General features: G+C 41.1%; 9 protein-coding genes and 1 long non-coding RNA gene across 11 annotated transcripts in view; 6 read left to right on the forward strand and 4 right to left on the reverse strand.

Annotated features, from left to right (window-relative positions):
* Window positions 1-11,577: 11,577 nt before the first annotated feature.
* On the reverse strand, window positions 11,578-27,336 carry scara3 (scavenger receptor class A, member 3). The gene is made up of 12 exons (XM_070926084.1): window positions 27,215-27,336; window positions 19,189-19,224; window positions 18,611-18,652; window positions 18,068-18,187; window positions 15,843-15,923; window positions 15,055-15,173; window positions 14,673-14,917; window positions 13,378-13,597; window positions 13,016-13,104; window positions 12,699-12,891; window positions 12,156-12,333; window positions 11,578-12,068 (listed from the first exon to the last, which is right to left on the reverse strand). The coding sequence occupies exons 1-12, from the start codon at window positions 27,219-27,221 to the stop codon at window positions 11,578-11,580; spliced, it is 1,821 nt and encodes a 606-aa protein (XP_070782185.1). The 5' UTR covers window positions 27,222-27,336.
* Window positions 27,337-35,811: 8,475 nt separating this feature from the next.
* On the forward strand, window positions 35,812-46,275 carry clu (clusterin). Its single transcript, XM_070925584.1, has 10 exons — window positions 35,812-35,896; window positions 40,272-40,433; window positions 40,897-41,045; window positions 41,228-41,398; window positions 41,747-41,917; window positions 42,179-42,392; window positions 43,433-43,573; window positions 44,182-44,408; window positions 45,017-45,207; window positions 45,575-46,275. The coding sequence occupies exons 2-10, from the start codon at window positions 40,319-40,321 to the stop codon at window positions 45,585-45,587; spliced, it is 1,392 nt and encodes a 463-aa protein (XP_070781685.1). The 5' UTR covers window positions 35,812-35,896; window positions 40,272-40,318; the 3' UTR covers window positions 45,588-46,275.
* Window positions 46,276-49,982: 3,707 nt separating this feature from the next.
* reps1 (RALBP1 associated Eps domain containing 1) lies at window positions 49,983-63,904 on the reverse strand. Its single transcript, XM_070926020.1, has 19 exons — window positions 63,730-63,904; window positions 61,945-62,068; window positions 60,309-60,538; window positions 59,340-59,502; window positions 58,255-58,385; window positions 57,353-57,515; window positions 57,174-57,237; window positions 56,390-56,544; window positions 55,445-55,566; window positions 54,916-54,996; window positions 53,239-53,326; window positions 52,568-52,669; window positions 52,311-52,371; window positions 51,780-51,978; window positions 51,449-51,643; window positions 51,154-51,243; window positions 50,337-50,491; window positions 50,139-50,244; window positions 49,983-50,051 (listed from the first exon to the last, which is right to left on the reverse strand). The coding sequence occupies exons 1-19, from the start codon at window positions 63,880-63,882 to the stop codon at window positions 49,983-49,985; spliced, it is 2,451 nt and encodes an 816-aa protein (XP_070782121.1). The 5' UTR covers window positions 63,883-63,904.
* Window positions 63,905-66,898: 2,994 nt separating this feature from the next.
* On the forward strand, window positions 66,899-71,663 carry abracl (ABRA C-terminal like). The gene is made up of 3 exons (XM_070925674.1): window positions 66,899-66,968; window positions 67,854-67,919; window positions 68,601-71,663. Exons 2-3 carry the CDS (start codon window positions 67,859-67,861, stop codon window positions 68,783-68,785), a joined length of 246 nt encoding a protein of 81 aa, XP_070781775.1. The 5' UTR covers window positions 66,899-66,968; window positions 67,854-67,858; the 3' UTR covers window positions 68,786-71,663.
* A 1,984-nt stretch (window positions 71,664-73,647) lies between these two features.
* Window positions 73,648-83,631, forward strand: heca (hdc homolog, cell cycle regulator). 2 transcript variants are annotated; one of them, XM_070925693.1, is made up of 6 exons: window positions 73,648-73,884; window positions 76,198-76,971; window positions 77,005-77,236; window positions 78,634-78,800; window positions 80,221-80,375; window positions 83,083-83,631. In XM_070925693.1, the coding sequence occupies exons 1-6, from the start codon at window positions 73,746-73,748 to the stop codon at window positions 83,245-83,247; spliced, it is 1,632 nt and encodes a 543-aa protein (XP_070781794.1). In that variant the 5' UTR covers window positions 73,648-73,745; the 3' UTR covers window positions 83,248-83,631. The 2 variants fall into 2 exon arrangements, with proteins under 2 accessions (XP_070781794.1, XP_070781793.1); XM_070925692.1 differs by having other exon boundaries at window positions 76,198-77,236.
* Window positions 83,632-84,500: 869 nt separating this feature from the next.
* mtif3 (mitochondrial translational initiation factor 3) lies at window positions 84,501-87,889 on the reverse strand. Its single transcript, XM_070925694.1, has 4 exons — window positions 87,830-87,889; window positions 86,478-86,937; window positions 85,585-85,736; window positions 84,501-84,790 (listed from the first exon to the last, which is right to left on the reverse strand). The coding sequence occupies exons 2-4, from the start codon at window positions 86,932-86,934 to the stop codon at window positions 84,542-84,544; spliced, it is 858 nt and encodes a 285-aa protein (XP_070781795.1). The 5' UTR covers window positions 86,935-86,937; window positions 87,830-87,889; the 3' UTR covers window positions 84,501-84,541.
* Window positions 87,890-100,001: 12,112 nt separating this feature from the next.
* knstrn (kinetochore localized astrin (SPAG5) binding protein) lies at window positions 100,002-102,214 on the reverse strand. Its single transcript, XM_070926246.1, has 8 exons — window positions 102,152-102,214; window positions 101,909-102,044; window positions 101,409-101,432; window positions 101,214-101,313; window positions 100,924-101,038; window positions 100,766-100,827; window positions 100,319-100,393; window positions 100,002-100,200 (listed from the first exon to the last, which is right to left on the reverse strand). Exons 1-8 carry the CDS (start codon window positions 102,171-102,173, stop codon window positions 100,072-100,074), a joined length of 663 nt encoding a protein of 220 aa, XP_070782347.1. The 5' UTR covers window positions 102,174-102,214; the 3' UTR covers window positions 100,002-100,071.
* A 3,500-nt stretch (window positions 102,215-105,714) lies between these two features.
* knl1 (kinetochore scaffold 1) lies at window positions 105,715-116,068 on the forward strand. Its single transcript, XM_070926355.1, has 13 exons — window positions 105,715-105,910; window positions 111,809-111,867; window positions 111,958-112,056; window positions 112,146-112,261; window positions 112,627-112,717; window positions 113,022-113,138; window positions 113,227-113,314; window positions 114,083-114,181; window positions 114,514-114,579; window positions 114,799-114,908; window positions 115,174-115,295; window positions 115,616-115,741; window positions 115,955-116,068. Exons 1-13 carry the CDS (start codon window positions 105,715-105,717, stop codon window positions 116,049-116,051), a joined length of 1,386 nt encoding a protein of 461 aa, XP_070782456.1. The 3' UTR covers window positions 116,052-116,068.
* On the forward strand, window positions 113,428-113,823 carry LOC139302723 (uncharacterized). The gene is made up of 3 exons (XR_011598914.1): window positions 113,428-113,492; window positions 113,581-113,620; window positions 113,722-113,823. It is a non-coding gene; the product is annotated as an uncharacterized lncRNA (long non-coding RNA).
* Window positions 116,069-128,253: 12,185 nt separating the features above from the next.
* Window positions 128,254-143,059, forward strand: part of nudt14 (nudix (nucleoside diphosphate linked moiety X)-type motif 14) — a 17,709-nt gene continuing 2,903 nt past the window's right edge. Inside the window, exons 1-3 of the mRNA XM_070926376.1 lie at window positions 128,254-128,334; window positions 137,834-137,877; window positions 142,779-142,843. Of these exons, the coding sequence (XP_070782477.1) occupies window positions 128,254-128,334; window positions 137,834-137,877; window positions 142,779-142,843 (190 nt within the window). The remainder of the gene's footprint in view (window positions 128,335-137,833; window positions 137,878-142,778; window positions 142,844-143,059) is intronic.

Below are 143,059 nucleotides of genomic sequence, written 5' to 3' on the forward strand. Positions count from 1 at the left end.
CTCAGTTGTATTGAGACATGGCATTGAATTTAATGCCGATGGAATCACTTCCTTAAATTTAGCTACAGCACTATCAGATAGATATCTGGTGTAGACTTTTTTGCCTAATGGCGTGTAGTCCAGTAATAGGAATTCAAAAGTTATTAAATAATGGTCCGATAACAAAGGATTCTGTGGAAAGACAGTTAGATGTTCAATTTCAAGTCCATATGTCAGAACCAGGTCGAGGGTGTGATTAAAACAGTGAGTGGGTTTCTGTACCCTCTGACAGAAGCCAATCGAATCCAATAAAGAGGTAAATGCAGTACCAAGGCTATCCTTATCAACATCCACATGAATATTAAAATCCCCTACGATAATGACTTTGTCTGTTTTAAGGACTAAACCTGATAAAAACTCTGAGAATTCAGATAAGAATTCAGAGTATGGACCTGGAGCGCGATAGACTATAACGAATAAGACTGGCTTCAGTGTTTTGTCCACACCAAGACAGATTTGAGGTCTGCAAGCCTGCAACAATAACAATTACCCAGCAGAGGACACACGTTATGGAGCACCATGTGACATGATAGTTATCTAAAGCAGCCACCATGTGCTTTGAAATGTGTCTTTGAATTCTTTAACTGCTCCAAGAGGGAAGCTGGGAACGAACCTTAAAGGGGACTTCCATCAAAGTGTGTTTGCAGGTCTTGGGCTGCTCGACTACATATGTGAAAAAATGTCAGGCAACACTTTCTGCAAAAACACAATTTCTTGCATGTTCCTGCACTATTGAATTGTGGCTGTGCACTGAATCGTATCATAAAATCATTCTCTCTCACTGAACACTGCACTATTTCACCTTTCGCTCGTTGTTCTTGGACAGTTCCTTAAACATATTAGCTCTCCGGCTGATGTTGATGGTCCAGACTCCAGTCAAAAATCAAACATTTTTAAAACAGTCATAATAGGAGTGGTGGGAACTGACTGGGTCTGAAGGCATTGTAGAATCATTACACATCACAGATTTTATCTCCCCACTCTAAACACAAAGTCACCCAGACTGTTCTAACTGCAACTTGGTCCAATCAGTTATGATTCCCAAATCATACCTACAATTGGTTAAACAAAGAGGTATTAAGAGGTTATAATAATAATAATTCTTTGTTGCATGCCATATCTGTTTGAAAGGCTAAAATACCCAAATAAATAAATAATATTTATAAAAATAGGTCTATCGCTCTGAGCCATGAGATTCCTAAGACCAGAGAAATATTCAGGTGATTCTCTGCCGTATCGTCCTCTCAGCATGTGCGCTCCTGCTGTTCAACCTGGCAGCTGTTTGCGTTTGCGTGTGTTCGTCAGCATGCATGAGTTCTGCATAACATGTTTATGATTTTGTGGTTATTTCCAGTAAGAGCGCTGGGGATAAAACAGCTGAACAAAATTACATGAAAACCACATTTACCGTTAATCTGTTGTGTCCTCTAGCAAACTGGATGTTGCTGCAGTACTTGAATGCCCAGCAGTGATAGGAAAAGGAAATCCAATGAACGGATAGCACACAGATCCACCACAAACTGCCCGCGTGCCTGTGTTTCCACCTCAAAAATACTCCTCCCATACATCTGTGGATACATGATCCCGTTGGTGTATCAGCCAGTTGGTATATTGTGCACCTCGGTCATGATAGGTATGAAGCTCGATCACTCATTTACTACATCTTCTTGACAGCGTAATAAAGCCTCTCTGGGTCAGGCAGGGGCCAAAAAAAACGTTGGCCAACATTTGCTTTAATCCTCTCGGAGCATCAGTTTGAGTAGAGGAAGTGTCAGCAGTTCTACTCGTGACTTCTCAGCAGGCTCCCAACAGGCCCTCTCGATCAATCACAGATACGAATATCTGAACGCTTTCCAAGTGCTAATGGGACACAGGTCTGGCGAGGACCCTGCGAGTCTGTAAGAGGAATGTTTGGACGGCGAGAATATAAAGTAGGAAAATGTGATTTGTGATGCAACTCGGAGAGAATTACCTGCGCAAACAAAACTAAGTTTGAGTTGCCATTAGCCTTTCAGTATAGTAGATTTTAGAAGAACAAAAGGGCCATCTGGATATGAATACTTTGAGCTCTTAAGAATCTAGAGGAGTTAGGCCTAAATACCCTAAAAAACATTTCCGAATAACAGAGAGCTGGCTCCCTTCAGAGGACAATCTTGTGCCTTTTTTTCCCCGTGTTTACATGAGTGGGCATATGTGTCGCGTAGGTGAGTGATTGCATGTGCGTACATGTTTGTGTGTTTCAGGCAATGACATTATAAACATCCCACAATTATCTCTGATTGCCTCGGGGACCCCCTGACTCCCACAAACCCACAGTTGCGCAGCTCTTACAGTTTTTCCATAATCTGCTCCTCATGGAAATAATTATCCGCGTTGAAATGGATTTGTTGACATAGAATAACTCTAGTTTGTCACATTTTACACCCAGAATTTTCTGTCTGATGGGATTTGAACAAGTGCTGTGTTTGTAATACTACCATGCTACACCTTCTCTCTGTGTAGTTCATACTGATACAACACCAACAAAACATCACATCCGGTTCCCCTATAGGTTATATATGTCACAGTGTAAATCGTGTTCTTTTATCATAATCTCAATTCATGTAGCATTATGAAGCTGTGACTTTTCTACGGGGAAAAGGCTTTTTCGGACAAATAAATTCACTTTTCCTGTCCTTATTCCCTGCATGTGCAAATGAAACCCAGGAAACCTTTATGCACATGTGCGTATCACCGCTAATGTTTATGTTCAGTGTGTGTAGGAAGAGAAGTATCACATGGAGGAACACAGATGTACGGCAGGGTACGGAGGCCGGTTGCATAACACAGGGGCGAGGGGGTTATTTGAATTTATAATGGCCAGCATCCCTCCTCTGGCAGAGCTGCTGTGCTGGATCAACGAGGCACCGCTCCACTTGAAATAAAACAGAGAGCGAGGGCAGAGTCAAGTGTCTGAAAGTAGCAGTTTCCATTTGGAGCAGCTGAACTTCTGTTATTCTAAACACGGGGAGGGAAATGAAGAGAGGATTTTATACTGCGGCTCCTCCCGAAAAGACGCTGGATGAGGGTTAACCGAGGGTCTGACTGTGCGTCTGTACAGGGTCATGTGTTGGGTTTAAAGAAACATACGACAGCGTGTTTCAGGTTCAGCCCGTGTTTAAGGTTTTAGGTAGGTCGTCAGCTTACCCACTGAGTGATATCATATGCCGGTTAGCATGTACTATGTGAAATGGACAACCATTATCCAAAACAAGAAGAATGTTCTTTTAGTGCTAAAATAAAAAGCTTTTTTTTTTGGCCTTTATGTTGATATATTTTAAAATGAAACATCATTAATTCAACGCTGATAGTAGACGTTTGGGTCTAGCCTCTGTTTTGAAGCTATAGCCTCATTGAACTGATTATCGTCTGTCGTGACAGTGAACGCACTGACAGGACGTGGAAACACAAGCTTGAAGACAACCGTGATGGACCAGCAGGAACATTTTTATTGCTAAAACTCTTGCCTAATCGGGGCCTCCCTCATGTGTGGTAAATCTTTGCGAAATTGCTTTTGGCCGTTCGTTGATCAGCGCCAAACTGTCAGAAGTATTTTGTGTCTGAGATGAGGGAAGTTTGGAGATGATGGCAAAGTAGAGAAACATGTTTTTATTTGAATGACCAAATTACTGTTTTTTAATGCTGAGAAACTGTCACTGCTTATCCTCTCGGTTAGCACAGCTGCCTGCCATGTGGGCCCTGAATGACTCGTATGCAATTTGGCCTTTTTTTTCTTTTTTTTTTACCAAGAAAAGCAATGACAGAATACCCACCAACCCACAACAAGACCGCTATCATGTTGCTGCTGAATTGCAATGACGATATCCAGGACCCAGAACTTACATTTCACAGACCTTGCATTTTTCAAATAGTTTTTTTGGCAAAACAGGACAGGACGGCAAAGAAGGATGTCGTTCATAAACAAAACATCACAGATTGCAAAAGAGGGGATCAGAAGGCCTTAATGAAAAAATCCCAAGAGCTCTTCCACTCACAAACAAAACACAATTTGGGAATTTGACAAAACTTAATTGTGGAAATGTTGATGCAGAACCGGACGCTTTTCAAAGTGAAGGTTTGGACTGTTTTAATATTTGTGTGAAAACTACAAAACAAAATTAACAAAGCAAACTGAGTTCATTACTATGCTCTGCACTAGATTTGCAGTTGTTTTTAAGCTGTTCATAAAACAGACATTTTAATTTGGATTTATAAGTCGGCCCGCTCGTGTGCCGTGTGATGTTTTGATTTATGCTTCTGAGGAATTCTCATTAAGATTTCTCGCCAGGCTTCAATAACTGGGAAGAAGCATTTTATTGGAATTAGCTTCAATGAAATAGGCATTTAAAAAAACGGAACCAGTTCATACGACACGTTTCTGGTGCCAACATGGGACACGCCGGATCAATGTGCCAAAAATAAAACGAAGGAAAACAAATCAGCCAATGTTCTCCGGCCGGTGACTGCCGACTAATCTTCCTCATTTGGCTGCAGCTTCGCTCCAAACTCCAAACACATGGTTATAATAATACAAGACCTCATTTTTTCCCCTGCTGCCATGCAAAGCAAACAAACATATAATACTTTAATTTAGCCTCTGTATTAAATGTTGGGTTATTTATTGAAATAACTTGACTGTTTTGCAGGCGAGTCATTTTTCCTCAAGTGAAGGAAAGAAATCTTAGAGAGTGGATCAGGAGCTGGACTGGTGCTCAAGGTAAACAGGTGTGTGGCGTGAAAATTGTCCGTCTTTTGATGTGTATTATGTGTGAGTTGTTTTTTTTTGTGCATTCATGTTGGTTTTTCTTTGACCGGCTCTCCATCGTATTGACACTATCTTTCCACCCAGATGCATACATGTACGGTGTATTTCATATGTATGGAGGACTCAATGAAACGGATCTGTGAAATCTGGCAAAAGCAAACAGACCTGACCGAAGCAGCGGATCTCAAGCAGGGAGGCATCCCACAACAGAGGTCTGAATGTTGTGTGGAGGCTGGCAGCAGGCCAGGGAACACTGGTGCTTCTTGCTGCTGCTGCTGCTGCGCTTCAGTGAGACAGTGACAGCGAAAATGTCTGGTTTTCACACATCTTAGACCACATTTACAACCCCTGCATCTTGGACGGATCGCGGACGCATGCATAATCCTCCCATTGTTTAACTACTAAGTGCCCGTTCCAAACATGCCTGTTTGGAATGGGCCAATTGCGTGAGATCATGTTATTGTTGTAGCTTAACTGTTAAAGTGCAGAAGTGACTCTGTTTTTGGCCGTTACCAAACAGCTTCAGGTGTGCATTACGACCTCCCCCTGGACTGGAGGAGGGCTGACCCTGATTAGCATATAGCCCAGGAAAACCAAGACAGGTTGCAGTCAGATTTGTGACCTGGTCTTGAATCTCATCTGGTGACTAGTGGAGGTTCTTGTGGACTTATGGAACAAAACAAATGACATACAACATGTCAGCCACCTTCAGAGGTGTTGGTAGGTGCATCTTTAAACTTTAGGACAGAACCAGGCTGTCTAAGAGAATTGCAAATCCAGCTCCATAGCCTACTTAACCTACTTAATCATCTAAATCCCAGAAGATTTGAGTGAATAAGCGGTATTTCCTAAAATGCTGAAGTGTTCCTTTAAAACAAACAAATTCATCTGTCTTCCTGCGGCAACACGTAGACTTAATACTTAATAAAACAACGACCAGACCCACTCCTTGCTCCCGACTTCAAGGGGGATTTGTGAGGCACCCCAGTGGGGACACAGGCAGGGTTCAGACAGTTCCTCCATTCCCTGTCGTGACTCTGCAGACGCTCTCATGTGCAGGTCGAGCCTTCAGCCCTCACACCCTCCTCGCTGCAGTCACTGCCAACAGAAATAGTGTCTCAAGCTGGGTGACTCAAGGGGATCAAAAGGTCTGTCCCGGCCCTTCTCTTTTTTTCAAGTCAACGTCTTGAAGCTACAACGAGGGAAAAGTAACGCCAGTGTGCAGTCAAACCTGCACTCTCAACAGCAAAGAGGCTTTTCCTTTCCTTGAAGTAATATTTTTTTAGTTGCCTAAATTTTTGGGTTACTGATAAATTCCTACTAGGTGCATGTGAAGGAGTGCAGGTTGAACTGTCCTGCCTTGTGTTTCCATCAGTCTTGTTTGTGCACAGCCTGCACCATTGCCATCCCAATTTCTTTCTTTTGTGTATCTAAATCATAGGCCCAAATATTTATTTTCAGAGTTACTTGCTGACTCACTGCACACACATTGCAGCAGGTGTGATCCTCATCTCACACACACACACACACACACACACACACACACACACACAGAATAATGGTTACCTGAGCCAGAGTGAAAGGGCAAGTGTGTTTTTACAGCTGTCTACGTAATGAGCTCTTTGGGGGCCTGTCAAGTCAACAGTTAGCTAACGTCTCAAATTGTGTGTGTATATGTGCATAATGTATAAGTGCGTGTGTGTGTGTGTGTGTGTGTGTGTGTGTGTGTGTGTGTGTGTGCTGGTCCAGGTTAGGTAATGTCTCTCTGTACCACGTTATTATGACTGAAATTACACAACCTGACCTGGGAAAGTGACAGAAGGCTGAGAGAAAGCATGACATTTAAAAGTGGGATAGAAAGCCAAATCATTTATTCAGAACCTGTTTACGTTTCTGTGTGGAGATCAGTACGTTTCTCATCTAAGAGAAGCAGGAAAAGCAACTGATCTGACAAAGCTGTTATATTAATGAGTGGTGCGAGCACTGCCGAGGTGAAGGGTTCAGTTGCCAGTGCTGTCGATCTTAATAAAAATGTAAGCAGTCATTGACTATTAAGAATAAACATGTCATTCAAAAGGCATTAGTAAGGTCATGTACTTACATCATTGGAGAGGCTGTGAAAATGGAAAAAAAAAAAGCCTTTGAAGTGACACAGACATTGTTTGCTTTCTGTCGGACAGGTTACTCAGCAAAATAGTCATTTCTTACATCATTACAGCAGCAGGTGTCGCAGTGAAACGAGTGTTAGTACAAGTTTTAAGAGGTGCAGCATATTCTTGATTTAGGAAAATCTTAAACCAGTGTGTTGGTGTTGGATGTGAGAATTTATAGAAAAAAAGTCATGTAATTTTTGACATTCTCTCTGAAAAAGCAAGTGTCATGAACAAAATACTGGTCACAGGCAACAAGAATGTGTTAACAGTGAACCTCATGGTGGCGCTAGAGGGAAAAGTCAGTAGGATTCATCATCTGGGGAACATGAATGTCGGCACCGACTTTCATGACAGCCCATCAAATAGTTATTATAAATAGATATTTCAGCCTGGACCAAAGTGGAGGACTTGGCAAAGATGTGCATCTCATCTCAGCCATGTGCAGGCGTGACATCACATCACTGAGTCAGCAGAAAAACGCTGGCCATGTGTGGGGTGCGTTAGCCAACAACCCATCACAGCTACTCAATCCACTTCACAGCCAATTAGCCCTGAAGTGTTCATGTGGAAAGAGGGAGAGAGAAGTGTTACATCCCGTTCATTAACGAAAAAAAAGGTAAAAGCCTGATGTTGAGCCTGTAGGGTGAGAACATTACACATATATGAAGCAAAGTGAAATATATTCCACCTGGCAAAGTCAGAGCTGGCAGAGGGTCCAGAAAGCCACATCTGGCCCCAGGGTTTCTGCTGGCTCGGCCTGGTGTTTTTCACCACAGTTACAGCACACCATGCCCTCCTCTCACACTTCTTACTTCACTTCCTTTGACACAGCAAAGAGCCGCTCTCTTTCCCCTCTGTCCATGTCGGAGATTTCCACGTTTCATGTCAACTTCATCCGCTGCTGCCAGGTTAATGATAGCTCCTCAAAAGCCACTGAATAAACTCACAGCAGAATGATAAAAAAAACAATGCTGTCACCAAAGAGATGACACTGTATCGGTTTTCATTTTGATGACCATATGTGGTGTTTTCTTCTCTCCAGGATTAGAGATGCTGAGCCACTATAATAAGTAGAAAAACAATAATTAAGCCCCCCCCCCCCCCCCAAAAAAAAAAAATCCCCCTCCAGTGACCTCTGGCAATTTTAAAGTTCTCAAATGTACCTCGCAAGTAAGCGCGCGGTGTGCGGGGCAAACCGAAATTAGCAAGTGATCCCTGCCAATTTAAACAGGCCTTGGTTACCCAGCCCCTTTTCCCATATTACTCAAGCGAACCTCAGTTTGATCGGGCCTGATGATCTGAAACATGACTCAGTGCACGCTGCTGTTACTGATATGAGAGTAAGGATGGTGCTGAGACCGGAAAAGGCACTTGAAGCACTTTGGCCGACTCTACAACAAGCAGACAAACCCTACAGCCCTACGTAAGCCTTCTCAAGTTGTTCTGGCTTCAGTGTCAGCATGCGTTTGCTTAGTTCACCCAGCCTTTGGAGCCTTGTTTCTGCCCACCTGACAAATGTAAGACCACATTTAAGGTCTGTTTGGTTCTTAAACTAAATTTCTGACCTTTGAGCTACAACAAAGATGGCATCCAAAGTTATTATGTTGTGTTCTGGTGTGTAAACAACACTCTACTTAGCTGAATGACAATGCCCTTGAACGACCAAGTGTTGAAATTACTTAGAGGGTAGAAGAATCACACTGACCAAATAATGTTGTTAATCATCATATTTTTTAGTGAACTTAAAGTCCAAGACTCCTTCTTCCTCTTCTTTTTCTGTTTCACTCTCTTTTTCCCCTCTCTCTCCCGTCCACTGGCTCTTTGCTTTCTCAGTGCGTCTCTTTTGTGGCTGGATGTGGTGACATCTGTTATACTGTGCCCTGCAAATTTGTCCTCCAACAATTTAGCAACAGTCCTGGTGATTTAAGGCTCCACATGTGGGAATAGTTGAGATTTGTCTGCAGGAGGTCTCCCTCACCACATGTCTGACAAAAAAAAGCAGGGAAATGGAGCTGGTCGGATCTTAAGAGAGGATAACGAATACGCATTCAAATCAGACGTATATGAAATTAATCACTCATATTTTCCCGCTTTATAAATCAGAAAAAGCAGCAATTTTGCGCTTTGGCTTCAGGTTTCTGAGGTGAAAACAGCGAGTGATTTAGAGCAAATGTTCCGGGCTCATAACTAACGGTCATGGGGACTGCAGGAATAAGGGATTTGGGTGGATTCTTGAAGGAAGTTTTTGTTGGAGATCGGGTTCCTAACATCCCACAAGGCCTGTCATGTTCCAGCACTGAGAGAGAAAGATGGAAATACTGTGAAAATACCATTCAGCAGGAGATCTGCGCTGTTGCCACAGCCTGCTGCAGGGAGGTTATCAGCTGTTTTCTACAGCAACACATCTACATAAGCCTGTTTCAGATATTAATGTTGGCTGATTGTTGATGACAAATCATATTCAAATATTCTGAAAAGTATTTTGAAGAGGATGAACGCTTTGCTTTAAAACAGGTGATTTGGGGCACATCAAATGTATTATTGTTGTCCTCAATCTCTGAACTCTTTTGGACATCTCTACCCTTCACTTTACTACATTCTACTATGAACTGCTAAATGTTAATTGTAGGGCACATTTTTGGTAGAGCACGTATGTTAAAACAACAGGGTAAAGCTAGACAATCGAATATCTTTGAGTCCGTGGCAGCAAAAACCTCAAAAATCGAATGGGAGGGGTTGACATGTGTTTTGAATTAATGACCGCTCCCTTTCCTTAACAGGGCAACAATAGCACTCTGCTTTGGAAGTACAGTACGATACTGACAATAGCCAGACTGTTAAAAAAAAAAGCTTTATTGAAGTTCGATGCAAGCCAGTCGCATTTCATTACAACACATGTGTTTACAAAAATACTACATTTCCCTTTTTTGTAAAACTTTTTTTCTGAGATATAAAAGATTATTTATTTGTGTATCATAAGACCCAAACCCTCTGAGAAGTCATTACTCTGCTATCACAATTGTTGTTTCATTTTATTACTTGACATGTTTACAAAACGTATTATCCGTTTATGTGTTGAATGAGTTTCATGGACCTTCTAGCCTTCATACCTCTTAAAGGAATAGTTCACCACTCTCATGTCTGTGCATTAGGTACAGAGGTGGAGCTGGAGGCAATTAGCTTTGCATTTGAGGGAAACAGCTAGCCTTGCTCTCTCCAAAGTTCAAAAATACACCTGCCAGCACCTCTAAATCCTACAATTCTGCTAGAAATGTGACAGAAATGTAGTTACAGAGAGTTATGCGTTGTTACTATTTCTTACCAAACAACAGCTTCCTGGAGACGCTCTGCACAGACGTGCAGAAGGTATTAACTGTTTGCAGCAAATCACATATTGTCGTTTTTACATTTCTGTTTGTGTACAGATTAAACAAACGACAAACAACATACAACGTGTTAATTAGTGAGCTAGCTGTTTCTCCCTGCTTCCAATCTTTATGCTAAGCTAGGCTAATCATCTCCTGGCTCCAGCTCCTGTACACGATGGCATCGATCTTCTCAACTAACATGTCGACAGGACTCAACAAGAGAGTTGTGTATTACTTTCTTCATTCTCACAACAATAGAAGCAAATGTTGCACACAATGTAAAATCATCACCCAATTTCAAATTCAGAGGGCATAAATTCTGCAACTTCATTTCATCAAACACAGATCATAAAATGACAGTTTTGCCCAGTAGATGAAAGCAAAGTCTTCAGAGTACCTGCTCTGAAATGCCAAAAGAGAAGCAAACTGACTTTAATTTCTACACTTTAAGAACCAATAAAGTGCCATCCATCAGAAAAGGGTGTGTCAATGTGTACTGAAAGGAAAAAGATCTTTTTTCTGTGCCTTTATAGTAGTGCCTGGGAATGTAAACCTCTGAGTAGTCAGGACGGGTAAACACCACTACTTTAGTCCAAATCTGTGGTTAACAGCCCTCCTATTTATTATGCCCCATGAGGTTTTAGTTGCTTGAAAACAACCTCAAACATATTCTTTGCTCACAGTACATTCATCTGTGATGTGTTTTTTATCCCTATTGATGTCATCATCCAAGACAAGTTTTCAATTCTGGTCAAATCTAATACAATGTCAGGGCTTATTGTATTTGGGTATTATTTTGCTTTGATGTACAAGGAAACCCTCATCAAAAGTAGCTATGAGACCCATGTGTTGTATGAAGTCAGTTTTCTCCAACATAAAAATACAGTCTGTCCAAAACCTATCCATTTTTGGCCTTGGGTACTCATCTTTTTCACTGCTCAACAACAGTTCAGTCCATGGCAGCTGTTTTGTTTTTTATTTTTTAGACCTACCTCTTGATTCATTTCTAGTAGCCATGTCATAACATCAGGGGAATTCCTCCTTTAAAGGCCCATCTTGAATTTGATTTGCTGCATTTGTTCATAAAGTTCTCATAAAGTCTTGCGTAATCCCATAGAAATGGATTATTGCGTCTTCAGTCACAATGGATGATATTCTTTCAGTTTATATCTGTCAATAATTCTCAAGTTTCTTTGTACCGGGTCTGCGTCTTCTACTGTCTCTTGGGTCCAACAGCAGGCGTCGCGGTCCGCTGCTGGGTGTTGGTTTGGTCATGGGGATACTGCAAGCATAGAGGTCCAGGGGTTCCTGGAGGTCCAGGGGGTCCTGTTGGCCCTGGTTTTCCCCTTGGTCCTGATGGCCCAATGATGCCTGGCAGTCCTGCCTGACCCTGGATCCCCGGAGGCCCTGTGGGTCCTTGTACGCCATCTATACCGGAGAGGCCCATGTCACCTTTCTGGCCCTTCTCACCACGTGGTCCTGGAGGGCCAAGAGACCCTTTAGTTCCTTTGATTCCTACTGCCCCTCTATTGCCACCAGGGCCTGTTTCACCTGGTGCTCCTTTGGGCCCAAGAGAACCCTTCTCTCCAACGGATCCACGGCTACCTATAGGGCCTCTGTCACCTTTGCTCCCATTGAGTCCCATTGGTCCTTTTGAGCCAGTCTCACCTCGGTTCCCTTTGGGCCCTGGTGGTCCAGGAGCACCTGTTGAGAGAGGATAGTGAGGTGAAGTGAAATAATGAAGAGTACATGTACTGTTCTGCTCTTTATATATGACAACAGCCACTGTACCTTTCACTATAGTGAAGTTCTTTATGAGCTGGGTATGGTGAACATCCACAAGCTTCATCTCCTCCATCACCATAGACAGGTTCCTGATATCCACATCCAGTTGCAAATTCAACAACATGTTTTGCTGTCTCAGTGTGTCGGCCAAGTGGAGGAGTAACAAGACTGTGTTGTTCAGGTTCTTCACAAAAGAGAGGAGGATATGAGGACACAGATAAGAGGCAAAAGAAGAAAATCCGTACGAACACAAAGAACAAGGAGGGGAGAGTAGAGAGGAAGGAGAAATCGGGCAAGATTAAGACTGGGCTATGTGTCAAGCTTAGCTAACCTTTAAGCTAACCAACTATCGTGATGAAACTGCCAGTGTAGTTGGGAGAAGAGCATAAACTTTTTTATAAAAACAAATCTAAGATGCTTGCTAGCCTGAAGTATGACGAGATTTTTACTCTCTCTTACTCTGCAGGACTTCAGCTCTAACCTGCATTGTTTGTGTGTATTCGTCGATGGATACGTAAGCAATAAGAAATAACTCAAACTGGTTACTACCTGCAGATCTTCTGTGTGTCTGCTCAGGCGACTCTGGCAGGACGAGCTCTCGATGTTGATGTACTTGTACATGCTCTGGACGTGGCTGACGGTGGCGTTGATGCTGGAGGAGATTGTGTCAATCTCCATCGCGATGGAGTTCAGACGACCATCCAATGCAGAGAAACGCTCACCTGTCCGGTTCTCATAGTACCTAAAGAGGACGGTTACAGTGTGACTTTATACATTTCCAGAATACTTTTTTGTGTCGAGTGTGTATGTGTGTGTTATCCATCTATCGGTCTATCCTCTCATGTGTAGTAGTACAAGTGTGTTACCTGGAATGATAGTGAAGGTCATGCATGTTCTCCTCATGTTCGTCCATGAAAGACGTCACGTTGTCAAGCTGCATCTGCAGGTTCATCACCTGGAGAAAATACAGACATATGTTGTACTTCTTGACTTGTGAGGACATACCGTACATTCTCATGAAAAGGCCGGTCATTAATAAAGGCCGGGTAAAAGCATCATTGAGGAGGTGAATTCTAAAACCAAGTGTAAAAACTCAAACAGACTTTTTAAGAGGTAAGAAGCTGCCAAAATGTCCTCACTTTCCAAAAATACAAAGAAACGTTTTGTTTTTAATTAAACTTGTGAAAATGTACATGGGGGTTGGCTTTCAGTGCTGCATAACACACACCTGCTGGGTGAGGTCGTAGTACACCTCAGTGGACATGGCGATTCTCTGGTGATCTGCTACGATGTTGTTTTGGAGGAAGCGCATGTTTTGCGTGGTGCTGCTCGTGTTGGATTTGATGGCGCTCAGAACTCGGCTGTAGTTCTGCCAGTCGGTGGTCAACTTCTGGAGGACCAGAGTCTCCTCGTCTGCCTTTCTCTGCAGGGCATCTATCCACATTGTACTGGAGAGCAGAGGAAAAAAACACAGACATGCGAGATGCAGTAGATAAAATACATCATGGCTGTATCACATTATCTTGCTTTAAAAACTATTAGGAAGCAGCCAAAAAGTGTATGATGAGTAGATCTTTTGTTAAACCGCTACTTTAACTATCTATCTAAATAATTGACCTACATGCCTTTACTGTTGTAAGCAGGAAATAATGAAGGACCCCATTTAAATTCATGGTAGAATTAAAAAAAAAACTCAAATAAAGATGGATGATAAACTCCATCGGTCACATTCTACATCAGGTTTAAATCAGCATTATGTGAGTCGCAGCTGCGCCCTTTTCAAATGGGAAATCCCAGTTGTTATTCTTACTGTACTTTGCCTTCATAAATAATTAATTGCTTATCCAGATTGTAAAAAAAATTGCAGTTGGCTGTGACTCTGGCTTCTTGCCTGCTGTCAGCCACTCATTAAGTTCCCACACGGCCAGTTCACTAAAAGGTCATCAACACACGTACATGTAGCAAGCAAGACTTGATTACAATCTAGCATGGGGTTGTGATGAAACATATTTTTCCACGATGAAGACGAGACGTTAACAAGACCAAACTGACTTCATTAAATAATAGCCACACACACAATATCTGTGACGAAACAAGAGCTGACTGAGACGGAATTTAAAGATAAAAAATATTACACTTTACTACTCTTTATTTGTCTATTATTATTATCTTTATTATTAATCTGCTTCTTCGAATCATCTTCCCCAAGACCTTTCACACCACCAGTGCGCCGTCAACAGTGCTAAACCCTGGAGCTAGCTGCTAGCTGCTAGTGACAGAAACTGAGGTCGCGTTCACAATAAAATGCTTAATAACATTTTAACTTGAACGTGATAAATGTTTTGCAAATTTGACACATCCTGCTTCTCCAAAACAGTAAATGTTACTGTATCTTTTCCCGCAAAGCTTCCAGTCACAGTAAAGCAGGAGAATTCATGTGTCACATAGCTGATATCTGCGTTTAAGTATAAAACACAGTTCAGAGACTTTGTGGTGGTCTCTTCCCTCCATCTTTTCATTCACCTGAGAGACACCGTCGTGTTAACTTGCTGCGCTGTAGCTTTGACGCCATACTGATCCTCCGTCAGCGCCTTCATTTTCTCCTCAGTTTCCTCGATCACGTCCTTCCAGCCCTCCACCCGATCCAGGTATCTTTCCAGCGACTGGTTGAGTAGTTTGATCGACATGAGGTTGTTTTGCACGTCGCGTGTCAGCCGGTTGCTGGTGGCCTTTAGGGTGGTCTGGGTCTGGGAGGCCTGGTCCAGGACCTGGAGGGGGACAGGGATCAAAGAGGCAGAGTTAGTGATTCAATATTTGTTAATATAATAAAATATCTCTTTGACTATTTGAACAAAACAAGCAGCTTTGTCTCGTAGAACTTGATTTATGATTCACTATGCTGTACCTGCTCTTGTCCCAGTATCATCTTCTGGATGTCTTCAAACTCTCTCTTCAGCCTGCTGATCTCCTCGCTGTACAGAGTCACATCCAGACAGCCTGAACAGTTCGAGGTGGAGCTCAGATCTGAGAGACGAAGTCATGGAAAGACAAGGAGGCGAGGTGAGAGACAGAGAAAGAGAGGCAGTGAGGCAGGACGGAGAAAAGTCCGAGATGTATGTATATATGTCAAAGCCTCTGGCACCACATGTCTGTTTTATGAGGGAAAACGATCATCCGCACTGCTTCACACTACGTGAATGACCTCGAAACACCTGGTACACATGCACGGTCACACCGCAAGGTCCATTTAGTAGCTGTGAGGCTGGTTTTGTAAAAACCCAGAATTAACCTTCAGTCTTACTTTTTAAGCCAACATGAACGTTCTTTTTTGTCAAGAATGAACTTCTGAACAATCTCAAGGATCTATGTATTTTAGAGACACAAAAAGTCTTAATATGTTCTTTATAGTACTGTGCTTTTAATTCACTGCTCAACAACAGTTCAGTCATAGTTTTACATTTACATACACTTCTTTAAGAATCTATGAAATCCTCCAAAGCAAAGTAAATTTAGCATTTGTATATTTAAAAAAAAAAAACTTTTCTTTTTAGTTATTTCTTGAAGAAATCTTGAAGAGCTCTGTTTTCTGTGTGCATTCCATTGCTTTTGTTTTCCCATAATGTTTAAGTCAACGAGGCCACCCTGACTCAATATAAGAAATGACCATATTTAGAAGTAATTCAGCTACGTTACCCTCTATCCCTTGCTGAACCCTGGAGATCTTCTTGCTGTATACGGACTCCTCCTCAGACAGGTTGTCAACCTTCCTGAACACTGGAGACACAGCAAAGTTGAGTAAGTTCAGGAAAAAAAAATATTATTGTCTTATTAGAGTTCAGGATTTACATTTCAGTGAAGGAGCACTGTGTGTTGCTGATGGCCATGTCATGTTTGTTTCTGTGAAAGTCAGCGTAAGTTAATGGAGAATTAGCTTTAAACAAATGCTAACAGGAAAACACGACAGTAGTAGAGGGAGAGAAAATAACCACGGAGGATGGTTCTGAATGCTGAGGAGTAGATACAGATCGACATCAGTAGTACTTTGGTGTTAACAGGACATAGGAAGTATTTAAAGGAGTAAAAACAGGAAGTTGTAATTTAAGCCCCGACAAGAAAACACGGAAAGCTTTCATTAGCAAGCAAAATGTAACCAAAAACACTGATGAATGATGGTTTAGCCAGCTGGCCAGGTCCTCTCCCAACATATTTCCCAAGAGAGCAGCAATCATTCATTGAGTGTGAGCTTTACTGTGCACATTTGAGTGTAGGTTTGATTAATGTGTGTTTGCAGACTTTTTCAGCACCCTAAGCCCTGACTCAGGGGATTACTGCAGGTCTCTTCCACAGTGTGTTTGCATATGTAAATGCTTCCACATTCCACCTGCTCTACTGCATTAGCTGCTGCGACAGTGATGCTGAACGTGGCTTATGGCTTTGGCTAAACTCTGGGCAACGATGCTTTAGCAATAACACTTTCAATCAATGAATTTCATGAAACATTCTTATAGACTTGTGGCTTGTAAATCAGCCACTATTTCTATTTGTAGATTTCTACACATGCTTTGGATGTGACAGCTTGGAAAAGTGTATGTCACTCCAAACAAATCCTTTTTTTCCCCCTTGAAGCAAAGAGCTAAAAATGTATTACTTAATTCCACATTTGTTACTTAACTGATTTTTGCAGAATAATTTATTTTTTATACAACAGATGTTCAGCAGGGAACGGAAAAATCAAAGGTTGTTTGTTTCTGTTTTACTTTGTGCACATGCACAGTTGGGAGTTGAAGCCAAGTGCAACATCCTTTCTGTTTATACTTCAGTTTTCAGTGCTTTGGTGGCGTACAGCTGTGCTGGAAGTTGAAACAAACATAAACTAAGTTCTGCAGCGATTCTGTGTTTGTGGTGTACATGTTTATATGTGTGTTGGCACACATTTTGGGTTCAATGAATGTTTGTAAATGTTGATTTGCCTTTTGATGCTCAATTGTCTTTGTTGATGCTCAATATGCTACATACAAACGTTGACATTTACAAAATTATAATTATGTTTCCCCCAAATATTATTTTTGCTGAAATTCAGGATTGTATGCAATCATTGTGCAGGCATTTAACTTTTAAGCAAAACATATTATTAGAATGGTAAATATGTACTTGCTAGCATCTAACAGCTGATATCGTCTTCACCCAACAACCTCTAACTATAAAGTAGGGCAGCCAGTATGTAGCCTGAGAGGCGAGACCCAGGGCACAAAAAGTCCTCCGAGAATCGCTGCAGAACAAAACAGAACTTTATTATATTTCTGTACACGTGTGTCTGAATACAAGCTCGTGTGTGTGTCGTGGGATTTGACATCACTCTACCGAGCCTCACTCTCTCTCTCTGCTCTGCTCCGATCCCCCGACGGTTGTAAAAGATGAAGATTTACGGCTTTTCAAACCCAATAAAATGTGATGTTAATGCGGAAAGCATCTGTCGGCGCTGAGCAGCTGTCAGGTAAAACATGGCACACAGGACCCAGCACCGCATTCATTTGATCTATGGGAGTTAAATGGACTGTGTTTTATTAAGACACACGCAAAGACAGAACACTGAGCGTGATCTTTTCCCATGACAGGCCTACGTCTCACTCTTAATGCACAGTGTCAGCATTAATCAGTGGAATTACCAAACAAATCACGAGGCTGTTGAGAACAGCTGTTTTGACCGCTGACTGCATCCACCCTTAGAGATTAGCGTCTCAGTGGGGGAGTCAGGGAGATAATATCTGTGGTATTTTTTTGCTTTAGAGACTTTTTCTTTGCAGGATTACTTGATTGCATCTTGATTTTTTAAAAAGAAAAAAAGAGAGCTGAACTGTAGCTTCAGCGTCACAATGACCCGCTGAGGTTGAAGAAGTTAAAAGTTAAACTGAGCTCACCAAGCGATGCCAGCACTGCCACAGTGATGATGAGGAATGCAACGAATCCATAGAGGACTTTGACTGCCAGCTGGAGAGAGTGGCTCTGCTGGCACCTCATACAGCCGCCCCTGCTACGACCTGGAGGAGCGTCGAAAGAATATACAGTATTTAAACCCTTTACTTAAGTAAAAGCAGCAGTACAATAAAAATATAAACTATATATACTACAATAAATGTACTTAAGCATCACCTTCAGTAAAAGTAATCATTACAAAGACAGACCCCCTTTTCTGTTACACTCTACATTTTAGAGTGTTTTATCCACATTATCTGTAGGGCTGCAAGTAATGATTATTTTCATTATTGATTAATTCATAGAATGTCAAAATATAGTACAAAATACCCAAAATACAATTTCCCAAAGGTGACAAGTTGACATATATAAATGGCCTGTTTTGTCCAACTAACAGTTAAAAACCAAAATCTATTTGGTTTACTATCATATCATATCATATCATATCATCGTGTGTGTGTGTGTGTGTGTGTGTGTGTGGCCTTCACCTCTGAAAGAAGGCATTTCCTCCTCTCCAGTGAAATCCTCCTCTGAAAAACAAGACAAGGAAAAATGCAAACATGACAATTTGTTCCACTACTGACAAAATAACAAATACATCATAGAATATACAGGCTTTAATATTTGTAGTGTTTATTATCATGTCATTTTTTTTTTTTTATTATCAGTTTCAGTGGTGAAAACACAAGTTAAGTATGTAAAAGGAACTCAGGAGAGAGTCACATTATTCTCTCTGCAGATCACTGAAACTACTGGCAGCACTTTTATTCCTATTTTCTTAACAGAGACAAAATGGACCAAACCAACAATGCTTGAATTACAACCCTGAAAATGGGTCAACGCTTTCTTGCCGAGAATTCTGGATTAGAGGATTTCAGACCTCTTTCATATCTGTCCCGATTAGCTTAGTTTAGCATAATTTGTCTCATCTAACTTGGCAAGAAGGCAAATACATGTCCCAAAAATGTCAAAACAATTTTACTTTTAAGATATACTGGAAAACCAAATCATGCTTAACGCTTATTTACTTCTCTCTGTTGACATTTATGAAAACCTTGATCGTTACCTTTGAAAAGCTGGTTCTCGTATCCGCCATAGTTATCTGCCAAAAAAAGAAAGAGACACAAAACAGGCATTTAAGAAAACTGACACCAAGCAGTTTTATTACTCCTGTCGAATCATACAAACCAGCTGCCTCACAATCCCCAACAGCCTCCACCCCCCCCCCGAGGAGTGTGTTCAGTATGAGGCTGCTATCTCAGCTCAATAAAAAGGAAGGTTTTTGCTCTGCTCAGATGTTTTCTCTGGGCTGCAGCTCACTCAGGAGAAAGCAGCCCCATGGTGGTGCAAAGCATGAGAACAGTTGCTGGTTTTGTGTGCTGGTTCTGGTGGGAGTATTGTGTGTGCACGTGTGTCCGAGGAGGTTGTCATCACACACTCCGGCCGGAGAGGACTGAATGTAAGAAGCATGACTTCCACAGAATAGGCCAGTTTACTTTACCAGAATACATTCAATGTCGTGTTTTCATAACTGTATGTAACAGCTACGGACTTGTCATTAACTGTACACCACCCAAAACTGGCACCCAACCCCACACTTTAGGCACTGCAGGTGTGGCCCTCGATGTTTAGGAAGGCAGAACGCTCTGCTGAGCTGCAGGTGTGGCTGTTTCTGAAGGGAAACTCAGGCGTATACACTCATACACAGGCAAACAGGGGTTTGGCAGGTTGCTGACTGGCTGAAGACAGACAGTCATGACTGCCATGGTGCCGTGTTGATGCTGCCAAAGGAGCAAACAGTGTCAGACTGAGTGGTCAGACTGCAGGGACGTTGCTGCATAAATGTAATGAATGCAGTCACGTGTTACTGCAGACTTGCTTCGGCGCTGCATCTCAAAAAATGTGCACAGCGAAATGACTTCGCGATGATGTTTCTGATGTGTTGACTGAGTCCAGACAGAAGTGATTTCTCCTTGTTGTACCCAAATGGGGCATAGCGTTGGCTCAGGCCGAGAACTGAAGTCATGCTCGCAATAGCTGATTGGCTACCATCTGATTAGTAACGTCCAATCGTATTCATAAACAGCAGCAGTGTTTATAATCTCCAGGGAGGCCCGCTGCTCCTTTGCCATTTCCAACCGTGAGTCAATGTTTATGTTTACTCATGTGTCGTTCTAGAGGGCAGGGACAAACAACATATTGTGTTGATACATTCGGAGGACTTGCTGGCTAATCTTTTGTTATTGTTGTCATTACAGAGATTTAACATTCACGGACGTGTTTATTAAGGAGGGGTTGGTGCAGAGCCTTTCCCACCAACACATCTGACTGCACAACGATTTCGGGCCAATTCCCTGATGCATCTCTAACTGAACAGCTAACCGGGCTAACAACAAATTTGTGTATTTAAAAATCAGAACATATTAAGCATGCGATGATTTTGAAACTGGGTCGCTGGGTTGGAATCGGTTGTAGTTGTTCTGAATCCAAGCCGAAGATATCTGCCTACTTCTGAATAAGGATTGAGCCACGAACCTTTTAGAGCCACCTTCAGTCAGAGGGTGCAACACTCAATGTAAGGTATGCAAAATGCTAATGATCAGATGCATTAAGTGTGGCTTTTTGTTGTCTGTCACTCCCACTGTGCAACAGTGTGTTTTATGTAATAAATCTACTGGTTAACAGTTCATTTTGAGTTGTAAAAAGATCTTTTATTTTTCTGTTTTCTTCCATTTCTCAAGCCAATACAAAATGTTTTCAAATTTTCTGAAACCAAAGTGTCTGCTGCGGCTCAATCTCTGGGGTTAACCACAAAATCATCTTAGCATGAAGAGAAGTCTGGTCTCTCATGGGGAGAGAACAAGAGAAAAATGGCTGGGAAGAGAACAAAACCAGCAGCAGTTGCACACAATGTTTGTCAAAGTGTTTTTTTTAACAGATAGAAACCTTATCATTCCTCATGTGATGAGTACTTCTACACCAGACGGTTTTAGTGCAAACAATTGAACCTAAAACTGCACAATCCTTACGAATTCAAAGGTCTATGAGAAGCGAGTAGCAGTCTGCACGTAGCATTATGGGATACGTGGTGATGCAAACAGGGTCAACACTGGGATGTTAATGTTAGGTTTTCCACAAATGAACTTATTGTTTAAGTTTGGCTTAAACCAAATTGCACTTTGCAAACGCCACGATGAGGTGAATGTTTATGTCAGTCAGCGGTGGAACAGCTGAGGTCAGGTCTGGGTGGATGAGTCTGACATAATGACGGAGGGGGTGAGAGAGGGAGAGGAAAACAGGAGGAGAGGTGAAGGCTGCCACCTCCAAAGAACTAAAAGGCAAAGAAGAATGAAGAAAAGGACGTTAAAGACAGAAAGTGAGAAAGACAAAGAATTGCATGTCCGCACTCAGTCGTCGCTCTGCAGTTACCAAAACTTCTCATGGCAGTTCACGAGGACAAAGGGAAGGCTGACCTGCACAGACTCTTCCAGGGTTAGACTGACTGATGACTGACAGTTACTTCAGTTTTAAAGCTGAGTTAACAATGGATCAAATCAATGTGAGCATTGAACTCTGCAGCTCTCCATCGCTCTACGGAGTGTTTTCCAACTTCACTGTTTGGGTTCACCGTCACCACTCCCATGACCCTCGTTTCCAGCGGCTGTTTCAGCTAAAACTTTCCGATGAACCCGCTGTACACCACCTGCCCAACAACCAGCAGCAGACAGACAAAGTTAGCGACTCGCTGGTGAACGCAGTGGAGCAATTAGCAGCTATAGTAAGTAAGTAAGTAAAGAGTAAGTTTAACTGCTTACACTAAACCATTCACCATTTTTTCAAAGACATTCATGAAATTCTAAACTCACGACTTAAATTTGAAGGCAGTAGGAGTAGAAAGAGTAGTACAAGTAGTGAAAGTATGGCAAGGGTAGAAGTAAAGTCACATCCCATCATTATTCTGGGTTTCGGAGAGTTTTCATGCCCCATACTGAGCCAAATGCCTGTTTCAGAGACTTTCCCACCCTGATTAAAATACATTTCTGAGGGGAAAACTGAATTCTTGTCATTTCTTTTGGACTTCTGTGGCATGAAAATGGTCAGATTCAAATTAAAAAAAGATTTGAATGTCAGCACATTATTTGCTATTGGAAGCTGAAATTCCAAAATATCACAGATCAGTATCCACCCTCAAATATCTGCCGGCTCCTCGGTTATGCTTCTCCTCCTTCACCTCCCTCCCTCTCTTTTTCTCTCCCCTCATGTTTTTCCTGCCCTCTGTGGAAAAAAAACTCTTGTGTCTGTCTCGTTAGTGAGGAAGTCGACCTGTCCAACACACACAGAGCAGGACTGAGCTGATCTGACAACACAACGCGGCCAAACCAGGTCACACCTATAGACTGGCAAAACACTGAAACTACTAAAAGTGGGTCGTACAGTTTCTTTGTCAAACTTGCACTTTGATTTGATTATGCTTCAAGGTTTCAAGTGAGTCGTCCTTCATCAACAACTTCACTGTGAAAACAAACATGGAGCATCTGCATGATGTGTCCTGCGCTTTCCTGTAACTGAGTGGGATCAAATCATTCAAAACCACCATCGCAACGAGATCTCCCAGTAAGTGTGCACTTGTGCTGTGACAAGATGTAAATATACTGTAAGGACGTGTGTTTGCAGGAGAGGCTTGAAAAGTGTGCTCAACAAAATCCAACAAAAGTAAACATTTCCAAAAGCTTTTTCCAAAGGATGTAGTACTGAACAGTGAATAATTCAATAAAAGTATGACAGTCCTGAAAATGACCATATTTCCATATTCTGCCAGGAATATTCTTTGTGACGAATTATATCACGTGGATATTAAGTGCTATTTGGACACCTGGTCTCATGGTACTACTATTAAATCTTGTTTTGATTACATACCCACATACGGAGCCATACAGGTAGCCTTTTGTGTCAATTATGCTAATGATCAAATCCCACTAACGCACACATCCGCATGAATTAGGCTCAAAGACTCGCAATTAGTTTGTGCAGTTAAAGAGTTTGGAGGGTTGGAACCCTTGTATGAGCAAACCTCATAGAAAAAAGGTAAAGAATACGAAAATGTTCTTGCTTGAAGCCCAATGTCTCTACAAAAGATAATCAGTTCACCATAAAATCATCTAAAAAAGGCCTGCCAAGCCAACATTATCTTCTTAACCATTCATGTTATTGTGGTTCCAGTGAATCGGCCCAGTCAGTATACTGTACTCGTAAATTGCTGATTCAGACAGTGTACAGTGGCCAGAAAGCAGGGCTAGAAGAGAAACTTTATAAAGTACAACAAAAATAAAGATGCAGAGTATCAGGATGTTGCTATTCACCCACATGGAGTCACTCAACCCTCCTCCCTCCATCCTCTTTCACCATCGGACCTTTGGTGTTTGTGAACGCAGCGCCAGGCCTGTGCGTGAGTCAGCTAAACATCGGCACCGCTTCATGTTTGTGGTTCCTTTCAGGGGGGTTTTTGGACTTTCCAAAGCCCTTCCCCATCCTCTCCCTCCCTTCATTCCCCCTCTGGACTCTGCTTTCGCCAGGGGACTGTGCAAAATGTTATCCTTGGTGAGTAACATGCACTGAATGTCCTGTAACCTCACCACATTGCTCCATGCAAATAGAGATGCCCTTCCCACATGAAGATGCACAGATTCAGCATGTCATGCTTCGATGTCCCCCTCCTTCATTAGTTTGTTTGAGTTATTTTGACCAGAAAATCCCCCTCAAGAACCTCAGCAAGTCCCAGCTTTAAGTGAAACCAGGAGTCACGAGATGGGCCCTGCTCCAGATCAGAGTGGAGGTCTTGACCGCGACTCATAAAGCCAAACGAGTCCCTCTCCAAACCTCTGTTAACATCCAAGTCATTTAGGTGCCCTCTGACTGGAATGTGTGGTCTCCTTGCAAAACTATAAACGCCAGGAATGTGTTACTGCAGACTGCGAAGCTGACGTTATAGACGAGCCATTACAAGAGAATGTTCTTTTATTGTGGTTTGGCAGTGAAACAGGAGATTTTCAGTGTCACGATCCCATAAACGCATCATGTCTTCTCAGGACTAAACTGCTTTGGACAGCCAGGCTGGGACACAGAGGCAAGCCTGGCTGGGTTTACAGGGGCTTTGAGGCCAAAGGGCGTGTGCAATATTCTCCAATGCTTTTATTTGCAGGCCTCTCAGTCATTTTTTTTTTTACTGGCCTTCAAATTTCACATGACCACCATCTTATAGGAACTTTCCAGAGAGACAGAATGAAGGTAAGAACACGAAAAGCTTTGCAAAGGAGGTTAAAATATATGGTTATAAGTATGTGGACACCTGATCAACATCGGTGAAGGGATCACATCACATCAGTTAAATAAAACGGGTTGTACGACAAAAACTAGCTGCTATATAAGGTTAGTTGCCATTGATTGTCACTAAAAATGCACATCCTGTAACTCCCAGGTGTAAATGTTGGCTAACAGAATCAAAAAACTGACGTTAGCTTGCTAAAATCCTGCTTGTTCACATTGATGAGTGAAAATAATGTTTAGTAACGGCGTAAACTGGGAAGATGTTGAATCAAATTTCACAAAAAGAACACAATTAACCTCAAATGACATCGTAGGTTAGAGTAAATGACCAAATAGCGTCGGTTAAGTCAGCATAATTGCATTTTCCACTCAATCTAAACTGCATGAATACAGCTAACTCTGAAACACACACACACACACGTCTCTATGTGCACAGACGTGAATGCAACACAGTCATACCTATTTTCAAAGGACTGTCAGCTCAAAATACATCTCTTGGCCACTTAAACTGTTATTTTTTGTTGTGTCATGCTGCAGCTTGTTGTGCTGCAGTAACTTCCTGTTTACCCCACTACTTTACGAAACAACTTTACACACAAAGTTAGTGCTGGATTTATGAACGACTGCCGACCCAATCATGGGTTAGCATGCGGGGTGCATTGTTAAAAACAGTTGCCACAGAACTAGCAGAAGCAGAATAACTGTATGTTGTTGCATCAAGACTTCCCCTGAGGACCATGACCCAGGACCCAGACCATGAAGAACAGCCCCAAAACCAAAAGTACACTGACGTATGTGAACAGGAGTTTCCACATACCTTTTACATGATCAGTATTGCTAATACATGTGAAGAAAAGTGAAGAAAAACTAGTAAAAAAATAAACACTGCTACTACTAAACAACCTGATAATACCTCCACCATCTCAATTAAGGATCCAGTTGCAGCACATTCGACATTTCTATGTGTCTGCTGCTAGAGTTGGTGTGAAAACATGACAAAGTCCAGCAGAAACATTCAGATAATTAATCCAAACAAGCAAAAAGGTGCACACCGGATACTGAAAGAACAAGTCAGTATGACAATCAGCTTTTCTGTCTCCTGGTTCTCTTTTCAGTCCAAATTCAAAAGGCTTTGACTGTAAATTCGTAACGCTGCCGCAGCAAAAATGGCATTGAAAACAAGAAAATCTGTCTCCCTTTCTGTGCCTCCCCTTCTCTTCTTCCCTTCGCTCACTGTTTCCTTCTCCTTTGCCAGCCATACACCTGTCTCCTGCCCCCCCCCCCCCCCTCATCCTCTCCAGCCCTGTTAGGAATGTATGAGGCAGCATGTTTTGTTCTGGTCGGACAGGGCTGGACCCGCTCTCAGCAAGACTGGAAACCACATTAACAGACCTCCTGTACTGTTTGGCTGAGAGGAGCACTGTAAATGTTCTTGGAGGTAATTTGCTGTACCGTCTCGTGGTTCAAGGCAGCTTCTCTCCTCTGGAACTCAACAGAAGCAGAGACCAAACGAGCTTACTTGAATCAGAGTTTGATTTGATTTCCTTTTATTTTTTCTACTCATACGCGTAACCTTGATTTCCCTTAATTGGTCATTTAAAATAAGAACAAGAGGCCCTTGCTTTCCGACAGAGGAAGCCAAACACAGCTTCTCATTTCTAGCTGGCATCTGTCGACTTTGTGGAGCGTCAGCTGACTTTTTAATGTTTCCAGCTCACTTGTTTTAAAATGAGAACCCTGTAAAATGGATCTTAAATATGAGCTTGATGGCTTCACGATGTTGTGCTAAAAGACTGAGGCTACAGCTGCAAGTCCCGGGCAGAAAGTCAGCGTCCTCACCAGTTGATGATCCATCTAGAAGACATGTAACTGTTAGCATGATGATCTCAGGTAATGTTGGCTGGTTTTGCTGGAGTGTAAACTAACCGGTAGTTACGGATCCTAAGCTACGATTGAAATAGCACCACTGCAGAGGCTATCAAAACAAAATCCAAGGAAGTTTTAAAAACGATCATTAAAACAGAGGAAAGAATACGATTTCAGTTAACAACAAAAATAAATACAGGAATAAATCCATCATATGCCAATTACTGTTGGTAATGAATATGTAAACACTTCTTAACATCTTTTCGAGCTGCTACACCACATGTGAGATTTCTTCCTGCTCCCTCTGTTATCCCCTCTTTCCCACTGTATCCTGCCATCACTGTCACTCCTCACACTGTACTGTACGTCTGGGAAACATGTACGAGCCCTCTTCAAAGCCAGTGGCAGCTCTCCTTTCATGGCATGTTGTGAAAAAGCTCAGATTCAAATGTTATGTTTTCACTCGCCCTCTTTTAAAGGGGATATTAAGTCAATCTGTGGCAGATTGGCCGGGCTACAGAACATTTCATGTTTTATGAAACGGGGCTGTGGCGTGCACGCACACACATATAGGGACTTAAAGCTGACTGATCAAAGTCTCACGTCCAAGAACAACAAACCGGCACTTTCTCAGGATCCACACTGCCAAGTTTCACAGCAGATGAGAAGCATATGTGGTCGCTGGTGCCCTGTGCAGGTGCCTGCCTGCATGCCACAGTGACACATACTGTTCCTGTGTACATTTTTAAGTATTTTTCACACTGGCAAATGCACCCAGGTATTGGTAGGAAATGTTTTTTGCATGACAAGGAAGCAGGAAGGTGTAGTAGAAGATGTGTAGGTGCTCAGAATTCAGAACACTTGAAGAAATAACACAGCCAAAATCTGAGAAATGACTCTACCTTTCATGATTCCTCACTCAAGAATCCTCTCTAAACAACTTGTTGTCTATTTTCCTGATGCTCAACTTGATGGTGGAGATATTGCAGTCCTCTTTTTTTCCCACAAAGGAAGTGTCCAGGAGCAGGAAAAGCAGTCAGCAATATAAGATTTGAGGTGCCATCAAATTTGAAACAGTTTCCAAAGAGAGAAGGAAGCCCAAAAGTCCCAAAATGTCTTACTTCCACAGATTTGAAAAGTGGTGAACAGAGAGCAAAGACTTCAGCATGCAGCCGCATTGAATGTTATTCCATATGGGCTGATTTCTAGATGACTTCAAAATATTCTTGCAGGTCTGTCAGTGCTGAAGGAAGCTGGTCAAAGCTCCCATTAAGTTTAGAACATGTGCGTTTGCCTGCAGCTTTCCTGGCATCCTCCCTCTCCCATCCAGAGCCCGAGGAAACTAAAACCTCCTCAGACAGAAACCATGTGCAACTTTAGAGAGGGAGGGAGGAAATGGAGCGAGAGTGGATGAAGAGAAAGAAGAAGGGTGGTAAAGAAAGAGAGAGATGGGAGGGGAACAAAGAAACTGGAAAATGAGGGAGGGACTGGAGAAGGGACAGGGTGAAAAAAAGAAAAAAAGAAAAGGGAGGGATGGAGGGTCCATGTGTTTTGTTGAAAGTCAGTTTTGTGGCCGAGGCTAATTGCTAACAAATGTTTGAACATTGAGGAGTGAGCACCTTGAATATCTGTGGCCTTGGCCTGTGAGACAGGAAAATATTTCCTACGAACACACACCTACACACACTCTCTCTCACACACACACACACACACACACATGTCAAAGCTATAATCCCTATCTGGCACCGTCTTGCCGTCTTCTCAGCTTGCTCCCGCTAACCTCGACTACCAGTCTGTGTGTGTGTAAGACTTAACAGCAGGTGTAATTCTCTCACCAACACACACATCCGGCCTTCCAGCTGACGAGGCAGCTCCAGTGGCTGTCTGGCCTTGTGGATTCTCAGCACTCACTGTGACACTTTAATATCGTTACATACCGCAAAATAAGATGATGGGTGCAAAATAATGGGTGTATATTATGTCTTCTAGTGGGTTATACTCATATTCGTCCACAAAATGTGAACACAGCTCTGTGCTGCTGTGTGTTTTCAGAGACTTAAGCCATGCTCTCTTTCCCTAAGCTCGTACAATGCTTCATATATGCTAAACTTTATACTTGAAAAAGAAAGCTTGCAAAGTTTAGAGTGATGCCAAACATGTCAGGCTGAATTCTGGGGAAAATTGACGAAAATGGTGCTCTAAAATATTTCCATTTGGTGGAATGGTGTAGCCACAAAAAAGGTTCATATAGCGTCAATGAAGAGCTGGAACGAGCTGACACAGAATTATATGTGATTCTGCCGAACAGTGTTGAATTAAATGATTTCAACAACTGGGGAAAACTGGTCATTGAGAGGGTCAATAAATCAGCAATAAGGCAGAAGTTGTGAAAAATGTATATGGCTGCTTCAATAACAAGTTATAACATTAACAGAAACAGACTGGATAGACTGTCAGAATGAGAAAAAAAAGTTAGAGTCAGTTAGAACTGAAGATTTTCTGTCTCATTAGACAGTACATGATTCATTGATAAAGGGTCATGACTCTGTAACCCCAACCATGTTCATGTTCACCTCCAACAAAACCTCAGTTGGAAAGGTGCCAGATACAAAGAAATCAATACAATTGCAAGACAAGGAATAGCCACACACTAGAACCACAGCTCCCTTTAATTTTACCAACTATGTTGTGACCAACTACAGACCTTCCTCACGCCAATACCCACAGGAAGGAAATGACGGCTGTGTATAGCCAAATGACCAGAGACATCGTAATCATCTAATCCCATTCGTATGTGTCGAGATAACCAAGGTACCAAAAGCCCCAATAGGAAAAAACACACTGCATTATTATCATATTATCATAGCTCCTGCACTTCATTTTATTAACCAGTTACAGCCTCGAGACTTCATCCGGCAAATGGCCAATCAAGAAAAACTTACTTAGATAAACACTTCCCAGAACCAAATATCCTGAGGGACATTCCTTGCAGTGATTACTACTGTGGATACTCTTATCACGATATTTCAGTGCTGCCAAATTGTTTTGCATTACATCACCATCTCAACCGTAACCAGGGTGAATAATGCCCTTTTGAAGAGTACTTCTACATCGCTGAATGGCTTTGAAGCCCTTCTCTCCCCTCTTTTCCTTTAACAGTTATTAAGGCCTTGGATGCCACAGTTTTGTGAAAAATTAGGATTTAATGACCAGCGTCTTTGATCACGAAGCCACCGGCCTTTGATTAGAACGCGAAGTTTCTTAATCAGCTCGACTCATGCACATTCCAGCACACTCATACTCACGCATCCACACACACACACACACACACACAGAGAAAAACAACCTCCACTAAATTGATACCAGAATCATCCAAATGTTTGAAGTTCATCTGCGGCCTGTCAGCCACGGGTCATTCAGTACCACCAATGGGACCAATTAAGCCTGCTGGTAATTATGTTTTGTGTTAGGAGCCAGCAGAGCAGCTCATTCAGAGCTCCTCTCTTCTCTGAATGTGTGTGTTGAAATCCATGCCACTGGTTGAGGCTGCAGAGCTACATGGTTTCAATTCACTAGTTGGCCAATTTAACACAGCTTGGCACATGATGCACGCACACACACACATACACAAACACACACACACACACACACACACACACACACACACACACACACTGCAGTTGAGCGAGCTCTAACAACCATCTGGATACCTGCCTGCACACACACACACACACACACGCTGACAAAGTGGAGCAAAACACAAGTTTTGTCACGCAACAGATAATTAGCTTGGTCACACTGGATCTGCTGCTGGTAAACTGTCAACACTGAGCAACACAAACTGAAAATACCCCGAGGCCAGGAAGTTTTCGCTCCACATGTGCACTGTTGGCCTGCGTGATGTTAAAATCTAACTTACATAAGTCGCTGCCACACACGTGTTATTGTCAGAGTGGTAACGACTGAAACAAAGGAAGTAGCAGTCGATGGTTGTCTGTGTTTCTTTAAGTCCAGTATTTACTCTCCCTGTAGCTCTTTGGCAACCTAGGGTTAGGGTTAGTCCTAATCTCCTCATCTCTCTTTGAGGCTACATTAGCCGCTACATTACCCCCCCCCCCCCCCCCCCCCCCCCACACACACACACACACACACAAAAAAAAACGCTGCAAAGAGGATGCTGAACATTTTTTCTCCTCACTCCTAACTCATTCTCTGTTATTGTCAGAGTTTCTGCGTGCAGCACAGGCTGTGAAATCCTGTGACCTGTAGAGGTCGACGCAATTGAGCTGAGGAGAACCATCACATGTTTAGACTATAAGTTCCAGATCAACAACTTCAGGCAATGCAAGTAACGAGCAAAAACAGCAGAAAATGACGTACAACAACTCTTGAGGGGGAAACTTAATTTGTTCATCTCCATATTGTTCTAACCTTTTGTGTTCAAGAGTTTAAATTAAAAAAAAACTTCTATCCACACATGAAACCCACGGTTGCGACGTGCAGGCAAGACATTAACAGAGTGATGTGTGTGCAGAGTGCAGAGTGCAGTGAACTGAACTAGTTATACTAGTCAACTTCACTGCTAACGCCAGAAGAAATGGACATTCCCAACATGTTAATCATAATTCATTTGTAAGACACAGAGGTTCACATTCGTCTTAAAAACAAATGCCATAAAACAAACATTTTTTAGAATGTTTATCCAGACAAGGGTCAAACATGGTCTAAATATGTTGGACTAAAATAAATAGTGCATGTGTTGTCCAGAAGTGTTTATCAGAAACTGTGGTGTTCCTGTAGCTACATTATGGTATTGGTCATTAATATCAGTAACTATACAGTACCAATTTAGTTATTTTTGTATTGCATGTGCGTGATGAGTAGCATTTCCCAGGAATGTGTGCGAGTGAACTTGGGTAAGAGTTCAGTGAGGCTGTAAATCAGCGTAAAGGATAAACACGGCAAGATGCTCCAAGAATCCCATCTCGTGGGCTGCCGTCTGACAGCAATTTGATCTTTTGCAACAACATCCATCTTGGTTTGATGAAGCTCCATCCGGAGTATGTCGTGAAGTGTATAAGTCTCCAGAAATAGAGACAGCGAGGGAGGAAAAAGAGGAACAAAGTGATAGAAACACTTTTAAAATGAGCATCAGGCTCTGAATGCGGGAGAATATCTGCCCAGTGTCACTCCTCACCACATGATCGCTGTGAGTTAAATGCTGACACATTTCAATGCCATATTTTGAATTGATAGAAACTTTGTTTAATAGATTAAGTCAACTAACAGCGCGGTTAAATGAGGGATGCTGTGGATTCCGCACGTGGGGGCCATATTGGACGGTGTACAGAGGACATCTTTTAGTTTTTAGAATTAATTCAGATTGCAGGATCAGCTTTATTGATCCAAGTATGTGCACACATACAAGGAATTTGACTCCGGCTTTTCATTGCTCTCAATGCGACACGCGGTTCCAAGAAGGATTTTCAGGACGATAGAAAGAAAGAAGTCAAACTGTTGTAAACAAGAATACAATAGTGCAAAGAGTGCTGAAATAAATATTGATTAATGTAACAGATTACTTTATATATATGTGAAGTAGGTGGTTATGTACAGCATATACATGTCTATATACAGTGTGCTTATATTTATATTTGACAGTGATGATAAGGGGATAAGGGATGATATGTACATGTTAAACAAACAGTGTGTTATTGACACTATATGACTGATTTAACTGTTCTTTTGTCTGTAGCGCCTACCAGAGGGGAGAAGTTGGAACAGGTTGAGTCCAGGATGCGATGGGTCTGCAGTGATGTTTCCTGCCCGTTTCCTGACCCCTGGAGCTGTATAACTCCTGGATGGAGGGCAGGTTGGCACCAATTATCTATTTCTGCAGTCCTGACTGTCCGCTGTAGTCTGCGCTCGTCCTGTTTGGTGGCCGATCCAAAACCAGACAGTGATGGATGTGCAGAGAACAGAATGGATGATTGCGGTTGAAAAACTGGATCAGCAGCTCCTGAGGGAGGCTGAACTTCCTGAGCTGGTGCAGGGAGTATGTTGGGATCTGTAGGGAGAATAAGTTACTGTATAAGAATGGAGTTCCTGCCACCTAGTGTCACGTTTGGCTTTTACACTGAAGGACAAGACAGCCAGATCCCTCAAGAGGCATGCTGTAACAGGCTCAGGAGAGTACAATTAAAACCTTGGTTTTTAGTTTAGACGATGATTCTGTCATGGAGTAAACTTTGTGAACGTTTTATGTGGACGTTCTTCAGCTGCAGGAAACAAAGAACAAGACGGTGGCCAGATACACTTAGACACACACAGACTTTATTTGACTCTTTGAGAAAGAAATCATCATCGACCATTCTTGAAACATAATGGAGAGAATTGAGATACTTTTAAACCAAACGTTTGGATGATCAGTTCCACATTTATCTGCCCTGGAGAGCATATCTGACATGCTGTATATTCTGTTAACAGGCGCTGAGTATATATAAATATCTAGCGTGGTGAACAGTTTTCTCCTAAACTCTGCTGTTTGATCATTAAACTGCTCGCTGCTTATGAGAGGAGCTGCTGTGCTTCCATGAACTCCACCTGCAACATTTGATCATTACATGAGAGAACAAATAATATCATTTGTTTTCTCACTATAGAGCAATGTGCGTTACCAATTGTAAAAATCATGCCAGGCCTTAAGTTTAAACGTTTTTATTCATTAAGGTTCCCGCATGTGTTGGAGAAACCAGAGCCTTTCTCAAGGTGTCCCGTTCAAACATAACAGCTAATATCCCACATTTCAATATGGATACAGTGCAAACATCTGCTGGAGAACCATTAAGCAGCAGATCAGTCTCTGCAGAGAGATGACGGCTGCTGACACAGAGCTCAGGAATCTGTGTGCGAGTGTGTGTGCGTGTGTGTGTGTGTGTGTGTGAGATTTACTGGAACATCCATCTCCTGAGATGACACAGTCCTCGCTTGTTGTTTATTAGGATTAAAGGATTACTGTTTTGTTTAAAGACACTTCAGTATTAATAATACTTGATTTGACAGGTCAAGCACTCGTCATTTGTTTAACCCTCTTGTTTCTGTCTTTGCCTCTTCACACTTACGGAAAGTTACAGTACATCATCATTTCAGTCAAAACAGTCTCTGGCGTCAGTGACCTCTGAGCTGTTTGGACACAACTCTGTAAAACCATGTATATCCAAGATGTTAACTTTTAGGGAAAACTGTTTCTTTAGCCTTGTGAAAAAGCTTTTTCCAGATAATCATAATTTTGTTTTGCTCAAGGAATATGAAAAGGAACACGTAATCCTTGAATTTTATCTGAATAATTCACAACCACCATCAATTTGGAGATATGTGCTTGCCGGGGAGGCTTCATTAACAAAGACACTGACTCTAGTTTTTCAAAAAGAAGAAAGTTAATAATAGCAGATGTTGTTTTCCAGCAACTCCCATACCCTTCAGTTCACACAGTTCTGCAGTTTTACTAAAGAAACAAACAACTGGCCTTTTTCAGGGCAAATATTTGGACTTGAGAGCAAAAGCAGGAAAAGAACAGGTGTAATTAATAACATTAGACGTGGCTTCACTGCATTCGGGTGTCCCAGCTCCTCGGTGCTGCTGTTATGCATGGCCTGTTGGCATAGTAGAGCCTTCGTTAATGATGACTAGTGACACCTGTGCTTTTACTGCTGCGGCGTGACAAAATGTCCTCTGTGGAAAAAGGTCTGCAGCCTCTTAAAACTACAAAATACAAATGTTGACACAAAACTGTTAACACAATTAAACTAAGGTATCATCGAATACCATTTTTAAGGCTTTGCTCAATATATCAATGTAGGAACTGTGTTATTATCATTATCATTATTATTATTATTATTATTATCTGTATCATTTATGTTGCTGGTCATTTTTGTGAACCTGTACATATTATGTGGTTTGATAACATGCAGATAAAGAAACGTGAAAGTGAAGTTATTAAATGTTGAGTCACGCTCAGGATGAATCAAATGCTTGTCTTTCCGCTGGGCAGCTCTGAGTGCTGCAGCCAATAAATTACAAAACTTCTGGAAAAGTCCTCAGGCTCACGAGCGTCAAGTCAGGTAGAGTCAAACACCATTAACGGAATAACATTTGCACTTGGATTTCAAAATAAAAGCACACCGGGTTTTGTTTTTTTTTTGCTAAAGTGGAGGAACATTTGAAAGCATCATGTGCAGTTTTTCAAATGCTTTGAGGGGACTTGTTGTTTTTATCATGTCTTACATAACAGATGTGAAATTTAAACACCAGATCTTGTTTGACAAGCTTATTCATAATGACATGTAATATCAACAAGAAAAAAAAGAAGTAACTGTAATGCCCTCAAACTGTCACCACCTGTGTTTTAATTTCTACAGCTGACATCTCTTTCTATGTGATTTACAGTCATCAGCAGACATAGAAAATATTGCTGCAGCTGTTCATACATACATATAATTATTATTATTATTATTATTATTAATATGTCACATGGATAAATGGGTTATCATAAACTGCAGACATATTTTTTTTTTTTTAAGGAAATAATGAGGCTTTTTGCATAATGATTATTTGCCTTTCTGTTTGTTTCTCTGACCACTTTCTGAATTTGACTAGTTTTTCCCCTCTCTCAGTCTACAAGTCAGCCATACTTGCTAAAAAAAAAAGCATTTTTCCAAGGTGGGATAATTTTCTTGCATGAAAATTTGTCCCAAAATCTTTCCATAAGCACTCAAGCACCCACAGGACCCTCACTTTTTACTTGGGACATCGAAGTCACTAAATCCCCCTGCATTTAAAGGAGTTTAACATGCGTCATAACGTGACTATTTCTTCAGTTCTTTGCTATTTTGTATGTATATAACAGTTCTGCATTTGTTTACCTACTTTTTCTCGGCCTTGTTGTCCTCTTTTTTAGCTTTGTTGTCCTCATTTTTAGAAATAGAAATAAACATACTTATTTCTATTTCTCCTGTTCTGTTAGTAACGTCAGTACAGATTAAACAAACAACATATAATGTGTTCATTGGCAAGCTTTAGAAGAGCTGGTAGGCTGATTTTGTCTCCTTTGGACAGAGCTAGGTTAGCCTAGCCTAGCCTGCTTCTCGCTATTTCCAGTCTTTATGGAAAAGCTAAGCTAACTGGCTACTGAGTGTAACTAGGCAACCTGGCTAGCTAGCTAACCTACAGCACAGACAATGAAGAAGAAGCTAGCCTTATTACTGTTCCTTTGATAGCTTTAAAGCTTTTAATGCCATTTGAGATTGTTATATAGCTATACTACACGTGACATGAGAAAACAAAAGAACAAAAAAACGTTTTGTCCAAACTTAAAAAGAAACGTTCACGATAACGATTTATTTTGAAGCGTAACACAGGAAATTAGCTTTTGTATTGCGGCTGCATGACAGTAGCAGCGGCGGTCAGCATGTTTGCTGAGTGAATCACATGTCTGCACCGTCCCCGTTATCCGGTGGTATAAATACGAGCAGCAGAGGGACCGAGGCAACTTCAGACGGTCTGGAGTCTCAGGAAAACAAACAGAGGTGAGTCAGAGGGGCTTTTATTGTTTTTTTTGTTTTTGAGAGTCTGCAGCTCAAACGGTGGTGCTAAGAAAGTGGTCTCTTTATATGCCAGCTGTGATAACAGTGTTATCATGATCAATTAGAATAGAATCATTCAAAACATGATCTGCATTTTCCAGGTTTAGCTTATGCCAGATTGTAAACAATTCTAACTCGGCTGTATAATGTGTCCTCATTTTATATTTAAATGTTGGTGCCTTCAGTTGTTTTTCTTCATGCAGAGATGCTGACTTCATAGCTGCTGTTTGTGTTGCTTACTCATGGGTGTGACCTCCATCTTTGGATCAAAACAACTGGATTAGGGTAGATGACATCATATTGTGGTTGGTTCACTTTAATACACTTAAGGCTATAAACTTGGGCACGCCCAGCATCAATGTTAACTGCAAAATAGGTTATAAACACGCTACTGTTATATTCTGATAATCTTCCAAATTTACATACACTGTGAAATAGCTATTCAGCAATATCGGCAGTTCCCAAACTGAATTTTGGGGGTTTCTTGTACATTTTCTAATTTAGAACTGACCTTCATTTCTCCATAACCATATGACAAAGGGAATCCTTTGGGTGCAGAAGTCCCCAAACACTTCAAATTAGGCCAAAATGAGGCCACATGTGCCGGTGTCCCATTTGGCCCAGATGATCCAGATTAGTTTGTTCCGTCTTATTCTGGCATTGGGAAAGTCGTTTGTGCAGGTATGAGCTTTGGAGAGAGAGAGAATGAGACAGAAGCAGAAGGAGAATTAACCAGCAGTGAAAACAAGCATCAGCAGGAGCAGCAACCTGTAGTTATCAGCTGATGTATGTAATGTTGCTGCAGATATTTTAGGCATGGCAGCTCAAAAAAAACAACATAGGATAAGACTTAACTGATCTCTGGAGGAAATTAAAATAGCAAACTAAAGAAATTGCATTCAAAAAGCTAGATACAATACAATATACACATTACAGTACATCAGTGATTTGTGCAAATATTTCTGCCAAGAAATCCAGTAGTGGAACTCCGGCAGCCATGATGAACTATATATGATATATGTACATAGGCATAGGTATGAATAAAAACATACATACATAATGATATATTAGAGTATGGTCGCAACAAACGATTATTTTCATTATCAATGAATAGTTTGATCTATAAAATGTCAGGTATTAGTGCAAACCCCAAAGATGTTCAATTTATTATCATAAAACACTAAGAAAACAGACAAGCAGTCACATATCGAAAGCTGGAGCCGGTAAAGTTTTGACATTTTTGCTTAAAAATGCCTGAAATGGTAAATTGATTATCAAGATCCAGAAATTAATTTCAGCTTCTTATTAAAGTATATAGTTTACTATATAATATATGTTCATTATGTGTAATATACACACACTATACATTAATATTATAATGCTATGAAATATATACTGTATAGAAATTGAAGAGAACACCATGATAGAGCATATAATATAATACAATAAAATATAGTAGCAATATAGTATTGTTATACAGTGATATCTATATATAGCTTTAGATATGGACTCAAACACGTCATGTGATGCAGATGTGTTTGCCTGAGAAGACCGTGTGTAGCATAGTGGACAGATGTTTCACTGTGTGCTGCACTGTATTTCACTACATAAAGCTTTCTGGAAGGCCTTGCAGGCAACATCTGGACTGGAGGACGGTTGGTCGGTTTGCATTCTTTCAGTTGTGTAACCAGGACCCTGCAGCTGCTCCTCAGCAAATCAAGTAGCTCGGCCTCTGCATTGTAAATGGTTTCTCCTTTCTTTCTTTCCTTCCTTCTTTCATTTGTGTATTTGTTTAACTTTCTCTCTGTCAACCTTTCTCTGGTTTGTTCTCTCTGGCGTCGTCTGGTTTTTCCTCTCCTCTTATGCATTGCTCAGTCTTTCCCCTCTCTGCACGTCGAGCTTTACTCACTCAGGTTTTTTTTTTCTCATTAAAGGTCTTGCTGGAAGCATTGAGTCCTTGTTTACAAACCCTCCAGTAACTGGCATGCTGTAATTAAGCAAGAGCTTTATTGTCACATGAATAATGACCTCATTGTGTAAGCGGCTGCAGTTTGCTGCACCGTACTCGTGAACATATGAGCTCATATAGAGAGGAGAAAGTGGGACATTTTTTTTAGCCCCCAGGTGGGCGTTCAGTCCTGCTGGGTTTGGAACAGTTTGTGACATTTTATTTCTGTTTTTCACTGCAGATTAAAAGCACAGAGATTCAGAGAAGTCCTACCATCAGTACATTGAACTGACACCAGGAAACCCCGTTGTTCAAACCCACAATTTTAAATGTCGGGCTGTAATTTTAAAAGGATGCAAAGACCATCCAGAATATTCCAATCTGATTTAATGGTGCAGCCATCAAAACACTTCACTCTGTGTAAACATCATAAACCTCGTGTGATGCGGTCAGACAGCGTTGAATAAGATGGGGAAAAAGTAAGGAAATTGTATGTTAAGAGATCAAAAAACAAATGAATGTAAAATAAATAAATCTTTTTCTGTTCATTTGGACAGATTTATACCAACTATGATGGAAAAACAACATGCTGTGCATACTGTACTTTGCTTGTTTCCATAGGAACAGGAGATGGTGGGCGAGCAGGTGACTGCACAAACATCACTGAGCAGGGGAAGAACAAGTGCTTTCTAATGTAAAAAAAAACCAAACAAGTTACATAAGAGATATTTTGTTTTCATGACATTTTATATTTTACATCAGATAGTAAACACAGTAAACCTTATTCCATATGGGTCAGCATCCCTCTCACCTTGGACCTTAACTTACACGATATGGCCAAAAGTATGTGGACACTCCTGTCCACATGTACTTAAAGCTGCTATAATCAGTAGTTTGTACCTTTAACAATGGTTTAAATGATTATGTGTAATGTGAAAGGTGTCGCTCGTAGTGATGAACCCAAAGAGAATCACCACCTGACTGCAGTTCCCCTCGGCTTCACAGGAGTGTTTTATTGTTTTTGTTTCCGGCCTACAGGTTTACTGTTTTAGTTCAGTCTCGAGGCTCTCATCAGCATGGTTTCCAGCAGCAGCAGGACGGTGTTTTCACAGTACTGGACCTACATTCTCCAGGCAGACTGAAACATGACTCTAAATGAATGATAGTGTTTCTCCACGTCTGCTGGATGTGTAAATAAGCAACAGTTAACGCTAACAAGTTCACCATTTCAACTTAATCTTGACACAATGTCATTGCTGTGTTCATAGCTTGTTTCTGCTGCCCCCTCAGTCGTTGTGCTTGACGCTCGCTTGTGGTCAAGAAGTGGTTTCTTCAGAAGACTTTGACTGGCCTGCACAGAGCCCTGACCTCAACTCCGTCCAGCACCTTTTGTATGAACTGGTAATGCTGACTGTGAGCCGGGCCTTATTACCCAGCATCAGTGTTGGACCTCTCTAATGCTCTTGTGGCTCAATGGGAGTAAATCCCTGCAGGCAGGCTCCAAAATCCGGGCGGAAAGCCTGAAACCAGAAGAGTGGAGAATGTTACAGCAGCAGATTAATGCCCACGGTTTTAGAATGAGACTTTCAACTTTTGTCCATAATAAGTGCCAAGTGTTATTCATTCACGTTCCCCATTCTCGTTTTCTTGGCCGGCCAACCTCCTTTTGCATGTTTGAAATAATGTCATTACTTGGCTGGACAATGGCAGGTAGATTGGTGCATTTGGACCGCCGTGCTGTGTATTTACAGGAAAAGGAATGGTTATGTCTGGCTGCAGAAGTGATCAACAGAGAGAGATTTATACTGGCTGGGAAAAGCTGCACAGAGAGGAGAGAGGAGGCCAGTCCATCTGTCTGATGACTTTCTCCCTTTGTCTTTATCTCGTGTGCTACAGTCTCTCTCTGTTGAAGCTGTCATTGTTGAATATACGGGCAGCTGACCAAGCGCACGTCAGAGAAAAAAAATGGGTAAACAGAGAAAGGGCCTGCTGTTCTCTTTATGTAATGCGTTTGAAAGGCACCGTTGGTCAAAGTCACAGGAAGCACTGATCTGAGGTCGGTCAGGTGATAACGTCCTTGCTCATGGTTTAGTGAATGAGACGAGGGAAATGATCTATTCAGCAGGCACCAGCTTGAATAATTTATTAGTATTGATCAGAGCGGCTATTTTTATATTATGTCCTGTAAGGGTGGAAAGCTGCTGAGCAAGCATGGTCATTTTCTACTGCGTAGGTCTGTCTGGCGTCTTTACAGCTCGTGTCGCCCTCTAGTGGACGTGGAGGGACCCTACAACAACATCACAACACAGTCAGGAGGAGTTTACACTGAACCTGTATGTTCATGTCTGATGTTTTTTTTTTGCCCCCCAGGTTTCTTTTCTCATCATTGCCTGCTGGCCCCGTGAGAGTCAGAGAGGATGTTAATGATGATGATGATGATGAAGAAGAAGGGGTCGAAGTCTCTGGCTGTGGTGGCCCTTCTTCTGGCCTCAGCCAACTGTATCCTTCCTCCATCAAAAGAAGACCTTACCCGTAAGTTTCACTTAAGGGTCAGTTTACAAAAAGCAGTTTTTGTGCTTGTGTGTTTTTCTTTTTGGTTATTGTTTTATTAGAACATCTGTGATCTCTCATCTCTGTGGTTACAGTAACCAGGACTTTGTCTGTTGGGATTTTAAAATGTATTTATTTAATGCTGTGAACACCACAAATGAAATACACATATTGTGGTGGACAGCTCTAATACCTGGTGTGAGTGCACCCAGGACGCATTGAAGACACATGGAGATCCGATCGCTCAGACCACATTCAGAGGTGGTCTGGGCCGTATATGGCCACTTTCTTTCAGGGGTGTGTACGCAAATGTGCCCTGGTGTTATGCATGTCAGTATCAGCTGCAAACAGGCTCAGAGACAAATATCTAAAAGCCTGAACAAATGAAACTAAAGTTACAGGAATGCACGCCTGCAGTGAATACGTGACGCGTTTCTTTTCTCAGAGCTCTCCCTGCAGGGAGAGAGGTATCTGGATAAGCAGATTGAAAACGCCGTGAACGGAGTGAAAGAGATGAAGAGTGTGATGCAGAAATCTTCAGAGGACCACAAGACGTTCTTGGATGCTCTGGAGAAGACCAAGGAGCAGAAAGAGGTAGAAACATCGGAAACTGATGCCAGAATGAGACAGTGTTTCTTCTTCATCATAGGATTTCCCAATAAATTCATTAAAAATGCCTTTTTCGCACATAGACACAGTAGATGTTTAGAAGTTAGGGTTAGTGAAACTAAAATAACAGCTTGCCTCTTGAAGCCTTTGTTTGTGTTTCACTGCAGGAAGCGATGCGTGCAGCTCAGGAGATGGAGGCCAAGCTGGAGCAGGAGGAGGAGGTCTGCAACGAGACCATGAAGGCTCTGTGGGAGGAGTGTAAGCCTTGTCTGAAGAACACCTGCGTTAAATACTACTCCCGCACATGCAGCAGTGGATCCGGGCTGGTGGGACGCCAGGTCAGACCACCACATGTACACACACACACACACATACCTATACATACATACACTATATGAGATTATATACTGTATATGAGGCTGATATTGGCCTTTGATTATAATCCAGATATTAGCTGGTCATGTCCATCTTTAATAATGGATATAATGCAGTTTCATTGATTACATGTTGCTTTGAGAGCCAGTCAATACTGCTGGATCTTTATAGGAACCCCTCAAACCAAAATGACAGTAATTCAACTTCAACACAAGTATCCACGAATAACGTTAATGAATTCAAATGTTAATTATGTTAATGTGAAGTTTAAGGCTTGATCTTAAATCAAACGTTCTCCCTTGTATGTGCAGCTGGAGGAGGTGCTGAACAGAACGTCTCCCTTCTCCATCTGGATCAACGGGGAGAAGATAGACGTCCTGCAGAAGGAGGGGCAACGCCAGAGCAAGGAACTGAAGAACCTGGAGGAGAAATACACAGTGATGGCCGACGGTGTGGACAGCATATTTACGGACAGTATGAAGGTACTGTTTACCTGTTAGACCGTAGACGTAAACACTGCTTAAAGTACCAAGAGTAGAGATGGGAGGTCGTTTGGAAGCTTTAACATTTGAAACAGTAGAGCTTTATAGGTGAATCTCAGAACACAGTTTTAGGGTGAATCCTGATAAAGGATCACAGCGAGCCAACAACAGTAACGTGGATGCAACGGCACGATGACAGAACAAAGACGTTAGCAGGCACACCAGCATCAGCTCTGCCTCTGTGTTCTTGGTGGTCCTCAGGTGGCTGATCACGTGCACTACAGCCCTCCAATGTTCTCGCTTCCCAATTTCCTGGGACCGTACACTCGCCGGAGCAGAAGCATTCGCTCTCTGTTCCACGATCCTCTCCACGGCTTCCAGAGCTTGTTCTCCCCCATGATGGGCATGGGCAGGAACTTCTTCAGCTCAATGGGCTCCATGATGGACATCGACGCAGACAGGTCTCCCAATGAAGGTACATTTTCTACTTTAATCCCAACTGTAGATGCCCTGTTTACTTTTTTACTGTGTACTGTATTATTTACTGTATTCCGAAAAGCTTTTGCGGGGTTTGCAGGAAGTTTTGACACGAGGGGGGTGGGGGGGGTGTCTGTCTACTGTAGTATACTGTGAAGTGCATACCAGTGATTCATAAGGGCCAGTCCTAATCTCAGAGTATACTTTAATGATCTTTTGACTGTTTATTGTGATAAAACTGCACATTTCAGTCTAAACAATTAAAATTGTGTCTTATGCAGGAAATAATAACAAAACAACTCAATAACTGGAAAAATACATTAAAGTCACTAAATCACCATTGCAAACACTGCTATAAAGTTATATTTATATTATACAATGTCTGTTAACAGTATTTACTATACACAGCTATAAAAGACGTCATACATTTAGCACTGTGGTGTGTGAGTTTTCAAAGCAACGCAGAAGAACAAACAGAGCTTAAAATGCACAAGTTAAAAGTCACAAGATATGATGGACAAATACAGATTGTACTGCAAACTGAAAAGAAGTGATTGGGTATTTAATTGCTTCAAAGTCCTTTTTAATGAAGTGTAGATATTATTTTAATGATTATAATAATAATAATAGCTTGCATTTATATAGCGCCTTTCAGGGGACCCAAGGAGGCTTTACATTAGAATTAACACGTGAAGGGATAGCAGAGTTAATGAAGTCCATAGGCCTTGGTGAAGAGGTAGGTTTTGTTTACATGTGTGCATGCATATCATTACCAGAAAACTGACCTCTAGACTGGTTGCCAACCTTGAGTTTAAGGGGTGTAAGGTGTTTGGGATATATGTCTTGGCATTTAATTATTTTATGTCTTTTTTTTAAAAGGGGTCCCTTAAGGAAAAAGGTGGGCAACCATTGTCGGGCACAACTGGTTCTGATGTTTAGAGATGATTAACAGCAGTTTCATATTGCTGCTCTGTCAGCTGCACTCTGCATCAGTTGAATTGAAAAAAACAACAACTGTGCGTTTGTGTCTGGTCGCAGACGGTAGCATGAACGAGGACGTGGTCGTCACCAAACCTTTCGGCAACGGCAGGATGACCTGCAGAGAGATTCGCCGCAACTCAGCCGGCTGCCTCAAGTTCCGCGACGAGTGTCAGAAATGCAGAGACATCCAGCATATCGGTGAGATAACTCTCTGGTCCAGTGTTTTATTGATTATTTGATGTTGTGACACAATAGTGTTAGTCCAAAATGTGAACATGGATACAAGATTAGTACGTTAGAAAATGTGCAACACATAGGCAGCAAAAAGAAACAAATAACGAGCAACACTGAGGGAACAATACATTCAATTAAAAGGTTAAGTGGGTGCAGTGAGGTCCGACTGTGTCCTTTCATGCAGCCTCCTCCTGCAGGAAACCGGATCTGAATGAGCGACACAATTAGTATTTCTGTTAATGCTGGAAGCAGGAAGGGCTTCAGATGAATGGCGGCGGATGCAGAGGGAGTTTAATTTAATTATGCAATCTACTCCTTTGTGTTGATGATGTTTTTGTTCCTCTGACGGCAAATAACGTATCATCTGCAGTGAGACATTTGGGAAGTACAAAGAGGTTCATATTGATTTCACATTCAGAGGGATAAACACGATAGCCTAAAATCATACAATGAAACAAATGTAACGTCCTCCTCCAATCGACAAAAGCCCGGCGTAGTCGGTGAAGTGATTTCTCTAACCTGACTCGAGCTCCATGACGATGTTGTTCGCGTGCTACCTGTTTCCTTCGCAGACTGCTCCGGGAAGAGACCCCTGGAGGGCCCGCTGAAGGAGGAGCTGGAGGAGGCGCTGGCCATGGCCGAGCGTTTCACTCAGCAGTACAACAGCCTCCTGAAGAGGTTCGAGGAGCAGATGTTCAACACCTCCTCCATCCTGGACCTGCTCAACAAGCAGTTCGGCTGGGTGTCGTCGCTGGCAAATGACACCAACGCCAAGGACGACATCTTCCGGGTTCAGACGGTGTGTAGACCTGCTCGCTGTGCAGAATCTGTCTGTTAAACTCATCTGCGCTGCGTCTCTCTCTCCGCCTGTCTGTGCTGGTTAGAGGCTGTAATGAGTGCTGCAGTACATACAGGAATAGAGCGAATACAGGAAATATAAAACAGAATTTGTAACAAGCTGGTACAGAAAATGGATGAAGGAATATCCTTAATAATAATCTGCATAGTGAGAAATGTGAAAAATATGAGAACATGAAGTCTGTTTCACGATTAACTTTAAATTTAAGACAAACTTTACATGCTTTTTGTGAATAGTGTGATTATCTCAAGTTTTTTTGTTGATACATCTGTTTTCTTTGAAGCAATTCCGTTAACCCCTGACAATTTTCTCTTTTGCGAGACAATAAAAGCAACCTTAAACCTTACTTTTAGCTTGACGACCGCCTTTCAAGTTAGATTTTATGCTATTAATAAGTAATAAGCAATAGTTCAACTGAAGTGAAAAGATCAAAATGACTATAATTGGAGCAGTAACAGCCATTATCTTCCCACTGTATCTGCATGTGCGCAGTATATCAGTATGCAGATGTATTCAGGCTGTTTGCTCGAACGCTCCCTGTGCTGCAGGTGATCAGCAGGGACACTGAGGAGAAGCCAGGCGAGGAGAAGCAGCAGTCTGGAGAAACCAACGTGTCGGTGCAACTCTTCGACTCTCCAACCATGAACGTCAGTGTGCCGGGCGACATCCCCTGGACCGACCCCAAGTTCTCTGAGGTGGTGGCCCAGGAGGCTCTGGACCGCTACAAGGAAAGCAGCGTGTGAGTGTTGGGCAGGGCTACAAGCAGGAGAAATAATAACAATAATACATTTAAAGGGATATTTTCGGGGATACACTTTTGTTTGCTTTCTTGCTGAGAGTTAGATAAGAAGCTAGTAACTGGACTATTGTTTCCGATGTCTAGAGAGAACTTTAACGCTGAACAACAGCGACATTTTAAGCATTTATTTTTCGACTCTTTGATCGTCTGCTTTCCCAAAACCCTGCTGTCCTCTCCAGCTGTGATTTGTGGGGAAACGGCACATGGATCATAAGGAGTGAAAATGAACTTCAGCTTACTTTCTAAAGAAGATACAATATGAAACAATCGCTGACAATCTCTGATGTCCTTCTCTTTGTTTTTCCAGTGTGGTCAAATAGGTCCCAGTTGGATTTGCGGCCCCAACCTGAACTGTCTAATGACAAGTGAATGTTCTGGATTCATCAAAACACACCTGAAACCCGACGATAAACACACCTGGGAAAGTCCTGGTTAAGTCCTGCTTCTGCAAACAACCTCAGAGATTTATATTATTACACTAGAGCTCTCTGTCCTGCTGTAAGAGAAGATACTCAGTAGATGTAGATAACAGGCCTCCTCATGTCTATAGCATCTCCAACATTAAGGCCTTATACCATAGGTGAGCTGGGCTTTGCAAACAGGTGCCATAGCACTTCCATGATTCATGCTTAAGTTTCCGTTAAAAAGCCGTAAAAATGTAATTGAAAGTGTTTACTCTGCATTCAGGCTCTCTAACACAAGACGATTAAACTGATATTTCCTCCACAATGAAACAAAGATTTGATTTGTTGCAAAGATTTGTAGAAAACTAACGCCCAGAGCAAGTTTATTCAGGCTGTTTCAGTGACTTTAACGACCCGATCCACCCTTCTACAGATCGCCGATAGCTTCTATCAGAGTTGGTTGAAGTGGTTGACTTGCTGGAGTTAAAATCGCTGATTGGAGGGATTAAACTTGAGAAAGTGAAAATAGACCATTTCTCTGAGCCCCTCTGTGCAACAGCCTAGCAATGAAGCAATAAATCTAATAAAAACCTGCTCAAACCCATTCAGTGTCTTTCTCATTTCTGCTTTTTTATGATTTCAGGCTCCTTTTGTAAGTTGACTTTGGCATTTAAGAGTCATTAACACCTTCGTCAAATGAAGCTTTTCTCGTGTGTGGAACCAAAATGTGTCTATGCTGCAAATGGTGGCCAGAGACTGCATTTATCAAATAGTGAAACGGGAGCACACAGCTTCTGAGACACGTTTTGGATCGGCTGAACAACTGACAAAATCCCTGCACTTTCTATGCTCACTTTTTTGTGTGATACAGATATGATGTAAAAATGGATTTCATTAACTTTTTAGGCCATCAATCTACACACCACAACAATGAGAGCTGCTTGTAAAAATAAGTTTTACACACACACACACACATTTCCATTCAAATGTTTGATTATTTCAAACAGAAATAAATCGAGTAAAATATCTAAAACCTTTCAACTTTGGTCAGAAAGTCCTGTGTTCATGTAGGACCTCATGAAAAGCAGCAGAGTGAGAAAACATGTTTTTGGGGCCTTTAAGGGTCGCTGTAACTAGAAAAGAAGCCGCTTGATGAATGCATCTTATTCTTCACCGTTTGCAAAATACTTTTACCCTCGAGTTGGTCTTTAAAAAGTTTTCTTTAAGTGTGATTCTCCATAAATGCGGGCAACGTTTTCAAACGACCAATAAAGAAGTGAGTAGAGAGCAGCGTTTAAAATATTGTGCCGTTTTTATTTTTGTGTAAAAATCACACAGCTGCTAGTTGACTCTGCAGAGATACAGTACATCCATGCAGTTAAACATCTAGGATCCCACAGCCAAGAGAGAAGGAATTAAATAGAATATTCTTTCGCTGTTAGTCAGCAATTAATGCAAATTTACATATGAGTCCAAAAAGTGTGTATCATATACAATATACAACACAGATCTGGGAGCAAATAGCATTCAAAATCCCATCAAAGACTTCGTTAACGATTGCTTCTGCCTGCCTGGATTGCCTTCTGGGTTCAGGGATGGAGGGGAGCTTTTGTGCTAGCAAACATAAATCAATCCCACATGAAGGTTTTTAATCGGGTTTTAAATGGTATTAGTTCCAGGTCTGGAGACAATATCACACACTCACGCGCACACGCACACCAAGTACATCATCGTCCTCAACAGCAGAAAAAAGAAGGCGAGCCTTGATACAACAAGGAAGAGAGGTCAGTCAGCCACCGCGGAAACCTGAACGCCAGTCGGGGAGTAAGGCTTTAGAAGAAGACGGGTTCTTCCAACACACAGGAAGCTCCAGGGACAAAAGAATTAACCGAACAAGACGGGGCGTTTCAGGGTACTGGCACAAAAACAACCAACAGTTTCCAGGTTGTCCTGAAGAAATAAAACTCGAGTGGTTCATTATTGTTTTTTTCCTTCTTAAAGCATCTTTTTTTTTTTTCTTCTTTTAAATACATGTGAAAGACAAGAACAACATGCAGGTTAAAAGAAAGCAAAGAGGGACGTAACAAATAAAACAAAATAAGGTTTAAGTTCAAAGTGCAGTTTGGTCATTCAGGTCTCTCATTCTGTTGACTGGTCTCCGTCTGTAGTCCTGTTAAGCTTCATCTACAACCAGCAAAGGGTCGTATCTTGCAAATTTAGGGTGAAAGTGCTCTGATAAAACACTGATCTGGAGATTACTTCCCTCTGGTGCTGGGAGCGGGGGGGGGGGGGAGTGGACTGCTCGTCAGTACCAAAGAAGAACAAAAAGGCAAAATGAATCACAAACATACAGTAGATGGTGTTTTGGAAGATCTAAGATACAAAAACTAGAGTATACTGTTCACACAGTTGCTACTATCATAGTACAAACAGCTAAGTATAGTTGGTCTGTGAAGATGTATCGCCCGTACTTGCATAGTGCAGACTGCCTGATAGGAAAACAGCTGCATTTGAACTCTATCTGCACCAGGATCTGTGCACGTGTGTTTGCTGACAGGGAAAAAAAATAAAAATCACAGGAAAACTTCTCCCTGGTCAGCGACGCCATTCTTCATGAATGCCGCCTCCTGCAGTCGAGCAGCTGGAGTATCTTCAAACCCTACGAGTCAATGTCTGTTTTGACCAAATGGTTTCCCGTCCAGGTGACGTTAAAGACCGAAAAATAAAAAAACACAGCAACCAAGAATAAGGAGGTTTTAAAAGGAAAGTTGAAATGTTGATGCACAGCTAATCAAGAGAAACCTTTAGGAAGTTGTTTTTTCTTTTTTTCCTTTTTTAAACATAGCCCAGGTAGAGAGTGATAGTTCAGTCATTTGGCATAAAGTTAAACCATTCAGTCACATCGAACACTGTGTAACATAAAGGAAAAAAAGACGACAAAGCACATTCATTCACTGCAGCATCATGCCATCAACCACACACACACATATGTGTGTAGACTTCAGGGGGCAGTGAGGAGAGGGAGGTGGGCTGAATTCATGTCACAGGATGAGTCAAAAAACAAAAAAAAAAGCCTTCACCATGATGACTTAGCCGTTAAAGGCCTCACACAAACATACACACAAAAGTCCTGACCACACGTAGCACAGTATGTTCCATGGAGAGGCCGACCACACCAAACTCACACGCGTTCCTTTGCTTAGTGGCATTATGTAGATTCCTGGCGTCTACTTTCTCATGTTATCAAAGCCTCTAATCTGTGGTGTAGCATGTCTCTGTGACCTATCTTTAACGGATTTCTTTGAAATGCTTGTTTTCCAAAATTGTTGTCCAGTTCTGAACAGGTATTTACAGCAGAAGATAAGTAGGTACACCAATAAGTCAGAGACAATTAAAGGAATACTTTGACATTTTGGGGAATACGTTTATATGCTTTCTTTCCAAGAGTTAGATGAAGACGTTTCAGCATATAACTCCCCCTAAAACCATAAATTGTTGTTTTTACTTTTCTGTTTTTGCACAGGTTAAAACAAATGAGAGACAACATTTAATTGGTGAATTTTAGAGGTGCTGGTCGCTGTAGTTTTGAACTTTACTTGAACTTCAGACAGAGCCAGGCGAGCCGTTTCCCTCCTGCTTCCGGTCTTTATACTGAACTAAGCTAATCGCAGACTCCATCTCTGTACTTAACACACATGAGATTGATATGATATATTCTCATCTAACACAAAGAAAGAAAGCGAAGAAGCGTATTGCCCAAAATAATAATAATTCTTTGAATTTGCCTGATTTTTCATAGGAGTTTGGTTTGGCATAGTCTGTAGACCTATTGGTGCTAGCCTCAAGTAAGTCACTAAATAGGAACACAAATACACAAATGATCTCACACACACACACACACACACACACACACACACACACACACACACACACACACACAGACACACACACACACACACACACAGCCTTTCTTCTTCAGTCATTTAGACATCAGACACCAGCAGTTTGTCTTCAGGTCACACTCGCAGTTGGAGTGTCTTGCCGGCCTCTCCTAACCGTTTCTCAGTCCGCTGTCGTCCTCACGTTCACCTCTCTTTTAAAATTGAAAAGTGCCAGTTTGTAACCCCCCCCCCCCCAATTTAAGATTAATACATGTGTGATTGAGCGTAGGAGTTTTAACGGAGCACACTGCAGCAGGTCGGAGCCTCCAGGGAAAGCCGAGATGGTGGAAGGAAGGAGGGAGGGATGGAGGTATGGGGGGGGGGGTCACGCTTCGGATGAACTACAGCAGAGTTTCCCTCTTCACTTGGGTTAAAGATGAGAGAAAGGTCTGAGCTGCTCCAGCTGGACTTCCAGGGATATCCTCTCTTCAAGCAGGTCCTGGAAAATAACAAGGTATGAGTGACTTCTTTTTTGCCAGAGGGGAAAGAGTCAGAAAGAAAGCATTCAAGTGCACACCCTGCATACCTTCAGCTGCTGCTGCAGTTCACTGTTAAGTCGAGCCAACACTGTGTTCGTCTCCTTGTTTCTTCTGATTGAAGCTTGGATTGCCTTTTTGTCCTTTCCTACCGACCTGAAAACACACAAATACGCACACTTTTTACTAAAACGTGATAAATAAAAAAAATAACTTACTACAAAAGACCGAGCATCCATGTTTGCTACCTGGGGATGGAGGGCTGAGTGGCCAGGACGGCAGCTATGACGTTTGATTTCTGTGGACCGTGCTGCTCGTCCTCCGGTCGAAGCTCATCTTCTGACTTCAACCTTCGGCGCACTGGTTTTGGGGGAGGGGCTAGCGGACCAGACGAGCCCTTGACCTGGTGGGAAAATAAATCCAAGAGAAAATCAACATCAACAACAACAATTACAAGCTCTTCTCTGTGTCCTTTCACTGTTTGCAACGGAGCTTTCACTTGCCGTTTCTACAAGTTAAAAGTTTTGTTATCAAATGTATTGAGAGATGAAAATTGATTAATTTGATTATCAATCGATTTGATAATCCTTTTGAGTTACTTTTCTGGCAAACATGCTGGTTCCAGCACCTCAAATGTGATCATTTCTTTGTCTTATATGATATGTTATATATATATATATATGTATACTGAATATCTTTGGGTTCTGTACTATTAGTTTGACAAAACAAGCAGTTTGAAGACGTCACATTGGGATCTGGGAAACTTAAGCCTGCATTTTTCACGTTTTCTGACAGTTTTAGACAAAACAATCAATCACTAAATCAAGTAAATGATCGGCAGCTTAATTGATAATAAAAAAAATATAAGTAAGCTGCTGCCCCTAAATATCCTGAGCTTTGTCACATCAATGAAAACGTTAATATTCTGAGAACGTAATCGCAGTAATTACCAAAGACTTCATTCAACTTTTCTGATAGTGTTCAGTCGTGTACTGAATTGTTTTAAGTATTAGATCATCTCTTCAGTTTATATTTGAAAGTCATTTTCAGGAGACATTGACTTACAGAGTTGACAGCAGCTGAGGCTCTCTCGTCTGCTTGGCCATCACTCTTCACTGTCCTCAAAGGGCCGGCTCCCTCTGATGACTTGTCCGCCTGTAGACGCAAAAAAACCACAGTCTTGTTTCACAGTTGACAGCTCAATGTTTGCATCATGACTCACTGTTGTGAAAGCTTTAAACATAGAATAGCATTGTTAACAAAATGGCAGCGGGAGAGGGGGAGAAAGGGAAGAAATGATATGTTTACCATAAACAACTACTTAAAGAGAGAGACACACAAACTCCAGGTAACAACCTACCTGTCCAGGCTCACTGTGCATGTCGACCTCCGGCAGACTGGAAGGCTGTTCAGACGCAGCAAAGGCCTGAAACTGACTGAAGTCGGCGAAATTGGGCTGCTGTGGAATCTGCTGTGGGGAGGTGCTGGTGAGCACCGCCCCGCCTCCTGGTGCACCCTCAGCCTCTACACGATGCCCGGTGTGTGGTAATGATGTCTAGAGAGAGGGAAGAGTGATGTGAGGGTCCTTCGTATTGTTTTTATGATGATGTGATGCAGTTAGACCTTGAGATTTGTTGCACAGGAGTCCCTGAATGCATCGCAGCTGCTGTTGAGGAGAGAGTGTTTCTTGCCTGTGTGGGCAGCGGTCGGGGAGGCACAGCGGGCGGGTAAGCTATCGTAGAGGGTTGTGGTTGTCCTGGTGCGGATGTGGCGGCGAAGGTGCGGTTCATGTCCAGAGACGAGGAGCGAGAGTGGGAGGGGTGGGGGCGGGGCGGAGGGGGAGGGGGGGCGACCACCTTCAGAGCCTCCGGAGACGTACCCGACTGAGACCTGGACACAAACATTTACGATTCCGGAGTTACGGATAGGATACAAATGTTCCATTTACAGTGCAATTTATCAGAGCTACATCATCTCTATAAACGGTCACCAAACCACCTGACTTGCAAGACAACTAAGACCCACTGGTACCAGTGATGGGGAAATAATAACAGTGTATGAGCCGTGACAGTGAAAAAGTGTATAAAAACATGCAGAGATTGTCTGATAGATGTAAAACGCAAAGACATGTCCGCAGTGCTTGTCGAACAAAAGTAAGAAATCAACATGAACCCCAACAATAAAGAACATAAACAAACTTAAATCACATGATAGCCACTGACCTTTGTCTTGTGATTGGCTCCTGGTCTGAGGTGAAGGAGTCTGAACTGCTGTATCCATCACCTTCACAAAAAAAAACAGCCCGTAAACATTAGATCGACCCACTGACCTATAATCCAAAAATATGGAGTTCACAACACAAAGCGAACTATTCTATGACATTAAAAAGGAGCAAATTGACTCACTTTGGCCAAGCTGATGAAAATATGCTTCATCTAGAATAAAGACTTACTTAAGCACGGACTCATCATTTACTCACCTACAGTGTTGGCGGCTACAAACTTCATGGAGGCAGGTAAGCTGGCTTCTTCGGACAGTTCTGGAGGTTTAGCCAGCAGTGGACTGGTGGGGTGGTTGTGGTCTAAAGGTTTGACAAATAACAGGGAAGGCAAAAGTGTTGAGTCGACTGCAGTCAATTATACAAGGTGACAACAACTGAAAATGAGCCGTTAGCAGTCTTACTGCTAACTTCATCCCAAAATATCTTGAGTAGCAGCTTTATAAGCCTGCTAATAAGCCAGAAAAACATTTCCACTGCATGTTTATGAATAAAAAAAAGTCCAGACTGATTATGTTTAATGACGTTTCTGTTTACTCACAATAGATGGCAGCCTCCTGGGTTGTCATTACCTCTCCCACATTGCAAACTCAGCAAGGGACACAATGTTCTGGAGCATTAAACAAGCACTCTCCTCAGACTTTTTACATTTCTCCAAAACTTGCCGGTACGGCTTCTAATCCCAGTTTAATTTGATGTGCATATTAACTTTAAATCCCATTCATGAGCGATTTCAAGCCCCTCCCAATGCTATTCATAAAAACAGTCCATAAGGAATGGGAAAGCTTGCTGCTGCACACACATAAAGACAGAATTATACAATTGTAAATGATGATGTGGACGGTCAGCCTCAACGCCACAGGGTGTCTCACCGCTGCCAGTCCTCTTCAGCTCCATCTCCTGCATGTGGATCTTACTGGGTGTCATCCGGATGGGAACTGGGTGGACGATGGCCGTGTCCTGAAGGACAGATAAAGGGACAGGGGGTGAGACTGACAGATTTATGGAGGGAGAGAGACACGTTTGACAGAAGGAAATATGTTTGCAGTCTACAACACTTCATTATCAGTTAACTTTGTCAGGCTTTGCCATCTGTCAGCTGACTTGGTTTGATCCAGAACAGCCCGGCCTTGTGTATCAAACGCAAACAAAGTGAAGATTCGACTTTATGATTGTTTTTGGATTTGTGTTGACCCACTTTCACCATTTTCCACTGTCATTATTTCAAGAGAGGACATGTATAATATTGACAACCGTTAGCCAGGCGACAGGACTCTGGCTCTGTTGCTAGAGCTGGTTGCGTGAACCCAGAGGTGTAATGTACTTTACTTGAGTATTTCCATTTTTTGCTACTTCATACTTATAATTCTCTACAATCATTTGACAGATTTAGTAAGAACTTACTTTGCAGATGAAGATTTTACATACAAAACAAAAAACATTATAAAATATGACGCATTGTTATAGACTGAACTACCTAACAGTGTTACACAACAGTAAAATGCTGCTCACTCTCACTAATGCATCAGTTGTAATAATCCAATGATACAATATATAACAGTATCACACCATTTTTCTGCATGATGAAAACTTTCATTTTTGATACTTAAGTACATTTTGCTAATAATATGTACTTTTACTCAAGTGATATCTTTAATACAGGACTTTTAGTTGTAATGGAGTATTTTTTTATTAATTTCTAATGCAGTACAGCTACTTTTAGGTAAGTAAAGTATCTGAGTACTTCTTCCGCCGCGGCATGAACTCTTTAGTGCTTAGTAAAACGTCTACCTGTGATATTTCATTAAAAGCAGCTCAGTGATTCAGGGAAAAAAGGACATTTTTAAAAGGTTTACGTTTCACGTCATTGTTCAGGTTCTGCCCAGAATTTCAGAGCACCTAAAAGCAATCCAAAAAAAGATGCACACTCTTGCAAAAGAGCAAATTGTGGTCGTCAACACTACACTTTTTTTGCCAGATTAATTGTGCAGAGCTATTTGTATTATTGCCAGGTATTGCTGTAAAGAAAATAAATTCTGCCTGATGGACAAAAAAAAGGAATCACAAAGGACTTGGACAGTTCAACTGTAAATTACAACGAAAGCGCCACACAATTAGAAGTACTTACTGTACAGTATTGACCATATATGGACAAATGTATCTGTCACAATCTGCAAATGCACTAGTGATTGGTGGATGCCACTGTAGAAAAAAAAGGTGATGTCCAATAGAAGCTAAGCCAGCCAAATCACAACACACACTGGCCACTGCTGATGCAGCAGATTGCACTTTGAAAGAACATCATGCACAGAGTGACAGAGAGAGAGAGAGAGAGAGAGAGAGAGAGAGAGAGAGAGAGAGAGAGAGAGAGAGAGAGAGAGAGAGAGAGAGAGAGACAGAGAGAGAGAGAGACAGAGAGAGAGAGAGAGACAGAAAGAGAGAGAGAGAGAGAGAGACAGAGAGAGACAGAGAGAGAGACAGAGAGATCCATAGAGGGTTAATGTCTGTCCATTAATGGTGAAACCATGCATACTAAGTGATTGACTTACAGGGTCAGCTGGTGCAATGTTAGAGTCAAATTGGGTCAGAGTTTGTGAGCTGGAGGAGCGCTCGCTAAACGTCTCCCACTGCTGCAGGAGACAGACAGACAGTGAGAAAAAACATGTCAGTCAGCCAGTGCAGTGACATCACACATTTACATCATCAGCCTGAGCCTCTGCCGCGATGCCACATCATCAGTCATCAGGCAGACGACGCGGTGATGCGACATCGTCAGTGAGCGCGGAAACAAAAGACAGACGTCGCTGACTTTCACACAGGACAGCAGGCTGCCACCACAGTCCAGGAAGTGAGAGAAGAGGTGCTGAATTATATCAGTAATTATGTTTGATAATGAAGAGGATGAAGTGGCAATCGAATCATGATGGATGGATAAAGGAAAAGCTTCACCTAATTAACCCCTGAGCAATTAATTACGATGAAAGAAATGCAAACACGGCAAAAGCAAACAAACATGGAGCTTTACGGGATGTGTGAAAATACAGTAAGTCATCGTGTGTGTCGTGTGCGTGTCGGAACCTCGCTGCTCTGGTTCATCTCGGGCCAGGCCTGGTTGAGCGACGGCAAGGAGGGAGATTTGTTGGGGGTAACCTCCACCGGGGAGCCCGAGTACCCAACATCAGCAGTCGACTCCGGGACCTCTGAATAGGAAAGATTAGACACAGGTTTGCTAAGATTCCTCAACAACAATCAAAGACACAAATATTAAGGGGCCAGGTGGTTAAAAAAAAAAAAAAGCAATATAATCTGAGAAAGTGTCTTAAGGCTTCTTTCTTCTGGGGGAAACAATATTATCGACCAAACATCTGGTATGGGTCTTTTGAAAGAAAAAATATCACAGTCTTCCTCTTATAGATGAAAATTTGAATAAAAGCCACCCTTGCTCACTTCACTCGGGTTTTGCAGCAAATGTTAGCTAATTAGCAACTAGTAACTTAGGATAGATACTGCTGTGTAACTGACCGACTTTGTGACTCTCCTCTATTTGTGCCAACATCATTTTAACATCATCCGTTTCATCCGTCTGTCAGTCAAACAAACCCTCGAAAATATAAACTGATTAAATGGATTATTGCCACTTAATAATACTTGACTTCATTCTGCATGTGGTTTTCTGCTCAGATGATTTTCCATTTCTGTAAACAGTTCACTAATACAACGTACATCTTCAATCCGCTCTTCAGAGGATTGAGCATGCTTTTACTTTGGCATGCACATAATACAGCAATGATACCAAACACATGAAAAGGCATTATGTTTGGCAAATCCATGGCTAAAAGATTTACATAGAACTTGAAACTCCCAAGAGAGACAAATAATGCTGTCTAATGGGTTGATGGATGAACTATAACTACCGCAGTTCAGGTTTTGTGCGCTGCAGTGCTGTAACCTTACAGGTTTTATGAGGCCCAAGGTCGAGAATAAGGAGAAGGAGCAACAGAGAGAGAGAGAGAGAGAGAGTACCTGCTGAGTCATCCAGGTCAATCAGCTTTGGCATCAAGCTCTCAGGCAGCTTCTCGGGGAGGTCGTAGCCATTCTTCCGGGCCACAACCAGGTGGAAGGCGGCGCAGAACTCATCCAGGGTCAGCGCTCCGTCTTTATCAAAGTCTGACAGCTCCCTTCAAAACACACATTAGACATTAGCGAGTCCGCCGTGCTGCCAAGAATTTTTTTCTAAATGGATCTCACTTCATCTTCCTCGCACCATTCAAAAGGTTTAGTCTGCTCTTGCTAGTTCAGATGTTGCTTCAGATGCTCGTGTGGGCATCTGCGTGTTGCAGACGGCCCATTTATACACAAAGCCCTGGCTCACACTGCAGCTGAATACAACATTTAGTGATAAACACGGGCAAGTTCACACAGAGTACTTAGTCCTGCTCAAAACAAGTTGTGAGACAACCAAAACGAAGGCTTGCTCCTACGCAGATGAGCCTGTAAGACTCGTAACAGGAGCTGACGACTGGTTATTGATATGTAGTAATTAACTGAGCAAGGCTCCAGCAAAGCCTTATTACCCTTCAGAACAATGGCAGGTTGGTAGACTCGGGTTCAGAGACAATTTCTTTTTTTTTTAAATCATTAATCATTTAAGTCATTCATCAAGTAAAAAGCCAAAATGTTGCTTTCAACAGCTTCTCATTCATCAGAAAATGCAGATTTTCTCCATTTCCTATCACATATCAACATATAAACGGCTGTGATTGGTTCCTACCCAATCCACTATAGCTTTTAATGGCTCTCCACTCACCAAATATGTGACAACTCTAAAATCGGTAGTTTTGATTTGGTGAAGAACTCTTTTGCGGCTGAACCTGGAAACACAAAGAAACAGATTGAATGACATGATCAAAACAATCCGCCTTTCACCCGAGTTTTGTTTTGTTTGTGTGTGTGTGTGTGTGTGTGTGTGTGTCTGCGTTTTCCTACCAGGTATGAAGCCGGTGAGGTCTGGCTGGATGGTTTTGAACTGGTTAATATAATACTGTCTCTGCTCATCCGTGATCTTCCACGGATCGTCGTAGCCGCTTGACTGTCGCTGGATCTCATTGGTCGTTGCTGCTGAGGCCACTGTTCGTATCGTTGTGCTTTCCTACAGGAAACCACGAGGGACAATTTACAGAAACATTTAAGAAAGTAGCACTGGTTAAAAGGAATACATGATTAAGCAGGTTAGAATGAAACGCTAATTTGGCCTTGTGAGACAGACTGAAGCCCATCATCAGCTCTCATGTTGTTTGGCTCAGAATGACAATTTGATCAAATGATAACATTGACTAAAAAAGTCAAAACCGGTCTAAACCTAGGTACTGGGTACAGAGGCCTTCGCAGTTTTTTGCTTTGCCCGAGCAAAGTCACACAAGTAGCTTGAGCGTTAGTTTTGCACCGCTCGCAGATAAAGCACTGATACAAAACGTTGGCTCATGTTTGAGGCACCACTGTGGTTAGTGAGAAATCTCATGTTTTATGTTTGCAGTGTCTGATGGCACCTTTTTATCTGATGAACGAGGTTGATGTTTGCCATCATTAACACAGCGTGTCAAAATAATGTGCTTGAGCCGCTAACTTGCTAATGTTGATGACTTATTGTATTATCTCCTGTTGGTCGCTGGTGTGTCCCGAGGGTGTACATGTGTATCTCAACAATATGAAATCTTATTTTTGCTGTCTCTTTGTCACCACAGAGCCCATTTCTGCTGTGTGGGCTGGCTGACGGTGTTGTTTGACATGCTGCATGACCAGTAGTTCGAGTCTATGTATGTGGATTAGGGAAAGGCAGACGCTGATTTTGTTAAATCCCATAAAATCCCAGGAGCGTAACGCTGCCTTACCTGGACTGACGAGGGATGCATTGCTGGGAGGGCGCTGGATGGCGGGGTGTCTGCTGTGAAACTGACCCAACTCTCCTGACCTGGAGGAGGAGGCGAGTGGGACGGCCACATGCCCTCACCGGGCACTGGACCTGGAAGGAGGAGGAGAGTAGAGCATACAGTGACATCCCATGATGCACATTTAAATATACTGCATAAGCGTTGTTAGGAAAGGATTAGGGCTGCGACTAACGATAAATCAATTCATTGTTTTGACTATAAAAATATGAAGAATGCCAGTTAAAATCTCCCACAGCCCAAAGTGACCTATTTCAACGGCTTGTTTTATTCATCCATCGTCTAAAAAACCAAAGATGTTCAGTTTACGATGATATATGACAAAGAAAGTATCAAATCCTGACATTTTATCAGAAAATGTTTGATATTTTTGCTTGAGAAATAACTTAAATAAAATTGAAAATAGTGGCCAATTAATCTTATGTCAGTCGACTTCGTCGATTCATCACTGCAGCTCTAGACAGGATTATTTTCAGACTACGTAATATTGCCACCACATTTTGTGCTGATGAAAGCGGGACACGTGCCATGTGATGTCCACTTCGTTCCACCAATGAGTAACTGCTGTAAACGCCACTGTCAGCAAACATCAGTTATGTACAAGCTGCAAACACAAACACAACCAGCACGCTGACTCTTCCTGACCAAAGTCACAACCAGTGTCAACGTATCCGCCAAGTCTGTCACAGTTTTATTACCAAAATATTTGTATTTGTTCTGCGGCTTCCTATAGACTTTAATTTAGGGCTGCAACTAACGTTAATTTTCAGTTTCAGTTAATCTGTTGACTATTTATTTCGATTAATCTTAAACAAATGAAAATGTCCATCTCAGTTTCTTAAAGTGACGTCTTCAAAGCCAAAGATACGCAGTTTACAATGATATGAAACAGAGAAAAGCAAGAAAGTGACAAAAAAAAACAACAACCTCTGACTCAAAACGATTAATTGACTCATCGCCGATCGCTGCAGCTCCACTTTATTTCAGGAGAAAGCGTTATTCAGCAGCTGTGGGTCAGTGGATGTTACCTGCTTGCGGCTCTCTGAACTGCGTCCACACAGCTCCAGCTGCAGCCACCACCGGCTGTCTTTCTGCGTTCCCTCCGCTGTGCTGCCGCTTGTGTTTCCTCCACGAGTGGGGGGAGGTGGGGGGAGACTGGTGAGGGGAGACCACCGGGGACGTCGGCTCAGGCTGGCAACACACATAAACACAGTCAAACGTATGAAATATGTATGCAGATAAAAAAAAAAAAAAGACAATACACATAAACATCTGAAGATTTAATGACACTGAACGTCTCCAGACGCGCAATACATCTCTTCAAATCTTGACAATGAAGAAACAGGAGTTCACTGTGCAGAAGTACACTCGCTACTGGTTTCACATGTTATGGGTATTAATTTTCAGATTCCATCTCAAATACTGCAAGATCCCCATCTCGAACATGCCACATCCGAGCCAAGGACAGGGCAATAAATACTGCTTCAAAGCTCTTTATCTGCTCATCACAGATAAGCAACGGGTGTATGAACATTTCGCAATAGATGCAAACAGATAGGAGTCGAGGGAAGAGGTCTACATGACTGACAGGCAACGCGCTGCTGGTTTCAACAGAGAAAAGCCAGCAGCAGAAGACCTCAGAGAGCAATTTGAGCTACAAGTACTCAAACATGCACAGGAAAAAACACAGGAAACACATCAGTATTCTAGTTCATATCTCTAGTAACTGCTGGGTGCAGCTGTATGAGGGAATAAAATGTGTGTACTATGTTCCCCAAAAGATAGACAATATGAAGTCCATATTTAATGACGTTCTTGCAGGAGTAATTGTGTGTGTGTGGGGGGGAGGGCATGTTTGTCTTTAAACATCAAACCAATACCTTCATTTATTGTCTATGCACATGTAAATGTTTTTTTTTTATATCAAAGGATAAATAGCATGGGAACGCAATGATGTAAAACATTATTAAGCACAAAATGAAAGTGAAATTAGTAACCTGTGGTTCTATGCTGGGTGCCAGGGGCTGGATGACCTCGTGGACAGGAAGTGAAGTGGATGACGGGGGGCCTTTCTTGTTCTGGAGACCCCGGCCCGGTGGCCTTGGTATTACTGCTGTGGCAGAGGCCGGGTACAACCCCTGACCGTCTGTGTCCTGGTACAGCGCCGCGTGCCTCGCCTCTGCCTCGTTCTTCCCCACCACGAACCGGGGCAGCGGCAGGTCTTTGACTGGTGGCGAGACAGGAATCCATTCACAGGATTAAAGGACAGATTTGTTTCGTATTGATTCTCAGGTGCTTTAATGCACTACGCTTGGAGACCAAAATCACTCCCCATTGCACTGAAATTGTCAGATATCATCAGTCTGTGATGTAAAATGGATTTCATGAGTTGTTTTTTTTGCTAATGAGTTTACTGTTTTTGGTGTGGCCACTTTCCTTCATCCTGCCTCATCTGCTTCTACTTCAGTTATAGACGCCGTACATTTCCCAGAATGCCTAGAGAAGGAGCATGGACTTGTTGCAATCTATGAACACCATACTCATATTCTCCATGTAAAATGTTTTTTTTCTGAATGCTCACTATTCAACTTTGAAAGCTTTAGCTACTGAAATGTTTAAAAAAAAACACAACAACTTTCTATTCAATATCTCAGCATGACAGAGGTGACTTCGGGCTTTCTGATATCACAAAGGAAACAAACATTTTTAACTCATTCTATCTACTTCCGAGACAGTCTTATCTTTAAGAGTGAAAGGTTCAAACATCCCTCACCATAATAAGCATTACATTGCACATGTCTGTTTTGCTGTGAGGAAGTGGCCTCTATGCTTCCTTATATTTTTTTAATCAAATTATGAAATCACTTCAGCAACTTTGTGTTGCAATATTTCAGGCCATCTTCCCTTGTGTTTTTTTTTGTTTTTTTCTCCCAGACGAGTCACACCAAAGACAAACTTTCGCAGTTAAACCCTCAAGGTTTTGACTACAAACTCTATTTAGTCAAGATAATAGAAAGCTGATAAAACAGCTCTTATTGTGAAGCACCTGATAGCAGAGACAGTGGGCTCCACCATCAGTGCAGAATGGTTGCCAGAAAATGTACCAAATAAATTCTGATAACATTTTTTGTCAAAAGTGACTGCTCAAGAACACATGTGGACAGAAGCAGGCGAGGATCGAACCGCCAACTCTACCAACTGAATAAGATGAACTGTGATTTATTTTAACTGACATACAGTGTGTCCACTGACTGCACGTTTTAAGCATCTAACACAAAGAGTAAAAAAGCATTTCAAGTATTTTTCACATCCTTTTTAGTATTAAGCCCATCATTTGTGCAGTTAGGTAACACAGACTGCATTCTTCAGGACTTCCTCAGGAAAAGTCTTTCATACTGCCTCTTGCTTCCTGTCCCATGACCTCCACAAATGCATTAAGCTATGATTTCTAAAAACAAAACAAGATCTTGACCATCGTGTATACGCAAAAAGCTTTGAGATAAAAAAAAGGGAGGTCCAGTGTCTGAGAACTTGGCGTGTTTTGTACGATGGCGCTGAGTGGGAATCTGTTCTTTCTTGTGTGAGAGGTGGTTCTGAAGTAAGATCAATGATTTAATTCAACGGTGAACTCACCCGAGTTGAGGCTTTCCACCCTCAGGGGCAGACCGGCCTGGGCAATGGCAATGAGCTTCAGAGCGATGTAGAACTGGCTCCGCCCGAAGTGACCCAGCCGAGTGGCTCCACATAGCTCCGTGATCTAAACCCACACACAAGGACAAGGGGGAACAGTTAACAACATTGTCTTCATCTGAAACCCTGATATTAACCATCACTGAGAGAAGAGAAGAGGCCAGTCCTCCCTCTGGCAATTCATAATTTACTGAATCTAACATGGAAGGGTTAGAAAGTAAACAATATACAACTAACATTTAGGGTTTGCTTTAACCCAACAGTCACAAGCAACACTGTAAAACACTTGATGTTTTGTACTTAAGTTCTCCGAAGACTTGCTGAATAATGTGCTGCAGTTTACCTGCTTTAAGTCACAAAAACAGCACAAGCAACAGTCTCATTTACTCTGTCCAATGGCAGATGCTCAGTGGGTCTCGCCACTACTAAGCCAGATTATCACATATTTTGTTGGACTTGACGTCATGCTGAGCAGGCTTTGTCCAAAACGGTAGACTGGGCAGCAACACAGAAACCACAAACTGTTTAAAATGTGCACAGAAAGGAGATTTTTGGTGAGAGTAATGATGCGTCATGTGGTCACATGATTAACAAATGCGGACACCAGATACCTATGGAGGATTAAGAGGGAGTCAAACTTCATAACATTAGGATGACTCCTCAAGTGCGAGCCCTTCAGCAGCGAGAGCCACAACACCTACAGCCCGCCACAGCTGACTGATCCCTTTCCTGCTGACAAAGGACTTATTCTGAGTATGTGTGGATACAAAAGCACCAGTGACTTTTCTCAGCCTGTTACAACATGACACTGTAGCTGTACGCGTCTCATAGGCCACCACCGTGTACATTTTGAAAGTGGAGGATTACAACACTGCCTAATTCTTCCACCACACAGCTCCCCTTGTTGACCTTGAAAAGGAGCCTGACTCACAAACTGCAAATATTGGCCTGCTGAGAGACCTGGAGTCACCGAAATGGGCTGCTGCTGCTGCAGCGAAAGTGGCTGCTCATAATAACTCACAGCTAACAGACAGAGCGGGGACAGTCTTCGTGGCATCATGGCTGGTGTGTGGCCATAACGTGAATGCTACGATCTGACAAGAAGCAAGTGTATCTGTGGGTTAATACACATTTACAAGGTCTGTGTAAAGGCAATGAGGCACCATCCCTCAGCCAGTTTAGATTAGGTGACAACTTTAATACATCACATTGACAAGTGGACACTGTGACATTGGGTCTGCATTTACACCATGTCAGCTCAACACAGTGGCGAGCAGCAGAACAGATTGTGATGGGAGTGAGAGGGAATAGTGGGCAGTAATGTGAGGCAAAGGGCTGATTAGGACATCACTTGCTACTAGCTACGTTATGTATATTAGGCGCTGTACAACACACGCCCACAAAAAGACACTTGGAGAGCAGACATACCTGCGGCTGCTACATGTATAAGATGTTAATTTGAGCCAAAATGTTCAGCTAAGGTTAACTATGTGACTTGGCTGCCCACTCTCTTTGGCTAAGGCTAACGTTAGCCAGAAGAAGGTGTGTCTCCTTTGCTGCGCAGCACTGCTAACCACCAAGGCTAACCATAGCTTATCTGGATGACAGGTCAGCTCTGGCAGCCAAGGCAAGTTTGTAAAATATCCACAAACAGCGCTACGTATCGTGGCCAGCCCCACAGCCTGGAGAGAACACTTCAAAAACTGGCACACGCTAACGCTAGCTTACCTGCAGGACAACTTCGCTGGGTAGCTGGGCCGCCCGGAAAAGGTCAAGAACTCTCCCATTGGAAGCCACTTTTTTGGTGTTGTCCGTGTCGCAGTAAACGAACAAATCCGAGTAATATTTCTGCTCGATATCAGTCAGCGTTAGACTTTCCATCGTAGTACCAATCGAACCTGAAAACCAGACTAGTTGGCTGTTGATTAGCCCTTAGCCAATGGCTGGGGCAGGATCCAAAAATGGGCGAGACTTCAGGATCCCAACTTAGCTAGCGTTACTGCACTAACCCTAGCTAACGTTGAGGCTAGCAGTAATAATGTTCACAACGCGCTGTGTAGACTTGTTGTCGTCTGATCCCACTCTCTGTGAAATCCCCAATACTGTCTGTTGACAAAGAGAGCTGATCACCATTCAAAGAATCAAATAAGGGATGCTTTCATACAGTTAATCACTTAGTTAACTTGTTGGGCCAGTCAAGCCAAGTAGCCAACAGCTGGCTAGTAGTGCAGCGGGCTAACAGCTACCTTGAATCAAAGTCAGTGGCAGTAACGTTAAGCTAACTAGCAAGTCGCAAAGTGCGTCCACCTCCTCAGGCTGGACATCTAACGTTACCGCGTTGATCTCCCGCAATAGCACTTCTTCTCCCTTTAATCCGTTATGGGATGGCGTTTCTGCGTTTCGCTAGAAACAAATTCCTCTGCGGGGCCGTTAGAAGTAAAGTTTCATGGTCTTTGGGCTCCTTCCTCTAGTAATCTTAGCCGCCATTCCTACCGCCAGTGTCAAGCCATTCAGAGTTAAAGCACCATTTCCGGTAGGGTTCTTCAAATTAAAACACTCGTTTACGTGCACTTAAACTACATAGTGGCATTTTTTTCTCCTATTCAACCCCAAGCTAGAATAACAGTTTCACTGGCTATCTTGTTCAACTACTCATGTGTGAGTATATTTGCAGTGAAGGCTGGATTAGCAACCAGGCAAAGTGGGCCCTAGCGGCTCCAAATGTTCCAAACTCATTATACAAATAGTTTGTGGCTATTTGATTAATTGAAAATGTATTTAGCAATGTGTACCATTAAAGCTGCACTCTCTGTCTACCTGTGTCTCTTTCATGGGTGATGCATTTTTACCGGTTTTGTCTATCTGTCTTGTAGAGCAGCTTTTTGTTGAAATTCACATAGTGCATATTCCTGAATAAAGCAGGGGCTCAATGGGGGCCCGCATCAAAATTTTCCAGTTACCAACCGTCAAACCTGGGGGCAAGTAGTATTCCAGCATGGAAAATCTGTTCACATTGCACAGAAAGAGGAAAGAAAATTAGGTTGGGAGGGGCCTTGCAGCTTCTTTTTGGCTCCTAGCAGGGTAATCTGGCATTCACATGTCATGTTGTTATTTACAAAGAAAACAATCCATTTAACTGAATCAACAGTGATAGTGATAGTGGGCCAACATTCAATTTTAGAGTAGCTCTTACATCTTCTTTCTTTGGGTGAAAGTGTTTTAAATAGTTTTTTATGAATGAAAATCGCAAAGGAATTCACCCAAGTCTCCCAAAATGTTCAAATTTAAATTTATTAATCGTAGGCTACTTACTAAGTATATAGATAAACGTGAACATAAACGTTCAACTGCAATATAAGGTAATGTTTATAAACCGAGAACACTCTTCTAACAGGAGAATATTCTGGCATATATCCTATAAATACTATGCTCCCCGAAAAACACAGTTACGCTTTTGTTCTGAAGATGAACTCGCCATACTTCCGGTTTAATCTCAGTTTTTTTATGGCTAGCTTGACTCGTCTCCCGACGTCACTGGGCTACGGTCCGAGTCAGCGCGAGCTTGCTTGGCCTGCAGGGACCCGGATGAGTGATTTCAAAATAAAACCTACACTGATACCGTGACTGCTGTGATAGAGACGGGACAATTTACTGTAGTGAGAATACAGCCAATAAAGAGGGGAAGCTGTTAGACTCACAAGCGTTATTCAGGAGTAGGTTACTTACAGTTGTCTTTTTTAGTGTTTAATAATATCTTAGTAAATAAATTGTGCTTCATGTCATAGTTTTCACATATACAAATAATAAAAATGAGCTGCTGTTCCTCCCTCCCTCTGAGTAATATGTTGAATTCCTTTGTTAGAATACTCCCTGGCCCAGATTTTCTGTGTGGTCATTTGATTAAACACATTAATTCAGGAACATGCACCATATAGGTACAAAACTGAAGTAAAGAAGGCTTTAAAACTACATTTTTACACAGGGACGCTCATCAAGATAGTGCCTTAAAAGCAGGTAAAGCAGGACCCATCTTAAGGTCCTCATCATGCCACTTGATACTGTGCTTTGGTCTCAAAGTTTTACTAACCAAGTGAAAAACAATAAGCCTGGAACCTTCAGAACCCCTGCAGTTTATCACTTTGCTCAGTTGGTATCACAGCACAGGAAGACACAACTTTCTACCCTCTCTCTGTTTTACTGGTTAATTCTACGACAGTGCTCTGAAAGGCCTGATAACAAAAGCCATTTCTATTTTGCAGCTGGATGAGGGCTCTTTGAACACCTGTTTAACCGACCGGGAGTCATTTTTGGAGGACTAGAAAAGGTAAATTGTTTGTGGAGGCAGACTACAGGCGAAAGACATACTTAAGACATCCCTGTTTCAGACCTTATATGGGGCAGTGCCCGTGAAAATCTCACATTGAGTCATGATGAAGTCAGATGAGCCTGATGGTGCCTTCGAGTATTATCGGAAATCTGAGAATTTATGAAAGAACCAATGACAGTAAAAACAAAAAGGCTACATTTTGACACCTTTAGCAGAAGGTCACTTATTGGACGTTTTCTGAAACTCTCAGCCACGTCTCATGGCCTTCATTAGCGGATGAAGTTTGCTTACTGAGCCATGAGGTGTTGCTGAAAGCTCTGGAAATGTTTGTGCCTAGATTTGTGTGTGTGATTGCGATGGGTTTCAGCCTGCTTCATTTGTTTACATTACAATGTAATATGTTTATGTGGCATGAATGTAATATAATGATGCTGCTCATATGTTTACTTTAAATCTATCAAGCCCTATGCTCCCACTAGACAGAACTGGTCTGATTCTGTGCATCTAGACCACTTGAGCTTTAAATTGAATACAATGGGAAGTTTTCCGAGCAGACACTGAACGCAGCAACGTTATCCACCGGTGCCGATTCATCAGTAAGTCGACCAGCATCGAATTAAGAGTCACGAAGAATTAGAAGGTAAATATGCTCATGCTAATGTCACATTGAAACCGGTTTTGCGTTGACCTTTATTAAATCATTTTGCGACCACTTATAACATCCGTTCAACAGTGTGAACCCCCCCCCCCCTCAGTCCTCCCTCAGCAGACCCGTCTATTTAACGCTAGAAGCTAACGTTACCGGCCAGCTCATGTCTGCTGCTCATTCGAATATTTTCTATGGTATCTGAAGTTATATAAAACGGATGTAAACATATCTGTTAACCCGCGCTCGAGAAGCACCGCACATCACTGATATGAATGAATTACAGGAAGCATTTGCGCTTTGCGGTGGTTAGCTTGGAGTGCTAAGCTCCCATTTCCGCATTGACGATGGTCCGCCCTGGTCATGTTGTAGCTCGTTACGTTCATCTGAAGGCTGCACAGTCAATGCGCGCCCATTTAATGTACTGCGTCCTTTTGTGCATGCTTGATACATTTCAGTTGCATTTGTCTTGACTTAATGGCCGTAACACCCGTTTTCTTGTAGAGGATAGAATCCTAGTCCCAGACTCCGTTCATTAATCTGGCAAAAGTGAAATTGCCTGGCTGATAATCAAACATAATCATGGGGAAGAAGAAAGTTAATGACGGATTTTAGTTTATACCGAATTGAAGGATGGGCCTTTTTATTAAAACAAAAGATCTTCATTTTAAGAAGGCAATTACTTTTTCCTACATGCAACAGAACATGAAAAATGACACCGTTTTGAACGGGGTTTGGCTTGGTGGTCTCTCCCCACAAGAGAGTGGCATGTAGCAGGGATTATTGTATATGATGCTAAAAGGAATAAACAGACTGAGTTCAAGCTGACAAGTCTATTTGTGTTAATATGTTTTGTCTCGATTTTGTTTCCCCTTTTAGCAACAATGAATATCGACCATGAAGTAAATTTGCTGGTGCAGGAGATTCATCGCCTTGGCAGTAAAAGTGAGTCTGTGCTATGATTCTGTATTGGAGGATGATGTGCTTCCATCTTGGAGTGCTTTGGCATAGCTGAGCAGTTTTTGGAGCCTGTTTCGTGCCATGAATTCTAATACGCCATAAACATGCAATCATGTGATGTTGATCAGTAATTCTAGCTCACCAGTCCCCATACTAATATTTCAGTCTCCACAGCGGAAGCAGTTCCACCTTTTCTCAAGAGTCAATGCAATTATTTCATATGCACACCATAAATGAATGGAGTCTCTCTATCTGAGGGCTTGGATGTGCCACTTGTGGTAGAAAAATGACAATAAAAATATTGTAGAAAAATTAAAAACAAAATGTTAAGTATATAAAAAGATTATAAAAAAAAAATAGAAGAAGACATCTTGGCTTTTCTGACATTGTGTATTCTCAATAATTAATCAAGTAGTTGAAAAGAATAATTAACATATTAATTGACAGGTAAATAATAAATAGTTGCAGCCCCACAGTTGCTAGGGGTTACATTGACACAAAATATAATATCAACACTAATTCAATCTATCCAGCTCATTAAAAAGGAGCTGTATGTATTTGGTTTCGCCACCTCAAATGCATGACACAGGAATAATGGCTAATTTTGGGTGAAATCTCTTTTTTGCGTACATTTGGAAATAACTCTGCCCTGCCCTCTTGTTTCAGATGCTGATGGTCAAACCAGCGTGAAGTTTGGGGTCTTGTTTAGTGATGACAAGTGTGCCAACATCTTCGAGGCGTTGGTGGGCACCCTGAGGGCAGCCAAGAAGAGGAAGGTGATCTCCTTCCAGGGCGAGTTGCTTCTACAGGGCGTCCACGATAATGTTGATATTGTCCTGCTCCAAGAGTGAAACCACAGTTTGGACCAGATGGGCTTCTGGCGACTGTGGGTCGTACTGAATCCCTCCAAATACTGAGCTCCTGCAGTGCACCGGCTTGTTGCTGAGCTTCTGTTTTCTGTTATCTTCCTTCATGTACAGGGCTCAGTATTTGGATTCAAACATAATGACCAAACAGATTAGATCAGACAGTACACTTACAGACCCGGTTAACATGGCTGCATATGATTTCATTTCATTTTTGAAGTCAAACAGAATCTCAAAAAGGTGTTTGAGAATAATTTTAGGTTTTCAGGGGCTGAATAATGGCCACATTCATAGTTTCAGAAGATAAGGAAAAGTTCTCTCTCTGTCTCTCTCTCTCTCTCTCAGGCGCTGCTGTTTTATCAACCCACGGGTCTGACATGTCATTTTGATACACTTTTAAGACTATAAACGCACAAATCAGGAATGTAATAACTTGTGTAAAGTATTCATTTGGATATTTTCTATTGTTAATTTCTGTAACTGTCACAACCAAATGCCTCTCTTGATGGTATCAGTGTCAGGATAAAGGAAGCACAGAACAAGATACTGGCTAGATTTAGCAACTTTGACAAACTTCTTCACATTTTTAATTGGAGCACTCTGATCTTGACAACGGATGCTTGTTTTTAAAGCTACACTAGGCAAATTCTCCATTTATCAGTCTCATTACCTAAAAATCATGTAATGTGTGGAGATAGTAGGGTAGTTTGGGTCCAGCAACAGTCACCAAATGGCAGTTCCATTCATTGTTTACATGAGCCATTTATACTACCTCTTGTGGACTTCTTTAGACAAGTGCTTTTGGAAATCTAAGAACAATTCCTTCATAATTCCTTCACAAAAACAAGTGCATTTCAAGACCGACTTTTGCACCTTTTTGCACTCATTGCAATCTGCAATGAGTAGTTTTTATTCCATCTTTTTCTATAAGCCGTCAATAATGAATTTTCTCTGCTAAACAGACTCCAAAACGACTTGCCTTTCATAAGAAATAGTCGATGAGCAAATGGCGAATGTATTCCTCGTGCAATTTGTTAGTGATTAGTGTATAATTACAGGGTGATTGGTGCCAAATGCAAAAGATGAATTTGTGATGTTTCTCAGGACCAAATCGACACAACCAAAATATGTTTAATAATTGTCCTGTGGCTTAAATTAGGTGTCTTACTTGTGACACAAGATGTGCATTTATAGTTTTATTAGTTTTTTTTATTTTTATTTTATCACTGTTTGTTCTGTACTGTAGGTCAAATGATACTTGCAGATCAGGCGTGACCACTTCACGTGGTTTCCCACAATCAAACTCAACACTTGTGGGTATTTTTATTGTGTCTGCTTTAAGCAAAGGTCCTTTTTGTTTTTTCATTTTGGTGAAGTATCATTGACAAGCGCTCCAAGCTTAGTATGGAGGCCCAAAAGTGGTCAAGTTAAATAGATAAATAAGACATTATGAAATGAACAATCATATGAATAAAGACATACAAAATATGAAATAACTCATGAAAAAATATATTTTTTTGAAACTCACTTTGAGCTTTTCTTAACAGCTCATTTCAAGTCATTTTTATTTCATTTCAGCTGTTTTTATTTCAAAATGTCCTCTTTCTGAAGCCTGTTTTTATTTAAAACTTCTCCAAGTTACAATTTTATTTCCAAATGCCACTGTTCATTACAAAGGATTGGCATGGCAGATACAGGTATGTGATTGGCTTGTCACTCATTTAGACCAAAGCAACAGCCAATCACTTAACTGATTTGTCTTGATTTACAAAATCGTGGTGATGAAATGTGGCATTCATGGATCATTGGGGAAAAATGGCATTATGAAATAAAAACTCAAAAACAATGAAATGTAAAATAACCTGAAATACACTCTGTTACTGTAGAAAGAGCGGAGTTTTAAAAAATGTATGGGATTATTTAACAATGTAGTGTTTACATTTCATAATTTGTCTATATATATTCATAAAATTTATTTCATAATATCTTATTTTTTATTGTTTAATTTTGACCACTTTGGGTCTCCATAACTTTGGTAGGTGGCTGCAGCTCTTTGGATGTGAGAGGAAAGATTTGTCTTGAATATACACCTGAAGAAGCAACAACCTGAATGTAACATCTCCTACTTGGCAGCGGTTGTGCTCATCTGCATAATATCAAGCTCTTCCTACTTCCCATCACATTTTGGACCTTTGCTTTTGTTACCATCCACACATAATCTGCAAGTTTTATATGACCAATTTCACATTCACTGCTGTTCTATTAACCTAGCTAAATCTTTTAGGCTCAGGTGTTGTTGGCTGTTTGACTTGAATCATGTGGTTTTTCTTTTTCTAAACCATATAGGAGACCTTTCACATGCTTCATGAATGTGTTTGAAACAGCGCTGGTGGTATAGATGGATCAAAAAAATAGTCATTATCGCATACTAATTATGAATGAAACCGAAGTGTAGCGTAGAAAAGATCAGTCATGTGAAATGTTATCATCAGAATACAAACAATAGGCCAAGTGGCAGTCTGAAATGTTATGAACATAATGGAGAAAAGCAAGAGTGAGGAAGGAACATGCTGCTTGCATCACTGTAATTTTAGATTATCCTGCTGTTGTTGCACTGGAGCGAGTTGAAGATGCCTTCCTGAACATAAATGTAAACAGTACTGTACAAGTCAACATTTAGCAAGAGGAAAAAGTTATGATCGGAGCAGAGCCAATAATACCTCAAGCCATTTCTGTGAACTAGCGGGATGCCTGCATGATGTGTTCAAGTGCGTCATTACTGTCTTTTGTATTGGCAATAACACATTCCTAAACAGAGGTTTCTGTTACTGTGGAATAAAATCTTTACACTTGAAGCCTTGAATCTGCTTTGCTGTGTGTTTTTTCTGATGACTCTAAATCTTTACTTTGTGCCACTTGAGACCGAATGTGCTACATTATCGCACAGTCGGAATGTGTTGATTTGTAGTGGCCATGAAAAAGTGACATCTCGGGAAATGCAAGTAGCTTATGTGTTATTTATTTCTGTTGAGTGTTTTACTTTTCATTCTTTCTGGCTAACATATTTTGTTAAAATTGAAATACGATATAATTTTGCTATGAATGGCACAGATTTTTTGCTGTCAAAGTAGCTATTACTCAGCTTCCTTAGAATCAGAGTTCATGTAATAGGTTTACACAGTTTTTTTTAGATGCCTCTATGGTGTGATTTGGTGCAAGAAGATGGTGGTAAATGCAGGGAAACAAGTTGAAATATTACTGAAACAAGTGTTGGTTTTTGTGTGTGAGCCAAATTGGAGAGCAGCTCCTATTGCTTAATAAATCATCTTTAGTTGTGTTTTAACAGGTTTGCCCGATAAGCAAGAAATATTTAAATTGTAAGATTTATGAGTGGAGTTTGGACTACCGATTTCCTCCAGAAAAAGATATTGTTTTCTTTTGTATTACTTTTCATTCACTCTGGTGTTAAAATAGATTAGATGGTTAAATTTAAATACCATTTATTGTTATACATGTACTTTGTTTTTACGGTATATTCTACCTGCTTAAGTACTGCTTTGCTGCAAAGCTCCTGTTACTTCACAGGGATTTTTGGAAATATCACCACCCAGGCTGATGAAATATGTGCTGTCATAACTACTAAATAAGACAGTGATGCCTCCCCAAAGGTATGTGACACTTATTACTTCTTCTCATCAACCTCTGTGGTCTGCTGCTGCTGCATTCAGGCACTGTGGGAATATCTGACACAGCTGCTTCAGGTTAAGTTAAGTTTTATTTTGTATTTTTTTTTAAAGTAATTGTCAATTAGCAGCAAGTCTTTATGTAGCACTATATAATTTGCAAAAGGGTGGAAATAAGTTTGGAGAGGCAGTAAATGTGAGCAAGGTAATTGTATTCAAACTGATACGTTATCTATATCGCAGTTGACAAAGTACTCTTTTACTTAAGTAAAAGTAGCAATACCACAGTGTAGAAATACTCTCTTTAAAGTCTGTAATTCAAGATATTACTTCAGTAAAAGTACAAAAGTATTAGCATCAAAATATACTTAAAGTACTAACAGTAAAAGCATTCATTATGCAGAATGGCTCATTTCAGAATAATGTAGAATATATTATTGGATGATAATTATTGATGAATTAATATGTACCTTACTTTAATGTTGCAGCTGATAAAGGTGGAGCTCATTTTAATGACTTCTTCTTAGCCTATACTAATACATCATAATTTCTTTGTTTATTATATTTCGTATTATTAATTTCAACCTGCAAAGTAACTTAAGTTATAATATAAATGTAGTGGAGTAAAAAGTAAAATATTGGCCTCTGAATTGTGGTGGAGTAGGAGTGTAAAGTGGCAGAAAATGAAAATACTAGTACAAGTACCTCAAAATTGTACTGAAGTACAGTACTTGAGTAAAAGTACTGAGTACTTTTTCCACCACTGGTTTAGCTGATAATACTTCTGTACATTTACTTCGCATTGGAATGCTTATTTCTTCCACCATTGTTTGTGATATATAAGCAAATCAAATGGTTAACCGCTTGTGTTGTAAGTAGTAGGTGATGTCGAACACAAGCGTTTGAAGGGGTAATGTCCGAGCTTTCCCATGGGCCCCGAACGTAGCACAAGTCTTTGACGGCCAATGCGGGGGGCGGGGTCCCGTGACGTCAGGGGGTGGAAGAAAACAGCGGAGCAGGAATCAAAACAAGAGACGGACACGCCTTCGTTCTTAAAGGTTATAGCAGCTTATTCCTCATAACTGCTGCTGTCAGAGCTGCTCAAACCCCGCCTGTCGTCCACGAGGACACCAAAAACAACAACACAAAGAGAAAAACACTGCAAAAACACTGCAGAAATGGAGTCCACAGAAATGTCAGACAGCGTTGACAGCAGCCGCTGATAGAGGTCGAAAATAACACTGACATCCGAATCCTGTAAAATGCCCAACCAGAAGAACAACAAGGGAAAGAAAAGCAAACGCACTAACAGTAGCGGAGATGAGCAGGAAAATGGAGCCTGTGCGGCCGCAACAGGAGGCGCGGCCGCGGCGGCTGCACCCAGACACGAGCGCTCAAGTGGTAAGAGAGGAAACGGACACAGATGTAGAAGTTTAGTGATGCTGCCTTCCTGCAAAGGGGAAGCTCTGTCTTGTCTGTGCGACTGTGACATACATGCACTGCGACGTTGCAAATGGCACGATCCCCCGCCACTTCTTTCCACGCTGTAGAGAGCGCGGTGCCAAACTTCGGTTTAAAAATGTGGCAATTTAATGGTTCCTTGAATATCTGCAAATACAAGATATATGGGTCGATCACGACTTGAGGCCTTGCATGAATGGGGTCGATTTTGTTTGGTCGCATGTGTATATGTGAACCAGCAAGTAGCTGGTGCTCCGCTGCACTGAAACCTCCGTTCGTGTAACTGGTTTCACCTTGCTTTCTAAAGGCCATCGTGGTTTGTTTTGGTGCGAGATTGTGGGAACATCCGGCAAACAAGTTGAAATATTATTGATACAGGTGTTGCTTGGTGTGTCGGATGTTAGCTGAATTAGAGAGCGGTTGTTGTGTTTTGGCAAATTGTCTTTGGTTTCGTTTTAACACGTTTGAGTTGTACCCGATAAGCAAGACATCTTTAAATGATCAGATTTATGAATGGATATTTGCGCCTCGAGCTCCTCTTGGAAAATACACACATTCACACATGAAAACAGTATTCCTTGGGAAAAGAAAATGTAGCCTCAGTGAGTCTTAATGACACAATGCAGCACTTCTTTGAGTGTTATTACATCCACATTACTGCCGTTACATTTGCTGTGCAGACTATGCGGGCCTCAGCTGTCTTTTCCTGACGCGCACCTTGTCCACACAGTTTGTGGCCTTCCTCAAGGGGGTAATACTGACACCTCACCACTTGTCTGCGCACTCAAGTTCAACTTCATCCCATACAGACCGACAATAACTAGAAGAAAAAAAAAGTCACCCTGCTTGCACTTTCAAATGTGGTATACACTAGGTTTAAAACAGACTTGTAGGTTATTGCACTTTGGATATTAGTGGTGCAGTGTAGTTAGTTAATTAGTCATTAAGTCGATCAACAGCAACTATTTTGATTGTTAATCATTCAAGTAATTTTTCAAGCAAAATGCGGAACATTAGAGGGGTTCCAGCCTCTAAACTGAATTATCTTTAGGTTTTGGACTGTTGACCGGACAAAACAATTGGCAATTTCAATATGACTACTTTATGTTGACCAAAAACAAATCGATTAATCAAGAGAAGAAGATGAGTTCAGATGAATCTGTAGTAGTGGCCCTAAGTAAAATGTATGAATATTTGTCTAAAGATGAATTCAGGCTGAACTATGAACTCAGTGTAGCCCTTCATTATCCACTAAAATGATGCACAGGGCTAAGAATGCATGGGTAAGTGTATTTTTCTCCTCTGTGTGGTGAGGGAGAAAGAGAAAAAAAAAAAAAAAAAAAAGCGCTGACAGTGTAGCGGAAAAGGAAGGAGGAAACTATCCCCCTACACACACCCACAGTGTATTATCATGAGCTACTTCTTGTAGAGACTGCGTGCCCACATTTGCTTGATTCACATCCAGACTTGACAATTGGCAGGGCCTGAATAGAGCAGCTCACAGGCTCGGGTGGCCTAGTTGAATTTCATAAATCGATGGCGAGGAGGCTGCAAGGACACCGACATCCCTCTTTTAACATTTTCACCTCATGTTGTGTGTTGATATGTGATGATGATGATGATGATGATGATCCTGCTCATGTAACCTAAGGCGGAGAGACGGCTTTAATGGTGCCGTTGTCCGGTTAAATCCGTGCTGTTTCGAGATTTAGTGTCACCCAAAGTGTTTGTTAGTTAGTTAGAATTTGTTAGTGCTGAAGATATCTTATCTATCTACGACAACAGTTTTGATAATCATTTTTAGAGCTGTAACTATTATTGATAAATCCGAAGGTTGGTTTTCTTATTCTAACGAATCGATCGCCTATAAAAGATATTCCATCATCAAAGTAGCCGTCCAGTCATTCTCTGTGATTGTTTCAGCTTGGTTCTAGCTTCTTAAATGTGCGAATTTGCTGCCTTATTTTGTAGTAAATGGATTATATTTGGACATTTCAAGATGTCACCTCGCGCTCCAGGAGATAGTGAGTCTGATGGTTAACAATGAATTGAAAAATAATAGGCAGATTAATCAAAATACATACAATGCTTAGTTGCAGCCTTAAATTGAATATTTGAGTGTGTATAGACAATGGAAAAGACCGACATACAGTAAAATATTACCCGTGAGTGAAGTGAATGAATGAGGCTTTTGTGTGAAATTGTGATGAGAACACAACTAAATCCTCCTCTCTCCTGTCTTTACTCGTTCAGAGGGCCAGTGTGCGACCCCGCTCGGCTGCAGCTTGGGCCGTCCCATCGACCTGGAGAAGGACGACTACCAGCGGGTGCTGTGCAACAACGAGCTCTGCCCTTACGGCAACTGGATGCATCTGCAGTGTTTCTACGAGTGGGAGAGCTCCATCCTCGTCCAGTTCAACTGCATCGGCCGAGCTCGGTCCTGGAATGAGAAGCAGTGTCGGCAGAACATGTGGACCAAGAAGGGCTACGACCTGGCCTTCAGGTTCTGCTCCTGCCGCTGCGGCCAGGGCCACCTCAAGAAAGACACCGACTGGTATCAGGTGAAACGTATGCAGGATGACCGCAAGAAGAAGCCGTCTGAGAGGAGCACGGGCAGGAATGGGGCCAGTGGAGGGGCAGCAGGGTCCGGGGACGGGCTTTTTGAGGAGCCCAAGAAAAGCAAGCTGCCAGGAGGAGCAGTGGGAGGAGGTAAACTGTCCCACAGAGCCTCTAGTCAGGAGTTACCTCGGAGACAATCAATGGACCGTCAGAACTCTACAGAGAGAGGAGCAGCAGCAGCAGCAGGAGGACCCTTTTGTCTGGGGCCTCCTCTGAAGTCTCCATGTGACTCCCCGGGACAGTCTCCTCCAGCTGGTTTCCCTTTCTCGCCCACCGCTGTCCTCGGAGCAGGAGGCGGAGGAGCAGGATTGCGAGGTTCCCGTCCTCTAGGAGAGTTCCTCAAATCAGCCGTCCACATGGACCCGCAGAGGAAACACCTTCTGGTCGGGGGAGCTCTCGGCCGGGGCGGTGGCTGCTCGATGGGAGCCTCCGGCGGCGGAGCTCACCTCGACCCCGGGTCCGTGCTTCCCCTGCCGCTGTCCTTCGCCCTCCCGCTCCACCACCGGCTCACCTCCGGCAGCGTGGGCGACGGCACCCACTCTCACCCAGTGCAGTTCCTGAGGAGGCTGGACCTCTCGGAGCTCCTCACCCACATCCCTCGACACAAACTCAACACCTACCACGTCCGCATGGAGGACGATGCCCAGGCAGGCCAGGGAGAAGAGCTGCGCAGGTACACATTTTAATCTCGTCCAACTTGAAAAGAGAAGCCTCCCCTCTGCATTAAAATGTGAGTTACCTGAACTAAAGTTTTGACAATGTAAAACTAGCTGAGTTAAGTTAAACAAACTCTGAAGATATTAAGTTGAATCAGCAACTGTTCAGTCAAGCTGACAAACGTCACACACAGATCTACATTTTCTCAGTTTGAAAGTCAGATTTGACTTTAACAAGGCTGCTCCCAGTGACCCTGTTAAACTAAACGTGCAAGGAGGTAGAGGTAGGACTGATTTCAATACTAACCTGTGCGTGTTCATTATTATGAGAGGAAACATCCATGACTCCACATGTCGGGCCTAATAAGAAATAGACGGTTACATTGCTTTTGTCGAGTGGTTTTACTGTAGCTTATAGTTTGTGTGTTATTATGAGTCATGTTGATTGTCAAATCACCTGATCAATACATACCTGTGACCACGTGATTTGACATATTAAAGATAGCTTATGATTGTAGGAAATATTCTGACACGCAACATAAGTAAAAATAAACAAAGACAAAACGTTGCGGACACTAAAGTGTTTCTTTGTTTAGACACTGTTTGAATAACAAGGCAATATAAAGAGACGCGTATAGAAGGGATTTGAAAGGGGTAAATATAAACATAAGCTAAAACTGAATAAAACAGATAGAACAGCTACAGTGCAGTGCAAGATATGAATGAATACTCTCCAGTGTAATCGAATGAAAGGCATTGGCAAACAGCAAACTGAGTGATTTAAAAGAACTGAGAGCTGGAGCGGACCTAACATGCTGCATAAGAACTGAATGCTGCTTCTCCCAGTTTAGTTTTGACCCTTCCCTCAGGAGTTGGTGGAGACCAAAAACAGAGCTCAAAGAGAGGAAATGTTGGACTTACGTTTGCCAGGTGGACACAAACACGACTCCAAATGAACGCTGACGTTTCTCCATATCTGCTAGATGTGTAAACAGGCAACAACAGCATTTACTGAGACCACCTTGGAATGATTTGTCTCATTAAACATAAAAAACAACTATAAATACAAAGACACATTTTCATGCACAAGTGTAGACTGTGGGTTGACATTTATTGGCGTTTGTGAGCTGTGGTCCGCCATGTTAGAGGCACACAAGTTCTTAACTTCACCTTGAATATCACGTGTATCAGCCTGATCCCAGGTTTGTACCTGACAACGGATATTTTTCTGATTCTCAGAGGAAGGGAAAGGAAAAGACGTACTCGCAGGATTGACTCTTCAGAACTCAGCTTGTTCACATCTCAACTAAAACCACACCAAAGAAAAAAAGCCTGTCACATCAATCTGCCAGAACCATTCAGTGTGCAAGACTTCATAATGGTGTAATATTTTGTTGCATGTGTTGTCCTGTAGGTTCATCCTGTCAGCCCTCAGTGCGAGCCAGAGAAACGTGGTCAACTGTGCGCTGTGCCACAGGGCGCTGCCCGTGTTTGAACAGTTTCCTTTGGTGGACGGGACTCTGTTTCTCAGCCCTTCACGCCACGACGAGATTGAGTATGACGTCCCCTGCCACCTTCAAGGTCAGACCCGGTATCAAGATCGTGGCATGAGACCTGAGATTATTTCACACAAACACTTAGTGTATGGCGCTAACGTAGCTCCAAATGTGAGTCAAATCACCCGTCACCAGTACAGCCTTTACACATTTTACACATTTTGATTAATGGTTCCCAGAGGATGAACCCTAATTACTTTGACCTGACTTTTCCTCTCGTACCACCAGGAGGTTGACACTATTGATTTTTAGTGACATTGCTCAGCTACTTTTTGGATGGAATGCCATTCATACAAACATTCATGTTCCCCTCAGGATGAATTGTAATACCTTTGGTGATCCATCACCTGGTCAAAGCTTTGTCCAATACTTTTAATGTCTGCGAAACTGACATGTCAGCTGGACTTTGTGTCAAATATTAGCATGCTAACATGCTAAACTAAGCAGATGAACCGTGGTATACCTGTTAAAACATCAGCACGCTAGCATTGTCATTGTGAGCATGTTAGCGCGCTGGTGTTAGCATTTAGCATGAAGCACCACTGTGCCTACCTACAGCCTCACAGAAAACTACAATTACCATTTGTGAATTATAATGAATAATTATTGTTAATAATGAATAAGTATAGAAAACATGTTGAAACTATTTACACTGTTCAGTGTGTATTGTGGGGACAGTGTTTAATCTACTGTAGCGTTATGTCGCTCTGCATCTCCGGCACATCAGCTGCCAGGACTGCTTCTATTCAAGTGGTTTAATGAATTGCAATCATTAGCATTTTGTTTTGTTCCATTACATATTCACTTTCTCTCTAAAGTGTTCAAGCTGTGTTAGCTTTCCTTTCCTGCAAAGACAAACCACGACTGGTTAATCCGTCAACAAGTCCAGTCCATACTGCGCGTATAGACATAAAAGGCTTTCCGCTGGCCTCTGCGCAGTCCGACATGAATGTGAATTAGCACGTCGGCCGCATGAAGCCTCTTTGATGTACTGGCCCACCAGCTTTGATATGTATGGTCCTTGATATGCATCAGTATGAAAGGATCATTTGTTAAATTTTTCATGCCTCTGTGTCGGGCAGGAACATAAATATTGGCGAAAGAGAAATGATTGAATCATACAGTGGAGTTAAAACATGAGGTTTGTTTAGAATTGGTTTTGTCAGTGTGGATGTTGATTTGTTTTTCATTCCTTTAAAAAAAAAAAAAAAAAAAGGGGGTAAAGTTTGGAGCTTGTTTTTGTTTGGTGAAAATGGAACAGCACACACAAAACTCAGAAATCATTATTTTATTGATTGTCTAAAATGAGCTAAGGATGCAATCAGGAGTTTGTTATTGTATTGATTTTCCTGGTTGATTAACAGACCACTCTGGCTTGAAGACAAACTGACTGACTTGTCATTTAGTAGATTTAATACCTAACTATCTTCCCTCATGTCCAACAGGCAGGTTAATGCACCTCTACGCCATCTGTGTGGACTGTTTAGAAGGCGTCCACAAGATTGTCTGCATCAAGTGCAAGTCACGCTGGGACGGGAGCTGGCACCAACTGGGCACCATGTACACCTACGATATACTGGCTGCTTCACCGTGTTGCCAGGTAGGAACACTGATCTCTGAGGGGCGGCGATGAGCACATTACTAAAAACAAATCAGAGTGACTTTGTGTAATCCAGGAGAGCAGCGATTCTTCAGACTATGTGTCTTCCTGGAAACGAGCAGTGAAACCAAACAGTGGTGATCTCCAGTGTTGCTCGTGTGAATTAAACCTGTTGTGGTTTTCTCTGATGATGCAGTTGTTTTCACATAAATAAATCTTGCCTTGTGGGACAAAAAACTCAAAGATCTACTCACCAGCTTTTCATGAGCCTGCACGTCACAGTCTTCATTTGCGAGTGGAACGTGCTGCCGGTGTCATATACAGTTAGGCCCAGAAATATTTGGACAGTGACACAAGTTTTGTTATTTTAGCTGTTTGCGAAAACATATTCAGGATACAGTTATATAATCAATATGGGTTTAAAGTGCAGACTCTCAGCTGTAATTTGAGAGCATTCACATCCAAATTGGAGGAAGGGTTTGGGAATTACAGCTCTTTAATATGTAGCCGCCTCTTTTTCAAGGGACCAAAAGTAATTGGACAATTGGCTCAGAAGGCTGCATGGGCTCGTCCCTCGTTAACCTGTCATCAATTAAGCAGTTAAAAGGTCTGGAGTTGATTCCAGGTGTGGCATTTGCATTTGGAAGCTGTTGCTGTGAACCCACAACATGAGGTCAAAGGAGCTCTCAACGGAAGTGAAACAGACCATCCTTTAGGCTGAAAAAAAAGAAGAAATCCATCAGAGAGATGGCAGAAATGTTAGGAGTGGCCAAATCAACAGTTTGGTACATTCTGAGAAAAAAAGAGCACACTGGTGAGCTTGAGAACTCAAAAAGGCCTGGACGTCCACAGAAGACAACGGTGGTGGATGATCGCAGGATCCTTTCCATGGTGAAGAAAAACCCCTTCACAACATCCACCCAAGTGAAGAACACTCTCCAGGAAGTAGGTGTATCAGTATCTAAGTCTACCATAAAGAGAAGACTTAATGAGAGTAAATACAGAGGGTTCACCACAAGGTGCAAACCATTAACCAGCCTCAAAAATAGAAAGGCCAGATTAGACTTTGCCAAAAAATATCTGAAGAAGCCGGCCCAGTTCTGGAACAGCATTCTTTGGACAGATGAGACGGGGATCAACCTGTACCAGAATGATGGGAAGAAGAAAGTATGGAGAAGAATCGGAACAGCTCATGATCCAAAGCACACCACATCTTCTGTAAAACATGGTGGAGGCAGTGTGATGGCATGGGCATGCATGGCTTCCAATGGCACTGGGTCACTAGTGTTTACTGATGATGTGACAGAAGACAGAAGCAGCCGGATGAATTCTGAAGTGTATAGGGATATACTTTCTGCTCAGATTCAGCCAAATGCAGCCATGTTGATTGGACGGCGCTTCACAGTACAGATGGACAATGACCCAAAACATACTGCGAAAGCAACCCAGGAGTCTTTTAAGGCAAAGAAGTGGAATATTCTGCAATGGCCGAGTCAATCACCAGATCTCAACCCGATCGAGCATCGATGCATTTCACTTGCTCAAGACAAAACTTAAGGCAGAAAGACCCACAAACAAGCAACGACTGAAGACAGCTGCAGTAAAGGCCTGGCAAAGCATCACAAAGGAGGAAACCCAGCGTCTGGTGATGTCCGTGGGTTCCAGACTTCAGGCAGTCATTGCCTGCAAAGGATTCTCAACAAAGTATTAAAAATGGACATTTTACTTATGGTAATGTTAATTTGTCCAATTACTTTTGAGCCCCTGAAATGAGGAGACTTTGTATAAAAATGGTTACAATTCCTAAATGTTTCATAGGATATTTTTGTTCAACCCCTTGAATTAAACCTGAAAGTCTGCACTTCAATTGCATCTTAGTTGTTTCATTTCAAATCCAATGTGGTGGCTTGCAGAGCCCAAACCATGAAGATTGTGTCACTGTCCAAATATTTCTGGGCCTAACTGTAGCAAATGGTTGTATATGCTCAAAAAGATGTGGGCCATGAGTTTGTGTGCAAAGTCCTTCAAAGTTCTTCAACCTCGTGATTTCTGGTTGCACTATTGGACCGGGTTAGTTGGCTAGGAAACGCCTGCAACGCTATCCAATGAAAAGCAATCCATTACGAGCTATAACTCCAAAACACAATACGTTTAGGCGGCCAAAGCGATATATATACTAAACTTGATGGCGGATGAATCCTTTCTGAATGTAGTTATGATTTAGTTTTGTTTAGAAGCGCATACACGGAGAAATACGTGTTTCAAAGTGTATAGAACTCAGGCAGCTTTTCTGTAGACATTCTGTAAGTTCAGGTATATTGTGTTCTTTTTGGGAAATTGAATGTAAAATCTTCGAAGTTTATGTCATTATGAAACACCATTTTGATCCAAGTTTCTGGTCAGATGTGTCGAACATACGTTACCTCTTTTACTCTTCATTTTTGTGACGTGCAAAACTCCATTTAGTAAACACTTACTTTATAACGAGGCTAAATTTGAACGTAGCTGCTGCAACCCGGGGTCACTGCTGTCCCCCATAGCTGTTGATGTGACATTATCTTACAGCACTCCAGTCCTTCAACACTGGGAGATTCAAAGCTCAGAAAAGAGCCGTTGAGTGGACCTCTGAGTCGAGATTATTTTGGCTGCTTTAATTCAGCGTCGTGTTAACTGACCCGCGTCCTCTCTCCTCCCTGTGTGTCCTCAGGCTCGTCTCAACTGTAAACACTGCGGGAAGCCGGTGGTGGACGTTCGAGTCGGGATGCAGTATTTCTCCGAGTACAGCAACGTCCAGCAGTGCCCTCACTGTGGCAACCTGGACTATCACTTTGTTAAACCTTTCTCCTCCTACAAAGTACTCGAGGCTTATTGACAAATGCTGTTCTTGCATGCTAGTTAAGCTGCTTTTGTTCCAATTTTTTATTTTCTAACACAATCTAGGAAAGATTTTTATTTTTTGGGCCTTACGGTGGTTTTATGTTTTTAAGTTCTCTCTCTCTCTCTCTCTCTCTTTTGATTTCTTTTTTTAATGTATAGGAAAAGTATGACTCTAGTTAAAAAAAAATAAAAAAATAAAAAAGTTCCATGACAGTATCCCTGCTGTTTGGAGAAGTGTTGATAAGTGTGGACCTGACACTTCCGTCAATCAAACACATTTATCTGTGACAAGTGAATGTATCTGTACGCCAAATTTGCTTTTATTTTTATTTTTTACCAAAAACATAAAGATGAATCTCAAATAAAGCAGAGAAAGTTATGCACTGGCGTTGGTTTGATATCTTCATCGCGTCTAAACACTTTTTTTTTCACGGCATTGTTGACAAGAGATTGTGAAAATCATCATCAGGCTATTTATTGATGATCTTCAAGCACTTCACACAGATTGGCAACTTTTATTGCTGGTTCATCGTCATCGTCCCTTAGCTCTGGTATAGGTGGACACAAATCAATGAAACCCACATGTCCTGTGCTGTCTCACAGCAGACCGCCAGGATGAGTTTTCAGTCTGCGATGAGTTTCTGCTGTCAGTGGGTGAGGATTGGGTCAATACAGTGTCCTCACAAGTACAGTAGTACAAGAATGTGTGTGTTTTTTGGACATTTGTTTAAAAAAAAAAAGGGGGGAAGAGTTGACAGGAAATGAGGGAGAGAGAGAGATGCAATAAAGGTCCCCAGCCGGACACAAACCGGCATCTTAACCCCTGAGCTGTGTGGCCACCCAGGTGTGTTTTTAAGAATGAAACCTGTGAATCGTGACCTTCACTTATCAAGTAAAATGTAATCTTTAGGTAACTACAACGTGACAGTGAAAGTAAAATCTATGGCAACTAGTTATTTAGCAGACGGTTGGCCGGGAAATGTTCTAGTACACATGTATTAGAACTGAATAGTGTTCCAACATGAGGCCACATTCATTAAAAATAAAGGTCTTGTCCCTCAGCGCATACATGAGAACGTTTTGCTACCAGTGTAGCTCTGCCACCTTTTAACGAAATGGCCCACAAAGACTTTCAGAGGACTAATGGCTGCATCATTATCATACACCAAGCTCTGTTAAATACCTACACCATACGCTCCAGAGCCTGACTAATGAATTTACACCAAACCGTGACATTTAAGCGCGGACTTCCATTTGCTTTTGTGAAAACTGTTTTATTTCGCATCAGCTCACTGCTGTAGCGACTCTCCTGCTGTGTCCGTGTTGCTAACAGGGGAGGTTTTGCTCTGAGCGGCTTTCGAACCGGAGTCAACAGGCCGCGAAGCTGCGGCCTTATCCTTCTCTATTTGTGACAGCTCCTTCGCTGAAGGTGGTCGGAGGATGCACATGGCTGCTTGACCGTCACGTATGGCTTTAGGCTTGGAAACAAATCCCACCATTACCTCCATTTGTTGCACAATCTGCTCCAGATTTGTGTCCTGTGGAAAATTAAAAAAAAAAAAAAAAAACACACAAATGTTAAAGAATTGCTGTGTATATAGTTAGGACATATTTGGGGGTAATAAATGCCCGATGAAAGGATATTTTTTACAGTTGTCCTTCACCCACTTAGCCATTAAGGTAAAAGTCAACAGTGCTGTTTGGATAAATGGCATCAAGAGAAGGTGAGGACACAGACAGAGCTGAGAGGTGGAGCTTGACTGACCCTGGTGGCACGCAAAGCCTCACCCTCTGAATGTCACATAAAAATGTACCACAACATAACATGTTACACAGCATGAGAAGTAACATAAACATACAACTGTGTTAATGCTAGACCATTTCAACAATCAACAACAATCAATACAACACTGGAGGCCAACACTGATATTGATATTTGAGATATTTGAAAGCTTTGAAATCAGATACAGAAGCTGATATTTGTTTTTTAATACAAACAAGTATTTTTGATTTTTGAACAAAATTATTATAACTATAATAATGCAATGTTCAAATAAGGGTCGCACATAGATTTGTATCTACGTCTGCTGCATATCCAGACATGTTTTGTCGCAATTCACACTCACACGGAGTAGAACGACATAATTTGCTGTTTAAACTACTTACATTTGGGAGTGTGTTAGGTGCACTGGTGGCCTAGGAGTTACGGTGTTGACCGTGAACCCCTCACTTCCTGTCATCTCCCTACTGTCCTGATCTAATAAAAGGCAGCAAAAAAAAAAAAGCCCCAAAAAAAGAATTGGAAAAGAAAACAGTGAGTGTTCCTCCTCACCAGGTTGACTGCAGGTCCTCCACGTCCTGATCGCAGAGTGATTCTAACATGGTGCTTCTTCTCCAGCCAGCTCTCCACTTGTTTCAGCTTGGTGGTGAGGTCATGAGCTGCGATGCCGGATGAAAAGGTGAGCTCTTTCACCTGCACAGGGGCTGTGGAGAGAACACAGTCAGCCCAATTTTATATGATTTGTTTTACAGTAGGATCTGTGGAATATTGATGTTACCGAGATGGTTTCTGTTGAAAAGAGATTCCTTCACAGAATAAGGAGGCCTCGTTTAAAGAAACATTTTGACTAGATCCCATTTGGAAATGGTTTAGTTCATGCCTCTTAACAGCTTTTGGAAGAAGAATCTGTACACTCAACTGAACAACAGAGGTGAGGTACACAAGTGAAGCCTCAGTTGACAAGCTTTTAATAAATGTATATTCCCTGAGACTACCTACCATTCAGATCTGGTTTGTTGGACAAAAAAGTATGATCTGCAAATTGTAAACAGCTCCTAATCTGTATACGTTTATTGACAATTGGAAAAATTAGGTTCCAAGTGCAGCACTCTTCATCAGACACAAAGACAACTTGTTCAAGGTTGGGATGTACGTCTAATAAAACAGTGGTTCCCATCCTTTTGGGATGGTCAACCCCATAGTTCACATATTTCTACGAGCTGTGAGCATTTCAAGCGTTTTTTACCTTGTCAAACTGTTGAATTTGAATATTTTTTAGAGCCCAGAAGAGGTAAAACATCCTGGTAAAAAGAAAAGATATAAGAAATATCATAGTTTAATGTAGCAGAAATATGTTTGAGTCTCATCTTGTGACCCTTTGGAGGGATCCTGACCACTGTATTAAACTAAGGTCGGAAGTAGGTCCCTGCCAGGACAACACATACCTGCTTTTGCTTTCTGTTTCTCTCGCAGTTTCATCTGCTCTTCGTGCACCTGTTTGCCGCTCATCAGCCGGTAGACGGGAGGATCTTTGTGTTCATTGAGCAGCACCAATTTGAGGCCCTGCTCGTCCATGATTCTAATCACATCTGCTCGGTGCATGGTGCCCAGGTTCTCGCCGGTGTCACTTATCACCTGTATCTGACGCAGAGGGATCTTACGGCCAACAGTGTTGATTGTGGCATGAGCTCTGGGACCTTGCTTTTTTTTCTTTGGTGCAAGAGTCTGTTCTGGGTCGTCTGCAGCAGTGGAGAATGGAGACCGCCTCCAGGAGGAAGCAATGGTGTTAGATCTTTCACTGCATATAGTAAATCTTGATGCTGGTGTCCAGTAGCCAGGGCTGCCACCACACACAGCTCTCACTGTGCGGCTGAGCATCCACCTCACACAACCTGCAGACATATCCTAGATAAAAAGAAAGGAGACAATTGACTCATTCATTCATTTATTTATTTCCTATCTGACTCTACAGTCTAGGTAGTCCTCATCACAAAGATATTCAGAGGATGTTAAGATCAATTTCATCTCTGCATCATCAGCAGCATCTTGTCTGGAACTTATAAACATAATGAATCAACAGCCAGTTTATACAGCTGTGAAATGTTTTTCCTTCAGCCTCCCGCCGGACCAGCCTTCATTAGAACATCGGCCAATTAAAGTTTGCCTTACTTATCTGTCACCGCACACACTGTACACATCACAAATAAGACATTTTTTCAAACGGTCAGGGTCTACTCTGGTATTCAGCATACACCACACTCCATTACTTCCTTTAGGAAGTTTTCACCGTATTTGCATTTGGTTCACCTGTCAGTCTGACAAGCGTCTGCAGTTCGAACACTCGTTCGGTGTGGTCGTGGTCGTGCCACTGCAAGCAGATTGTCAAAGATAACGTTTAATTGAATCATCAGAAACGTTGTGCCGAACTGACCAGCAAACCTTATTCAGCCATGACATGCACTGCGGTAAATGCACCGTGTTCCTCTGTGTGTGGAATTAATATGTCAACATTAAGCTGTAAGGTTGTGGAGGGGAGTCTGGAGTTGACCGAGAGAGCTGTTTACAGTCATAGCGTAAGCCTAATACTATGGAAACAATGTCATTTGAATTAACGAACCCTCGGTGTCATTGGCACTTTGCACAAGGTGTCCTAGACGTATTAGCTCGTTCTCCAAATACACACAAAGTTCAGTTCCTGTGTAAAAACATTAATGCGGTCAAATTAAGACATAAACGCTTATGTCGCCAGTAAGTAAATTACCCAAATGCGTCACCTGTTGTTGTGCTTTTTACTCACCGCACATCAACGTCGTTCAATCATGCTCTCTGCTGCAGGGTGACTGTTGTGTCTTCTTCCGCGATGTACTTCTTCTTCACTTCATTTTAGTTAGAAGTAGATGCAACGAGCCCGCGATGCTGCCCTCTTCCGGACAAAGTAGGACACGTCGCTACTCCATTAAAGGGTCGGTTCACGCAAACGATATGCCAGCCTTGGCATGAAGACTAGAAACGGGGCAAACAGCCACCCTTATTTGTACAAAAGCGTTAAAAACAGCAGTTTGTGGTGGTTGCGGTTGCCTGTAATTAATATGAAAGTACTATCGATCTTCTCCTCTAACGCTCTGCTTGAAAGCCAACTCTTCCCTTTAAGTAATGGAGCTACTTGAGACTGACAGGCATGGTTGCATATTCCTTTTTGTGGTCAGTTACAAAGAAATAGTGTTTCGTGTGGGGTTTGTTTTTTTCTCACAATTGATTTAAATTAAAAATAACCTTGTATAAAAAAAAAATATTTGCTCTCTCTCACAAATGATGCTATAAATACTTAAACAGCTTATCAGCTGAGTGTGCCAGAACTCACAGGCTCCCTTTTCAAGAGTTACGGGAAGTGGACATTTGTCAGCGATCTATCTTATCTATCAGCTATCTGTTTGCCAACAACTATACTGCCCTAGTTCAAAGGTGAACTGGGCTGACTGGGTTAACTGTGACAGATAGATAGGATGTCATTCCCTCATTTTATGTTGGACTTTGTTAGACCTTTGGGAAAACTGGAATATTACACAGTATCAACAACAAAATGTGCTCTTTCAGCTTTCCTGTCTGTCTGGTATTCACACATTTAACTATAATGTTCACACAAGCTAACCATTCATTCCGTTACATCATCTCTGGATATCCACCCAAGCGTAACGCTATTTAGTTTATTTTGCATGGGAGAGTGGCACATGGATCCCTTGCGACATTTATGGGAACTACCAATTTGCAAAACAAAATGTTTGCAGCTATGCAAAGTCAGTTTGACATAACATATTAATCCGGCCAAAAGGTTCAGTTGCTCTTGTTTAGTTCTGCTGTTCAGCACTTTGACGTTACTTCAACCAGAGAAAGGTAAGAAGTAAAATACTTTGGTCTTGTCTGATAATCCCTCACAGAAAAAGTGCTTTAGAACAATACTTGTTATTCATCTACTGTAGCGGCGACTGGATCACACATCCTGACCGAGCATTAATGCCATCAAAAGAACATGAACTGGATGACTTGGGTTTTGTTTGTGGGCCTTCTGTGGATTTATCTTACCTGTAAGTAGACATGATCTCCAGTTACTTAAGTACTAAAGCCTGATAGGAACCTTAGTATCTGTTGAACTTCAAACAAGTGCCTGTATATCACACTGTATTATTCTCCTAAGGAATTACATCTACTGTAAAAATATCGTGTCAAGAATATGACATTTTCGTTTAACTTGTTACCTGATTTGATTTTAGGCCAAAGAACGTACTGCCAACGAGATTACAGATGTGTCAAAACGTGTATGGCCAAGAAAAGCAAAAATTTGGTTGTTGCTGATAACTTCAGTGGCGTCATCAGTGCACAAAGACATTTCGATCACAGTGAGTCAAAACTATGATAAACATCTTGATTACAGCATTTGTTGATATGTGTGTATGTATAAACATTTCAGGCTCTAGTTTATTGTTTGTTGCAAAATCTTAGCTAATGTACGCATGCTGTGTTGTATTTTAGAGACTTGTAGGAGAAAACATAAGCTGACCAATCACAGGTCTTGTTTTCGAGGCCTTATTGTCATTATTGAGAGGTTAAGGAGTGGCACTGGAGCCCGCGCACGTTTTATATAGAAATCATACAATAACCCTATGAAATACAACACAAGGTGAACCTCTCTCTCATGCTCTTTTTTTGTCATTCTTCACACAGCTACTTCCGTCACTTTTTGTGTGTACAAATGAGCGTAAAACAGCAGTGGAGGAAGTAATGTGAATTAATAGCACACCATAAAAATGACCCATGCACTAATAAAAGGCAGGACTTTTCGGTTGTAGTTGGTTGAGAGGGAGCTCATGATTATTTACATTATGGATGGATCTGCTGATTATTTTCCCTATTAATCGATAGATTATTTGGTTTGTAAGAAAATCTGAAAACACGATGCCTTCAAAATGCTTGTTTTGTTCAACCAATAGGACAAATATCACCATCATTAAAAATAAATTCAAATAATTAGAAAGAAAAGCCGCAAATCCTAACATTTGTGAAGCTGGATCATGAAATGTTTTTGCATGAAAGATGAACGAACGTGAATTACTTTTCTGTAAATCGATTAATCAACTAATTGTTTTTAGCTGTATTTGTACATTTTCACGTTTTGTGTGCAAACACCTTTATGAGTAAAGTAACTAGTAACTAAATAAAATAGAATATAGTAAAATAATTGTATGTATTATTATTAATATTTCCACCTGAGGTGCTGTGAAGTCGACAGTGACATGAGAAGTTATGTACAGTACTTGAGTGAATGTACTTTTATTACTTTTTATTATTTAGTACATATCAATAAAACACTTACTGGCTGCCTATGTGTTAGTGCAAAAGAAGAAAGGGGTAACAACCTTGTGTTTAAGGAAGGAACATGGGCAAAATGAGAGAGAGAGAGAGTCAATATTGAAATGAAATGATTCATAGTATCATTTATTTTAAAATGATGGTATATTTACATAAAGGTACGTCAGGAAATGATGGGGTAAAAAGTGTTTAATGTGGGGTACCTACCTCCATGAAGGTTATGATGTCAGTACAACTTCGTACGAACTAGTTTGTTTCAAGCGCCCCCCGACCTTTAGCCCTGCAGTGGACTGACTACCTGTGCTGGGTGTACCCGTCTCTCTCTCAGTGCAAGCTGGGAAAGACTCCAACCCCCGCATGAGCCATCAGTCTATACTAAATGACCAGGTCAAATTTCTTGTGTATCCATTGAACTACAATAAATTACTCAGATTTTTTTTATTTGCAGATGTTCCGCTTTGTTTGTGAGTATTTTGTAAGTTTTGGGTAACTGCTGTAAAATATTGTGTAAAAGTATGCGAGAGACGTAAGAGTATTATGAATTACTGCGTGAGATGAAAGAGACTGCATTCTTTACCTCTCAACAGTGAATGGTTGCATAGTATTCCTGCAGAAAGACGCAACAGAACCAAGTCAGAGCAGAAAATTCAAAAAGTACTGGTTTCAAATGGAGACGAAGGACGGTGCTCATCTGCTGCGCATGTCAAAGTGGCATATCAAGCAGGAATTGCTTCTGTATGTCCTGAAAGGGGAGAATTGCAGTGCCACAGTGTCTAACCTAACAGGTGAGCACCACAAAACAATTACAAATGTAAAACAACAGTTCTTCTTTAAGGATACAAAGATAAAAGATTAAAAAAAAACAACAATAAAAGTTGATGATTTGTTTTTCTTAATATAAATCTCTCTTAAAATCCAGATTCAAAGTGTGAATTCAATGCCACTGTCAGCGGTAAGCCCCTTTTTGACAATTCAGGCCGTAGAATTGAATGAAAACAGAGCTAATACGAAATGCAAAGATTACATTTGCCCTTGACTTAAAAATTGGAAATTTGCAATGATAAATCAAGTTGTTAAATATTAGTTAAAGAATTTAGAACAATTTATAAATCTACTATTCACTTTTATTACCCCTCATTGAGACAGCCTTAGTTCACAAATGTAATGAATTCATTATTACTCAAATGAGTAATATCAAAGACATTGTGAAATGATTTTAGATGTTTCCCCTCTGAAGTTGTTTGCCTCTCTTTGTCCCACTTGGTTTATATTATATGTACTTTACTGTGGATGGGTAGCAGATTCTGACAGTGTTTCCATTTAACAGGATCTTGCGAGCTTACATGTTTCCGTACAAATACCATATGTGAAACAGCTACTTATAATGAAACGTACTGCAACAACCAAGGTAAGCTCCCTTCAGAGAAGCATAAATGAATGTGCAAATGTTGCAGCTCACATCTCTGTCATTTCTGGCTTATTTGCTGGCGCAATATGAGACACAACATGCGGTGGACACTGGCTCTAAGTAGCTCAAACTGTTACATACCATTGTTTTTTACTTTACAGATGTTTGATCTTTAGTGAAGGGAAGTGGAATGAATAAGATAAAAAAAAAAAATGACCTAATGAATTTAACTGACAGGGGTGATTTTTTTCCCCCCAGTTGTCAAAACATGCCAGCTAACGCACGAGATAAAACCTTGTCCCCTTCCTTTCAGGTGGACAGGACAATGACAAATACTTCATCAACATAGAGTCAAGAAGCTGTAACAACTGTAACGACCCAGTGAAAAAGCCTGAGAGTGAACTTGGCCCCGGTGATCTCGATAAGCTCAACGTAACAATAGAAATTAAAGACGGAGAGGAAGTTGACGCCGCCGAAGCTGCGTAAGACGTGCTCCATGAATTCATCAAAGGAATAGTTCGAAATTTTAGGAAATATGTGCATGAGATTGATTGTTTTTTTTTTGTACACGGCCCGTGACAAATGAATGTAATAAACCATTCGCTTTCTTTCCGAGAGTGAGATGAGAAGATTGATACCGCCGTGGAGCTTGAGCGAGGAGGTGACACACTCTAAACTCCCTCTGCAACCACAAAGCTTTACATTTCTGTGTGCACTCATTAAGCATGACATGTGTTGCCATTATTCAGATTTTATTTTTATTTTTTTTAACTTTGGGCAGCGCCAGGCTAGCTGTCTCCCCCCGCTTCCAGTCTTTGAGCTAAGCTAATCACCTCCATGCTCCAGCTCCGTACTTAACTCTTCTCATCTAACTCAAACTATTCCTTTAAACAATGAAACTGAAACAGGGAAAATGTGTTAGGCTACCACGGTAACGTATATATATTCTTTTTAAAAAAACATATTAAAGTACTGATTACAGAGTTGCATGCACGATACCTCATGAATATTCTCCCATCTGTCAACAGCGGATTCATGGACAAAATGGGCCACCTCGCCGCCTCCATCAATGGGTCTTCAGCTGCGTTGACTGTGGGAGAAGGAGTCACGGGTATCTTATTGACAAACACAGAGCCCACGCTAGTAGACGAAGTCTCCTTCGCTTATGTGTCTCCAAATGACAGCATAAGTGTGGGTTCATTACTTCTATTTGACTTTCATACATGTGCTATGTCAACAGAATAACAGGATGTGTTCGAATGTCATGATTATCTCAGCCACCTGCTAACTTGAGTGGTCAATATAAACTTTAAGGACACGTCATCCAGCCATCGTGTCTCATTTGGAAGAGAAAAAAAAACCCCCGTTGTAGTGGTGTGGTGGTCATATTTGGTTAATCTGTGCGTGAGTCTGCAGCCACGCCAGCAATTGAAATTGCTAATTGCTGATGTTTGCCATCTTAGTGTAGCATATTAGCATGCTAACATCTGCTAATTAGCACTAAACACAAGTATAGCATAGGCTGATGGGAATTAGCTTTGCAGGCATTTGGTCGTAAACCAAAGAGTTGGACAAGTGGAAATTTTGACCTGATGATGGCGCTAGATAAAAAGTGAAGGGATCACCAGATTGTTTTGATGATTCATCCTGAGAGGAACATGAATGTCTGGTCCAAATGTCATGCCAATCCATCCAATAGTTGTCGAGACATTTCACTCAAAACGACAAAAGTCGACCTCACGGTGGCACTAGAGGAAAACTCCGGGGATCACCAAAGTCAGTAGGATTTAAAAGTTAAAAGCAAAGTTTCATAGCGATCCATCCAATACTTGTTGAGAAATTTCCAAAATGTTGAACTATACCTTTATCTAATTATATTTACTGAAGTAATTAAATAGCAACTTGATGCATAAGGCTGGTGTTATTCAATATTTTCCTTAGTGCCAACATATCACATGACAATATCAAGACCAACAACGTGTTAGTCCCTCAATACTTTCCAACTTCTCTAACCTGTTTACCAGCCCATTTACTGAAGATGTAAATCTCTATTTTCCCGGGGGACGCAGTTAAAGTGAATATTTTCATAATTCTTTCGTCTTTAAAGCTGCACTGTACACAATTTTGACAACACTTGTTATGCTCTTCCTTGCAGATTATAGAAAACAGAGATAGTCTGGCTCAGTTTTCCAGATCTGTTACAGTGCCAAAACAAGCATTTGAGAAAGCTATCAGCTTGAACATTAGCGTACCATTTGCGGCTCTTTTCCGATTCACCAATCTGGCTAAGGTGAGAAAAACGTCTCACTTCACACCTTCAGTGACTCTGTACATATCGGATCATGTTACTATTTTGTAGTTGTTCCGTTTTTTTTTTCAGGACGAGATGAACAGCACTGTTTTAGGCAACGAGGTTTTAGCTGTTGAAATGGGAACCAACATCACCAATCTCACAGACAGAATAGCCATCAAATTTCAGAATATGGAATACGTAAGTAAAGAAATAAATAAAAATGCATCATCAAAGGTGTTTTAATTGTACTTGTTTGCGGTTGTTTACCACCCAAGAGCAAATCGTTAATGCAGTTCCGTTGTTTTCTTTACAGGAAGGAATTCCATCTTGCCAGTCGTGGAACGGTGACGGTATTTATCCCACTCGGTTGTTTGCATGTTGACGTAAGATAACATTTTGGATAGGTCTGCTGCTGTGACCCGTGATTACAAGACACAGTAATTCGCCTGTTGCATGTCACAGTAAGAAAAGCACAGGTGTAAATAATAAAAGGAACGATGGCTGACTTCCATTTAGATGCTTACGTGTCAGGGTCCTGGTGCTTTTCCTACTATGACAAGTCAAAATGTCTGCTGTGAAAAAAGATAGACAGCGTATAGGCGCCATTATTGGGACAATTAAATGGGGCAGAACCATCCTTAATGGCACCAGTTATGCATGTTCTTTTCCTGCTATGACAAAGATAAAATGTGTGCTGTGAAAAAGGCCCATTATGTCCATTTCACGATGTTTATTCAATAAAGAACTCTTGAGGGATACGGCGTGTTATTTGCCGTGGAAAGGGACAAGTTCAGGGATTGGCTCATGTCAACTCAATTGTTTGTATTTGAGTATTTTTCATGTTTGAAATTGTTTTACAGAAAACAAAAGTTTTGAAATTGAATGGACTACTGTAGCTAAATGCTGTGTGACATTGGGGCAAATTGGATCGTTCGTCACTCAACTGAGCGTTCCAGTTTCAGCTCTTCACTGTTTGCATGCTCTGCTCCTGTCTTTTAGGAAGCCGACCAAACTGGACTGCTGACGGATGTCTGACGATAAAAGATGGAGATAACGTTACGTGCCGGTGTTCGCATTTGACATTTTTTGCTATCTTATTGGTGCGTTTGACCTCTTTTGTCATATCTTCATGATATATATATTCCCTGTGGAACACACATATTTGGACATTCCTCTGTACGACTGTGTTAGCGGATCGCATAATGTACTGTAGCTATCTAATTTTCAAGGTCATCATAAACCATCCTGTTTACCGATGCCTGTGACAAAATGCCTGAGCGTTTTCATTTTTTGCTCTTTGCAGGCTCCTCTTAACGAAACCCTTTCCAGTTCGGACCTGCACAACCTCACCACCATCACCCAAATTGGCTGTGGCTTGTCCATGTTCTTCCTCAGCATAGTCCTCTTCATGCACTTCCTTCTGAGGTAATGATAACAGAACTTCCAGGAAATGATCAGGAAATAACCAATCAGAATAAAGTGTTAAAACTGTTATTTTCCAAAATAAAGGTGTTTCAAAGCTTTCTCCACATAAGGTGGAAGTCATTTATTTTTGTTGGCCTAAAATAAGTCAAAGTAAAATATAGTGAGTCTAAAAATACTGGACATGGCCTAAATAATATCCACCATGTGTAAGTTAACTGCAGAATGTGAACCATCTTTTGCTTAGGATCTTAAAACCCTCACATTCCTACAAAAAACACTGTAGAGATGTGAGTATTCAGGTGCTTTGCCTTCTAAGTTTTCTCATTATGTAGCCATACATACTGAGCTCTTTCCTGAAATCTTGCTTTCAGTCCAAATTAGTAGAAACGGAGTGAACAAATAAAAGAGATGGAGGCAAAATCGATTCACAGTTACCACCACATTGAACATTTATATTCCAAATCACTGACACAAAGATGCGTCAGTCTCATATTGACTATTAATAAAGTAAAAAACAAGTGCCAGAGAGTGCAATAGTACAAAACATTAAGGTAATGCCATACTAAACCAAAACAACCTCTTGGGTTGATAGCCGTGTTTTTCCACAGTGGTTAATGTGGTGAAAGTCCATGTAAATAAGGCTACTTTCACAAACAGCGGAACACTGTATTAGGTCCAATGCCATTACATTCAGTACAGTAGGGAAATGAATGTGGGAGAACTATGGAAATAACTGTAATATGCATTCAGTAAATGCCTTCTGAACATAAACAATACCCCATCTGTCCCTTTCCTCTCCCGATGTGGTCACAGGAATATTTTGAAGTCACTACTGCACTTTCCTTTGCATTTTAACACTGTTGAGACTAAAGAAGTGAAGATAATCCTATGTATACAGTAGACATAGGGTTATGTAATGTAAATAAATATCACTTATATGACCCCTGTTTTAAATAGACCACGTATTGTTTGGTTTGTAAAACATAAGAAGATAGGAAGATAGTGAGAAATGCCCATCACAATTACCCAGAACTCAGAGTGACACCTTCAAACGTCTTGTGTCGTCCTCCAGACCAGAAAAACAACAACAAATCGTCACATTTGAGAAACTGAAGCCATGAAATGACAATTTATCAGTTATGTGTCTAGTATTCCATTTGGTAATTGACAGATGATCACAGTCACATTTTAAAGTAATTCATCTTCTGTTGTGGCTCATTCAATGAGTAGACACCTCTCTTGAATTTCATGTTGTGGTGTTTATGCTGCTCTCTAGCACTGCGACTAATGATTGATGAAAATGCCCATAACAATTTCCCAGAGCTCACGGTGACAACTCCAAATAACTTCATCTGTCTGACAAACAAGCCTACAATGAAGTAAAACAGAGAAAAGAAGCAAATCATCATATCAGAGAAGCTGATACCAGTGAATGTTTAGTGAGATTGACCCACATATCATAGTGATTCATATGGACACCAAAAGAAAAATCTAACATAATATGACTTCCCTGTTCATTTCTCCTCACAGGAGGACCAAGGCCTGTAAAGCCACGAGGATTCTCATCCACCTGGTGTCGGCCATGTTCCTGCTTAACTTCACTTTCCTGATCAACAACTACGTGGCAAAACTGAAGAGCACTGTGGGTTGTGAGATCATGGCGGCTCTCATGCACTACTTCATGCTGGCCACTTTCTCTTGGTTTGCCGCGCAGGCTTTCCACCTCTTGTTGCAGGTGCACATGAAGGGCAAAATTTTGATCCGTCACTACATACTCAAAGTCTCCATTACCACCTGGGGTGAGCACACGGCATCATGTTCTGCTGTTCGACCTGACTATGGACAATGCAAACGGCTAGTAGGTTATCGTTAATTCTCTCTCTCCGTTTCCAGTTCTACCGAGTGTAGTTGGGATTGTCATGCTCATCATAGGAAAATATGGTGAACAAGTCATCAACACTAATGACACTGAAGAAAGCGTGTCCATGTGAGTTGGCAAATCCCTTTGAACCCTGTGGATTATATATTTAACATACAGAATCATAGAGCCATGTTTCCTTTCCTTTACTGACATGTCTATCTGCCCCAAGGTGCTGGATAACAGACAGTGACGTCCACTACATTGTCAACATAGGCTACTATGCGTTGGTCTTCCTCTTCACCTTCACTACCTTCATCATCATACTGTCCTGGCTCTTTTGTCTCAAGAGAACCAAAGCAGGGGACGCACGCATTAGCACAAGCGGCAAACGTATTATGAGCATCCTGGGACTGTGTTGCATGCTGGGTATCACGTGGGGTTTTGCCTTCTTCGCCTACGGAGTCCTCCGGATCCCCTCCTATTACATTTTCACGGCCTTCAATTCTTTCCAAGGTATCCACAACTGTGATCAGCCGGGATGTGATCCAGCAGCTCTAAATGATAATCTTTCAATTCATTGCTTTGCTACATTTTAAATAATTGAATTGAATCCTATTTCATACCCACTGCTCATGTAGGTAGGTGTTTACTACTTTACTCACAGGATAAAGCTGATTTAACTTTTTAACAACATAAAATAACGTACGCCCCCACAACTTTACTGTTGACTCTTACAGCTCTCATTAGCATCCTTTATAGCATAATAACCAAACAGCATACAGACAAAAGTAGCAACTAACATAGCGAACATAGTGGAGCATTTTGCAGCTAAAGAACCAGATATTTCCCTCAGGAGTTGGTGGAGACCAAAAACAGAGCTCAAAGAAGAGTGAAGATTGGACTTAAAACAGGTGGCCAGAGACACAACTCCAAATGAATGCTAATGTTGCTCCATGTCTGCTGGATATGTAAATAGGCAACTATTTGCTAGTTACTTTAAGTGGTTATTGCAATATTTACATTTGTTTTATTGTGAAAGGGTCTCTTGCCATGCAGATAGTTTCCATTTTTTCTCTGCTGAGGTTCACCCCAATACAATGGCAAGGAATTACATTTTGTTTTGGATGCTCAAGACACTAGAAAATTACATAAACGTATTAATGTTTAGCTTTCACGGCAACTAATTTCGAACAAGAAAATAGAAACATTTTGATGTTTTTTTTGGTAGTGATTTGAGCACACTGCCCATTTAAAATAGACACTCTCCACTCATCCTGCACTTGTTACTGTTACTGTCGCTTTGGCTAAAACATGGAGCAATATTTTGACTTTGAATGATGTATTATTCCCTCATTAAAACCTGAAAGGCAGGCTGAAGTAGCGTATTCTATGGGAGTAAAAGGACTGTGAAAATAAATCCCACCTATGTATTACATGAGCAACAAGTGTAAAGTAGGGGTAAGCTAAAATCACGTTACATAGGCTTGACTTGTCCTTACGAGTGACCATCTTTCTTTGCCCTGCAGGTTTCTTCCTGTTCATCTACTACTACAACACCAGCCGCTCAGGAGAGATAAGCGGTGGCGAGAATGTTCATGAAAACTTTAGCACCAGCACCTCCAGCACTCAAACCAAACTTGAAACCAGCCTGGACAGCTTCGAGAACCCCTACGCCAACATATTAGACAAGAAAATAATCCTTGGAAAATGAATGGGGGCTAAAGAGCGATGAAGAGGCAGTGGTGGCAGAAGTACACAAGCAAAAATCCTGCATTCAAAATCTAACAGAATGATCCATTTCAGAATAATATATATCACTGGGTTTTAATTAGTGATGCATTCATGTGGAAGTGTCACCAATGTTGCAGCTGGTAAATACTCTAATACTTTATATATTGCAGGGTAGCTTAAGCCATAATAATACATCATCATTTCTTAGTTGATTTATAATTTGTATTAAGAATCAGAATCTGCAAAGTAACTAGTAATACAAGCTGTAAAATAAATGTAGTGGAGCAGAAGTAGAAAGTAGAATAAAATGGATAAAGCACAAGTATCTGGTAAATGTACTTAGTTACATTCCACCACTGTGAAGATGGTGGTCGCGGTCAGCTTGAAGTAGACTACAAGTACAAAGAATTAACTGTAAAGTGTACCCATGTATAATGTAAAAGGCATCTTTCCTGGCATATTCATCGATAGTGATATTAGTGTATATAGAAACTGCTTAAATACTGCATTGTTTAGTTCATTTTAGGACCAGAAGTAGGTTTGTACAATTTAATTCAGTGAGGATCCGAAAATCATGCTGTTTTAAATTAATCACTTTGAGACCTTTTTTTAACGCAACAATGAAATGTCATTATTTCTGACAAGTTTGTTTTCCTCTAAATTACATTTTCAGGCCCCTCCGATCTCCAACCTATATACAATATACCTTCAGTTGTGTATATAGTGGTAAAAATGAAGTTTTCTCTCAAACAGGACATGGGTGATTGTAAAAGAGGTGACATACCTAAAATATTGCGCATCCTGTATGACCCATAAGAACTAAGGGCTTGTTTTGACTGTTTGAAATATGAGGAGATGAGGAACATGAGGAAATAAGAATCCTTTATTCAGCTTCAGTCACACTAACATTAAAACAAACAATCATCAATATACACATCGGGGAATTACTGTACATTTTTACAACAACAGAGCTTCTGCTTCGTTGAGGGCTTTCTCCATTTCAGCAGCCTCCAGGGAAAAGTTCTCCCTTTCCTGCATCATATGTTCCCGTGCTTTAGAGAGTTCTGTCATTGTTGTTTGGATTTCCTACAAGTGTGTAAGGAGAGGAACATTTCGAATACACTCCAACCATCTCTTAAAATCAACTATGACAAATAGCGAAGTCACATAGGTCAATACAAACATTTCAACCAGTTTTACTCACCTCTAGTTGAGCACGTTGCTGTGATGCAATGTCTCCGAATGCTTTTAATTCATGCAGCAGGTCCGAGGAGACACTCTGAAATAGAGACAATGGAAGTTGTGTTTACTCGAAGGCACTGCCTGATAGCCAAAAGCCTGTAACCCTTTATGTGTAGAACACAAGTATAGTGTACATTTGAGATATGTGTGTGTGTGTATACATATATATATACACACACACACACACACACACACACACACACATATATATATATACATAAGTTAATATTTATCTCAATTTTCTGTAATGTATATTTCTACTGTAATTTCACCTTTTTTCCAGTTTGTAATTTGCATGAGTTTGATTCCAATGCGCTTTAATTTGAAGTTTGATAACACATATGACAAATAAAACATGACTGTACATATAAAATCATAAAAACAATAATAAATATATATATATAGATACCATGACTTCTTTTCTTTCATCTTCATTTTGTAGTGCAGCTTCTCCAACCCGTTCTCCTAAAACTAAGAAAGAGATTTTTTTTAATGTTATTTTCTAACAAGGAACAACTGAAATTAGGTGGACAAAAACACATTTTAAGAATGAGGATACATATTCACCTGGGTCTATTTTGGCTGCGACTAGGAGTACATGGCAGTCCCTCAGGTTTTTCTGGACCTCTGCATTCTCCTTTTCAAGGTCACTGAACTGCAGCTCCAACTCAGCCACTCTTTGCTGCAATATAACAAGTACTTTAGCAACACAACACAGATTCTGATAGCATTAAAGTGAAAGAAAACAAATGCTATACAATTGGAGCTGACAACAGACAGGCAGGAGCCTGACTGGTGTATTCATAAAGAACACTTGAGTATAAATACAAGTACTTCATTAAAATTGCTTCTTGCACCTGTGTGTCTGTGAGGTTTTTCTGCAGCTCCGCGTTGGTAGCCATCAAATGCTGATTTTGCTCCTTGAGCTCTGCCTGTTGCCCATACCTGGTGGGGACCCTGTGGAAAGGTGCAGCATAAAGTTGTGAAAAAAACAAACAAACAGGTTGAAGCCCACTGCATGTTCGGGATGTGGAACATAATGCATGACTTACCCTTTTTTAGGAGCAATAGTTTTTCTGGAAGACAAATGTGAGAAAAAAAAATGTAATTACATAGCTGAAGCAAACATATGGAGCCTGACAGGTATCAGGGGTTTGTGGATTTTACACCAAAGGATGCCAAAGAGATGAAAGGAAGGTATCGGTTTTTTTCTGGATGGAGCACTCACTTTAAGATGTGGATGTTTACACTTTGTGTTTCATTCATTTCTAAGTTCTGACTCCCAGGAAGGTTCAAGACTAAAAAAGGTTTGTTTTGTAACTTCCTGGCGGCAGTGTTTCCCATCATTTTGTCTTCCTGTGGCAGAGGAGTTGTGTGGAAGTGGGGTGCTGAGGTCAACTTTATCAGCCGATTCAGTGCCACCATGTTAAATAAGAAGTGATCCATATTGGCATTACACACCGCCTAGGTGTTTCCAGTGTACTGCATTCTTCTAAGTCGTAATAGGTGAGGTTTTTACTGTTAATAGTGTTAGCAATTAGCAAGTTCTTACCTTGGCACATTTTCTTTTTGAGATTTGAGAATACCGTCTGATTTTTGGGCAGCATTTGTTGTTGCAGATACAGTTACTGTGTCTCTGGATTCAAGTTTATGACCTGTTTTCTTCGTTTCTGCAGGTAAGAGATGACCTGGCAAACACATAAGACTGTTAAATCAGCTTTGTTTGACTTTATGACATGAAAATACACATTAATTCAATCACCAACAAAGTGCAAAAATAGCTAATTCTGCTCACCTCTTGGGATTTTTGAAGACATTGCTCTATCTGCAATGAATACAATGACAAAGGCACCTGTGTGAAGACAATACGATCACACCACGTTTAGACTATCCTGGACATCTTTACTGAGCCAGCTGTTTAACTATAATTTAACTAGGTAGGCTCTCTTCAAACATGTTTTGCTTATATGTATTCTCAAGATTCAATAGCTAAATTTTGGATTACCAAGCCCTCACGATATGTATTTGCTATTCCGCGGAACATGAAAATGTACAGATTTTAAATGGAGTTTGGTGCGATTTCCCGAATACAACAAGACAAAGTAACATAACAAGCGTCTAGTTAGCTTAGGTGCAAATTAAGCGTTCAGCATAACTGAAACATACTTATATGTGTGACATGGTTCAATAACACAACATCAATGCCTACCTTTATGGATACGTTAAATATTGAGATTTGTCAACAGTCAAAACTGAGCCGCACGAATTCAAAAACGTCCCGCCCTCTATGGTCAATTCCGGTTTGTTTACGTTATTTCCTGTATAGATAAAACGACCTTTCGCTCTTTCTGGTTGTCAGATGGTTTGTATTTCTTGATTAATTCGAGCTGAATTGTGTACCCAATCTTATGAGCACATTTTTGTTGAGTTAACTTTACTGTAGAAACCGAAATAAGCAGAGGAATCGAGAGAGTAGACGAAACCCATAGGCTAGCACTGCGCATGCGTGGAGGCGGCTAAATTCAAAACTCAAGACGTTAGCATCGAGGCTCGTTGACGTTAGCTGCAGTCTGCAGGTTCGCACATCGACCCAGCTAAAAATAAGCGACATGAAAACAATTTTAAGTTAGTTAACCAGTAATAACACAACCGTACCCGTTGTAAAACGGGAGGAATTCGCTCATAACAACTACAAGGTATGCGCTGTAATGTTTCTTTGGTGTTCAGTTCACTTCTTGTTCATATTATGAATGGCACGCGAACACGAACGTTAGCTCAACTAAAGTGCGCTAACATCTATGCTTTTATTCTTGCTAGCGAGGTCAGTTAATGACCAGTTTGTTTTCTGTAATGAATGAATAGACATGCGAACTCATTTAAAATTTCGGGGAAAGGTGTTTTCCCGTGGAATAGCTAACGTTAGCGTTTGTTGACAAAGGGGAAATCCATATCCAGCTAACGTCGCACCTATTAATTGATCATTTCAGCTCTATAGCATCAATTAACGTTATTGTGCGAATGTGACTTCTGTTCATCCAGTCCCATATTTCCCCGATGTCATGGGCCAATACCTTGTGACCAGAGATTGAATGACGGGTACTTCATACTTTATTTCCATGTCATGGAGGTTTTATTTTTCACACTTGTCATGGCTTATGAAGAACAGTCCTTTGTCAACCTTACACATCGCTTTTCTATACTGTTGCACACCGGATCTCCACATTATTCCACCAAAAAAGGAAGCTAAAGATGGGCATTCATTCTGTATGCCAATGAAAAGTCAGGCAAATTTTACATATATGTCACTGAAAAGTCTTATCGTCTTCAATTTAATCATATACTGCAGACGCTTTACTGTATCAAGCAGTTTTCATTTGTTCACAGTTGAAAATGGAGCCTCTGGATCCTGCCAAGAATGAGTGAGTGAAAATTATGTTATTGAGAGACAGCTGCTTTGTGCCTGAACCTCAAAACAACACTACACACTACCTAAAGGCCAACTTTACACCTGGCATTAACATTAACTTGTGATAGAACTGTGTTAGTTCACTGTTCACATTGTCTATAATAATACTCACCCCACATGCACATACACATAGAGCTAAATACTGTTTCATGTTTTGTGTTACAGTGAAAACAGTGGATTCTCCAAGCGGCGCATTTCTTCGGTCAGTGCCTCAAATAATTTTATGGACAAAGTTTATATAGTTTTTTGTGAACAAATCATTGGCCTGAACCATATTGTCTGCTATTTATAATTTTCAGATTTTAAAAGCACCACGGAAATCAATCAGATTTCCTGACCCAGAGCAACAGGAAAATGTGGTAAATGGATTGCTTGATTTGAAATTTTTACCTGACTGTATGTAATGTAAAATTGGTGGAAACAAATTTGTTTAAGGTTTTACATTTTATGTTATATATTGTTTTTATTTTTGCTAAGGTGGAGTGTCCTAAGCCAGTGGAAAAGAGGAATTCAAGAAGAGTCAGTTTTGCCCCTGCCAACGATGTTCTCCTGTTTTCAAAGTGAGACATTAGAAAACGAAGTCAGGCTTAATTTTACCAAGGACACTGACATTTCAACCTAATCAGTATTTTATCTTTACAGGGATGTAAAAAATGCCTCTCCTGCCCGAAGTCCTTTACAAGATTTAATAACAACAAGTAAGTATGTAATGTAGTATATATAAATATGTGATTTTTCTTTTTTATTTGAAACAGCTTTGTAATATTTGTCTTGTGTATTCCACAGCAGCGGCAGCCACACAGAATAGGTAAAGTGACTTGATCCTGTCAAGCTCTACTAATTGAGCTGTATTTCAGATGATGAACACTTGCAGTCTCACCAAACCAGTCAAAATATTCTGTCTTAACAACATAAATATTGTGTTTTCTTGCATTAGGGTCCAGGTGACAGTCACTGAAGATGAGATTCAACACATTACAGGTAAGAATATTAATTTTTCAACTATTACCAAATGCTCGCATTGTCTGTTAAGTCTGTGTAAGATGAATCGTACTCTTTTATTTAGGAATGGAAACCCTATTGAATGCTCCTCTACATGCTTATCATCAAGGGGATAAGGTGAGCTTGAAGTCACTTTGCTGGTTTATCAATGTTGTGTTTCTGTCATAGCCAAATTTAAATTGCTTTGTTATAATTGTATTTATTATATTATTATAATGCTTCATAATAATGTTAATCAGAGGTTTTCATGTAAAACTTTATATTTAGTGACTGGTCATTGACCTAAAGCTTCTTATCTTCACCAGGTCAACTTTGATACTGGGGCTGACTTTGGCGAGAAAACTGTGATGTTTTCTACAGATGACGCATTCATGGACATGACCCACAGTCACACTATAAACATTGCCGGTGATGGAGAATTACTTGCAGATATTTCCCTCCACAACTATGAAAGTTTACCCACTAGTGGGGAGAAAACGGTGATGTTCACGGCGGATAATGGATCTATGAATATGACCCTAAGTCATACTTTGAACATGATGAGTGGGTCAACGTCACTACCCACTAGCAGGAACATGGATTTAAGTGTAGAGAAGAGAAACATATCCTCATCAGTGCCTTGTTCGGATCCTGGATTTGAAAACTTCCTCGCAAGTCTCTCTAAACCAAGTGGCCCCAGGGTTAATCCTGTGATTACCAGAATGACGCCTCCTGCTGGAGCATCCTCTGATGGCTCCCTGGCCCAGATAAAAACAAAAAGGGCTGATGTGGATAAAGAAAATCAGGCTCCAACTTCTGTTTCAGCTATGATGGGGAACTCTCTAAATACATCCAGGAAGTTTGGTGAATCATCTTATGGAAGTGCACTCTATCAAGAGGATGATGTAAACATGGACATGACTGAAGCTCAGACAGGCCGCATTCAGGGATTCACTGATGATGATGATGACGATGATGCCTTTCAGTGTCTTTTTCCCACACAAGAAATGTACTCCCACTTCGACAACACACCTCGAGTGTCACAGACAGCAGAGAAGAACAAACGACAGCAGAGCAGTAAAACTCTGGCATCATCCAACTCTAAAGGTATTGAATTTTCTATCAACTGACTAATTCATTAATGGACTAAATGTTTCAACACTAATGTATTTCTTGCTTTGACTTACTACATGGCATCTTATGTGTTTTGGGGAGGCTGGTATTAATTCACAACTTATGACTGAATACATTTCAATTTCCAAATATGACAGATATGACACCTCCAAAGAATTCTTCTCTACATGCTTCTCATCAAAGTTACAAGGTGAGTTTTATAATTAGTTTACTGTTATTTATCTATATTGCCAAAGTCTGAAAATAATCCTTCCCACTGTACTGAGATTAACTGAAACAAATGACTGCGTGGAAAGTACGACATGTATGTAAAATAATATTCTAGTTTAGGCAAATTGTCAGTTTAAGTATATATGAGTTGTTAACATGCATCAGTATAGTTTTCAGAATGTTGTGATTAGTGCTCATTAAATGTACCACATGAAAGTATATTTTTAGTGAGTATGTTATAATGTACATTTTTTTTTCTTTTCAGGTCAACCTTGGTACAAAAGATGAATACAGAGAGAAAACAATGTTCACCGCAGGTGATGAGGAGAGAAAACGTGAGGCTTGTGGTCTGCCCGCCTCCTCAGCAAATAGTTTGGATCCAGATTTTAAAAATTTCCTTGTAAGTCTCTCTAAACCAAGTGCCCCCAGTGGTAATCCAGCAGCATCCTCTAGGAGCTTTGGAGAATCATTTAATGGAGGTACAATCTGTCCTGAAAATGACGTGAACATGGATATGACTGAAGCTCAGACAGGCCGCATTATAGGACCCACTGGCTCAGATGATCCTTTTCAGTTTCTTTTTCCCACACAAGACATGTACCCCCATGAAATTCTGAAGAGCGCAGGACAGCAGCGCAGTGACACCCTGGGATCATCTACAGGTATGGAAACCACAAACCTTCCCTTTTTTTAACTCAAATGTCGACCAAATCATTTAGTGTGAGTGTAACCAAAATGAGACCTTATTTTAGCAATGTGAATGATGTATGGATATAAAAACCTATTTTTTACCTGTATTTTACATGTGTAGGACTAATCTTCAGAATTAATTGATTCTGTTTATTATTTTTTAAATGGGGTTTGGGTCTGATTGCTTTTGCTAATTTGCTTTTTATTAAATTCCTTATCTCCACATTAGGTATGGAAACCTCAGTGAAGCCATCTTTAAATACGAACGTGCAAAGACATCAGGTGAGGTTAAAAATTCACTTTTAAAATGTCATACCAAGATTGATGTTTTCTTTGACTGTATGCTTACAGTGATTGTTTTTTTCCCCCCAGAAGATCAAATTTGCTGCTGAAGAGGACTGCAGAGAGAAAACGGTGAGGTTTTCTGCAGATGATGCCTGTATGGATGTGACACGAAGTCACACTGTAAACATTGTCAAGGATTTAGAACTGCAGTCACACCAAAATGTGGACTTTTTACCTGCTTGTGGAGAGAAAACGACGAGGTTCACTGCAAATGATGCAGCTATGGATATGACCCAGTGCCTCACTGTAAACATTGATAATAATTTACTATCAGCATCAGTTCTCCCTGTGAAGAAACAACAAGGTGAGACAAGTGGTCTGCCGAGAAACAGATCTTCATCCGCATACGATTTGGATCCAGGATTTAAAAACTTGCTGATGAGCCTCTCAAAACCAGTGGACCGCAGTGTTAATCCTGTGATCGCAAGAATGATGCCTACAGCCACACAATCCTTTCACACTGGAGACTCGTCTGTTGGAGGTATAATCTGTCCAGAAGATGATGTGAGCATGGACATGACAGAAGCTCAGACAAGCCGCATTATAGGAATCACAGGTACGGATGATCGTCAGGGTCTTTTACCCACACGAGACACCATGTACCCCCAAAGTGGTCATTTGGAGAAGGCCGAGATGACTTCACAACAGCAGCGCAGTGAAGCACTGGCATCATCAAACCAAAACGGTATGGAAACACCAAACCATCCAAATAAGTGAAGTGAAATGAGACTTTTAACCAAACCAAAATCAGACTTTCGGGACAATGGTGAGAATCAGAACATGAACGAACCAAAAATATATAATTATTTTATCAAAATAAATAGTAATTTTTCTTTGTGTGTTTTGGGACGCCCCTTTTATATTTCACAGTTTTTATGTATTTTTAGTATGTGCAACAAAGTAACAGAGATTGTAATAATTGAAATACAAACTCAGAGTGCTTCAGTTCAGTTTCTTAATTTTGTTGGAATTAGGATTAGCTGTTTTTGTTTATGTTTGAATTGTTACTTACTTATTTCCCATTTCCACATTTAGATATGAGAACCCCATTGTCTGCTTCTTTGAAGACGAAAGTGCAAAGACATCAGGTGAGTTTACCATTGCTTAATTTGATCTTTTACAGATTAGTTTTTTCTGAATGAATCACTATACGGCCTGCTTGCCCTGGATACTGCATCTTTGAACATTACAGCTGCACTTGTCAATATTTTATTAACTGTACAAAGTGAGAGGGGTCGCTCATGATGACAAACCCACTGATAATTATAACTTAACTCTGCAGGCCCACCCAGCATTATGGAGGCTTTTAGTCCAGTTGGGATCATTGTTTTGGTTTTCTGGCCTATAGCTCTATAGAGTTACTCTATCTGAGAGCCTCGTGATGACAGCCTGATAGTGATAGTTCAGTACAGCTATAAACACATTTGATTTCCAACATATTATACAAACTAGATCTTTTCGAGCATAACCTACCCCTAAGTGGTATTGATTCCTCTCCTAAAATAAACAACTTTGTTGAGGTATAAAAAACCACAGTGATTGAGAACGGGGTAGCAGACTTTTTTTTATGGATGGAGGCATTGAGATGGTAAAATTCTTTTAATTATGAAATGAAATGTCTACCTCTGTGTAATATAAAAGTTGACCGTTTTTTTTTGTCTGTCTCCCTCGGGTCAAGTTTGATGCTGAAGAGGACTGCAGAGAGAAGACCACGAGGTTTACTGCTGACGACGCCTGTATGGATGTGACACGAAGTCACACTGTAAACATTGTCCATGATTTAGAACTGCAGTCACACCAAAATGTGGACATTTTACATCCTTGTGGAGAGAAAACAGTGAGGTTCACTGCAAATGATGCAACTATGGATGTGACGAGAAGTCACACTGTAAACATTGCCACTGATTTCAAACCACGGTCACACCAAAATGTGGACTTTGTACCTGCATGTGGAGAGAAAACAGTGAGGTTCACTGCAAATGATGCGACTATGGATGTGACGAGAAGTCACACTGTAAACATTGCCACTGATTTCAAACCACGGTCACACCAAAATGTGGACTTTTTACCTGCTTGTGGAGAGAAAACAGTGAGGTTCACTGCAAATGATGCAACTATGGATGTGACGAGAAGTCACACTGTAAACATTGCCACTGATTTCAAACCACGGTCACACCAAAATGTGGACTTTTTACCTGCTTGTGGAGAGAAAACAGTGAGATTCCCTGCACATGATGCAGCCATGGATATGACCCAGTGCCTCACTGTAAATATTGCCAGCAATTCAGTATCGGATTCAGTTCTTCCACACCAAGATACTAACATTTTATCCACCCTGGCTGTAAAGAAGAGAGAAAGTGAGACATTTCGTCCGCGTAGGAGCCGATCTTCGTCAGCACGTGCTTTGGATCCAGGACTTGAAAGCTCCCAGTCTAAGACAAGTGTCCCCTGGGCTAATCCTGTGATCACCAAAGCAGTGGCTCCTGCTGCTCTGTCCCCTCAAGAAACCATTGACACAAATAGCCTCCTGGACCAACTTAAAACACAGAAGCCTCGTGTGGATACTGAAAATGAAGCTCCAGGTTTTGTTTCAGCTGTCATAGAGAAGCCAGTAAATAAAACGATGACAGACTGTCCAGAGGATGATGTAAGCATGGATATAACTGAAGCTCAAACAGGTCACATTTTGGAACAAACGTGTACAGATGAGCCACCTCAATGCCTTTCTTTCACTCAGGACTTGTACCCCAACTCTGACAAATTGGAGAAAACAGAGGTGACTTCACAACAGAGCAATGAAGCACTAGGATCATCCAACCTTGATGGTGTGGAAATGACACACCGTCCAGATCCTCTTGACTCAAATGAAAGTGATAACGGGAAAGAACGCGAACCAAGTAATCAAAATTGTTCAATCAGTGCTGTTGACCATGATGTTGATGCAGTCCCTTCACGAAAGTCTAGGCGAATAAGTTTAGCTGATCTTCATTCAAAAGTAAGGCGTTTGAGCCACATGATAAACACAGCTCCTGATACTATTGCCATGGATAGCTGCACAGCACCTTTGCCTCAGCTGGAACACGACATGGACAAAAACTCAAAAGACAAAACCAAAGCCCTGCCTGTAATGGAACCTGAACTGGAAATGGGTTTGGTAAACACTGAAGAGAATACACAAGCTCGATGTCTTATGCAACAACCCTCTACTACTCCTTTCAACTTGAAGACTAAACAACTTATGTCAAGACTCTCAGTGGGAGGCTTTAAGCCGAAACTCCCCCAAAGAAACAAACCAGATGATCCAAAGAAGGTGACTTCTGTGGGAGAACATACGAGGACAGTCACTGTCAATGTTACTGAAAAACTTAGCAACTTTGACAATGATGTGAGCGATATTTATGATGAAGAGCTTGATAGCTATGAAGATATGTCAGAAGTGCTGGACACAAGGAGTCCTCAGAAAGCCACTGAGAAAATGAGTCCTTCCCTGGAGTTCAACATGGATGAGCCTTTAGAGGATCATGGATTTGAACAGGACTTTATTAGTGCTGTCCATGGAAATAAGAGACCTTTGCCAGACAATGAAAATAATATGAAGGATGAGAAGAAAATAAAGGCATCCACTGAGACGGCCACTGACGTTGACATGGTAGGTCCAATTAGACTACTGTAAATTCTTAAATCATGGCTGGGGTCTTTATTTACCTTTTTATTAACTGCAGAGAAAACCAGGATTATATAAGAGACTTGTTTATTTTATTAAGAAGCCTCCCCTTTTCCTGATGTGCTCCTGTTTATAATTTCCTGTTAATGCAAACTCAAAACTTCCTCCATGTTTACCTGTTTTCCTGATAATTTCACGATAATGTACATTTCCACAGCTCAAATTCCATTATTACAAAACATAGTCATACTCACCACTCTGCTGCTCTGAGTTATTCCTCTTTAATAGAAAGGCAGTTTTGATTGGCAAACTAATTCTGGTCATTTCAATTTTGCCATTTTTTGGTTTCAGTTAATTTTGAAACCTAACATTTCTTGTTCTGTTGTTTCACATTAAAAGCCTTCCAGTGACCCAAATGACATAGCCTGTTCCTGGTAGGCTGTATGAAGTGTTGAGTTTCATTGACGGTAGTTTAACCCCTCTTGTGGCAGAGTAGACCCGATTGGAACTAACTAATGATAGGATTGGAGTTCTGGAAATATATTATGCTGAATATATAGGTAATTCCCCAATTATTTGAGACAAATATATACAACACTGAACACTGACTTTGATTTGAGAATTTACAGTTTCTTGTCATGGTTTTCTGTATGTTCCTAAAGAGATTCATTTGTTTTTCTATTTTGCCCCTTTGTTTTATTTGTTGTCAGGGTTCACAGTCTCATGTTGTAGAATGTGACGGTAACATTACTATAGCTCCAAGCATGACTACACAGACCACAGATTACACCAACAGCAGTCACACAGCCAGCATCAGATGTGAAGCTACATTTGAATCAAGTAAGTTGTTATGGATTCACGTCATGTAGTTGAGTATTATTAAGATCCTTATTTTGCTATGTTTTCCTCATGTAATTGTGCTTCCCTGGATTCTGGATAATAAATCATTTTTACTTTTTCAGCTTTCAAACAAAGCCTGTTTGAATCCCAGCTTGAGGACTATGCCAGTGATACACAGAGGGTATACTCTTGACATATTTTATAATAAATCTACCGGACTGAATCATTTTTTCATGTCAGTTATTTATTGTTGTCAATGCTTTGTTTACAGAAACTCGATGATGGCACCATTACAGTGTTAGAGTTCTTTAAACTCTTCAACATAGACTTTGTCATCCATAATCCTCGGCAAAGTATCCTTCCTGGCAGAGTAGGTTCATCTTCATTTATATGAAAAGTATGTATGTATGAAAAACAACAGCCAAATGTGGTGATGTGGCCTTTTGTTTGTTTTTGCAGCTTTTGTCAGACACAGATCGCACACCGATGGATTTATTGAAAGACCAGCATATCAATCGTCCTAAACAGATGGTGTATGAGACAAACGTCCAGAACCTCACAGAAAAGGTGGAGGGGTAAGTACGATAAAGATTGAACTGAAGAACACATTTATGACCAAGATTAAAAGTATACTTACATTAGTTTGGCAGATTTAACCTAAGTCTAATCTTGTGGTTTTTCTTCCATGAGAGGTGTGGTCACTGCTGCCGCCACTGTAGTTCATGTCTCATTTTAGGTTTAAACCTGAATGCCCTTAAAACCTTGGAAAACTCCCACTAGGAGTTTGTTAAAGTATATAAAGTCATCCTTGATTCACAGCTTTGTTAAAGTAGCATATCTTGTTTGGCAGTGTGCCAGAAATTACAGAATAAAATTGGTTCAAAATAAGTACTTAAATTATCTTTGAAAATTCAGACCGTGTGACTTGTCCTCTCTCCAGGTTGAAGGAGCGAATGCAGGATCTGGACAAACCACTGAAGTCTGTTAATAGACCTTTGTGGGAAGAAATGAGAAATTCTTCAGAGAAAGGGGTATTAAAGGATAACTTTATTTTTTGTTTTCCTCTTTGTTACCATGATGATTATGTTCATGTGACATGTTTACAGTGTCGTATGATCAGTGTGAACTGTAAAAAGACAAAGCAAATATCTCTTTTTCCGATTGACCCATAAATATTTGCAGTATAATTGCCATTTTGTTAAAAGGATGCGGGTGAACATTTTTTTGGATTTAGCTCCTGCCCTTTGCTGTGTATGTAGATGTAGCAGGAGGATGAGTATCAACTGGCCATGTGATCGTATTCCTACCCCTGATTGTGTTTGTTTGAATTCACAGCTCAAATCTTTTGGTGCCAAACTAAAAGAGAGAAATAACTTGTTCAGGAAGACGAGCAAAGTTCAGTCTCATGAAATGAAGGAGGTCTTGTACTCAAACCTTGTGCAGGCTAATCTGGTAAGAGCCTTCACACAGAAACACTGAATTACAATTACTGGAAACTTTTGAGAGCATTGAAGGTAATTGACTTTTTTCATCTTTTCAGGAGGAGCAACAGAGGCTGATGGGAACGATCGAGGGAGCAGATGAGATGATGAAAAGTTTGGATGACTGTATTCGTGAATTAGAAACAGGTATGGGTACTGTGGGGAAATGACAGTAATGCCAAGACAGAGGGCTCAGTTGGTGTGAATGTGTTTCTATGAGGGACAGGAAAACTATAACACCTTTGTTTTTCCCTTCCTTTAGAACTTACTGCAGTTGAAGAAAAAGGCTTCGAAGACACACCAAGTCTGAAATCACGTCAGGAAGGTAACTTGTTTATACCACTTGATTATTTTATTATTTTTATATGCTTGAAGTGAAGGAAGTTATTGAATTTTATTTTATTTCTTAACAGAAATGCAGAAAGTTACTGAAGCTTTGGCAGATAATGACCGGTGAGTTGAGAATATTAATAAGCATGTTTTTCATGTTTCGGTGCTATAAATCTACAAAAGTTTCATTTTGTTTCTTATTCTTGTCTTTGCTCCTGCCGCAGACAAACGTCCGAACTGCAGATGCAGACGAAGCAGAATTCAAATAAACTGAACAGGCTTATAGCTGAGACGAGGAGCCTCGAGAGCCACGTCACCATGCTGCATACGTCAGTTTCTGATTTTAATGGGTTTTTAGATCTTAAGGCATAAAACCTGTAGCACCTTATTTACAAAAAACCTGCTTATGCTGAACTTTGTCCACTTTCATGTTAATATTTTAAAGTGTGTCTTCCCTGTTACTCTCCTACTCCACTTTCAGTCAGAAGTCTTGACAATAGATAAAATTGCTTAGCTCTACTTTTAGCTTTTTTTGTACGCAAAGATATAAAGAAAAATCCTTATTGTGCATTTCGTACTTCAGAGTGAATGAATGGAAGTTTGGAGAGAAGAGGAACAACAGCACCGTCTACACTTTCCTCCATGAGACCCTCCATCTCCAGTTGGTGTATGAAAAATCCAATGGTAAGATTGTTTTTGTGATGGGATAAACCAGGGTGAATAAGCAGGGAGTTGTTTTTTAACAGTAGACAGTCTCATAAGGCGACATGGTAGACAGCATTCATGCTGTTTATAGTACTTTTTGACCACACTAATGTCAGGACCTGCTTTGCAATTAAAACTATTGTTTACCACCCAAACAAACTAATTGTTGTCTGTTTACTTGGCAGACACTGGGTGTGTGCAATGACTAATTTGTGTTTTCATTTACAGCAAAGCTCAAGCTGTCTTTTTTTTATTTTTTAACAAATAAAGTTTTTTCACTAAATGTCTTCCCTTTTTTATTGTTTTTGAAGGTGATGATGCGGAAAAAGAGTCTGAGAGGAAAATATCACGCATCACATTCAAACTCCAACTTGATGGTGAGAATCTGTAGTTATGCATGTTGTGTGTTTGGGTTAATGTGCGTTCAAATCTTGTTTCTCAGCTAATCACCTGTCTGTCTGCCTTCCATGTCAAATGAATAGTTCGTAATCCTTTGGTGGTTTCTCAGTGCCTTTTTATAAGTGTCTTTATAATGAGAGTACATTTAATATCCATTGGCATCTTGAACTAATGTCCATTTTGTTTTTTCTAACCAGATGAGAAGTCACAGTGCCATGCCTGCCTTGTTCACCAACTGCTCTCTCAGTACGTCGAGGGAGAAACGTCCTGGGTGGAGAAGTATCCAACCAGCAGACATGTTCCAAAGGTAGGTGTGAATGGAGAGATGGACACATGTCCAGCTGCATGTTGTATTATACTTGTCTTGTTTATGGTCAGAGTCAGAATCAGAAATACTTTATTGATCCCCAGGGGGAAATTACACTTATACTGTATTTTACACCAATGATGTAGCCAATATTGAGCTGATATTAAATATCTTGTACAATCTCAAATTTGTCTTCTTGCCATAGTGGAAATAACATTTTACACAGTCACACTGAAACTTTCAACTGCTGTATTTTGTCTCCTAGCTGCTCCATGACGTGGGCCTGGTGGTGAGCCGCTGTCGTCTGCTGGGAGAGGAGTTGCGTCTGCTGAAAATGTGGGGGGGTCTACGGCTCAATATCCTCAACATCAGCTGTGTGGACACTCAGTAAGTAACTCCTCCCCCACAAAAGATAGCCAGAGCTTGCAATATTTAGCATTTAACATTTTTTCATTCCAAACTGTGATAATATCATCAGGCACATCTTGACTTAATTCAGCTTTGTCATGTTTGGGGGAAAAGGTGCACAGTATCTTGGTGCTTTGACATGGTTCCCAGTACAAATTCTGCATTCATTAAGGGTAATTTGGCCCTCAAATGGACGTTGACTTCACGAATTTTAACATTATATCATTAATTGGTTTACCAAAAGTTCATGTTATCTAAGCCACATTTTACAACATCCTTTCTCCTTTTTCTCCCTCTAGAGTGCACGTTGTCTTCAGCAGTCTCAAGAAATGTTCCAAGTTTGAGGTGATCTTCTCTGTCACTTTGATCAACCACCTCTGTGTCCTTCAAGTGCAGAGCTTCAAAAACATGATTGGAAGCACAACGTAAGTTTGACTCAAATATATATTTATATAAAATAAATGAGGTAGTGCTTTCTTGGCTGTGGGGTGGAGGGAAATGCCACTTTTAAAAGCACTTAAACAACAATGCATTGAGGTGGAACAGTAATATTGTAGCTTAGAATATTTAAGCGGTATTACACCCAGAAAAACTCCAAAACCTTGTAAACAATATTTGATGTTTTCATGTATTTGCAGAATCCAACAGATTGAAGAGATTGTGGCATCATTCAGTCCAGCCAAGAACCTCTTGACGAAGATCGTCAAAAAGATTCATGAAAATCTTCTCCGTTGAGACCAGAAATACATCCAATATGGAACTTGGATTCCAATCGTTTGTAATTAAAACTCTTTTGTACAATATAGAGGTTGAAAAATGGAAAAATCTTTCATATCTAATAAGCAGCTTTTCATTTGAAAATCAAAATAAATGTAGTGTACAGGTTCCTAGGCTCTTTTCTTCCACAGTATGCAAGAAGTGATGTTTTTTCACTGTGTTTTGTGTCTCATAATGCAACTGCACCTGTTAACACTTTGCATTTTGTTAGAAATACTTTAGCTGTCCAACATAGAAAGGGATGACATCATTGTTCAAATTGCTAGAATGCAGGAAACCAGATCAGTTTCAGCTGCAGCTCATTCCTTAGAACATTCGCGATCGATCGCTAACATTTAAATGCCCAAACTTCTCAATAAACTGTTATAAACCTACATGCACAACTGTTATGTCGCAGCTATGTTGCACAGTTTAGGTTGTTCAAGTCAAGCTCAGTTGTGTTAGCTATGTCATTTAGCTAGAGGGTTTAATTGATATTTCCTTTTGTGATCATGGGAACCATTTAAAAGATTAAATACAGTTGTCTGTCATTGGTCTGGAGTGCAGGCAGTGATTTCTGTGCAGTTTCCAGAGTCTCCTCCAGATGGTGAACATGGACCGACCTTACAGCACTCTGTGTCGCTTACAGTGGGTTTGTGTTGGCTTTCTGTAAAGCGGCTCTGATGTGTTTGTCGGATGGAGCCTGTGTTTGAGACACGTCTCAACAAAAGGTTGTACATCTGTCACTGAACATATGTAAATATATTTCACTATTTCCTTCATAATGCTATTAAAACTGTTTGTCTTGTGTGTTGTTATTAGAGAGCAACTGTAAAATATGTCCTGACCCTTGAAAAGATAAATGTACTCAAAAGTTTCCATTCAAAAGGTTTTCTTTGTGCGTTGTCTTACATACTGTAGTCTCAGCCTTGCAGAATGTGAAATACAGATATGGTGTTAGTGGTGAGTTCAGTTGAAGAAATCCCTCAACATTAGACTAATGGACTTTAAGAATGGTATTATCTCCACTGACTTATTGACTTGATGGACTTTTACATGTGGATTGCATTTTAAGGTTTTAAATGATGCAGTGGCATATAGTTTGGGAATTCTAATGAAGATGATTGCAGCTTTCTGAAACGTGCACTCACACTTTTAGCACTCATTTGTGTGTTTTCTGTTTGGCAAGAGATGTGGGAACAGCTGAGATGTCAAACAGCGACGTCTGTTACTCTGCACTCCTGTCAGAATCAGAAACGGGGTTTATAGCCAAGTTTTCACATACAAGATATTTGCCTTCATGTTGCAGTGCATAACAGTCCAAATACACATTAAAATGTGTTAAATATATATATATATATATATACATTCTTAAAGGAAAAGAGCTATACAGTGTTTCAAATGAAGAGAATGGAGTGTGTCTTTTGCATGTTACCAGTGTTCTGCTGCTCTTTCCTAAGACAATAACCAAGTTGACACTATTCCCTTGGACAGCCACTGTATTGAATTATTTAGGGAATGTCTGTTCATCACCCCCAATTCCTTTGCCCAAAGATGAGACCAAGAAAGCACTTTTTTTTGGATGCAGTTTGGCTCATGTGGTACTGCAACAAAAATCATTTACACAGCCTTTTAAAGCATTACCTCCAAATGAGACTCAAAATGCACCTTCAGTGTCAGTTGCTGCTCTTGCTGTTCTGTTGTTAGGCTTTAGAGGGCACTATGGGCCTGTAAAATATACAATGTGTACCAATGGCCACTGCCTATCCTGGGTGAAGAATGTATCCTCGTGTTAAGTTCTCATCACAGTGTATTACTGATGTTTAAATGGAGGAAAGAGCTTTTAAGGAATCACCAGGTTTTTGTTCTTGAAAAATAAATCATGTCCCTGTGAAATTTAGTGGTGTTCAAAAGCAGTTGTTCCCGACCTTTTTGGCTCTCTTAAAGGCCCGCTTATCGAAGCCATTTCTAATTACGCTCCCTTTTCTAGAAAGAAAAGCAAAAATTAGAGAAAAGTCAGAAAAGATCGACAGAAACACTTCGTTTAATCATCTTGTGGACCCATGGGTGGGTTCCTGACCTTCAGGTTGGGAGCCACTGGATAGTCAGACACTCAGTGTGATTCTGAGTAGTTAGTCAGGAATAAACAGTGCTGCAACTGACAAATACTTTTGTGCTGCTTTTCATCTATGAAATGTGAACAGCTTAGTAAGAGAGACAAATAGACTTGGCTTTAGGGACACCACCATGCATTTTGGCTTTGCCGTGGGTTTGTTCTGGCTAATAAACAGCCTTGTAATCCTTCAAACTATGTTCAAGTATGAACACAATTTCCCCTCAGCAATGACAAGAGAGCAGCTGCACCTCAGCTTCAAACAAAGAAAACTCATCTGTGTAGACTCTCTGTCTTTTGTTGAACCGAGATAAACCTGATGTTGGCGTTTAACTGCAGCTCTCGCTGCTCTTCAAAGCTCAAACAGCCAAAACATGACTGACATGGACAGTGTCCAGAGGTCATTTGAAAGGTCAAACAGCCAGAGACAAGCCTCTGAGAGTGGGAGGAAGGGGGGCGGGGGGGGGGTGGGGGGGCACGACAGTCCACTCCTGAAGCCCCGACGTCAAAGGTCAAAGTGGACTTTCCAAACCGTCACCCTCGAGTGAGTCATCAGGGGACACGAGTTCCTCCTTCCCTCCCCCAGGAACAACGGCTGCTGTCAAACCAGACAGAGGACACACAGGGTGTCCAGGCAGGGGTTAAGTTTGGCTGAAGCGGCATTTGGGTCTCCTGACCTCAGCCTGGGGGTCAACTCAATTTCATTTCAATCGATCCCTGCAAGGAGTTTTCATTATTCACACATGTGAAACTGAATCTTTCATTAGATCATAATACAACAACACAAATGGGTATTAGGTTTTTTTACTCCAGCTGAGTAAATTCAGAGTGATTTTCTGTCACATGTTCTGTTTGTGATTGAATTCCTATAACTTTTTCTTTGCAAATAGCTTGGTAGTGTTGAGTCATTGTCTGCCCCATTTAAAAAAATACTTTATCGGTCTGGTAAGAAAAAACTCAATCCTAATTCACTTATCTGATCGAAAAAATGGATAACTTAAACCCTCATTTCATGAGCATTGGTTTTTGGACTGTTTAATCTCTTGCTGGCTCTCTGGGGGATGCAGACAACAGGATTTCATGTTGAATAAACATGAAAAAGCTCCGCTTGTGATGTGCTCATGTAGCCTCGCCCAGGTATTTTTCAGAACACACAAACTCGTAAAATCATCTGTGCTGATAATTGTGCTAATTATCTCCATCCGTGATTCCTGTAATTTCAGTGTTGCCTCAATAGAAAATGCTGGATAATAAATCTTGAGACTAGTATTTTGCCAAATTGGACTGAAAATTGGATTTGACGCCGATTAAACCACTTGAAAGTAAGCTTATCAAATCAGTGTGTTTTGTGTTTGTTATGTAGCCGCACATTGAAAACGAGACGCCGCGCTAACTAGACATGACGTGAGCCTTTACAGCAGTGCATTGAGCCTCATATATTATATCATATATAAAGTCCTCATATATTTTGTGATAAACCATATTTTATGACCAAATAGTACATTTTTTGAGCTGATGATGCCACGAAATTAAAAGTTAAACAGCCCTGTTATCATTACATGAAGTTAGTTTAGTTGGAAAATGACACCAACTGTGTCTGGATCAGATAAACGTGCTGATCTTGTTTTGGATTGGGAGGGTGAATTCAAAATAGTCAAAACACAAATTCACAGAAACCTGAAGCAGAAACCTTTACAACCAAAACACGTGACACCACACGCAATAAAATGCATCCAAGTGAATTAAATACACACTAGTGAATTGTATTTAATCATGTATTGCCCAATAACATAAAGATACATTTCCACTTGACATTAAATGCATCGTCACATGTGAGCGGTGCAATGAAAAACCTTCATAAGTGACAAAATGTAACAGTTTATTGGGATTTAGATGACGTTGGATGGCAACATATTGTCAACACTACAAATGTCTAATTCTGTAAAGTGGAACATTTGGCCTCCAGCAACCTGGTTCAAATCTGTTTATCCACAGATCCTGGAGCAGTATTTCACCTCAGTAACCTCGTCAGTGTCCTCCGCTGCCATCAGCAGAGAGGGAGCTTTAAGGTGGTAGAATTGGTTTTGGAAGATGGAAAAGTGCTTTAAGGTTTCACCTGCCAGACACTGGTGCTTTATCCAAGAAGGTAAGAGAGACTAGTTTCCATTTGTAGGAAGAGATTAGAAACTTGCCATGACTTGTGCGTTTTATACAAAATCATGATTATGATATGATATGAGTATAATATGTCTATAAGAACACTTGTATATATGGTCCAGATGCTTTGTCCAACATTCAGCCGTTAATGGTTCCTGCTCGGATTAAACTTGAATAATGAACCACGTTTTAATATCTAACAGAGGCCTAAATAATGTGGGGTCTCCCGAGGCTCCATTAGGGGGTCACTGTTGTTTGGCCTTACTGTATCTGCATTGCCGGGGCCTGAATGTGCAGAAGCTCATCAGCAGAGTTTCATTCACAGTCGCTATTTAAAGAAGGTCAGAGTTCAACAGTGAGCTAATTTACAGTAAACCAACAAGCATTGCTGTAGCTGTACTGACAGACCGCTAACACCTCCAGTCTGCAGTGGCTCGCCTCCATTGTTCCTCCCTTCCTCTGGCCTTGGTGGCCATGTTTGTTCATAGAACAACTCGGCCATGTCTTATCATAATTATCTAACAGTGGTGCTGGAGTCCAGCTGCGACAGCTTCACTCATACAGTTAGAAAAAGATAAAGGCAGCACAGTTTGAACAACAACGGGTCCAGAGGAAAAGCATGTATTGAAGCCAAAGCACAATGGATTTATTCCATTACATTCACAGCACTTAACGCTTTAACTGAGAGGCACGGCCTGAGGCGAACAATGAGACTAGTCTAGTCCCATGATGCACTGGAGTTGAAGAAATGCTCTAGAATGTGATCCTACCATATTTATACCGTTGACTTTGATGAAAATGAAAAAGCAGTTATGCTTATTTTGCTGGTGCTTTTAAAACAGATTTATTGGCACCGTCGTGATCCACCAGGCCAATCAGTGGTCTGTAATGGCAGAAAATGGCAGAGCACCATATGAGCAACTGCATGAAACAAAACAAATAAATAAATTAAAAGAAAAACTAAGGTGAACTGGATATCTTTGAAATACAGGAAGTACGGAGACTTTCTGCTGTGATGGCGACTCCCAGATGGTTTAAATGTTTGTGTTTGCGCCCTGGTACCCTTAAACAGAGACATGGGGACAAATGTCTCCACACAGTTGACTTCAAATGTCACTGTCTGCTGCGCGACTGTTCATCAGTCCCTCCCCACTTCCCTCTCACAGCCGCCCTGCACTACTGTAAGCCCTCTGTAGATTATCTTGTTAGGGGGCATTAGAGGGCATCTTAATTGGTACTTCCAAGCAGGTAATTAGCTCTGATGGCATGTGCTCCCATAGTGATGCGAATGACAGGGACACAGCCATGTCCCACCCCTCACCCCAATCACCAACACACACACACACACACACACACAAGTAAAGACTATGTGACCCAAGGAGTTGCCACATTCTCTGGTCATTCTTGGGAAAAGACAATAGCCCTGGCTTGTTAAAATAGGCTCCCTCTCAGCAGGGGGACAGAGGAGCCACAGCAGCTGTCCCATAGCATCAAGCCTCAATGGTCCCAGCAGCCTCAGAAAACACCCAGTCCAGAGGTTTTTGTCTTTTAAACTTATGTGGGGACATATTACATCTCATTGGCGGAGAGATGCAAAAGAAGTATTCATTTAAATGTTCGCAGCTTGTGTCTGGAGTTTACATTGTGCGGTCACACACATATAGGATTCCTCTAAGGCCCCAGTACACTCCATCGGAACTGATGGTCGAATAGCTTCAGGCGGCGCTTCACTCCGCCTTCAAGCGTGAATGCTCAGACCAGCGATAAACACCAACTGTGAACCTCTGACGTGACGTCAAACAACAAGCTAGTTCTTTTCTAGCATGCCCCGGCCCTAAGACTGATTCTGATCATTTGTATACCATTTAGGCCACAATGAAAAAAATGTTTAACTGAACATTTTATTGAATTGCTAAATAAAATGTGAAGTTCTGTGGGGTTTTTTTTTTAGTGAATACTAAATCGTACAGTTTGGTTGGTGGCTAGTCAAAGATTTCTCAGATCAGAAGGGTCCTGTTGGGGGACTTTGAAGACCACGGCTACGGCCCTGTGTGAAGTATAGATGTCGGTTAGACCAGAACACTGTATGAAATAAGTAGGAACTGAACCAGCAGACATCAACCAAAGATGTGTCACTTATCCTCGATATAAAGCTTGAATGTCTAAAACCTACAGGCATATTATTGAAATATTCATATTTATTTATTATTATTATTATTTATTATTGCATAATTGAGACGTCCATGATAAATGAATGTAAACAGACCTGTTTGTCCATCTATAGCAAATGATCTTCAGTGTAACTTCCAGCTGAGTTAGACTGAATTCAAACTATTCCTATATAACTCAATAGCCACAATAGCTTCACGTAGCTTCGGCCGAATGCCATTTCAGGTCTATTTGTATCCATGGAAGACAAACAAGTACCAGGAGCCCCAGCTAACAGGAGGCATTGTGGGTGAGTTGCCTATTCTCTGGTAGAATAATGATGACAAAACAGGAATTCTGACCTTGTTCGGGGGAACACATCCTGGGGTACGCAAGCAATAATGGAACAGAACAATAATAGCTTTTCCTAAAAATATAAGGGCCTGGCAGAGGAGAGTTTCCATTACAATGGTCTTGAGAGTTGGATCTTACAGAGGAGGAGGAGGGGTTTTCTCCTAATCGATCAGATTCACTTAAATATCTTTAAATAAAGTCGAAGTCTAAGTCTAAGTCTTGTTTAAGGCCCTGTCTGGAAGAGAAGTACTGATGAAGCCGTGTGCCACACACTGGATTGTTTGTACTACGCACTGCATTCTATGCAACTCTCTAATGAACATGAAGTTGATATACAGCACTGCAAGTCAAAATAGAGCTGTTTTTAGTCTTCACAAGCAAATTGCAGGCCAATTGAAAATCTTACAGGCTTCTGCATGGTGACCATTAAATGACTTGACATTTGGATATTTGTCTTAAAACATATAATATTGTAAATGTGTATATTTTTATTTTCTATTTCTTATTTTTATATTTTGTACATACTTTTATTTCTAATTGTATGCTGCTTTCTAATCTTGAATGGGAGCACGAGTACTGTACAATTTCCCCCAGGGGATCAATAAAGTATATCTGATTCTGATTCTGATTTGAGACCAAGTCATTCCAATGCGTATGCTTAAATATTAATGGCGTGCGGCCATTCAAGGTCGGCCTGTCGCTGTGTGTTTGGTGTATTTTTATTGTTTTTTTTTAAATATATATATGTAGAAAGTGAAGTCAAAACTTGAGACGTGAATATTTTTGCTTTCAGTCTCAAGTCAAGTCAGCTGTTTTTGGGAGTCAAGTCTCAATAAAGTGAATCCACAGATGACTCAAGTCAAACTATCATTTTTGTAACTGAAGCTTATGGATTTTTTGCCCACTTGGGGGCAGCACGACAAGCTTTAAACACGACATTGACACATTATCACTTTATATTGAATACGGCAAACATTTTAGCAAAGAGTTGCCTATTTACACATCCAGCAGACACGGAGCGACATTGTCGTGTTTCTGGCCACCAGATGAATTCAAGTCTGATATTTACTCCCCTTCTAGCTCTGTTTTGGTCTCCACCAACTCCTGAAAAACTATGAGAAAAATACTCCTGAGAAAAAATCTGTCTATTTAACTGTAATGCTCCACTATGTTCACCAGCTAGTCTCTCGCTTTGCCTGCCTGCTGTTTGGTGCTGAGCAGGTAGCGGAGAGTGAAGTATAACCAAACCAACCCAAAACAATGAGCACATACTGTATACAATGTAAAAATATTGAGTAGTGCAGCTTTAAGTCTCAAGTCTACAACTGTGAATGTCTGTAACAAAAATATTGACCTGAATACAAGTTGGTCTTCTTATTATATTTATGTATTAACATATATTTTTAATGTGTCACAATGTGAAAACCTGCCTGATCACTTTATGTGGAACTTGATAACCGCAGTCCTGCCGCCATCATGTCTTACTGTCTTCACCTTGGATCCTCCATCAACTCCTCACACACCTCAACCACGCAGACGTCGGTGCTGCGTTATCGAGCGCCCTTGTGACACATGGCGCTATTTTGAAGTCCAAGCTCACATGGGAGGATGTACGAGCGTCTCCTGGACAAGGCGAGTGGCGGCTGAACGTCCAGACTGCTGGACGAGTGGATACCGGCCGTCTTGACCCACACCCTGAGCCCGCTAACAGAGGTACAGCAGTCACCTTGGCTAAGTGCATTCCCTCAGTCGCTGGCCCAAATCCCTGCTTGACCCTGGCTGATAAACTATGCTATGGATAGACCACTGGAGAGTTTCTCCCTTTGAAATAAGGGTTAGTTCAAAGTTTCCACAACAACAAAAGCCTCTTTGGGCCACTAGTCCAAGTTGTGGGCCATGAAGGTTATTGGAGCCCAAAAACCCCATACACGTATGTTCTTTCCAACCAACTTAGCACAATCAATATTTTATCATCACTATCTTATTGATATATATAATATTTTCACACGTCAACAGGTAATGGGTTTCTGGTCCATTTCCTCCACAAATGTATAAAAAAACACTCACACAAAGAAACACAATCACATAAAACACCAAACTTCACTGAAACCAAGTATCAACGTAGGAATAATCATCATCAAAATGTTGCATTAGAGTTGATCTACAGCTCATATTAATTATGGTACTATTGATCATTGATTTGAATAATAAATATATCAAGCAGCTTCTTATTCATATTGTTCATGTTTGTTCAAAACAGTAAGTAATTGTAAAAGTCAAGTAGTTCACATATAATAACTAATAAATAAGTTGCTAAAGTAAAGGGAGTATAGAGTATGTGATTGAACAAGTTGAAAAGAAAAGTAATGAAACAAAAGAGCAGAAAAATGAAAGTGAGATGGACAAAATTTTAATGTTATTGTCATTAAAAAAGAGACAGTAGGACATAAAAAGAGACAGAGCAGGATGAACTACGCAGACAGACAGGAAGAGAAGGTTTGGGGGCCTCAGGAGGCTCCAGGTTTGGCGTTGAGCTAAGCCCGGGGGAAGTCTGGCCTGCATCAGCGGCCTGCAGACAGTAATTGGTCGTGACTGCGAGGACCCTGCACCCGCATGTTCTTGGAAGGATGGAATCAACGCGCTATGGATGCCTCAGGACCCGGCAGAGGAGCTGATAAGAGATTTGGAGGCCTTTTTGTGAGTGATGCTCAAATGAGGCCCTAGAGAGGATACAGTGTAAGGAAAGAAATACAGTAAGTTTAACATTTCTTCACAAAGTTCACAAAGAAGTGAACGAAAGAATGTGGCACCCAAACAGAGGCTGTTTTCATACGGTATGTAAAAGACAACAATAAACTTGTCATCCAGCAGAAATCATTCAGTCCTCCTGCAGCCGGGAAGTAACATACTGTCAAGGTATTCTTATTTTGACCCTGTAATTTTAGCATCCAATCACTCCCATGAAGTATGGCGTACTTGAATGCACCATTTGCACCATGTGAAGTTGTCAATGTAGGCCAAGTAGTCTTTATTAACAGGAACATGTAACCTATGATGTCCATTGCAATTTAAAGGAGTGTTTTATCAAGTTGTATGTTAAAGTAAAGTGTTACCAATTTGGATTTGTCACGTGAAAGTTGAAAAAGGCCTGGGCACACGCATTTCATCCCCTTATTCTTCTGCCACGGTTGCTTTGTGGTCGTTTTCTTCTGAGCGTGGCAGCAAACCAGAGCACTCCCGACAATCGAAAGTCTCCCCTGTCTTATCGTGCCCTGCAGCTTGGCTGGATCGGGCAACATAAATTGGACGTGCCCAGAGGAGAGACGCCGGTTCCTCTTTTGGGTCCGCACATTGTTTCGTCTAGGCCTGTATTTATTTAGATGTAAATCAGCTCGCAAGAGTGTTACGTCCTGTCCTTGTGTAGTGGGCGGAGGACTGGGGCTCATTTGTTGGAGGAAGTCAGCCCCATCGAGATTGGAGCTCTGCGGATTGTTTTCCATTATAAGGCTGTTATTGATGTGAGGGGGTGACATCATGCAGCCTCACCCTTCAAGGCAGTGTTGGTGAGAAAGAGCTCCCACACCCATTTCTTATTCATTACTCAGCACGGTGAGGATGCTGGACTTCTCATCGTGTTTCGACTCATTTGAAGCTGTATCGGGTATTTAAAGGGTTGCCCCCAACACCTAATCTCAAAACACAGGACATGAACATGCTGTCAATCCCAAATTGATTGATGAATGTTAGATTAAATTGAGTTGTTAAAGGAATAGAGAGACATTTTGGGAAATAAGCTTGATGAAGCTGCAGACAGCAACCGGTTAGCTCAGCTTAGCATAGCATAAAGACTGGAAACAGGGGGACACAGCTGGCCCGGCTCTGTTCAAAGGTAACAAAATCCACCTACCAGCACCTCTAAAGTTTATTAAATAACATGTTATATCTTGTTTGTTCAATCTGTGCAAAAAACGAAGTTTAAAAACGACACGCTGTGGTTTTACATGAGGTTATGTGCTGGACTATTTATTGGTCAGGAACACCAACTTCCTGGAGTCTCAGCTGGTTGTCAGGCCAGTTGACCCGGCCAGGAAATAGCCGGGCACGCAACTGCATGTAAAATGACGAATCTTCGTCTTTTCTTTGTACGTATGAGAGTGGTATCAGTCTTGTCTTATCCAAATCTCGACCAGAAAGTAAGTATATGGATTTCCCAAAATGTCGAACTACTCCTTTATTGTTATTCTGAAACTGCTGAGGTTTTGGGGGAGAAACGTTCATTCTTGACCTTGGAAATGGTAGATTTGTTTTCATTAATAATTTCTCTAAAGCAGAATAGTAAGCAGTAAATTGGCCGACATTTTAGTGGTGATCAGTTGACAAACACACACAATGCCAATTTTTCATTTGTAAAAAGGCGTCATTATATACAGTATGCAGAAATACTTGCATTTTAAATGGTCCAAAAAACGTACACATTGGGTCTTTAAAGAAATCTTGTCCCATTGCATAGAAGGTGCATTAACAAGGTGCAGAGGAAACTAATAGAATACTTTCAGCTCGTTCTGACACACAAAAACAGTAAACACGCTGTCCTTGATGAATAATACTCTCCTCCTTTGGGCCAATTAGTAACGGTTACGTCACCTTTATTTGACCTGTGACTGGTGGTTCCCCTGAGCCAATCAGTGTAATGTTAAACACACCAAAAATGCTGAGATGCAGCATCAGTCCATTGTCTTTGTCTTCATCTGTGTCTGATGCTGGACACACATTTTGAACATTTTTCACGATTGCAGAATTTCTCTTTTATAAATCATTATTATATATATATATTTATATATATTTACAATTTGATGTGAAGCACTTTGATCTACATTGTATGTATGAAAGGTGCTTTACAAATAAAGTGTATTGCTTTTATCATTACTTACAAAATAGTTACAAAGGGATCCATTTAGTCAAATGAAGACCAATTTAGTCCTCAAAATGTGATTAAAAGGATGAAAAAAACATTACGGAAATGTAATTGTTATTGGTATTTTTATTTTATTTTATTTTACTCTATTTGTGGACAACATGTGTCATGTGATTCATTTCAGAAAGACGGCTTGACAGTAGTGAATAATTGTTATTTCAAGAAAATTTCTTTCTATATTATAAAAAAACAAATAATATCCAAAGAACGTTCATCTTATCAATCTCTACTGTTGTTCTATAAATGAATGAGTATCCTTACATATTGAATGAACTGCTGTCCACTCCTAATATTGTTCCCTTCAACTCTCGTGCCATCCTAACGGTTCCCTCTCATGTCCTCTCCCGGCTTCCGTCGACATTCCTCCGCTGTCAGTTTGTGTGCGGTGACAGACAACCATCGGTGAGCCACCAATCCAGCTCCAAGTCTAAATGATGGAAGAGATTAATAACATTGAAGTCGTTCCGTGCACAGAGTCCGACTATTTGAAGCCGTTCAGGGTGCACTATAACCAGGTGAGTTATTTCTGTCTGATAACCGGTGATAGAGGATGCTGGATGCTGTAGGCTAGCCCAACCCCCCATTCATTTTGCAGCTAGCATGCTAGCATAACATGAAGGCTAAACTGACCTTAAACACAGACGGTGACGGCAACAATTGGCATTACTTTAACCACCACGACAAAACCACCGTATTGGCTATGTTTTCACAGTCGGTGGTTCAACAGGTACGTCTGCGTTAGACATGAACCTGAGACAGGTAAGAGACAGCTATAGGCTAGCATGCTAACGGTAGCTTGCTGTAGAGGTTTTTTTGGTTGAGCATCACGTTAACGTTAGCACATGCTTTACATTAGTATAAGGAGGTGTAGATAACGTGGTTGAGCAGTGTTACGTGACAACGAAGGATGTTTTCCGTCTGATTAGCAGGTCAGGTGAGACTTGTTGATCTCAACTGTCAAATTGACTCCCATGTGAAAGCAGTCTGTGTGGTGCAGTGTCTTGTAGGGGTCAGAGGTCTTGACAGTTCAGGTTTACTCTGCCCATTTATATGTGGAACACTGTAGAGCCTTACCTGTTTAAATCCTATGGGAAATCATAGAGCTAAAACTACTCTGTTTCATCACATCACATCACAATGACAGTACAGGTCCAGGATTTAACATGAAACACTGCAGGGGAAATATGTATACTGCTCACTCACAGCTCGCTCTGCAGTCTTGTACATGAATGTCAGGTCTTTGTTGAGTTTTCTTTGGTCTTTCCACACCATGAAAGTGACCTAAAGTCATGGTGTGAGATAGTTAGAAGTAGGAATGGACGCTAAAGATTTTTACCCCATATACTGCGTTTTGTTGGCATTGAACGTGACCAATGAATCCCTTTTTAGGTGCAAACCCAAACACATTTTTCCTAAATTAAGCCTTGAACTATTGCCTTTTGCTGGGTGAGAGGGTGGTTTGATATGTTTATTTTTGCTTTTTGATTTGTTGATCTCTTTTAAGATGGTTGTTATTGTTTAGAGAAATCTGGATCGGCGCTGATACTGATCATATTAAGCGGATTGGGTATAGATCCACGTTAAATACAGTTTATTTGTCAATGTCATTATAAAATGCATTGTTTCTTCTAACTATCAATTACATTCGTTTATTCACGGTGACTTAATGCCACAGAAATCTCTGGCCTGATGTTACCTTACATAAATATGATTCCAATAAGTTCTGCATATTCATTATGTATATGTAGGTTTATGTACATGTCGGTGGGCTTAATTTTGTATATATGGACAAGTTGACCAATGTATATTGTCCCGCGGTATATATTGACATATTGGCTAACTCAATTAGAAATCAATCATGACATTCAACCCTTAAAATCTGATATCAAACATCTCTTCTTGTACAGATTCAGTAGTCCTGCAGACCTACTTTGGCACATCAATACCAGCATATACAGTCAGTCTATTCTATAGGGCTTGTGGTTGCAGGTATAGTCGCTGTCCATCCTACCGTCCATTCATTCATCTATCCATTTTTAGCTGCCTATCCAGGTCATGGTGTTGAACAGGGTGGGCAGAGTGGATCGTCTGTGACCAAAATCTGGTTAACTGTACATTTTATCCCAGGACTCAAATTAGCTGCCTGAAATGCTCAATATTGTTAGCTGCATACTGGAAATTGAAAGGCATGAGATTGTGATCTTCAAGCATCTAAATCAGTATTGATATGCTTGATTTATCTGTATTTTATGGGTTTATCATTTAAAATATTGTTGTTGTTGTTTTTTTTTTTTTTACTAAGTCCTCCTACGAAAAGAAAAGTGTGATGACTGTGTGTCCTGTTGGTCTCCAGCAAAGTGAGAAATCCTTCCTCACCCAAACATAGGCTGCAGTCCAGGATGAATTTATTTTTAGGTTTCAAAGTATTTGTGCAGTTTCTCTGTTCCTGGGTTATAGAGTTGGCTTCTGTTGTGTGAAATCTGGATAGTGACAGTGGTGCAGAAGAAGTATTATGGTAAAACGCATGGGCATCTGCATTACAAACACTGTTGATAAGAGGATGTTGTTTAACCTAGTCTTAGTGATGAAGTACGGTTCATGTCATTAGTACATGAAAGATAAAGGCTGTTTTGTGCTCAATGTTCAGAGTGGGGAAGACTTTTTGAATTGTTCTAGCAGTGTATGTTGTTAAGTGACAAAACACAGAAACTGCAAGTGGTGTAAATCTATGATTTGAAGGTGCTCTTTTGTTGTGTTGCTTTCAATTCAATCAGAAAACTCAAGTACCAAGGCCCTCATGTTGAGGGGACCTCAAGTGAGGAGTTTTTTCCAAGGCAGCAGATGGACAACAAAAGAGATGATGGTGGACTCCCTCTCCGTCCTGTCCTGCCTTTCATCCTCGTCATCTCTCCTGTGTGGCTCGGGAGGGGCTGTTCAGGGACTCCCCACAAAGGCTTTTCAGTCACACTGAGGGAGCATCTCTTCCCCAAACCTTTTATGTTCATCAGTACATCTGCAGCTTAGCCACTGGTCACCAACCGAAACCCATTCACACACACAGAGACACACTCCAGAAGTAGATAATGTCATGCGTAAGAGGTTCTCTTCATCATTAGTGTTGGTGTTTTGTCTCCTCTCCCTCGCCTCTCTCTACAAAGCAGGTGATTGTCCCTCGTTGACTCTGGGAAACCCCTCTTATCTCTCTTGCCTCGTGCTTACGTTGAATGACGGGATGCTACTTAGAGCAGGATAATTACCTTCCATTTATTCATTAAAATGATTTGAATTATTCATCTGGAATTATTTATCTTGTATAGCTTACAGCCCCGGTGGCCCCAGTACTCCTTCAATGAATATGAGATCCATTATGATCTTAAAACACACATTTTCTCACATGAATAGTTATTTATGGGCTTGAGTTTGAATAATGGCAGCAAAATCACCCTAATGAGTGTGTGTTCTGTGGAGGTGGAGTGAGGATCGTCTGCATGTTTTAAAACTTTGATTTAGGGCAGGATCAGTATGATCATTTATCATGTGTGAGTGGAAAACCAACAAAATGAGTTAGTGAAGGTCTTGTTTTACCCAGTGAACATGTCTGTAGTAATGAATAACAGTGGAAGACACACTATAAAACATCTTACAGTGTGTGCTGGTTCGAAATGTGAAATGTTGGTTGTATTGCCTTGAAAGTTTGTTAAGACATTCATGTTGCCCTCAGGATGAAACCTTATAACTTTGGCGATCCTTTCACTTTTCATCTAGTCATCATTTGTTTTGTCCAATAGTTTGATTGATTTATGACCGAAACACCTGCAAAATGAATTACATTCCCATCAGCCTCAGCTGTACTATGTGTTTAGTGCTAATTAGCGAATGTTAGCATGCTAACACAAACTGAACTAAGATGGTGAACACGGTCAACGTTCTACCTGCTAAACATCAGCATGTTAGCATTGTCATTGTGAGCATGTTAGCATGATGAGCATTTAGCTCAAACCACTGCTGTGTCTAAGTACAGACTCACGGCCTGTAGACTCTTACAGAGTCGTGTTCCCCGACAAATGACAAGTGATTATCACAATTGTTGTTGATAAATCGACTGCATCAGTACTATAGCACCCTAATATGTTGTTGGAAATGAAAGCCTGTATTTGATATAATTATCTCACCTGACTGCCACTGATGGCACAATTACAAACATATTTAAGCATTTAGGGACAACAGAAACAGGATGGTCAGTTCCTCCAAGTAGTCAGTTTGCGTTGGAGGGACACCAACATGTTATCTGACTTGATTTGATTTGAGGTTTCCTTGCTTTCTGTGGATGTCACTGGAGGACACAGTCACACGGGTGTGTACTTGAAGAGAGTGTGTCCTTGAAACTGGATTTGGCACTCATGGATGGGAACCACTTAGCAGGTTGTTCTAATGCTCTGTAATGTCATCATGTCTGGGCTGTCAGTTTCTGCAGGTGCAGATGCTTTTGCCATTGTCATTTTTAAACTCTGCTGATCATTAGTTCACTGGTTGTAACGTGTGTATGATAGCTTTTGTTCAGGCTGGTGAGAAGACAGAGGCTGAAGCTAAAACCTGAAAAAAACTGGAGAGCACATGTTGAGATTCAAAGAGTGCTATTGTATTTGAGGACGGTAGTTCATTTTTTTCTTTCTTCTTTCTGCTGCAGCTGCCGGCTTTATGATGTAGTTAGCACAGGGTGTGTGTGTGTGTGTGTGTGTGTGTGTGAGAGAGAGAGTGATGGTTATTAGACTTTAAGCACCTAAAAGATCAAGACCATACATCCCTCCCTACAATAGCCATTCATACAGGAGTCTGTCATTTCTGATGCCCAAAGCCAGAGGGACCACATTAATTTCAAGGTCCTGTGTAGCCTGTTCCTGCTTCCCTTCCCTCTCTCTCTCTCTCTCTCTCTCTCTCTCTCTCTCTCTCTCTCTCTCTCTCTGTCCCCATGGGCTAATCTCTCTGTCGTAATCCATGTCGGCCATGACTCTCCATCTCCCCTGGGCCATTCAAGCTGTCCCTGCCCCCCTTCTCTCAGCAAGTGGCCCGAGTAATGAGGGGAACCCCACCATCTGTGAGAGGTGACAGGATACTAGAGAGGGAAGGTGTGTGTGTGTGTGTGTGTGTGTGTGTGTGTGTGCTGAGTCGTTTTCCAGTATGTGGTTGTTGAAAAGAAACATGTCATCGTTTTAAAGTTTGATCAATGTAATCATCAATCATTAATTGTTAATTAATTGTGGTATTTTGATATAATTAGTGTAACAAACTAGACCATAATAAATAGTCTTTCTCTCGGTCTCTAACTAATGTTACTGGTATTGCTGATGCTGATATTTTTCGAAATTAAGGCTACGTTTCCTTAATCCTGCCACTTCCTGTTGGAAAGACGTTGTTTCAGAGTTGTCTTTCTTATATATGTTGTGTCTTCTTAGCTGGCTTGTTAGCGGTAGCCACACATGAAGAATCACCTGGCTTTGAGTGCTGTTGCTGCATAGTCACCAGAGCTAGGCTAGCTATTGATGGTCAATGAAAATGCCTCCAAACCACACACTGTCTACATTAATGTGGTCAGGCAAATCTCAAAAGGCTTTTGCATGACTTTCGAATTGTCAGTGAGAACCTTTTTTTGCAGATGATTGCCTCTAACCTTTCAGAACCACAAGCCATATTACTTGTTTTCTCAATATTGGCGCTGCTTTGTTTGAGCTCTATCCTCCACAAAGCACCTTTTTATTTACAAAGCATTTATTAAAAAAGCTACTTAAAGAGGCACTCTTCTTTGGTGCAATGTATTCACATGGCTACATGATTATATGTTCCCGAAGTTGCCTGTTTTACTACTATAAAGTATCCTAGTTATTTTAGCTTCAATGCAAAGTATACAGTAAGTGTGTGCTGTGCAGCAATATTGTGTAGAAATCAGTATTTAATAACTTGGGTTTGGTTCTGAAGCAGGACAGCCCTAGTGTACATCTGTGTTAATAATCTACATTTACCCATGCAAATACCCCACAATTTACTTTTAAAAGGTTCATTGACAGGAAAAATGCTCTGCCTCATACATTATTCAATAAGCACTCTTTACAAAGCAACAGGCCACGAGAAGTGCATCTCCTCCTCAGTCACGACAAGTGATTTATCACACACGCCTTCACACTAGTTTTGCTTTTGCCGAGGAAAAGTGAGCGGGGTGCGGCTGGCGTGGCCTCAAGCAGGAACGATGGCGTGTAAGACACTCGCACACTTTGTTGACAGGTTTTTGCGAGGGTAATTACACCCGTAGACTGTCTGCAGGGCAGGCAGAGCATCCTTCTTGACAGGACTCCGCAGCGAGGAGTTTGGATGATGTCAAACGCTTTACTAATGGCTGACAGCGAGAGAAAAGATGATTGTTATCGCTTCTGTTTTCAGGTCTTACTGGCTTAGTGTATAAATTCCTGCAGTATGAGCCTGCAATGTTGGTTTATAAACACTTTTAAACAAAACATAGATGGACTAAATTTTTTTAATCTCTTAAACATCATACTATACATCTTTTCATACAAAAGACAAACAGATTGCCGGTTTGAAAAGGCTGAAACCAGTGAATAATTTGTGTTTTTGCTTGACGAGTGACATAAACGATTAATCAGTTATCAGAGTTGCTGGTGATAAGTTTTCTGTCATTGTTTCAGCACTTTCTGAGCTTGTTGTAGTTAACTACGCATTGATAAGCATATTGCAACTGTAAGTAGTGGTCAGTCTTTTTAACTACATTTAAAGCTTCAAAAGCTCAAATGTTTGCAAAAGTTCAGAAGTAGCCTCGATCTTTTTATTCAATATCACCGGTTCAGGTGTGTCGCACAGCTAAAGTGGAATTTGCTGCGTTGGTGAATGTATGTGCTATAAATGATGGCAAACATTTCTTTGGACTAACGTCATTTGTTTGCTGTCAAGAATTAGGATGATCTCGGAGAGTATCTTCCCGTTTCTGACCTGACATAATAGTTAGAGTAGATAAAGGTGATGCCATTGCGATACCATAACTGAACGTACGCAATCTCGGGCTTCATGCTCTCAGGTCACACCACAACATGATCGTTAATGATGCATGAACGGCGTTATGCTAGCTTGGCTTCACATCGAGGCCCTGTGGCCGTGACCTGTTGGGTCATGCACCGACCGTTTGACCGTTTTGTTTCAGATGAATTTCAGGACTTTATTGTAAAATAGAAGCTGGGCTGAAAGTATGATGTAGAGTAGTTTCTATGGATGACTGATGGAGGAAAGGTTTTGTCGTAAGTAAGAGTAAAGGAGCTGATGATAGGTCTGTCTTGTCAGATGGATCAGAGGTTAACACAAGGCAGTAGCCCTGAAATATACTAAACATGTATGTTTTGAAACTTACACCATTTGTTCAGTTTTTTTCAGAGACGAGTTTATTCAACTTAAGCAGTTTTTGAGGTTGTAGTTCGCTGTATTGTTGTATTTTAGTCGCACAATATTGTACAGATGTTTCTTATGTTATTTCACATACAACACTGTAGCCATATTCAGCCAGCCATATTTATACCCTGTTATGAGAATTCACCTTCATTTTTAGAAATGTGCGCAATTCTCAATCAGAGAGTCTTGTGTGAAAGGACACAGACTTCCCATACACTCTTCAATCAGTCAAAATCAAGTCAGTTGCAATTGAAAGCTATATGTGTGTGAGTTTATTCCCTTTTAGATAGAAATCGTAACGTCGCACATTGCAGCTCTAAGTGCATCTCTGGCACCGTGGCACATCCTAACTCAAATCCTGTTGCCACAACAGTAGCTGTATTATGTGTGATTCCATCAGTGCAATTAACTTGCCATTTCACCTCCTCCCATTTCTTGGATGGTACTGAAACTGCACCACCGCACTCGCACACAAGCAGGCACATCTATTGTAACTGAAATAAGCCTGTTCTAGTAAAGCTGTCATCCCTGCGTCTGAAAGAGCTTGTGGGTGGAGAGGAGGTGTAGCCTAAATTTGAATCAAGGCCATGTTTCCTCAGGCATAGGAAATGTAGGCCAACTTTACCAAATTCATACAGCATGTAAGGTTGCGAGAGGAGTATACGATAAGTTTGTGTTTCAGTTTAATTCACACATATTTGCTGATTCCTAGTTTGTAACAAATGTTACTCGAGCAGAGGTCTGGGACTATTTTCAGCCGCCAGACTGTTTTCACTCTGCTGTGAGTTGGTTGGTTAAATATCTGCAAATAAACGAGGTTCAGATGATTGATGATGAGCCTTAAATGTGGCAGTGTGACTCTATGCGTCATGGGGCCAGTGGCATGGGTCTCTCGAGTCAACAAACGATGAAATGGTGACACTATTTCTAAATCCCCCGCGAACATATTTTTTCATTTTTGCGCTGCAATGTCTTGATATGTCGGCCTGGCCAGCAGCTGGACCAAATTTCAATACAGTTGGGATAACTGCAGCATGCATACTATGAGCAGCCCAGTTTAGAGTCTGTAGTAGGTATGGCACAGTACAAGGTGTTACTTACCTTAATGACTTTGCCCGTCGCCTGCAGCACTTCGTCTGACCCGTTCTCTGTGACTGCTGCTTGCAAAACTGACCCGCTTATTTTTCTACTGACCAGACTTTGCAGACTCACAACCATATTTGTATGCTAATGTTTTAAACTAAAGACCAGTAGGACCGAAGTCAGTCCTTTGTGCACACCGAGCCACGGCTGCAGGCACTTCTACATCAGTGGATGAGAACTATTTGTTGACTGCACACTATAAGTGAAGTGAAATGAAGCGATGAATTACGTATAAGTTTAATTTCCCTCAATACAGCTTGGCACCCTGAACTGCAAATACCTCTCCTCGCTTCAGCTGGTATGAATGAAAATAACCTCAAAATGAACTAGACGATCAGGATGGAAGAATACAGAACACCTCACTGTCACTTTACCCTTACTGCAAAGTGATGAGCCAATGTGTGTGTGTGTGTGTCACTGCCCACATATTTAAGATCTCTGTATGGCAGGGTATTTCTTTTGTGCTGGTCACACACTCGCTTCACCAGTTTGATTGCAATTGTGCTGCTGGAAATTTACTGAAGGAGTGTTCAGCTGCGCGGCCTGTTGATGTGGTGATGTAACCCCAGGGCATGTAAACACTTTCTTACAACAACTTCTGCCACTTAAATGGAATAACTACAGGACATGTTTATGTATTTAGTCATCGGGAATCTCTCGCAGCAACTCAATCCAGTTTGTAAAGGCTGCGGGACTGTGAGTGCTGTTTTAACTGAGGATGCATAAGAAACATCAAAATCACTGCATGAGACTCCCAGAAATCACCCCCAGTAGTCCACGAGGGTCAGTAATTAAAAATCTATACATATTGGGACATTTACAAAGAAGAGAAAGAAAATACATAATAAGAATTTTATTTTGTTTTAATTCACAGGAAGGTTCTGACATTTTGCCCCTAGCTGTTTTTTTTGACTCTGACCAAATTGTGTGTTGCTGTAAGTTGTGTATTGAATTTGGCAGGTTACTCTATTAGCCATGGTGATATCAGCTTTATATTTCATCGGGAAGAAAAACACGTTGCTATATCTTGTGCAAGTAATTATGGTAACATTAAAGTTTGCCTTTTTCTTTCACGTGATTTATGATGAACTACTGCTGATAAAGGATGGCATGTTATGTTATTTGCTTTTAGCATCTGCAGATGTTTTTGTTGGGTGTGGATTGTGATGCTACTTTAACGTGCCTAAGCAAGCTTCTGTTGTGGGGCCGCTGATTGCCTCTACGGTAATCATATTAAACAAATCAGAGGGGATTTGACGTCCTGCCATACAAGTTACATGCAACAAAAGGGAGGGGAGAAGTTGTGGTACACTGAATGCACACTTTTATTTCACTCAGTTGTCAAACCACAGTGTTTGAGGATTAGAATAGTATTGCTTTTATTGTATTTACTTATGCTGTTTATTTTGTCTCATTCCTTTGCAGAATGGCACAAAGAAATCCTGGGACTTCATGCGAACCCATGACAGGTAAAACATATTTTATTCTCTACAGCTGGATGGAAGCAGCGCCCCTATCCACTCATTCCATGTGTGCACACATAAACACACACACACACACACACACATGCACAAAGAGACAGCACAGTTTGCTGGTGAACTGTCAAAACCATGTTTTCTTTCCAGAATAGGTTAACAAATTCAACCAGCTCACTCAGAATGGGTTAGACACACTGATGTTGAATAGGCCCAAAACAGAGTGGGGTTTGATTTGCATAGCCAAGACTTGTCTGCCAATGAAATAGCTTTGAAATGTAAATAAAAGCTGCGTGTACATGTCAGGAGATGTTTTGCATTCCCGAGAGCTTGTTGCTAAAATATCTCAATCTGATCTGGCTATCAGTGATCTGGTGACCTGAGTGCTAAGGGGCTTGATTTGCACCAGCCTAGACCCATATTATCTCTAAATATTATATATGCTCTCCATACTTTTGCTTTCTTACTTCACGCACTTCAATTTCAGGAGATGTAGTGTCCTTCTAACCAGATGGAGACAGACAAAAACATCCAGGAATTCTTTATTTTTTGATGGACTTTCTGATGCAAATATATAAATGTAATAATAAAGCAATATGCTCATGCTGCACATTGTGACTGAAATCCAGTCAAAGAAATCAGTTGCTTGACTTTTTGCTTGTTTTTGTGTGTCCTTTCACCTGTAGCAATTGTTGATATTTGTATACCTTTATTTTCTGGCATCTGTAAAAGACGCCAAATACTCGGAGGATGGTCAAACCAAAACAGACCTTGCTTTTTGGGATGTGGCGCCCTGTTATTCTACTTGTCAATGGCTATAAATGTGTGAGCTTCACAGGGGGCACTGTAAGAGAAATACCACACACTTGTGTCAAAAACCCCGGTTCCTACTCTCTGTTTTGCCCAGGGTACCATAATGCCCTGAGGTAAGTCTCAGGTCATTTAAGCCCCCTTTCCTCCACCCCTGACCCCAAAGAGAGGTCCCTGTGAAAAATGGTACCACTGAGACAAAAGCAGTAAAGTTTAAACCTTTACTTCCAAAAGAAAATAGCCCATGGGAACATTCAGCTCTCCCCCAGGTCCCCAATTCTGCCAAAGTGTTATTCCCCCTTTGGCGTGTATTGAATGGACCCGGGATTGTTTAGCATTTTTGTTTAAGTGCGCATAACATTTTCTTCTCAGCAGGACACTTGTTGCCACATTTCAGGTGGACTAGCACTAGACACATTTGTGGGTAACGTACTGTAAAACATCTTTGCTTCTTCCTGAAATTCTGTCAAAGGTCAGTTTACTTGTGAGCTGCTTCTTCATAGATTTTGAAACCAATTCCTTATGAAATGAAGACTCCTCCTTATAACGGTGATTTGGCTGTATGTTACATTGACCTCCACCGTGACTTGTTATTACTCCTTAGTCACTTCAATTTGTAATTTGTGACATTCTGTCTTGAAGATGTTGGTCTTTCAGTGGCCATTCAGATGCTGCTTGTTTACATGATCAATCCAGCCATTTCCCACCACTTATCTGGTTGCGGGTCCAGTGACTACATTGTAAGCAAGGTGGCACAGATGTCCGTCTCTCCAACCGTGTCCTCCTGTTCCTCCAAGGTGTTCCCAAGTCAGATGGGATATTCAATCTCTCCAGCATGTTCTGGGTCAGGGAGGCATCCTAATCTTATGCCCAAACCACTTCATTTTGCTCCTTTCAACATGAAGGAGCGATGGTTCTACTCCAAGCTTCCTTCTAAGACTCACCTTTGGGGACAGAGTGAGGAGTATAAATTGTAAATTGGGAGCTGACTCTGCTTCCTCTTCACCACAACAATCTGGTTCAACGCCGGCTTAACCTCAGATGGCACACCGATCCACCCATCGATCCCACACCGCGTCTTACCCCATCACTGGAAAGGGGAAATCCACCGCTTTCTATCACCTGTGCCATGGCCTCCAACTGGGAGTTTCTGACGCTCAATCATCCTGGGGTGAACTGGAGGCCACAGCCTGATGAAGCCAACAGAACTGCATCGTTGGCAGAAGGCAGAGATGCAATATTGAAGTCTCCATACTTGGATGCTGACCACTTCTTGGATTGGTAATAAAGCAAAAACACCCAGCAAGAACCAACTGCCACGAATGCAAGACGTCTAGATGCACACAGTCATAACCGTCTCCAAATGTACATAAACACATGTAGACTGGATGGGCAAACTCCCATTGCTTTGTTATTTTGACACCTATGTGTTTATGGGAGTGTTTGCATACTGGTGCTTGTTTAATATTGGAAGCGACTTTTAATAACGGCCAGTATTTTTAGTCAGTGCAAGAAATTTAAGAGACCACGAGCAACAAAGAGATGAAGTCATGTACATACGTTGAGCTCCTGCTGAAGTCGTGTGTCTTTGTCCGCTTCCATGCATTTCACCTGCTTTGAAGAGTTCGATTATGTCTGAGTGTTTATGTCTTGATACCATAAGCTCTGCAGCGCAACCAGTAGTCACCTTAGTCCTGCTCCTCAGACGTCGGCCATAACCCAGTTTTCCCGCAGCCCAGCCAGAAGCCCCGCAGAGAAAGCTTAACGGTGCATGAAAAGTCCTGAGCGTCCGTTTAGCCTGCTTCTTGGTTTAGCCATTAGAGCATTTTTCTTTTCAGCGGGAAGCTGCAGAACAGCAGTAATGGTGTGGAACAGCACTTCAAGACCCAGACCTGCCTCAGGGGACAGCTTCCATGCCTCAGGCCCGTGCGTCCCACTTTTGGACCAAATCTACCACATTATCGTATCCACACTTGTACTCTCTCTCACATCTTTTGCCGCTGTGGGCTATCACAAATATCAGCACTGGTTTTTCATGTCTTGGATATTTGGCAGATACCTGCTGTAGTTTAAGTGAATCCCATCCTCAAAGCTAAAGCAAAAACATTGGCACCATGGAGTGATAAGTCAAGCTTCATTAACGTTTTCAAGGGTGAAGCAAATGAAAAAGGGTGTCCTCTCTATCAAGAAGGTGAGGGAAGAGGTTTCTATAGATGTGATATCCCTTAAAATGGACCAGAGGCTTTTTAATCAGCAGCTGAGACAACCTTTTTTAATTTTCCTCTCACATAGTGATAAACTGCTGTCGGGGCCCCACAGCAATATTTTGCTGAGTGTTATCTGACATTTTTTGCCCAAATTTATGAATTGAACTTTAAACATGAAGGAAAACTATGCTTGATTACAACTTTTTTCTTTTGCAGCTCTGGAATTAGGTGATGTCAGTAATAATATCATTGTATCATTGAGCCCCTGAACCGTAATTGTGCACGCTCACATTTTTTCTGTGCAACAGGATTATTAGTCTTTAAGAATGTGCTTACTTTTACCTCAAAATAAAGAGGTAGCTAATCCGGATAAACTGTCGGCTTGTCTATAGCCTGTACCCAAAAGTATGGTTTTGTTCCCACTGTAAGTCCATGGGCTCATCTTAGCCTTGAAATACTTGACGCCCAGGTCAGCTGACATTCTTGCATGTTGTTGAAAATAGACGTTAGACTTTCACTTTGAATATCTGTATCGCAAACACACATTAAATCTGTATCAGCCCAGGCGCTGCAGCTAGAAACAAGTATTACCAATGTCCTGGTTCCGTCTCACCATGGGAAAGACAGGGCAGGGCTTCCTGCCGCCTCAGACACATCCGCTTTCCCAAACACAGACCCCAGGCCTCAAGTCTCCACTGGCAGCGACAGTCACACTCACATACACACAGCAGTGAACCACCTGTGTGTGTGTGTGTGTATACAATTCAATGGGTGCCAGTGGTGCAGCGTATCACACTGGCCTTCCTTCTCATTTTATCTCCACATCCTGCTTGTTGAGAGTCGTCGTTTAAATTTGGAATGATTTCAGAATAGTGTTCATTTTTGCAGCAATTTTAGTTTTAGTGTCATTTTTAGTTTCATTTTAGTTTTAGCACTTGGTCATTCACACGTGTTTTGAATTTTATTTAAATTAGATTTTAGTCGTCACTTACTGTAATGCATTACATTGTCATGGCTGTTGTCAGGCTGTTAACGGTAGCCGGGATGTGCCAAATAGGGAGCAAATATGATGAAATGGCTGCTGTTCTGGAGCGTCGCTGGGAAATAGGATAGTGGTGTATCTTGATACTGATGCTGAGGAGTATGGGTTAGCATGAAAACAACAGGCATGGGTGTTTTGACGTGTGTCATACAACGCAGGAGTGTGACAGTTTCTTTCCTCTTTTGTTAGAATTTAGTCACAATGTTTGTGTGGATCGTCCACATGCAGCCCAAAATGTCTCACCCTGCAGACTGTGTGTACGTACCAGACACCCAAAGTAGTAGAAACATAACTGCGTGCACTCAAGTTTTTGGACGATATCTGCCCTTTTAGTTACTGTCCAGTAGGAATTGTCCAATAGAAGGATAAACAAGGCGGGACATGGTGTTCTGATTGGATGAGAGTTCAGTTAATTAGTGTTTAGTGGTAAAATGAGTAGTTTAACATTCGTCTGATCGTCCTAATAATTCAATTCCTTATCTCTTTTGTTTAAGGGGCTTGTCCTTGTTGTTTTTCCAGAGTGATTTTTGTGTTTTGTTGATTCATCAGGTTGATCTTAAAAGAGATTCTGTTTCAGATTCACAAGCCTAGTATACTTGTGGACCCATCATCCCCAAAATGCAGGATGTTCCCCACGAACGCTCCTTTTAATCCCGTAACCCCTGACTCCTACTCCCTTCTTTTCTGATAACTGATCAAACAGCTGATCCAGCCATGACCAGCTGCTCTCCTGGAGCCCCATTCTGCTTTACCAGACCAGTGATATATCACGTAGGCAAAGAGATTTACTATCAGAATTTAGTTTAAACTTGACCTGTTCTCTCTTTTCCCCTCAGCGTATCAGTGCTGATCTTCAACACCACCTCGCACTGTTTTGTCCTCGTCAAGCAGTTCCGTCCAGGTACGTTTTCACCACACAAAGCACGAGACTAATTGTACTGTGAAATCCAGTTAATTCATTTTCTTCTTGTCACCGGGCTAGATCTAGATTGTTATATATCCTGTGGGCACTTTCACTAAAAAAGCAGCGCATTACAATCCCTGTTTATTCTACTGGGTCTTAGAAACAATGCAGACTCATAAATAGGCCGCAAGAGGCCCGTTACAAAGCAGCCTA

Source organism: Enoplosus armatus, chromosome 19 (genome assembly GCF_043641665.1).
Source record: "Enoplosus armatus isolate fEnoArm2 chromosome 19, fEnoArm2.hap1, whole genome shotgun sequence".
NCBI classification, from domain to species: Eukaryota; Metazoa; Chordata; class Actinopteri; order Centrarchiformes; family Enoplosidae; genus Enoplosus; species Enoplosus armatus.

Bases quoted from the DNA above. Each gene is read 5' to 3' on its own strand.
- scara3 (XM_070926084.1), bottom strand. The intron at 18,188-18,610 runs GTGAAGGCCACA...ACGCTCCTCCAG, and splicing joins GGAAATGCCTTCTTTCAGAG to GTCGTAGCAGGGGCGGCTGT. The intron at 15,924-18,067 runs GTGAGCTCAGTT...CTGTGTCTCCAG, and splicing joins GGCAGTGCTGGCATCGCTTG to TGTTCAGGAAGGTTGACAAC.
- clu (XM_070925584.1), top strand. From the start codon at position 40,319: ATGTTAATGATGATGATGATGATGAAGAAGAAGGGGTCGAAGTCTCTG. The intron at 41,046-41,227 runs GTAGAAACATCG...GTTTCACTGCAG, and splicing joins AGACCAAGGAGCAGAAAGAG to GAAGCGATGCGTGCAGCTCA. The intron at 43,574-44,181 runs GTGAGATAACTC...TTTCCTTCGCAG, and splicing joins CAGAGACATCCAGCATATCG to ACTGCTCCGGGAAGAGACCC.
- reps1 (XM_070926020.1), bottom strand. From the start codon at position 63,882: ATGGAAAGTCTAACGCTGACTGATATCGAGCAGAAATATTACTCGGAT. The intron at 57,516-58,254 runs GTAAGGCAGCGT...GGTTTCCTGTAG, and splicing joins TGCATCCCTCGTCAGTCCAG to GAAAGCACAACGATACGAAC. The intron at 54,997-55,444 runs GTTCCGACACGC...TGTCTCCTGCAG, and splicing joins AGATGAACCAGAGCAGCGAG to CAGTGGGAGACGTTTAGCGA.
- abracl (XM_070925674.1), top strand. From the start codon at position 67,859: ATGAATATCGACCATGAAGTAAATTTGCTGGTGCAGGAGATTCATCGC. The intron at 67,920-68,600 runs GTGAGTCTGTGC...CTCTTGTTTCAG, and splicing joins TCATCGCCTTGGCAGTAAAA to ATGCTGATGGTCAAACCAGC.
- heca (XM_070925692.1), top strand. From the start codon at position 73,746: ATGCCCAACCAGAAGAACAACAAGGGAAAGAAAAGCAAACGCACTAAC. The intron at 73,885-76,197 runs GTAAGAGAGGAA...TTACTCGTTCAG, and splicing joins CAGACACGAGCGCTCAAGTG to AGGGCCAGTGTGCGACCCCG. The intron at 80,376-83,082 runs GTAGGAACACTG...GTGTGTCCTCAG, and splicing joins CTGCTTCACCGTGTTGCCAG to GCTCGTCTCAACTGTAAACA.
- mtif3 (XM_070925694.1), bottom strand. From the start codon at position 86,934: ATGTCTGCAGGTTGTGTGAGGTGGATGCTCAGCCGCACAGTGAGAGCT. The intron at 85,737-86,477 runs GTATGTGTTGTC...TTCTCTCCACAG, and splicing joins GAAACAGAAAGCAAAAGCAG to CCCCTGTGCAGGTGAAAGAG. The intron at 84,791-85,584 runs GTGAGGAGGAAC...AATTTTCCACAG, and splicing joins GAGGACCTGCAGTCAACCTG to GACACAAATCTGGAGCAGAT.
- knstrn (XM_070926246.1), bottom strand. From the start codon at position 102,173: ATGTCTTCAAAAATCCCAAGAG. The intron at 101,314-101,408 runs GTAAGTCATGCA...ACCTTTCCACAG, and splicing joins ACTATTGCTCCTAAAAAAGG to GGTCCCCACCAGGTATGGGC. The intron at 100,201-100,318 runs GTGAGTAAAACT...ACACACTTGTAG, and splicing joins AGCAACGTGCTCAACTAGAG to GAAATCCAAACAACAATGAC.
- knl1 (XM_070926355.1), top strand. From the start codon at position 105,715: ATGGACATGACTGAAGCTCAGACAGGCCGCATTCAGGGATTCACTGAT. The intron at 114,909-115,173 runs GTAGGTGTGAAT...TTTGTCTCCTAG, and splicing joins CCAGCAGACATGTTCCAAAG to CTGCTCCATGACGTGGGCCT. The intron at 115,296-115,615 runs GTAAGTAACTCC...TTCTCCCTCTAG, and splicing joins ATCAGCTGTGTGGACACTCA to AGTGCACGTTGTCTTCAGCA.